Raw genomic sequence first — 144,179 nt, forward strand, 5'->3', positions numbered from 1 at the left:
CCACCATCTTTGGAGTACCCAGGATCCGCCGGAACACAACTGGGCTTCCATCAGCCTGAGAAATGTCCTGAGAAGGCCAGGCCAGAGCAAGGGACGCCATCAGCTCTGGCTGACTCATGAGCAGCACCTGGGATGTGAGACTTTGTCATACAGCCCCCCTTGTGCATCCTGCCATGGGATAAGAGGGAAGATGCTCTCATGGACTGGTAACTGGTTAAAAGATAGGAAACAATGGGTAGGTATAAATGGTCAGTTTTCAGAATGGAGAGGGGTAAATAGTGGTGTCCCCCAGGGGTCTGTTCTGGGCCCAGTCCTATTCAACATATTCATAATAATCTGGAAAAAGAGGTAAACAGTGAGGTGGCAAAATTTGCAGATGATAAAAAATTATTAAAGATAGTTAAGACCCAGGCAGACTACAAAGAGCTACAAAAGGATCTCTCAAAACTGGGTGACAAAATGGCAGATGAAATTTAATGTTGATAAATGCAAAGTAATGCACATTGGAAAGCATAATCCCAACTATGCATATAAAATGATGGGGTCTAAATTAGCTGTTACCACTCAAGAAAGAGATCTTGGAATCAATGTGGATAGTTCTCTGAAAACATCCACTCAATGTGCAGCGGCAGTCAAAAAAGCAAACAGAATGCTGGGAATAATTAAGAAAGGGACAGATAATAGAACAGAAAATATCATATTGCCTGTATATAAATCCATGGTACGCCCACATCTTGAATATTGTGTACAGATGTGGTCACACCATCTCAAAAAAGATAAATTGGAATTGGAAAATGTTCAGAAAAGGGCAACAAAAATTATTAGGGGTATGAAACGGTTGCCGTATGAGGAGAGATTAATAAGACTGGGACTTTTCAGTTTGGAAAAGAGACGTCTTAGAGGAGATATGATTGAGGTATATAAAATCATGACTGGTGTAGAGAAAGTAGATAAGGAAGTGTTGTTTACTACTTCTCATAACACAAGAACTAGGGGTCACCAGATGAAATTAATAGGCAGTATGTTTAAAACAAATAAAAGGAAGTATTTCTTCACACAACACACAGTCAACCTGTGGAACTCCTTGCCAGAGGATGTTGTGAAGGCCAAGACCATAATAGTGTTAAAAAAAGAACTAGATAAATTCATGGAGGATAGGTCCATCAATGGCTATTAGCCAGGATGGGCAGGAATGGTCTCCCTAGCCTCTGTTTGCCAGAAGCTGGGAATGAGTGACAGGGGGTGGATCACCTGATGATTACCTGTTCTGTTCATTCCCTCTGGGGCACCTGGCACTGGCCACTATCGGAAGACAGGATACTGGGCTAGATAGACCTTTGATCTGACCCAGTAGGGTCATTCTTATGTTCTTAAGTTCCTTTTCCTTCCCTACCTTCTTCCTTCTCCTTCCTATTGCTCTCCTTTCCCCTTCTGTCTACTAAGACCTGGCTGAACTGGCCAAGACTGTGTTTTGTAACACTCCTGAGACCCAGGAGGCAGCTAAAAGCAATGCACTAAACCTCCCAGCGCTGCTACACATTTGCTGGGTCTCGCAGGGGCTGCTCGGAGCATGTGCCAGAGACAGAAACTGTATTTTCCTCTTTTCTCTCCCCAGTTTGTGTGTGTTTGGCTTGTTTTTGTCTGGCAGGAAATGCGATTGAGTTCACAACAGCTCCAACCCATCTCAATTCACTGCTTCTCTTTCCCCAAAAAAGGACACTAACTGCAGCCTATGACACCATCCAATCAACTGTCAGATGGGGAGCTTAACTGAGCCTTGGTTAGCTGTTCAGCATTGGATGGGGTCGGGTTAACACCTTTAGCTCTCTAGGCCTATTTATTCCATCTAATATAGCACAATGGCCCCAGTCATGTAGCAGCAGGGCCCATTGTGCTGCACATCTGATCCTTCCTCTCCACCCTGCTTTGGCGAGGAGGGATGTAGTTAGCAAGGCTGACATGTAAAGTATCCTTGGAGTTAGCACTTATTGAAATTAATGGAACCATCCCCCCATAGCTATTCTCTCAGGGTCTCTGCGGACTCCGGCATAGCTCACTATATCAGCTTCACTCTCTCCAGGCTTTGAAAGGTGGCTTTGAAGCCATAACAGCTAGAAAGGCATGGTAAAACCACCAAAGAAAACTCTGAAACTGGAGGACAATGGAGAAGTCTGTCTGTGCCCTCGTTAGTCTGGGGGTGAGGGTCACACTAGGATACTCAGTGCCTCCCAGCTGCCCCAACCAGCCTTCACATCATTCCCTTCGGCTACCCCCCAACACGCACCCCCCCCCCCGCTCTCCCATTCACCTCCAGGGCTGGGGGGGTTTAAAACTGGATTGCTATTTAGGGAGGCAGCATGACCTAGTGACTAGAGCACAGAACTGGGACTCAGAAGAACGGGGAGGACCTGCTGGGTGACCTTGAGTCACTTTCCCTCTCTGTGCTTCAGTTTCCCTATCTCTGAGATGGGGATAACAATGCTGGCCCCTTTTTGTAGAGGCCCTTCAGGTTTGCTGATGAAAAGTGCTGTATATCTACTCCAACCTAGGGGATGACACCGTTTTTCTACAGGACCCAGCACCATGGTATATTGGTACCTTACAAAATGACAACATCCCCTACACCACTCCTGCTTGTCCACTTCTCTCCCATGGTCCAGAGATGTGCAGGAGCAGTTAGAACCAATTTCCTCTCTCCTTGTCCTCTGGTTCTGCTTCGCCTGGCCATTCTGCAAGCAGACTGTGCTGTGAGATTGGACTGGGGCTGCATTAGGTTGTGCCATCAGCCTCTGAGTGTGTGACTTTGGAGCTCATAAATTTCTGATCAGCTGTTGCAGTGGAAAGTTTTCCACTCTGGATGCCCCCAAAGGAAGCCTTGTCAAGAAGCACTGCTATTATTTATATGGGATATTGTCCAACGGCCCCACTCAGATTTGGGGCTCCATTGTTCTAGGCAATATACAAACACAGAGGAAGATGTGGTCTCTCCTTGGATGTTCTTAGGACAGTAAACTAATAGATTCCTATTGCTCGCAGGCACCCCCTCTGCAAACCTTGATCAGGGAGGCAACCCCACATGTGCAGGCAGACTCATCACAGGAACAAGATTTAACTTTCTTGGCAAAACATTTCTGATGGTGACCAGCAGGGGGCCACATTAGCACCAACTCTGAGCCTTCAATAAGCATGAGTCAGGCCCCCAAAATAGTGAGATTGGCTTTAAAATGGTGAGCGCTTAAAAATAATCAGTGTTGAATTCTTTACCTTCACCTTCTGGGTTTTGAGCCGTTCATTTTTCAGCTTCTCTTTGAACCCACAAGGGCTAGAAACTTACATTTGTTAAAACAAAAGCTGAGATTCTCATGAAATAATGAATCCAGGAGCTGGAGCTTTAAAAAATGAACTTAATATTGCAAAAGCCATGATAAAATCTTGGGAGTTGGCAGCACTGGTTGGTTTTGCTTCTCCACAAGCCCGCTACAGATCTGTGGCAAACAGCATTCCTTACGACAGTGGTCCCCAACCTTTTTCATCTGGCGGGCGCCAGATGACGAGTCCCAGAGGACCGTAGCAGCGAATGAGCATCCGCCGAAATTCCGCCAACGTCAATAGGTGTCGCCACCAAAATGGCGCCAACAAGCAGCGTCATCCAGAGGCGTTGCCGCTGATATATGGTCGAAAATCAGTGGCATTTCAGCGGCGACGCCTCTGGATGACGCAGCTTGTCATCAGCATTTTGGCGGATGCTCGTCCACCGGCCAGTATGCGGGCACACGTAGACACCCCAGCGGGTGCCATGGTGCCCACGGGCACCACATTGGGGACCCCTGCCTTACGGGGTTACTTTTCCAAAGAGATCATCCCCACAATGTGCCGAGGTCTTTTAAAAGCTGATACTAAGGGCCTGGCTACATTTGCAGATGTAGAGTGCTGGGAGTTAAACCAGCCTTCGGAGACTGCAGCAGGGAAAACGCTGCCGAGTGTTTACACTCTCAGCTGGAAGCTCACTGGCGTGACCACATTAGCAGCTCTTGAAAGGCCAGAAAGAGCAGTGCATTGTGGTAGCTATCCCAGCATTCAAGTGGCTGCAACATGCTTTTCAAATGCAGGGGGTGGGGTGGAGTGTGACAGGGAGTGTGTTGTGTGTATGTGGGGGGAGAGAGAGTGGGTTTTGGGGGGGCTGAGAGTGTGTCAGCATGCTGTCTTGTAATTTCAGACCCCCCTCCCCTCCCACACACACTCACAACAAGCAACATTCCACACTACCGGCTTGCTTTGTCCCAGAGCAGATAAGCATGCCAGCTGTCCGAAAGGGAGCTTTGAAAGGGGGTATCCACATTCCTACAGCCTATTCCAAAACAATGACTAGAGTGGCTACTTGACTTAAGGGGATTATGGGACGTTTCCGGAGGCCGATCAAACTGCAGTAATGCAATACCTCGTCCATACTGACGCACGGGTGTTTCAGCCGAGGGTCAACAAGCATTATGCTTCTCGTGGAGGTGGATTACAAGGAGTGCTCCAGCTGCAAAGTCCAGGCGCTCTAAGTGCCTTGCCAGTGTGGACAGGTTGGGAGTTAGGGTGCCTGGGGCTGCTTTAATGTGCTCTAACTAAGGCCTGGTCTACACATGGGGGGGGTTCAATCTAAGGTACGCAACTTCAGCTACGCAAATAACGTAGCTGAAGTCGAAGTACCTTAGTTCAAATTACTTACCCGTCCTCACGGCGCGGGATCGACGTCCGCGGCTCCCCCGTCGACTCCGCCACCGCCGTTCGCAGTGGTGGAGTTCCGGAGTCAACAGGAGTGCGTTCGGAGTTCGATATATCGCGTCTAGATGAGACGCGATATATCGAACTCCGAGAAATCGATTGCTACCTGCCGATATGGCGGGTAGTGAAGACATACCCTAAGTGTAGCCTAAGGGCATGGCTACACTTGCAGATGTAGAGCTCTTTGAGGTCTTGGCTACACTTGCAGATTTGCAGTGCTGCAGCAGGGTGTGAAAAAACACCCCCTCCAGCACTGCAAGTTGCGGCGCTGCAAAGCGCCAGTGTGATCAGAGCCCCAGCGCTGGGAGCACGGCTCCCAGCGCTGTACGTTAATCCCCATGGGGAGGTGGAGTACGGACAGTGCTGGGAGAGCTCTCTCCCAGCGCTGGCGCTCCGACCACACTCACGCTTCAAAGCGCTGCCGCGGGAGCACTCCCGCGGCAGCGCTGTGCAGCGCTAAGTGTAGCCATAGCCTCAGTTAAACAAGCCTTTGTAGAGTGCAGTAGGGAAAGTGCTGTAGTCTGTCCACAGTGACAGCTGCTAGCGCACTGGCGTGGCCACATTAGCAGCTCTTGCAATGGCCACAGAGAGCAGTGCATTGTGGTAGCTATCCCAGCATACAAGTGGCTGCAACGTGCTTTTCAAATGAGGCGGGGTGGAGTGTGACAGGGAGTGTGTTGTGGGGGGGGGGAGAGAGTGGGTTTTGGCGGGGCTGAGAGCATGTCACCATGCTGTCTTATAAGTTCAGAGAGCAGAGCACCAGACCTCCCCCTCCCCCGCCTCTCTCACACACAGCATTCCACAGTAATAGTTGCTTTGTCTCAGAGCAGAGAAGCAGCCAGCTGTCAAATGGAGCTTTCAAAGGGCATATCCAAAACAATGACAAGAGTGGCCACTTGACTTAAGGGGATTATGGGATGTTTCTGGAGGCTGATCAGAGCGCAGTAATGCAACACCTCGTTCACACTGATGCTGGGGCGCTCCAGCTGGGGCGCATCAAACATTATTCTACTTGCCAAGGTGGAGTACCAGGAGCACTCTAGCCATGGAGTCAGAGCGCAATACGTGCCTTGCCAGTGTGGACAGGTAGTGAGCTAGTGCGCCCGGAGCTCCTTTAATGCACTGTAATTTGCAAGTGTAGCCAAGCCCTTAGTGTTGTAGCTTGAGCAATTGTGGGTATGCTGTAGGGTGGAGGTGTCGGGGGGAGGCAGTAACTGGCAGCCATAACAGTGTGGTATTATACACCCTTGCCTGTGAGGAATAGTTAGCAAAACCAGTGAGTTTGCCAACACTTAGCATGGATGACTTAAACATTTTACGTGATTAAAATGACCTTTGTCTTTGAAATTGCATTTCCATCTGAAAATTTTTGTACCAATGATTGTAACAAGTCCCCCCTAGGATTGCTAGAGCTGAGAGGTAGAGAGCTAGAGACTTTCCTTTGTGCATTTGAGGGCACTTTGTCAGTTACATTGTGCTGATGATGATGACACAAACCCTGCTCCCCCAGCCGACCCAAAGTGTGTTACCAGCTAGAGCAGAACCGAAAGCAGCAGACAGAGAGTTGCACAGTGAATGGAAGGAGGGGCACATCTGAGGAGGATGGGTGTGGTTTTGCTTCCAGAACTGCCCAAAACTGCCGCAGGGAGCCTAGGGACTCACACACATGCTCTTCCAGCAGTGGTCTAGGAGATGCTGAATTGTAAAAAGTTTAGCAAAAAAAAAAAAAATCCAGTTGGCAGCATTGCTTTAATAGCACTGCCGACCCTGAGTACTCACAAATCAGACATGCAGCTGTTCTCAGCCCTGAGACTGGCTTAAAAATAATGAGATTTTATAAACCATCAATTAACTGGGGCTCTGTGTATTGCCTTCTGGGTTTTGAACCTTGGCTTACATTTTCCAGCTTTTCTTCACACCCACAAGGGCCAGACACTTGCGGGATATTTTTAAACGCAAACTGCAATTCTCCCACAATCACCTGACTCCAGCAGCTGGGGCTTTCCAAACCACCAAATATCATGAGCCTTGTGATGAAATCACAAAAGTTGGTGACACTGCTTTACATACAGAGATAAGACACGTGGGTTAAAATGCAGTTATCACTCTCTTCCAGGAGTGCTGAGGCCAGACCAGGCTTCCAGCAGAATCTGACTGGGGACACTCTACCCAATGTTCACACTCTTTTCTAATCATCAAAGCTCCTACCCACTTCCTCTCTGCTCGTGGTGCCAAGCCAGTTCCGTAACTTTGGGCTCGGCTACTTGCAAACTGGAATAAATCCAAAGAACTCCACCAGTGTGAATTCACGCTTTTCATTATTTCAAAATCTGTTTATGAGGGGGCAGTCCTTCAGATTAAAATGACCTCTTTCGATATAACGGGAGCCAGTTTTTAATCAGTTTAATGTCAGTAGAAACAGAACCTTCTTAATCTCAAATCATAGAATCATAGAATCATAGAACTTAAAATCAGAAGGGACCATTATGATCATCTAGTCTGACCTCCCGCAAAATGCAGGCCACAAAAGCTGACCCACCCACTCCTGAAATAATTCTCTCCCTTGACTCAGCTGTTGCAGTCCCCAAATCCTGGTTTAAAGACTTCAAGTAGCAGGTAATCGTCCAGCAAGCGACCCCTGCCCCATGCTGCGGAGGAAGGCGAAAAACCTCCAGGGCCACTGCCAATCTACCCTGGAGGAAAATTGCTTCCCGACCCCAAATATGGCTATCAGCTGAACCCCGAGCATGCGGGCAAGACTCTCCAGCCAGACACTCGGGAAAAAGACTTTCAATATCCCAACATTGACCCTCGGTACTAATTACCAGTGGCGGCATGTTATTGACCTATTGACTAAATAGTGTTATCCTATCAAACCATTCCCTCCATAAACTTATCAAGCTTAAACTTAAAGCCAGAGAGGTCCTTCGCCCCCACTGTTTCCCTCGGTAGGCTGTTCCAGAATTTCACTCCCCTGATGGTTAGAAACCTTCGTCTAATTTCAAGCCTAAACTTCCCGACTGCCAATTTATATCCATTTGTTCTCGTGTCCACATTAGTACTGAGCTGAAATAATTCCTCTCCTTCCCTGGTATTTATCCCTCTGATATATTTAAAGAGAGCAATCATATCTCCTCTCAACCTTCTTTTGGTTAAGGAAAACAAACCGAGCTCCTCAAGTCTCTTTTCATACGACAGGCTTTCCATTCCTCGGATCATTCTTTGTACCTGTTCCAGTTTGAATTCATCCTTCTTAAACATGGGAGACCAAAACTGCACACAGTACTCCAAATGAGGTCTCACCAACGCCTTGTATAACGGGACTAGCACCTCCTTATCTCTACTAGAAATACCTCGCCTAATGCATCCCAAGACCGCATTAGCTTTTTTAACGGCCACATCACATTGCCGACTCATAGTCATCCTATGATCAACCAGGACTCCAAGATCCTTCTCCACTTCCGTTACTTCCAACTGGTGCGTCCCCAGCTTATAACTAAAATTCCTGTTAGTCATCCCTAAATGCATAACCTTACACTTCTCACTATTGAATTTCATCCTATTACTAATACTCCAGTTTACAAGGTCATCCAAATCTCCCTGGAGGATATCCCGATCCTTCTCCGAATTGGCAATACCTCCCAACTTCGTGTCATCCGCAAACTTTATCAGCCCACTCCTACTTTTGGTTCCGAGGTCAGCGATAAATAGATTGAATAAGATCGGACCCAAAACCGAACCTTGAGGAACTCCACTGGTAACCTCCCTCCAACCCGACAGATCACCTTTCAATACGACCCGCTGCAGTCTCCCCTTTAACCAGTTCCTTATCCACCTCTGGATTTTCATTTCAATCCCCATCTTTTCCAATTTAACCAGTAATTCTTCATGCGGTACCGTATCAAACGCCTTACTGAAATCAAGATATATTAGATCCACCGCATTTCCCTTGTCTAAAAAATCTGTTACTTTCTCAAAGAAGGAGATCAGGTTGGATTGGCACGATCTACCTTTCGTAAATCCATGTTGTAATTTGTCCCAATTGCCATTGACCTCAAGGTCCGTAACTACTCTCTCCTTTAATATTTTTTCCATGACATTGCATACTACAGATGTTAAACTAACAGGCCTGTAGTTACCCGGGTCACTTTTTTTCCCCTTCTTGAAAATAGGAACTATATTAGCTAATCTCCAGTCAAACGGTACAACCCCCGAGTTTAGAGATTCATTAAAAATTATCGCTAATGGGTTTGCAATTTCACTCGCCAATTCCTTTAATATTCTAGGATGAAGATTATCCGGGCCGCCTGATTTACTACCGTTAAGCTGTTCAAGTTTGGCTTCTACCTCGGATACTGTAATTTCCAACCCCGTACCTTCATTCCCATCAGTCACTCTGCCACTATTCCTAAGCCCTTCATTAGCCTCATTAAAGACCGAGGCAAAATATTCGTTTAGATATTGTGCCATGCCTAGCTTATCCTTGATCTCCACTCCGTTTACAGTTTTAAGAGATTCCACTTCTTCTTTCTTAGTTTTCTTCCTATTTATATGGCTAAAAAACCTTTTACTATTGGTATTAATTCCCTTCGCAAGGTCCATCTCTACCCGGCTTTTGGCTTTTCTAACTGCATCCCTACACCCCCTGACCTCAATAAGGTAGGTTTCTTTGCTGATCCCTCCCATCTTCCACTCCTTGTACGCTTTCTGTTTTTTCTTAATCACCCCTCTGAGACGCTTGCTCATCCAGCTCGGTCTAAAACTGCTATCTACGAACCGTTTTCCCTTTCTCGGGATACAGGCCTCTGACAGCTCCTGCAACTTCAATCTGAAATAATCCCAGGCGTCTTCCGCCTTTAGATCCCTAAATATATTAGTCCAATCCACTTCCCTAACTAGTCGCCTTAATTTCGTAAAGTTAGCCCTTTTGAAATCGTAAACCTTAGTCTCAGATGCAATTGTGTTTATCCTTCCGTTTATTTTGAACCGAATTAGCTCATGATCACTCGAGCCAAGGTTGTCCCCTACAACCATTTCTTCAACAAGGTCCTCACTACTCACCAAAACCAAATCTAAAATGGCATCCCCCCTCGTCGGTTCAGTTACTACTTGATGAAGGAATTCATCAGCTATCACGTCTAGGAAAAGCTTAGCCCTATTATTATTACTAGCATTTGTTCCCCAATCTATATCCGGGAAGTTAAAGTCTCCCATGATCATACAGTTCCTATTAGTATTTACCTCCTTAAAAACATTAAAGAGTTCTCTATCCATATCCAGGCTAGATCCCGGCGGTCTATAGCACACCCCAATCACTATCCCAGGGGAGGCTCTAGTAGTTTTCTTCCCTAATGTGACCATTGCCCAAACAGACTCCGTATTATCCATTCCATTACTAGTTATTTCATTACAGTTTACCTCATTATTGACATACAATGCTACTCCCCCACCTTTACCTTTGTTTTGGTCTTTCCTAAACAGCACATACCCTTCCATACCTGTACTCCAGTCGTGACTACCGTTCCACCATGTTTCGGTTATTCCTACGATATCCGGTTTCAATTCTCGGACCAGGAGCTCCAATTCCTCCATTTTGTTACCTAGGCTTCTCGCATTGGTGAACAAACATCCTAATTTTTGCTGTTTGGCTTCTCTCACCTTTGTTACCCAATTTGGTAGGGACTCAGTACCACCAGTATGACCTATTGGTCTAGTATCCATCCCCCCCCTCTTCATTACCTCCAAACCCCTCCCTCTGGCTATATCCATTCTTATCCTGTTGTCCTCCCTCTCAATATTTAAATTTGGCGTGGAGAGTGACTCGACATCTCCCAACCATCTCCCCTCAATTCCTAGTTTAAAGCTCTTTTGATCAGTTGAGCCAGCCTCCCTTCTAGAAGTCTATTTCCTTCCCTACTCAGGTGGAGCCCATCCCGTGAGAACAGTTCTCTGTCCCCAAAAGCCTCCCAGTGCCCATACATCCCAAAGCCCTCCTTATAGCACCACTCCCTGAGCCAACTATTTATCATCACAATCCTGTCACCCCTTTGTCGCCCTTCCCTAGGGACAGGTAGAATCCCACTGAAGATCACCTGAGCCTCAATTTCCTTGAGCGTCTTACCCAGCCTGGCATAGTCTCCCTTGATTCTCTCCAGCGAGAATCTAGCCATGTCATTCGTTCCTACATGAAGGATGATCAACGGGTTCTTACCTGCTCCTTTTAGGATCCTTTTCAACTGCAGGTCCACATCCCGTATTTTAGCGCCCGGTAGACAGCACACCCTTCTGTTCTCCGGATCGGCCCTGGTCACAGGCCTGTTCAACCTTCTCAGTATGGAATCCCCAATCACGTAGACTTGCCTTTGCCTGGTGACAGTGTGGTCTGCTAACCTAACCCCCATTCCCCCTGGTTGCAAGCTCCTTCCATTCCTATCCTCCCTTGTAGTCCCCCTTAAGCCATCCTGCATCCTCCCAGGGCCCAAAGTTGGTGCTGCCTCCATCGACTCCTCCCCTCTTTCTATCGGACTAGCCGTTCTTCTCTTCTTCCTTACCCTCCCACAGTCGGTTACCACCTGCTGTACCCCTTCCTCATTCTCCAAACCTTCAGACCTGTTCCTTAGCTCTATTTCTCCTTCACTGGCCCTCCTTTTCCCCTTCCTGCTTCTCACGGTCACATGCTTCCACTGCCCATGTTCCCCATCCAGCATTCCCCCCTTACAGGCCTTAGCCCCTGCTTCCCCCTGTACCGCTAAGCACTCCACTTCAGCCACAGCTTGCCTTTGCTCCATCAGCTGCTGAAACCCCCTTCTAAACTCTACCAGGGTTTCTACCTGCATCTCTAGACCACGGATCTTTTCTTCCAGCAGGTCTATTAGGCGGCACTTCATGCATACATACCTCTGTTCCGGCGCCCCTGCTAGGACCATGTACATACCGCAGCTGCTGCATGCAATCATCCTTGCTGTATCCTCTGCTGCTTGGCTCATGGCTGCTGTTGTCTCTGCCTCTATCAGCATTCTCACCTGAGGAACACAGCACCGCGCCCCCTGCCCCTTCCGCCTCCCCCTGTAAACTCCCACTCAAACTCCCACTCAAATCAGAGTGCACACACAGACAGGCACGGAGATGACAGCCTGAATTCAAATGGACGGAGTTGGCTGGGTTCTAATTTTCATGGTGACACATAGCACAAAACCCTGGGTGTTCCCATTACGTCTCTTAACATTTTAGAAGAGTTTGAAGTTTTCCTCCACCGACTGAAATTTCTGTCTTTCACACCAATGTTGAATTCACAGAAATATTTCAGAGCAAAGGAATTAAACAAACAAGGGAGAGGGGAAGGAAATCTCCCCAAACCTATTTTTTCCTTCCATTCCCCCATTCCCATTTTTCCCCAATCCTTGATGTACATGACTGGTCACCAAGCCTGATCAGTTCTGAAGAGAGCATGATGAGAAGGAAGACATCCTCAGAGGTGAGGATCTGTTTGCAGATGGTTTACCAAGAGGAAGTGAAGGCCTCAAATATACTGAATACAGGCTTTACAAAGAGTACCGGCTCTCAAAGCCATCAGCTTTTTCCAGTAACGTACCAGACTCTGCCCCCCTCCAACAACACCAGGTCATTTAACCCTATGGTGCAATCGTAGCAGCCACCGTGACTTCCTGTTAATTAAGAGGATCCGCTGCATTGACCTGTAATACTGTTACTCGGGGACAGTCTATGCACAGCAGCAGGGAGGCCTCAGTGCATGGCACACCCAGCAGGTGGAGCTTCTCCTTGCACAGGCTTTAGTAGTACAGGACGGTGCATGGGGGCATGCCTGCTGCAAGGCACTGACCCACCTGGAGGCAATGCCAGCACTGCTGAAGCATGCTGTTCTCCGGAAGCTGCAGCCCACACAGGATACAAGGCGAGGTTTTCAGAGGCACAAAGTTGAGCTAGGCCCCTAAGTCCCAGAAGGAGCCAATGGGAGTTGGGCACCTACCCAGGCCTTAAGGCATGCATACTCAAAAAGGGTCCCAACCCCAGCAATACAGTGTCCACAGCTGGAGATTACAGGGCTCCCCTCCCTGGCAGCAGGTTCATCAGTCAATAAAAGCCCAATACAGCCCCCCGTTACCAAGTGGTAACTCCCAGTGCTTTCCCTGGAGACAGGCTCCCTTCCTGCACTCAGGTTCACCTGCCTTCCCCAGCCCTGGGCATCCTGGGCACCTTCCTCAAGGCCCCCCACTGACACTTCCTGTTTTCCTCCCTACTTCTCTGACTTATGGACCCACATGCCCCCTGTGACCCCTCCTAGGTGGTACTTAGCTAGCCACTGGTGCACTGGGCCTGCTCTGCCCCCTGTGAGCAACAGGAAGCCTCTTCCCACCCCAGCTCTTTTTACAGACCTTTTTTAAGCCCTGTGCTGACCTCCCATTTGTGCCTTTCACATTTCCCCTGAGCCCTAGTATCATTGCAGCTGCTGGAGAATCTCTTTCCACGCCAGTGACCGAGGGCTGTGAAGTCCTGGGCAGCCATGTTCATACAACATAAGGCCAGAGGTGACCACTAGCCTATCTAGCCCGAGCTGCTGGATAGCACAAGCCAGAGAATGCCACGCAGCTACCCCTGCATTGAGCCCAGTGACTTGTGTTTGGCTAATGCGTCCCTCAGCAAGGCAGCCCGGCTGGATCTGCAGACCCCAATGAACAGAGAATCCAGCACTTCCTGGGAGAGTTTGAGCAGCACTTTTTGTTGAAAGCGTGTCCCTCCCGTATTTCTAATGTGAATGTGTCTGGCTGTGACTCCAGCCAGTGGTTCTGGTTCTGCCTTTCTCAGTGAGTTCAGTACCTGAGATATGCTCCCTGGGGAGATACTTACGTGCTGTGGTTGAGTCGAGCTCTCAAAGTCTCTCTCAGGCACTTTCTCCAGCCTTCAAGTCATTGTCACGGCTCCCATGTCTGCAATTTTTCAACATCCGTTTTCAAATGAGGCCCCCAGAACTGGGCCCAGTGTCCAGCACCAGTCCAGCCAGGCTGGCGAAGTGGGTGGGCCACAATCTGATGGTTGGATCTGAATGTCTGTGGCTAGGGGCAGGTGGAGGTTTTTTGCCCCCTGCCGTTCGCGGAATGACTTTCAGTGGCCACATAATGGGGTCTACAGACCACATACTGAGCTTCGGCTGGAGCGGGAGGGGAGTCTCTCCTGTCAGTGGGCAAGCAGCCCAGCCACACCCATGCACAGCTGCCAGAGCTGCCAGTCATGGAAGCAAGCACCCAGCTGCGTGCATTGAAGGAAACAAAGCCTGCTACAAAGCGGAGAGTCCGGAGAGGGGAGGGGAAGCAGAAGGACCTGAGACAGTGGAAGGGCAGCACCCCTGTTCCAGGCTGCCTCCCCGAGCACAACTCAGAGACTGAAGCACACTTCTGGACTCAGGAAAGTGCAGAGTCAAAGAACTTGTTGTGAATTATATCTGTAGGCCATGCACCGTTCGTTTCTAGGTTGAGGCACAAAAACCAAAGATTTACAGAGTGTCCAAATAACAAAGTTTTATTGCGCAAGGTTCAAACAACGTTTGAACGTGGCGTCCCCCTGCTAGTCAGGGAGAGACCCAGGCTACAGATTACATAGAAGTTATATACCTTTTAGGAGTGCATGCTACCCTCGTGAATCGGAAGCCTTAACCAATAAACAAGCCATTTTCTTATCTTTATCCTATTACAGTCAATCACTGTCCGCGTGCTGGCTAGTGCGCAGTCCAGCTGTTACCTTGCATACTAGAATTTTTCCTTAATTATATTGCTACAGTTGTGTTCCTATCCTCTTTCCTATTCCTGACTTTATCTTTCTTTAATGCTACCCTTGGGAGCTGTGTATGTGATGTGCTCGTTTTTAGTTAATGATGGATACAAAATAGGGAAACATACAAAATGGAGTTGCTCATGCTAACTACCCTTAACAGTCCCTCCTTTTCTTTTGTACGTCAGTAAGCAATATTGGGGCAGAATAACCACGGTGAAAAATTAACAATTGTCGACTGCATATACTACAACATTGCAAACACACAAAAATGAATACAAAGAAAAAGACTACAAAGAGAATTAGATATAAAATACGCCGGCCCCATGCCCCCAAGTTCGGTAACCATGAAGTCAGCCAGTTCCAAGCCTCTTGGAATCCGGTGCTGGTATCGTCAAGGCTAATGCGATGAAATAAGGCAGCTTGCTGCATAATGGCATGGACGTCGGTCTCCACCCGTCGGTGTTGATTCACAAACACACAACAGCTAGAGTTAACCAGGGCACAGACCCCACCCTGGTTTGCAAGGAGATAATCCAGAGCCAAACGATTTTGCATAGCTGTTTGAGACAATTGAGTTAATTCAATTTGAAGAACAGACAAAGCATCTGCAGTAGCATTTGCCATAACTTCTAATGCTGCTGAAATATTTACTATAGCCTTTTCTAATTCACTAACTCCTAACCAAGGTAGAAACCAGCATACAAAAGAATGAAAGCCCGTGGGCCAATCAGAAAGGGGATTTAAAGGAACACTGTTCCTTTAAACTGCCATACAAGGTTGCGGATTTCTCCTTGGGTCAAAGTCTGGTGTACTGTGACAGCAGGTACTATGGCCCCCAAGGTACAAGTGCCACACCAACCTGCCGGAAGGGTGTTATAAGCCATATGATTACATAGCCAATACCAGCCAGATATTGAGAGGCCTCATTTGGAATACTGTGTCCAGTTTTGGGCCCCACACTACAAGAAGGATGTGGATAAATTGGAGAGAGTCCAGCAGAGGGCAGCAAAAATGATTAGGGGGCTGGAGCACATGACTTACGAGGAGAGGCTGAGGGAACTGGGATTGTTTAGCCTGCAGAAGAGAAGAATGAGGGGGGATTTGATAGCTGCTTTCAACTACCTGAAAGGGGGTTCCAAAGAGGATGGATCTAGACTGTTCTCAGTGGTAGAAGATGACAGAACAAGGACTAATGGTCTCAAGTTGCAGAGGGGGAGGTTTAGGTTGGACATTAAGAAAAACTTTTTCACTAGTAGGGTGGTGAAGAACTGGAATGGGTTACCTAGGGAGGTGGTGGAATCTCCTTCCTTAGAGGTTTTTAAGGTCAGGCTTGACAAAGCCCTGGCTGGGATGATTTAGTTGGGTTTGGTCCTGCTTTGAGCAGGGGGTTGGACTAGATGACCTCCTGAGGTCCCTTCCAACCCTGAGAGTCTATGATTCTATGATTCTATGATCCCAGAGCATTCCTGATAACCTTTGAAAGGGTAGCCATGACTCCAACCTGGCCCCCGGCCCAGTGAACAATCCGAGTCACCCCACTCCTCATGGGGGGAGCCCAGGCAGCGTATCAAGGTCAGGACGACACGGCAGCCCAAGACTACGAGCAAGTGAAGGCAGCCATATTGGATATGGATATGGCTACTGGCGATGGTTAAAACCAGAATCTCGAATGGGGCCCCAAGTAGCCAAGCTCATAGTCCTAGAACAGTTCATACAGATTCTTCCGCTGGTCATGACTGGGTTTGCAGACACCTGCCGCTAACCCTAGCTGAGGCCTCCTCCCTTTTGGAGGGATATCTTAGGTTGGATATTAGGAAAAACTTTTTCACTAGGAGGGTGGTGAAGCACTGGAATGGGTTACCTAGGGAGATGGTGGAATCTCCATCCTTAGAGGTTTTTAAGGTCAGGCTTGACGAAGCCCTGGCTGGGATGATTTAGTTGGGGGTTGGACTAGATGACCTCCTGAGGTCCCTTCCAACCCTGATATTCTATGATTCTATGGCTCCCAATATACCAGGGAAGGAAATGAGCCAGGGACCCAAAAGTGGTGGTCCCTCTTGAGTGAACTCCAGGAAGACTCAGACTGTTATCCAACCAACTGGCAGCTTAAGGGGCAGGAAAATACTTCAAGGTCCATGGGTCAGATTTCCCCACAACAGTAGGCCCATGCCCTTAACTCCCCTACCAACTCCTCGTCCCATATCTACACAGGAACAGGGGCTCGCTGCAACTCAGCAAGAAGGTAACGCAGCTGCCAGAAGACAAAGGACAGGCATAATGATCTGTTACTCCTGCAGACAATAGGGGCACAGATTCTGCAACTGCATCTACATGGAGTATAACTTTGGACTGGTCTGGACCAGAGAGAATAGGGCATGAAGAAAAAGCCAGAGGAAACTCACAATCCCAGTTGAAGTGGAAGGTGAAAAGACACTGGCCCTCATAGACTCGATATGTGATCAGACAAATAGCCAAGGTGGCAAGGAAACTCAAGAAGGGGAAAATCCCAATCAGATGTATCCATGGAGATATATTACCATACCTCATCATGACAATAAGACTAACCATTGATGGGCACCAGGGGCAGATGAGAGAATGTGTGTCAACAGACCTCCGCTACCCTGAGATATTAGGCTGGGACTGGCTGTAGTTCTCCGAGCTCTTACAGAAGCTTCCCCTAGCACCAGGACCCAAAGAAGACACCCCAGAGGAGGTGCTGGGGGGGGCCGTGTCTTGCTCCCTTTTAAGGATCCTGACCTCCTGACCCAAGGAAAGAAAATCTCAGAAATGGATAGTGAGGAGAGAGCAAAAGGAAGTGACAGAGGCAGTCCCTTCCATAGGTGTAATGGAGGCCACAAATGCTGGAACTGATGCCTGTGAGGCAGATGAGCCCGGAGAAGAAACATCCATGGGCCCCAATACACCACTCCCTCTGCAACTTGACCTGGAGAATCTAACCAGGTTCTCTGATTTCCACATGCAACAAAGAAATGATGAGACCTTGAGTTGAGCCTTCGAACAAGTAGTCATGATAGATGATGAAGACGTGGATCCCCTAAAGGCCCAGTGGTACCCACATTTTGCCCTGAGGGCAGACTGGTTATCTCATATTGACCAAGACAAGCAGATACAAGAGATAAGGACGCAACTGCTAGTTCGACACATATACTGCTGTGGGTTAGTGCATTTGGCCCACACAACACCATGTGCAGTACAACTGGGGAAAGACAAGACATAATTGAGAATCCTGGCCTGATACTTTTGGCCAGGAATCTTTAAGGAGGTTAAGGATTTCTGCACCTCATGTTCCAAATGTCAATTGACGGCCCCTAAGGAAAGCCCGCAAGCCCCATTATTGCCTCTCCCCTTGGTGGATGCCCCCATTGAAAGGATAGGGATTGACTTTATAGGCCCCCTAGAGAAGAACACCTCAGGACATCAGCATATACTTGTCATCGAGGATTATGTCACCAGACACCCAGTCTACAGACTACGAATGCTACGGTGATAGCCAAGGAGCTACTGAAAGTCCTTGCGAGAGTTGGGATTCCCAAAGAAGTCCTGGTGGACCAGGGGACAAATTTCACATCCCAGCTGATGAGAGAGGTACGGGAACTATTATAAATCAAACCCTGATACACATCCGTGTACTACCACCCCGACAGATGGCCTTGGGGAAAGGGTCAATCAGACACTCAAGGGGATGCTCAAGAAGTTCATTGCCCAGGATCCCTGACACTGGGACCAACTACTCCCAGCAGAGAGGTGCCCCAAGCTTCAACAGGGTTTTTGCCATTCGTATTGCTATATGGACGACAGCTGAGGGGCATACTCGACCTGGTACAGGGCATCTGGGAAGGCCAACAACCAAGAGCTGAGAACATAGCACAGTGTGGTTTAAAGTTACTTGAAAAGCTGGAGGCCATGCACGTCCTTCAAATGAGTCTGTTGCTTCTTCCAAGCTCTGAGGCAAAGTTAATGGCCAAATGGCAGGACCATTACGAGGTATCAAAGAAAATGGGGACTGTAGACTACGTGATTAGACAGCCAGGGAAGAGAAAGGAACAGCAGGTATACCATGTAAACTTACCAAAGCCCTGGAAAGGCCGGGGAAAACCTTTTTATCACACTGTTTCTGGAGAAACTGGAACTAGGACTCCAAGGTGATGACTGCCTAAAGAAAGGGTCCGTACTTTCAGACAGAACTTGAGCCAGCCAGGAGCAAAAGGAGCAGGGGTTCCAACTGGTGGCAACTTTCCCATGGATATTCTCATCTCTACCTGGGAAGATGTTCCTAGCACAACATCACATTAGTACAGAACCTGATAAAGTAAAACGGGAAGGGGTCCTACCAATCCCCAACAAGTTGAGGGGGGCTGCCAAGACAGAGATCAGGACCATGTTGATAGAAGAGGCCCAGAGTGAGTGGAGGAGCCCCATCATGCTGGTCTCAAAGCCAGATGGCTCACTACGTTTCTGCATAGACTTCAGGAAATCAAATGTGATTTCCAAATTTGACGCGTACCTCATGCCATGAGTGGATGAACTCTTAGAGTGACTGGGAGAAGCCCAATACATCACCACTTTGGATTTAACAAAGGGGTATAGGCAGATTCCCTTAACACCGGATGCCCAAAGATGACAGCCTTTTCTACGCCGCTCGGCCTGTTCCATTTTAGGACCATGCCTTTTGGGTTACACAAGGCAGCAGCCACATTTCAGCATTTGATGGACCAAATACTCCAACAGCACAGTCAATATGTGGTGACATACTTAGACAGCATAGTGATCTGTAGTAAGGATTGAGACTCCCATCTAGTTAAGAATATAAGAATGGCCGTACCGGGTCAGACCAAAGGTCCATCTAGCCCAGTATCTGTCTACTGACAGTGGCCAATGCCAGGTGCCCCAGAGGGAGTGAACCTAACAGGCAATGATCAAGTGATCTCTCTCCTGCCATTCATCTCCATCCTCTGACGAACAGAGGCTAGGGACACCATTCTTTACCCATCCTGGCTAATAGCCATTTATGGACTTAACCATCATGAATTTATCCAGTTCTCTTTTAAACACTGCCATAGTCCTAGGCTTCACAACCTCCTCAGGTAAGGAGTTCCACAAGTTGACTGTGCGCTGCATGAAGAAGAACTTTCTTTTATTTGTTTTAAACCTGCTGCCAATTAATTTCATTTGGTGACCCCTAGTTCTTGTATTATGGGAATAAGTAAATAACTTTTAAGTATCAGAGGGGTAGCCGTGTTAGTCTGGATCTGTAAAAGCAGCAAAGAGTCCTGTGGCACCTTATAGACTAACAGAAGTTTGGAGCATGAGCTTTCGTGGGTGAATACCCACTTCGTCGGATCCTCTGATCCCTAATAAAAGCCAAGGTAACGTCAAATCCCACAAAACGTGCAATAGGAAAGGAAGAGGCCCGTTACAGGGGACATAGAGTCAGTGGAGGACACGTTAAACCCTTAGTCAACAAGGTTCATGCCTCACAGGCCTACAAGACACCCTTGACCAGTAGGAGGGGAGGGATAGCTCAGTGGTTTGAGCATTGGTCTGCTAAACCCGGGGTTGTGCGTTCAATCCTTGAGGGGACCATTTAGGGAACTGGGGTAAAAATCTGTCTGGGGATTGGTCCTGCTTTGAGCAGGGAGTTGGACTAGATGACCTCCTCAGGTCCCTTCCAACCCTGATATTCTATGAGTGCTGTATACCCTGGACTTCAAAAAGGAATTCATAGTACAAACAGATGCAGCGGAATCAGGGCTGGGGCCATCGTTTCAGATGAAGAGGAACACCCGATAGTCTATATCAACCAGAAACTCTTCCCTGTGAGAAAGCATACTCAGTGATAAAGCAGGAGTTCTTGGCTGCCAAATGGGCAAGAGAGAGCCTGTGATACTATCTCCTAGGAAACAAGCTCACGCTAGTTACCGATCACACGCCCGCCTCTACACTGACTAAATGTGATGGACGAGTCAAACCAAGGATCATGAGATGGTATGTGTTGCTACAGCCATATGCCTTCCGGATACAACACTGGGCAGGAGGTTTGCATCATAACACAGATTTTCCATCTACAGAAGTAGCCTATGACAGTCAAGGCCGGGTCTTGGTCTAGCAGGGGAAGAGATGTAATGGAGTCTACAGACACATACTGAGCTTGGGCAGGAGGGAGGGGAGTCCCTCCTGTCTGCCAGTAAGCATCCCACCCACACGCAGCTGCCAGAGCTGCCAGTCATGGAGGCAGGCAGCCGAGGGTGACCAGGTGTCTGGAACACCCAGTTGAAAAGGGACCCTGATGGCTCCGGTCAGCACCACTGACCAGGCCATTAAAAGTCCAGTTGGCGGTGCTGCAGCGCTAAGGCAGACTAGTTCCTCCCTGTCCTGGCTGGCACCGTGCTGCACCCCAGAAGCAGCCAGCAGGTCTGGCTCCTGGGGGCGGGTGGGCACGGGGCTCCGCGCGCTGCTCCCACCCCGAGCACCAGTTCCAAACTCCCATTGGTCGGTTCCCAGCCAATGGGAGCTGGGGGGGTGGGGTGCCTGCAGGTGAGAGCGGCACCCCTTCCCCCCTCCAGGACCGAGACCTGCTGGCAACTTCTGGGGCACGCACAGCACAGTGCCAGGACAGGCAGGCAGCCTGCATGAGCCCCTCACCCCCACCACCGCTGCGCTGCTGACCGGGAGCCGTCCGAGGTAAGCCCGGGCCCCAATCCCATGCCCCAGCCCTGAGCCCCGCCAAACCTAGAGCCCCCTCCTGCACCCCAAGCCCCTCTTGCCCAGCCCCACCCCAGAGCCAGCACCCCAAGCCCAAAGCCCTCACCCCCTCCTGCTCTCCAACCAGGGGCTGCTCTAGGAATTTGGCCGCCCCAAGCAGTCATGCCTGCGGGAGGTGCACCAGAGCCGAGGGACCAGCGGACCTCCCGCAGGCATGACTGCAGAGGGTCCGCTGGTCCCGCAGCTCCAGTGCACCTCCCGCGGCTGCGGAGGGTTCGCTGGTCCCGCAGCTCCGGTGGAGCATCCGCAGTCATGCCTGCGGGAGGTCCACCCGAGCCGCGGGACCAGCGAACCGTCCGCAGTCATGCCTGCGGGAGGTCCGCTGGACCCGCGGCTCCGGTGGACCTCCCGCAGGCATGACTGCGGAAGGTCCGCCGGACCCGCCTGCCACCCTGCTGGCAAAATGCTGCCCCAAGCACGCACTTGGCGCGCTGGGGTCTGGAGCCAGCCCTGTCTCCAACCCCCTACCTCAGCCCCCTCCCACATTCCATATCCCTCGGCCCCACCCCCTAGCCTGGAGCCCCCTCCTGCACCCTGAACCCCTGTGATAAATGAAGGGGGCAGGGTAGCTCCCTTTTATGGACCCAACAGCCAATTAGCTATAAAATCCCTCTTAGTAGCTATTCTCTACTTGCTTTACCTGTAAAGGTTAAAAGTCACTGTGATGCATAGGTAAAAGGAAGTGAGTGAGCACCTGGCCAAAAGAGCCAATGGGAAAGCTAGAACTTTTTAAAATGGAAATGAGACTCCCCTTTTGTTGTTCTTTGGAGAGAGGGAACAGAACAGCGATGCTGTAAAAAGCTTTGGGCCAGGTATGAAAAATCATCAGATCATACCTAGAAATTACTCATTTAAAACCCCAGATATGTAAGTAGATCAGGGAATGGTAGGAAGATGCAATTAGATTTATCTCTTTTTTATTTCTTTATGGCTTGTGGACTCCTCTGTGCTAACTCCAAATGCTTTTGTTTTGCATGTAAGCTCAAGAAACTATTGTTGATACTTAATCCTTGTATTTGTTCTTTTTAAATTTAGCAGTAGCCTGAGTTTCCAGATGTACTTTCTTTCTTTTTGTTTTTAATAAAATTTACCTTTTTTAAGAACAGGATTGGATTTTTGTGTCCTAAGAGGTTTGTGCACATTGTTTAATTAGATGGTGGCAACAGCTGATTTCCTTTGTTTTTCTTTCTCAGCTCTTCCCCGGAGTGGAGGGTGAAAGGGCCTGAGGGTACTGCCCAGGAAGGACCAAGTGCACCTTCCTGGGTTCTCAAAGGGGTTTTTGCACTTGGGTGGTGGCAGCATCTACCCATCCAAGGTCAGAGAAAAGCTGTAAACTTGGGAGTTTAATACAAGCCTGGAGTGGCCAGTATTAATTGTTAGAATCCTTGCGGGCCCCCACTTCTGCACTCAAAGTGCCAGAGTGGGGAATCAGCCTTGACAACCCCACATTTCTGGCCCCACCCTGGAGCCCACACCCCAGTTAGAGCCCTCACCCCCTCCTGCACCCCAACCCTCTACCCCAGCCCAGTGAAAGTGAGTGAGGGTGGGGGAGAGCAAGCCACTGAGGGAGGGGGAATGTAGTGAGCAGGGGTGGGGCCTCAGGGAAAGGGCAGGATAGGGGCAGGGCCTTGGGAAGGGGTGGGGCTACTGTGTTCGGTTTTGTGCAACTAGAAAGTTGCCCTAGGGCACCCAGCTGCACCCAGTGATGGAAACAAGGCCTGCTACAAAGGGGAGAGAGCAGTGGAGAGAGAGGGAGAAAGGCCTGGGACAGCACCCCTGCTCTGGACTGCCTCCCTGAGCACAGCTCAGAGACTGAGGCGTACTTCCGGACTCAGTCAGAGTCAAATAATTGCCCTGCTGGGGCAAACTAAAGGATCCTGGCAAGGGCAGCAGTGACCCCCACCCAGGACCACACCTCGAGCCGGTGACAGCTGGTCACTGGAATTCCTGCCTCTGGGCAGGGCCGCCCAGAGGGGGAGGGCAAGTGGGGCACTTTGCCCCAGGCCCCGGGCTCTGCAGGGGCCCCCAAGAGAACGGGTGAGGCTCCCGCCCCGACCCCGCCTCTGCCCCTCACCTGGAGCCTCAGCGCATCCAGGAGCATCCCAGAACAGCGCTGCAGCGTGGCTCCGGCGGGGCCCCTGAGGCCCGCCCCACTCAGAGCCGCGTGGCAAGGGGCGGGGCTGCAGGCTCCAGGCTGAGCTCAGCTCCCTCCGCTCGGCCTGGAGCTCGCAGCCCCTCCCCCCCGCCAGAGCCATGCTGCAGCTGTCGAGCGAAGCTCCTGGGTGCGCTGAGGATCCGGGTGAGGGGGGAGCTGGGGGTAAGAGGTTGGGGCCGTGGGGGTTGGCTAAGGGGCAGGGAGTCCCAGGGACAGTTAACGGGGAGATGTGGGGGGGGGCAGTCAGGGGACAGGGAACGGGGGGGTTGGATTGTGGGCGTTCCAGGGTCTGTCAGGACTCAGCGGGGTAGGGGGTGGATAGGAGTCGGGGCAGTCAGGGGACAGGGAGCAGGGGTGGGGTCCCGGGGTGGTGGTGAGGAGTGGAGATGGGAGTCTCTGGGGGATGGTTTGGGGACAAGGAGCAGGATGGGTTGGGATTCTGAGGGGGGTGGGCAGTTGGGGGGCAGGAAGTGGGTGGGGGTCAGATAGGGGGCAGGGCCAGGCTGTTTGGGAGGCACAGCCTTCCCTACCCTAAAGCTCACTCAGCAGTTTGAGGCTTGCAGAAGAGCCAAGCTGTTAGCTTTTGCATTAGGGTGTCGAAGAAAAACTCAGTTCTCACTTTTTGTTTGGGTGCAGCAAAATCAAATTCTTTATTATTTCTCCAGTAATTACCATGGAGGGAGAGAGTGCCATAGGACACAGGGTCCTGGACAGGTCTCTCAACTGGTAAACAATCACAGCAAGCCTTTATACCTTTTACAGACAATTTCTAACAATAATACAGACAGTAAAAAGCAACAACTACATTTTGTTTATACATAGCAAAAAGGCTTATCTTATTTGTCTCAATCCTAAGAAAAGCAAGCCTGCATTTTGGTTAGTGATTGCAAGGTCATAATAACTTTGTACACAGTTCCTGTCCTGTCGCCTCGCACTATCTTTGCTCCTACAAGTCTTATGTCATTAAGGTTACAGTATGGCCTGACTCTTGCTAACTAACATTCATTAAGATCTCTTCAAATCCTTGTTAATTATTTACTGGCTTCCACACTCCCCCCTTTTGTACTTCTAGTACAACAAACAATTTCAAATCTCAATTCGCATGAAACCATGGACTTCAGATTCTACAGCAAACATGTCAACCGTCATGGGACGTAATGACAATGCATGATTAGCATGAACATGAAAGGTATTGCTATTCTTACATTATTTACAACAACAACAACAATAATATAATCCTAAATTAACTAACAACACTACAAATAATAACAATCCTATAGGAATAATATAATGGGGCTGTTGTACAATCGTGAACACAAAGCACAAAACATCAGACCTAGTACATAAAGTAAACACTCTATAAGCTGTATGAAAGGCATTCCTTCCAACTTGATATATATTCTAAAGCATGGGAATTTGCCCTTGCAATTCAGAGATTCTTTGAACCTTTGGTAACAATGAAAGCAAATTTTGAAACCGATCAGGTACTATTCTAGTCCAATTAAAATATACCTGAAATCTAAGAGCTACATGTAACATTCTATCTGCAGGCCAGGAAATGATAGGATTGCCTGCAGCAGTGGTAAGATCAATATGTATATCTTGTAAAGTGGTGGCATTAACGCACACACAGCTATCATTAGGTTGAAAAAAATGGGTGTCCCGTCAGGGTAGTTCCTTGACCTCCACCCTCTCAACAAATATTGTCATAAACAGTGACAACTTCCCCTAGCTTCAGTTTATAGATACACTGAGCTGTGGTGGTTCTAACGGCCAAAATGTCCATTGACTCTCTATTCTTATCCAAAATGTCAGGTGTCATTCTAGGGGTACTGTCTAGAAATCAGTTGGAGATACCAGGTGGTCTAATTTCCCCAGATGTCTCGGTAAACAATTACAGTCCCACAGGCATCCTCCCCATGGACCCAGCAGGATTCAGTATGTGGGAGCCCACACCCACCCTAACCGGTCCATATGCTTGGAAGGAGCACTGTGAATGTCCACACTTCCATCCAGAAAGTGTCCAAGTATGTCTTCATGACCACAGATCAGATGGTACTCCTGATGCATCTGTAAGGGCAGTGGGCCAAGTCTGGTCTAGATCCCACTGCAATGCCTTCCCAGCCTCAGTGATATTCAATACCATCTCTGTCAGTCTCCTTCTGGGTCATAGAACTAAGGGTGGAAATGACATGTAGTCACCAACTTCAGCCTGTACTCAAGATAGCTGAGCTTCAAAAATAAGACTAGTGGCCTTTTCTAGTTGCCCCAATTTTTGTCCAGAGGAAATAACCCATGCCTTTTGTTGTGCTAATCTAATGGCAGCCCCTTGTGAGCAATCTGGGTATGTAGAAAACTGGATAAGGGCAATGTCAGGTAAAATCCAATTAGGGAGGGCAATATATACTGAAGGATTTATCCAGAACACAGGGCGCAGCCTGTAGAATAAACCCCCAAATCCAATTAATACCACAGTCCCAAACATGGGTCCCACAAATTTCTTCCTGCCAGTATGTAATTCTTTGTTCCTTCAACAGGGTCAGTTCTCAGTGTCCTTTTCAGTCAGGAATTCCTGGACTTGGGCAATGTCAGTGGAGTGAGTGTGTCTTCTTCTTTCCCAAAACAATCGAGGTTTAGCATCCTACAGGGGAGAGGTTTCCAGCACATATCACCCTGTAATAGCTGTGCTTTTTCTAGAAAAGTCTAAAGGCACAGTTGGTCTGTCAGTGGACAAGGGAGCTTTTTTCCCTGCTGTCCAGAAGCACAGTAGAACTAGAAGAAAGAATAGGCTAATCATCAATAGGAAAATTCTTCTGATGTGGAGGGGTCTTTTTGCAGTGAGAATCCTGGGTCCAAGCAGTCAGTCTGTGGCACTTCACAGCGGTGTCGGTAGTCAGCAGGACTTGGAAAGGGCCTTTCCAGCATGGAGCCAAGGCAGTCTTTCGCTGATGGATCTTTATGTAGACCCAGGCTCCTGGTTCCAACGAGTGGCAAGGTTGCACAGGATCCTTTGGTAGTGCTTCCATCACCTGTGTATAAAAAGACTTAACACATTTCATTAGTGCCTGACAATATTTAAGCATTATGTTATCCAGCAAATGAATGTCCATCTGAGCTGCGGTTAGTGGGGGTGCAGTTGGTAGTCAGCATTGGGTGTTCTGTCAAATTTCATGAGGGCTGAGTCCAGTCGTTCGATTGGGAATGGTTCCCATATACATCAGTGTCAAAGGAAGGGCATCTGGCCACTTTAAGTGTGTCTCAGCACAAATCCTGGCCAGTTTATTTTTTGTAAGTCCCGTTCCGGCGTTCCACTGTCCCAGCAGACTGTGGGTGGTGAGGGCAGTGAGTTGCACATAACTCCTTTACAATCTGTAATTCCACGATCACTGTTGATAGTCACAGGGATGCCAAAACGTGGTACAAAATCTGTAAGCAAAGACATCTACTGTCCTGCAGGGAAAAGCTTCAACCCAAGTGGTAAATACATCAATTAAAACTAATACATATTCATAACCACAACATTTAGACATTTAAATAAAATCAATCTGAATATTTACAAAAGGTCCCAAGGAGGAGAGTGGGCTGGCCGCTGCACACCAATCTCGTGTAACTGCAGTAACCATCCCCCCCCCCCTTCCCTTGGTAGGCAGCCAAGCGGTGTCCTTGACTGGGGCCAGCGCATGTTAGCCATTCTCTGGTTGTTTTTTTCCATGTAACCTACAAAGGAAACTTTTACTCTTCAATTATACACCTTTTTCATACCATGAACACATAAACAGTACTGTTATACAGTACAGAAGTATTATCATTCAATGTATGCCACATATACCCTTTCACTAAAATAACCTTATTACAGAACTTTGGAAGAACAAGCCAGGACAAGCACACCCACTTTGAGAAGTTCACTTAATATAACTTCTAGTCCAATAGCTATCCACCATCCCCAGCCCTCTGGCTAAAAGTCTGAGGTAGCCAGAAGGATCCCTCGTACAATATGGGGAGTGGGTTAACTTTTCATGTCCTTGCTTCCAAAGACTGTCAGTATGCAAATTTTAACAACAATTCTCAATTAAAAGATGTGGCCAATGTAGTTTCTTTCCCTTACTTAAGAAAATGTATTAGACTTTAGTATATCACATTTTCTGATGTAACCAAACACTTTGTATTCTAAATTGAACAAAACAAGTATCTGCATCTCAATCCAACATTTCCGCTTGATGTCAAATCAGACCATCTCATGAAAATATTAAACACAACAATTTTTTTTTGCCACGAGACAAAACACCACAAAACAGAACATAGAACACACAACATAATTTTTTTTTACTGTGCCAGTAAATCAAGGTACGTTGAATGCTGTGCAGCTGGCATTAGTTTTCTTTGATTATCTGAAAGACAAAAACAGAGGTCCACCCCGTCTGGGCAATTAAATACTTAAAATATACAAATACTCTTGTTGATTCTAGGCAAAACAGAGGAATTACCCCATATTTTCTCGTATGTGCTTCTTAGACAGCTCTGGTTCAGCGGCCTCTACCTTATCAGTTAGTTAATTTGCATTAACACAGATGCTCTCCGGCTTGCTTTTTTTTTCTTTTAACTCCTGCTTTTAAACACTGAAAGAAAACATCACCACTTATAGTGCCTGTAGGGCCTAATAAAATGTCATTACATAGCACTGTATACATTCTTCAACTGATTTAACAAAATTGTTCATAGCCAAATGATTGCAATCTAATAAGTTCTTTGCCTGAATTTATTTACAAACATTTCATAGACACCAAAAACTGTTCTCTTAAAAATCACTTGCTTTTCCCTTCCAACAGCCACTTTTATCAACTTAAATCACCATTCCAAATATCCTCTTGAGTATTTGAAATCCTCATGCTTATATTCACTTACTCCTTCTTTCCACTACATCCTCAAAAGTTTCCAACCTGTTTTCCAAATCTCTTTGTCTGTTGCCTGTCCGCCTGGGCCCGATCCTTTTTTCCTCACTGAATCGTCCCTTCCATTGATACTAGCTTGTTCCACAACCAGTTCTTAGCTAGGAGGGTGGGCTACTCAACTAGCCCCCACCCTTCTGGTCTTGTCCCCAAAATATTTCTACTCACAAGACTACCTGAGTCCTCCCTAGTAAGGCTTGCCACCTGGGCAAAAATACATGGCCATTCACTTAACACATAATCCAAACCCCTTTGGGGGTCTACCCAGAGACCCACCCATTTGTCTGCTGACACTTAAACAGAAAAGAAAATTACACAAAAAGCAAAGAAAATTACAGTCTAAGCCAAATTTTTCTACTTCTATTATATTGTCCGCTACGGGGGGGCGGGACTGTAAAAATCTCAGGACAACCTCAGAGCTTCATCGCACACATGGCTTCCACCCTGAGGAATTACGAACGAGAAGTTCAGTTCCGCTCACACACCTAACGCCCAAATGAACAGAGCAGAAAAACATCAGTAACCGGTTAAACAAAACAGAGCCAAAGCTAAATAGTGCACCAAAACCAAATAGTGTTTCCTTATTCTATTAGAGCTCACCTATAATCATGCTATTCTTAACACATAACACCAACAGTACCAAACAAAGCAAACATAAACTAACAAGGGTAAAACAGATAGATGGTGTAAATTCTACAGTGCCCCCCATTCTTAATTGCTCACCATACTGTGACAAATTCCTGTTACTAATTTATCCCTCATGTCAGGTGATCAGACCGACAGAGCATACAATCAAATTTTAAAGCTTCATTAAAAATAATAAAACAACAATGGAGAGTATTGGGAACACTCCCACATCACTCAGGAAAAATATGAATGCCCCAAGCCTTAAGCCACTTTAATACTTACACATATCCAGACTGGCATGTCTATGTATAATGTTCAGAGAAGGGAAATAGGTGGACGGGAGATTATCCTGTATACAGCTTGTCCAGCATTTCCAACATGCTTCCACTCTTGGGATGGCTGTTCTTTTACACCCTGGAATCTCCTGCGGCGTCTCTTTCAGAGATTCCAGTTCAGGTCAGCTGCCTGTCCGGCTTCAGGGTTGCAAAAACTGTTGGATCTCACTGAACCATTAAGCTTTGCAAATGCAATCTAAGTTTTGTAACTTATACTGCTTTTTGGTTTGCCTTTTTTTTATTTTCCACAACCAGCTGGGGCTGAAGCAGTTTTACTTAGCACTTAGCATAGTCCGCACTAATTCATGACCTTGAACACAAAACAACTTCTCCTTTATCTCAGGGCTAAGCCGAATTTCAAATTAACCCGTTCCTAGACAAATTGCTCACACTGTGTCAGAGGTTTTTTCTCTGTGATTAAAGCTCCACTGAGATATATGATCTTATCTAGATTGAAAGTACCTTCTAATGGGCATTGTTTAAATGAATTTTCACGCGTGTACAGATTCCAATCATTTAAATACCTGCAGGTTTTAGGACCATAATGTACGTACATGTAATATGCTGGGGTACCCTTAGGGGGTGAGGTGGAATATTTAGACAGTCCCTTACCCATTTTCCACTCACACAGGAGAGACTCACAAGGAAAGGGGAGGGAAGATGGGTTCACACACTCCTAGACCCAGGCAGCTTCCTCGCCGGACTATGCCAGGCTGAGTCAGCCCACCGTGGGTCGGATCTCCTAAAGATCCACTAGTTACCGGGCTAGCCCGGTAACAGCCACTCACACTGGTGTACACACACACACACACCAAGGCCTCTTTTTCTTCCTTTTTCCTTTTTTTTTTTTTTTTTTTTTTAACCATGATGCATCTTTACCTGGTCCGGACCAATACCATGAGGCGGTATGACAACCCCTCTTGAGGCGGTAAAAACCCCTCAGCACCGGTGCATTCTAATGCATTTACCTATGCATTACCTTATGCATTACCTTATGCATTTCCTTGGCCAACTCAGCAGTTCCCAGTACTGCTATAAACTAACCTTATTGGGGCCTCTCCCCAATACCACTTTGCATCTGATCCTGCTGCACAGTCAATAAGTTCAGATGGCGTGAGCCCAACAGAGAGACAGACGTCCTCACGGAAAGTCCTCCTCCGATACCCCAATAGAGATTTCAAAAGGTCTCATACCTCTCATGTGGCGCCATGGGGTTCGAAGGGGAATGATCCGTAGTAGTTGTCTGTGGGTCCGTGGGCGTTGCCATCCCGGACGAGCCCCCAAATTGTCGAAGAAAAACTCAGTTCTCACTTTTTGTTTGGGTGCAGCAAAATCAAATTCTTTATTATTTCTCCAGTAATTACCATGGAGGGAGAGAGTGCCATAGGACACAGGGTCCTGGACAGGTCTCTCAACTGGTAAACAATCACAGCAAGCCTTTATACCTTTTACAGACAATTTCTAACAATAATACAGACAGTAAAAAGCAACAACTACATTTTGTTTATACATAGCAAAAAGGCTTATCTTATTTGTCTCAATCCTAAGAAAAGCAAGCCCTGCATTTTGGTTAGTGATTGCAAGATCATAATAACTTTGTACACAGTTCCTGTCCTGTCGCCTCGCACTATCTTTGCTCCTACAAGTCTTACGTCATTAAGGTTACAGTATGGCCTGACTCTTGCTAACTAACATTCATTAAGATCTCTTCAAATCCTTGTTAATTATTTACTGGCTTCCACAAGGGCTACCATCCCTTTCACTTCTCAAATGCCAAGTTATAGTCTATATTTCATTTCAGTGCCATAGGGAGATTCATGTCAGGGGAGGGTAGCTTCATTTAAAATTAGCCACTGGGGGAGGGATCACATGAGAAGAGCAATATCCTTCCCAACCCTACCAAGGGAGTCTCTCCCCTGCATTCCCTGAGGCGCCAGAGGAGTTAATTCAGTGGTTCTCAAACTTTTGTCCTGGTGACCCCTTTCACATAGCAAACCTCTGCGTGCAACCCCTCCCCTGCTTATAAATTTAAAACACTTTTTTATATATTTAACACTATTATAAATGCTGGAGGCAAAGCGGGATTTGAGGTGGAGGCTGACAGCTCGCGACCCCCAGTAATAACCTCATGACCCCCTGAGGGGTCCTGACTCCCAGTTTGAGAACCCCTGGGTTAATTTAATTTTAGCACCCTGTGTCCATTCACATGCATGTGCTATTTTGAGCATTTCAGTTTTCACAACATAGGCTCATCCCAGATTCTGGAACAAGCTCAAATGCTCAGTTCGTGGAGTATGTACATAAGCTATACTAAAGACAAACCCACAGTAACTGTCTCCAGTTTGTGAGGGACCCCATGGAGCCAGTCTCTAGGAAACAGATAAATTCATGGAGGTTAAGTCCATTAATGGCTATTAGCCAGGATGGGTAAGGAATGGTGTCTCTTGCCTCTGTTTGTCAGAGGGTGGAGATGGATGACAGGAGAGAGATCACTTGATCATTACCTGTTAGGTTCACTCCCTCTAGGGCACTTGTCATTGGCCATTGTACGTAGACAGGATACTGGGCTGGATGGACCTTTGGTTTGACCCAGTATGGCTGTTCTTATGTTCTAACCTAAATGAACCCAAAGCTATGGAGACAGATACGAGTCAAGGAAGCCAGCAGAGCATTAGAAACCTGGAAAAATCTCTGACTGGATGGGCTCAGGCATTTGGTCACAAGCTGAGGTGGTTCAAAAGTTTTGGATTTTTTTTAAGCAGAATTTTTTTATTGTTTCTTTAAACAATCAAACACAGCAAGCAGCAAATATTTGGCCACACACTTCTGAAACCCCAAACCATATTCAGGTTTTGGCAGACTAATTTCAGCTTTTCAATTAAAAAAACTACAACAAATTTTGAAGGAAAGCAGACATTGTCCGTGATTTTTTTCTGCTTTTTAAAAACCCCTAGTTTTCAATCCAGAAAAAGTTTTGACGGCAAATATCTGTCCAACCCTTTTAATGAGCTTTAGTGCCTTTTAGCACTAGCTGATGCTGAGAACCAGTGATACCTTGTAAAGATGTTTTCTTAAAACTGGGTTTGTGCCGAGATGCGGAAGGATTATTTTTCCCAGGGCCACCTGTGGGGTGGGAGGGGGAGGGAAGCAAGTGGGGCAATTTGCGCCGGGCCCCGCAGGCGCCCCCATGAGAATATAGTATTGCAATTTTTTTATGGAAGGTGCCCCTGAAATTGCTTTGCCCCAGGCCCCCTGAATCCTCTGGGCAGCCCTGCCTCTGGGTGGCAGCCCTTACAACCAGCTGCTCTGGCCCCGTTGGTCCAAGCAGGGCTTTCTGACACACCCGCGGAGTGGGTCCTGCCTCCCACTGTGCCAGGCCCAGCAGGAGAGCTGGAAGTACCTGCGGCCCATACCAGGACAGGCTGGTGAGCATGCAGGCAGCCAGGTCTGGCTGGTGTCGGTGGAGCTAGCCCACCCACGGGGTCTACCAACTGCCCCGCATGCAGGCTGGCACCTGCCAGGAAACTGAGTTGCTGATCCTGCCTTCTCTCCCCCCGCTCTGGAGAAAAGCCAGCTGCCAACCCACTGCCATTCCCAAGTGTTGGCGTGTGCTAGCTACCCGACAAGCCTCTACCACCGCTGGGGCCCACCTGCTGAGCGAGCCCTCCCCAGAGTAACTAGCCCTCCTTGCTGAGCCGAGGGGTCTCCTTGCCACCTGCTTGCCCTTCATCCCTCTTCTGTCCTGGGCCTTGGGATTATCCCTCCCCCCTCAAGATTCCCTTCTCCTGCCCCCTCCTCCCAGGCTTCTGCCCTCTCCTACTTCCTGTCCTCCCTGTATCTCTTGGACCCTCTCCCAGTGGGCCCCTCCTTCCCCAGGAGCTGCTGGCACTTGCTCCCATTCTAAACCTGCCCCCACCCCAGACAAGTGTGCCTGCCCCCCCAGGGTGCTGCTGCCTCCTTGGTGCCCATGACTCAGATCTGCATCTGCCAGGGCTCCCCTCCCCGCACCCGTTATTTCCTCAGGGAGGTCCCACAGCTTCCCTAGGTTAAATGCTGCAAAACTGGGGCCCCTCACCCTCCCTGTTCTCCAAGCCTGGCCCAGCTGCTGCCAAACCCCATTGTTCTTCCCCATCTCCTTGGGATCAGCTCTCTCCTGCCCCAGATGCCTCATGCCTCGCCTGAGGGCTGCAGCCTTCTCTTCCTCCCATCCCCTGTCCAGCCCATTCTGCCCACTGCAGCCAAACTCTCCTCCCTTGGCCCACCATGGGGGTCCTGTCTGCTCCCTGCTCAGATCCACCCACCGGCCTCCAGCCTATGCCCACGGCAAGCCCACATGCCTCATCCTCTTCCCGAAGGCTCTGCCTAGTGCTGCCCTGGCGTAACCCCCAGCATGCCTGTTCCACCAGCTCGATCCACCTTTCCGAGCCCTTCGTCTGCTCTGGGTCGTGTCACTGAGTCTTCTTCCCCAGGGGTCATCCTGCAAGACCTCTGACTCAGGACAATGAACCCCATCCATAGCCTCATCCTCACACTGCCCTTCTCGCTGCCAGCCATCTGCTCCTGCTGGCCTCCTTCATCCCCTGCTGGCTGCCTCTGAGCAGACACCACCACTCTTGGGATTTGCCTGCAAAACGCTGTGTGCATCAACGCACTGGAGCAGTAACACTGTCGGCATTTGAGAGCCGCTACCCTTCTACCCAAAGGGCCCAGCCCTGCAGACCAACACACATGGGAGCAGCCCTCGCCCTACGCTCCAGTGAGACTGCTCCCCGAATGAGGGTCACCATGCCGGACAGGCCTGGTAGTGCATCATGTACAGTGGAAGGAAGGGGAAGGTATTGGCGGTTCAGGAATTGGACTGTGGAGGCTGAGCATGGAGTGGAAGGCTGGCCCCTATCCTGAAAGTCAGATGACCAGGATTCAGTTCCCAGCTTTGGTTCGCTCCCTGTGTGAGCTTTGGTCTGTCGCTGTGCCTCTGTTCCCATCTGTAGAACAATAATTACACCTCATAGAGAGCATCAGTGGCTCTCAACACATGGCATAATTGCGCATTTCCCTTGCACCGCAGTGAGGCAGGGCAAGACTAGCATCCCCACTGCATAGAGGCTAAGTGACTTGCCCAGGGTCACACTGGAAGCTTGTGACAGCCCAAGAAGTTCACCATGGGTGAACCTACCCTAGTACAGCTCTTGTGCATGGAAGGGTGGGAGGTGAGGATCAGTCTCTTCTGGATTGAGGGGCTCAGATATGCTGGGCATGGGGGCCAGGTACCCAAGATAGCAACAGAGCCTTGAAAGGCAGAGGGGCCTTCTCAAACCAGGTCACTGACACCCCAAAACTCAACCCCCTGGAGACTCACCACGCTGGTTGTGGCGAAGGGGACCCAGGTTTGCATGGAATGGGATCCCTGGCTGCTGCGCTCTGTAAGCTAAGGTTCAGGGCAGATGAGGCAATGACTGGCAGGATTGTGAAATCTGCCGGGGAGGATGTGGTTTATAGCTGCACTGTGCAGATCCTGGAGTCCAGATTTCCCCACTGGGCAGCAGGCACTGGCTGATCCCAACCATCTCCTCACTCCCCAGCCCTGTTTATGGAGAGCTCCCTGTGTGCCTAGGTGCCTTTCACACTCATGGGCCCGCAGTGAGCAAGGGAAGAAAAAATCTTCCAAGTCTCAGACAAATCCTTCTCCACCCGTGGAGCTGGGGGCCCGATTTCCTGTGGTCTCTTGGGACAGGTCAGTGACTGCCACCTGCTAGTCACACTCCATTTCCCAGGGACACGTCTCTCTCCCAGCAGGCCGACAGGACAGCCAGGGCTGCTCTATCCTCTATACCGAGGGGATAGGATCAAGGTGCCTCATACCGCTATAGATTATTTCCCTTATCTGTTCCGGGGCAGGGCCCAGGAGCAGGTGTGACCACGGACAAGCACGTGGTGCTGGCTCGGTCTGGGCCTACCACTGGCATCATCCCAGTACAATTCTAAAGTCTGCTTGGGTCAGTGGCACATTGCAGGGCTCCTGGTGGCCCCTGCCTCTGCTGGGCCATAGCACCCACTTTATTAACCCCGCATGGGACATTTGTTCTGGGCTGTGGTATTGCAAATTCCTGAAAATAAGAACAACTGATAATCATTGTAAAGCACCACAGGACAGCTGGACATCCAGTTCAGGCATGTTCAGGCTGCAACAGAAACAGTTTGGGCTACAACAAAGATCGTTTGGCTTTTCAGAAAAAAGAACAGGAGTATTTGTGGCACCTTAGAGACTAACAAATTTATTTCAGCATGAGCTTTCGTGAGCTACAGCTCACTTCTTCGGATGCATAGACTGGCTTTTCAGAGACAGTTAACAGGGGTCCCGGTGCGGTTCACAATGGAAACTGGCTTTAACCTCAGACCCTGGACCCAGCCCTTTCCCGCTCTCATCCTCTGCTGCCACCATGTGGCCATCCCCCCGCAATAAAACCACCATCGTTTCTCTGTAGCCTTTATTCAATGGTGTTGGTTTCCTCCTCCAGCCCCATCCCAGGATCCGGTGCCATGGCCATGAACACAGATCAGCTGCTGAGCTGGCTCCGAAAACCCAGCCGCAGGGACAGGCAAACTGCCTGTGATCCGGGCTTGGGCGAGATCCAGGGAATACCTGGGGGTGGGAGAGGCCGGCACTGACTAATGGAGACCTGGGGGTGAATCCTTCTGGGGTTGGGGACCCAGCCACTCTGCCCTCCCCAGGGTGACCAGGCCAACACAAGGCGACGTGAGGGCCTCCTCACTTTGGAGCCCAAAGGGCCTGTTCTTCCTGTCCGGGTGCTCTCTGCCCCCCAGGCCTCCAACAGGTCTGTGAAAGGGCTGGCTGGGAGATGCTGGCATCAAGATGCCAGGAGCAGGGGAAAGCTGGAAGACAGCAGGGAGAGGGACCACACCAAGGGGCCAAGCCGCTGGGCAGTACGGCCCTTCCTGCTCATGGCAGGTCGCCCTGTGTGCCCTGCCCACCAACACCCCTGAGAACCCGTCCCTTGGTGACCCAGGCAGAAAACTGGGGCAGAGGTGGAGCCAGCAGGTTCTGCGGTGCACAGGCAGTGACCCCTAGCTCAGAGACCTGGAGGCCAGGGATAGCGGGGTGGGTCTGAAGTGGTGGAGATGCCACCTCAGCACTCTGGGAATAGTCTAGTGATGGAGAAAAGAGGGGAGGTGCTGCAGGAGGAACCAGGGGTCCTAGGAGCCCAGTGCAGACTGAGCGCCTACCCCTCCCCTGCCCCACCATGAAGGCAGCTAGCAACAGGGGGATTCCCCCACTCCCCCAGACTGAGGGATATACCCCAGGAATGAAGAGTGTCCCAACAGGGTAGGGAAGCAGGATGGTGTGGGGAGGCTGAGAAGTGGCAGGTGAGGTAGAAGCATTGGCTGGAGGCTGTAGCGAGGAATGTGTGTCCAGGTGGGGTGGCCTCTCAGTAGCAGGGGTCTCTACTGGGTCCTGGTCACAGTGCTAGGCAACTTGGGAAGCTTTAGGGTCTCTAAAATCTGCTATTTAACAACCCCATTAATGTGCTTTCCCTGCGTTGGGGGGCAGAGGGCTCTGCTTCCAAAGGGTGCCCCTTTCCCACCATCCCTCACGCACACCGGGAGGGCGGGGCCTGCCCCGGGGGGTGTTCTGATTGGAGCCGGGAATCCTCTGAGCATGGCTGGCATGGCACAGCACCCATCAGTAGGTCTGCGGTGTCAGGATGAAGAGTCGGTCCTCTTCCCTGCGGATCCACTTCATCAGCTTGTTGACAGCGCTGACAGCGGCTGCCTTGGTCCCCAGGGGGCTGTAGCACACGTAGAGCTCAAAGGCACTGGTCACCTGGGGGAGAGATGGGAGCCAATCCCAGTCAGTGCCTGGACACAGAGCCTGCCTCCAGATGCCAGGAGGGATCCAGGAGGATGGCCCAACAATGAGGTCACTAACCTAGGAGGTGGGGGTTCAATTCCTTGCCCTGTTACAGATCTTGGCCCAGATCATGTAGTCTCTCTGGCCTCAGTTTCCCCATCTGAGCAATGGGGAGGGCAGCACTGCTGCATGGGGGGGTTATGAAGACACGTACATTAGAGACTGCAAGCAGACAGGGTTTTCCACCTCCTAACTGGGGAGCAAAGGTGGTTGGCACGTTTCAGTAATTAACATTGTCCATTCTGCTTATGAAAGTTTAAACCCTGTAAGGGCCATCCCTTCCCCCCGGGAGCTCCCTGGATTTGTACAAAAAAACGATGGATTTAACCTTTCCATCCCAGGGAGATGCCCAAGTTATGCCCACTCATGCCCTAGACTAGCAGCTATTTTTCCTAGAATGCAGCAGCCCTCATCTCTAACATGGAGATGAGGCCTGTGGAAAGGCCTTGCTGCACTGCATACTGGAAACTATCTCAGCTCAACATGGAGCACTGCATGCTGCAATGGGTACATGCTGCAATGGGTACATGCTGGCACATCAAGGACTCTGTAGTGAGTCGGTGTGGCTCCCCTCCTGCCCGGCAGAGGGAGCGCCCTTGCAGGCACCCAAGTGGGCAGAGCCACCACCACCTGTTCCCGCCCCCTGGAAGTCAAGGGGCAGGACAGGAAGTAGAAAAGCCGGCCGCCAGAGCTCAGTCGGAGCCCAGCCACCGCCGGGAGCAGACGTACCGGCGGGAGCTCCTGACTGGGAACCCTCCAGGACCCGAGGCAGCTGTCCTGACTGGCCGGAGCTTCCCCGTGCCCACTACGACGAGGAGCCACCGGAGCTTCCCCGTGACAAGTACTGGGAGGAGCCGCTGGAACTCCCCCACGCCCACTACGAAGAGGAGCCGCTGGAGCTCCCCCGCCCCTGCTGTTACCCAGAGGAGCCGCCTGAGCGCGCCTGGCCGGACTTCCCCGAGGAGCTGCCAGACCTGCCACCAAGCCCGGGCCTTGAGGAGCCTATGCAGATTGACTGGCCTGGAGCTGGTGCCCCGGACGAGGCAAGCCCTGAGGGGGAAAGTGGAAGTAGCCCGGGGGTAGCCGACCCCTGTCAGGCTGCAGGCGCAGAGGTCCTGATGTCAGTGTGTTGCGGTCAGGACCCCACTGACCAGTGGCAGTGATAGCTGCTGCTAGGGCCCCGGGCTGGGACACAGTGGAGTGGGTGGGCCTGTGTCCCCCCTGCCACCCCATGCACGGGTGGCAATTTTCCCCCTCACCCAACGCTCAGGTGTAAGGACCTGGGCCTCTTCACCTACTGGTAGTTTTGCTGCTCAGCCCCTGCACCAAAGGGCCTGAGCTCCTTATATACTGTTTGCTGCTCAGCCCCTGCACCAAAGGGCCTGAGCTTGTTGGACTGGTTACTGCTCAGCCCCTGCACCAAAGGGCCTGAGCTTACTGTACTGTTTGGTGCAGGGGCTAAGCAGCAAAAGGGCCTGAGCTCCTTATATACTGTTTGCTGCTCAGCCCCTGCACCAAAGGGCCTCAGCTTATTGTACCGTTTGCTGCTCAGCCCCTGCTCCAAAGGGCCTGAGCTTATTGTACTGTTTTCTGCTGCACAGCCCACGGTGACAGCGGACGCGTAAGGAGTCGGTGTGGCTCCCCTCCTGCCCCAGGAGGGTCGAGCCCCGGCCCACTTGATTACAGACTCCAATAAAGCTAGGACTCTCCCATAAAAGCCAGAGCAGGGGGCAACCCCCAGCTTGCAGAACAACACTAGAACAACACTAGCTGTGTCTTCATATTGTATCACCACGGGGTCCTGCAGTATCATTGTGCTACAACCTAAAGGTCTCACAGCTGTTGTGTGAGGATGCACACTAGAGATGGCCTCTCAGAGGAGCAGCAAGAGAGTATGGCAGCAAAGAAGGATGTTGACAAATTGGAGCGGGTTTAGAGACGAGCCAGGAGGCTGATTAAAGGATTGGAGAACCTGCCTTATAATGAGACACGCAAGGAGCTCAATCAATTTAGCGTAACAACAAGAAGGTGAAGAGGTGACTAGAATCACAGTCTGTAAGTACCTACAAGGGGAACAGATATTTAACAATGGGCTCTTCAGGCCAGCAAGTCTAACAGCCCAATGGGTGGAAGTTGAAGGTAGGCAAAACTAGACTGGAAATAAGGTGTACATTTTTAACGGTGAGGGGCATTAACCACGGGAACAACTTACCCAGGGTTGTGGTGGGTTCTCTATCACTGACCATTTTTAAATCCAGATGGGATGTTTTTCTATAATATCTGCCCTAGTTCAAACAGCAATAATTGTGGGGGCAGTCTCTACAGAGGGGGGCAGACTAGATGGAATCATCTATGAAACTCCTGGTTACCAGGTACATAATGGTTGTCACTGTGCTGCAAAACCATGGCCATTTGGAACTCCATGGTGGCGGGAGGGCTGGAACTCAGATTGGCCTGCCTATGCCAAAAGCCCAGGAATCTGCCACTTGAACTAAAGGAGATTCCCCTGAGCAGCAAATAGTATAGGGCTTATGACACACACTGAGCAGTTCTTATTTTCTCTCTCTCCCCATGTATTTCCCAGGCACTTATCCTGACTCTGTGTTGGTATCCAGGTTCCATGCAGAGGAAATTCCATGCAGAGGACAGTGGAACATACACGCTAGCCAGACCACTTCAGTGTACTCTAGCTCCCCTATCTCAGCTTGTTACCCCCAATATGGCATGTGGGTCTTTGTCTCCTCTAGTGGCTGGTCATAATAAGAGGAGAAAAGTCTACTACTGCTGCCAGCACTAATCCTTTAGCTCAAATGACAGAGTCTTGGCTGGTCCACACTCTCTAGATGTGGGGCAGCTGATGGAAGGAGGAGTGGTTCTTACCCAAGCCAGGAGATTTTCACTGGGTCCTGTGAAGTAGATGTTTTTCAGGGGGCGGGAGGAGTTGTGGGCACGGCTGTGTAGGTACTGGTATAGCTCCAGCAGTCTCTGCTTCTCCTCCTCGCTGACATAGGGACCCTCAATCTCAGGGCTGGAAAAAACAAATTGCCCTTTGATTAACCCCCCAGAACGTTAACCTGACCAGGGTAAGCTCCATGCAATAGAACTCCTTGTCCCAGGACAGCTGCAGTGGGTCACACAAAGCTACTGAACCCAGTGGGCAACATGTGCAACTAACCTGCACACCTTGCAGGGTGATGGAGCACTCACCCATGTCTGCCAGCTTGTTGCAGGTGACTCTGATGGAAATTGCACACTTGCTGACACCTGCCTGTCACTGCCAACTCCTCTCAAGGAAACTCTTGGACCCAATGAAGGACCCAGCATCGGGCGCTGTGAAGAGCAGCTAGCCTGCAAGGTGAGGAGGAGCATGTCCTTCACTGCTCTCTGTCTCTAGTGCAAAGAGGTCTGGGTAATGTAATATGCAAATGAACACACTGCTAGACCACTGCAGTGGAGACCCCGGAGTTTGCTTTTTGCCAGGATTTGCCATGGAGGCCTCTCTACGCCCCCCCAGCCCACACCAGTCTTCAAGCCATGCACAAGGGGACCTTCTGGATGACATTGCCCTGGAATCCTGGCAGCTGTTCCTAGACCAACCACAGGGGTCTCTGCAGATCAGTGCCACCCGCAGTGGGGGAAAGTCCAGCTGCTGTCCAAAGAGCACTCTGGGCCCAGTATGCATCTGGGGGATGGGGGGTAAGTGAGCCCTCCAGAGCAATTCATTAGGAAACCAGCTGCAGTTGGAGTCACACACTGCAGCCTGGCTGGATGTTCCCCCTCCCATCATGCCACCAGTGATGCAACTCCCCAAGCCGGAGCAGTGTTGGGAGCACTAGTGCAGACAGGGACTAGACCCATCTGGCACCAGCTGCCTGGAGCCTGGCCTATCTTGGCCAGCAGCGGGAAGCTGCAGTGTCGGGAGCAGCACTGGGAACATGAGGCATTCAAGCGGGTGCGGCGGGTGTCTTCTCCCCAGCACCAATCACTGTCAGGGTGGGGAAGCTGCTTCGTGAGCTCCCTGACTCTGGCTGCAGGGCACCCCCTTAGAGCTGCCACCTTGCAGCCCTGTGCCAGGCCTGCAAAGACCCCCTCTGCACTGAGTGCCCCTCACAGCCAGCTGCTCAGGACACACCTGGGAAAGACCCACCCTGACGCTCAGTAACATACCCCAGGCCTTCGTGTGTCTCTGACCTGCACTGTGGTGCACGAGGTGCCATGTGTGGCTCTAATGCAATGCCAGCTGTAAGCACAAGTGGTGGCTCTGGGGCACCGTGAGACTTACAGGCTGACCCAGGCACCATCAGTCCCTGGCATCAGCCTCGTGGCAGCCCAGGATCTGGCAGGCAGGGAAGCAGCCCTGGCTGGCACTGACTGTCATGGCCACAGCTGGGAGCTACCCCTGTACTCTGATGGCACAGAGCAGCCCCAGGGACTCATCCCAGCCATGCGCGCTTCCTTTGGCTCCGCGTCCGGCGATGGAGACCACACCCACCTCAACTCTCACCTGGTAAACAGCCCCGAGCTCTTGGATTTGTAGATGAAGTGTCTGAGGTCTGGGATCCCCACTTGGGAGACGCTGTAGAAGGGGGTGCGCAGGGCCTCCTGCAGGGCATGGGACACGCCACGCTTCCGCAGGCGCTCCTGGAACCGGCGCTTGCAGTCAGAGACGGTGAAGAAGTCCTCACGGTCGGTGGAGACCAGGAGCAGGCACAGGTCCATGTCCTGCTCCAGGTATGAGATGTGGGCATGGAAGAAGCCGCTGGAGTTGAACTTGGGCAGGCAGATAGGAGTCCAGGCCTCACCCTCACGGAAGGAGGAGGAGGAGCTGATGAGGTTGAAGAGTAAATGCAGGTCAATGGGATGCAGGAACTGGTCCTTTTTCCTCACCAGAGACACCAGCTGGTTCCTGGACAGCAGGATGGAGAACACCAGGCTTTTGGCCTTGGCCTGCTGGAGGCAGGTGCTCACAGTGTCCCTGAGCCCCGCTGTCATCGGCAGGCAGCGTGCGGCACCCATCAGGAAGCTGGGGTCCCGAGCCATCAGGTCCAGCAAGTTGTCAGTGATGCGCTCGGAGCCCGCCAGCAGCCTGCGTAGGTCATAGTTCTGCTTCTGCTGGAAGATGTGGTTGAGCTGGGTCCAGGTGAGCAAGCTGAGGATCTGGTAGTAGATGTAGAGGAGCTCATGGGTGATCTCCTGCTCCGACTGCCGCGTCCGGGCCATGGCCACCAGCACCAGGGGGCTCCGGCGCACAAAGACCACCTTGTAGCCATCTGCCCAGCACGAGAGGGAGAGAGAGGGACACGTTAGCCCAGGGCAGCACACTGCTGGGAAATACCAGGGAGCTCTTGTGGCTCCAGAGGGTCAGCGAATGAGGCCACATCTATGCTATAGGCACTACTATGTCGGCGCAACCCCGTACCACAGTCACAGCCTACACGAAATGATCGGTGTAGGAACACCACCTCCCTGAGTGATGGTGGGTAGGTCTTCCGTTGGCCTAGCTGCACTACACCAGCAGTTAGGTCGTTGTAGTTACGGGAAGTGCCATAGCTATGACCTAACCCCTGGTGTCGACGCACCTAGGCCAATGGAAGACCTAGCTACAGTCTCTATGCTGCTAATCAACCTACATTTTCTGTGTCAAATCAGGCCTGAGAAGCAAGGATGGCAGTCCTTGTAGTGAGGTGGATACTGAGGGTAAGCTTCTCCAGCAACCCAGTGCTCCTGGACCTAGCCAGGGAAGGGAAACCCAGTGCTTCTCCTGCACTGTGTCAGAGCCACAGGCTTTCATATGCCCTTTCCAGGGAGACACCAAAACACAGGCCCCTGGTCTCCTCATCTGCCTCCCTCTGTAACCATCTCACAGTGCCCTCAATTTGCATGCACATTCAAAGCACTAACCAACAGCAGATGGCCGGATTCTCACACGCAGCTGTGGTAACTGCACTTGCAAATCAGGCAGCTGTGTGTGCAGCTGGAGGCCGGGCCCAGCACCTGCCCTGCTCCTAGGAGCAGTGAGCTCCTGTCCAAGCCGGTGCTCTGGCCGCTCTGCGCAGCGGTCAACAGCAGAGCATCACATCTAAGGTCCAGCTAATACCCCCCGAGACAGCATGTGCCCTCAACTGGCCCCTGCCTGCGATGGTACCTGCATGGATAGACCTGATGGCATTCTTCTCTGCCTCCAGGAAGGACACCAGGGCCATCATCACTCCCATGGTGCTGGACAGCGCCTCCTCTGAGCCGTAGCGGGAATACACTGGCTTGCCCGCCTCGCTCAGCACAAACACGTGCTTCTGATGCATGCGCCAGGCCTCCATGGTCACGTCCTCGTCCTCCTTCTCCGACCGAGCTGAGTCTCTCCGGGCAGTCTGCAGCGAGAGATCCATCTTGTCCTCCTGACTTGGCCTCATCTCCTCCTCCAGGTCTAACGCCATGCCCGTCAGCTGTGTGCTGAGCTCACTGAAGTCCTTGCTGATCTGTTCCATGCTGGTCTGGTCTGCCTGGTCCCCTCGCCCTTCCTCAGGACTCCTGGACACGACATCTCCATCCTCAGGGCTCGTCAGGTCCTCATAGGACCGGGTGTGAACAAACATCGCCCTCTCCTGGCCTGCCCCTGGAAACCAAGACACCGGAGAGCTTTAGCCTCTCCTCTCCAGTGCCAAAATGACTGCTCCAAGACAAGCTAGGACAGCCGACTGGATGGTGGGGAGAAATGAGCCAGGCTCTGGGAGACACCACAGACGGAGGGGAACCCCACTCAACCCCTGCAAGACCAATAACAAAGTCAGGCTCGTGTGTCCCCATTCTCACCACTAGAGAGAGGCCAATACCCCCAAGACTCCGAACCCCACCCTGTGTTAGAGCCCCATCTCTGTAGCAGAGCAGGCCCACTCCTAAAGCAGAGCCAGCACCTCCGATGCCTGCACCCAGGGTCCAGGCTGGCTCAGTCTCTCATGGCCGTCAGGCTGTCCAGACACCTGCAAAGAGAAACCAATATGACTGACCGTACAGCCTAGCTACCCTCTGAATGGTGTCACAGAATGGCGTTGCCAGACCTATCTGTGCCCTACTGGGGTTGTGCCATGTCAGCTGCACACAGAAAACCCCTGCACCCCTGGTGATGCTGGCAGGCCAGATACCAGCTTTTTCCTGGGCTGCAGGCATTAGCTAAGAACTGACAAACTCCTAGCTGGAGACCAGACACTTCACCTGTATGGTAGTTTTCCTCAAAAGAGGTGTTACATTCTTATAAGACATTGGGTGTTTAGACTCTATGAAATGCTTGGAAATTGCTGCCTGCATTAATCTCGATTGCAATGTCTGTATCCCAGGCTATAAGAAGAGAGGTAAGCTTTGTGTTATAACTTTGAAAATGTTTGCTCTGAATTTGTGAACCCAGGCACAGGAATTGTCCCCCCACCCTTCCAGAAGGACTATAAAAATCAGATGGGCCATCAAGAAACATTGCAATACAAAGGATTAGTTAACGGTCCTATCCGCACCTTGGAAATACTACCTACAAAGAAGCTCGTCCTGTGGACTTGGAAGCTGAATGAAGAAAATAAAACCAAGTCAAAGGAAAGTTTTCCATCTTTTTGACTGTTTGAACTCTGAAGGGCCAGAGACTCTAAGGCCATGTCTACATGACCACTTTGGTCGGTATAACTAGGCATTGCTAGGCAGAGACGGGCTCCACCTCACGAAGAGAGGGAAGAGCATTTTTGCAAGCAGGCTGGCTAACCTAGTGAGGAGGGCTGTAAACTAGGTTCACCGGGGGAAGGAGACCAAAGCCCCGAGGTAAGTGGGGAAGTGGGATATCGGGAGAAAGCAGAAGTAGGTGAGTGCAAGAGGGGAGGGCTCCAGCCCCATACTGGGACCAGTGAGTTATCTTACATGCCTATACACAAATGCAAGAAGCCTGGGGAACAAGCAGGGAGAACTAGAAGTCCTGGCACAGTCAAGGAATTATGATGTAATTGGAATAACAGAGACTTGGTGGGATGACTCACATGATTGGAGTACTGTCATGGATGGATATAAACTGTTCAGGAAGGACAGGCAGGGCAGAAAAGGTGGGGGAGTTGCGTTGTATGTAAGAGAACAGTATGACTGCTCAGAGCTCCTGTATGAAACTGCAGAAAAACCTGAGTGTCTCTGGATTAAATTTAGAAGTATGAACAACAAGGGTAATGTCGTGGTGGGAGTCTGCTACAGACCACCAGAGCAGGGGGATGAGGTGGACAAGACTTTCTTCCAGCAACTAACAGAAGTTGCTAGATCACAGGCCCTGGTTCTCATGGGTGACTTTAATCACCCTGATATCTGCTGGGAGAGCAATACAGCGGTGCACAGACAATCCAGGAAGTTTTTGGAAAGTGTAGGGGACAATTTCCTGGTGCAAGTGCTGGAGGAACCAACTAGGGGAAAAGCTCTTCTTGACCTGCTGCTCACAAACAGGGAAGAAATAGTAGAGGAAGCAATAGTGGATGGGAACCTGGGAGGCAGTGACCATGAGATGGTCAAGTTCAGGATCCTGACACAAGGAAGAAAGGAGAGCAGTAGAACAGAGACCCTGGACTTCAGAAAAGCAGACTTCGACTCCCTCAGGGAACTGATGTGCAAGGTCCCCTGGGAGAATAACATGACGGGGAAAGGAGTCGAGGAAAGCTGGCTGTATTTTAAAGAATCCTTATTGAGGTTGCAGGAACAAACCATCCCGATGTGTAGGAAGAAAAGTAAATATGGCAGGCAACCAGCTTGGCTTAACAGTGAAATCCTTGCTCGTCTTAAACACAAAAAAACAGCTTACAAGAAGTGGAAGATTGGCCAAATAACCAGGGAGGAGTATAAAAGTATTGCTCAGGCATGCAGCAGTGAAATTAGGAAAGCCAAATCACACTTGGAGTTGCAGCTAGCTGGAGATGTTAGGAGTAACAAGAAGGGTTTCTTCAGGTATGTTAGCAACAAGAAGAAAGTCAAGGAAAGTGTGGGCCCCTTGCTGAATGAGGGAGGGAACCTAGTGACAGAGGATGTGGAGAAAGCTAGTGTACTCAATACTTTTTTTGCCTCTGTCTTCACAGACAAGGTCAGCTCCCAGACAGCTGCGCTCTGCAGCACGGTATGGGGAGGAGGTGACCAGCTCTCTGTGGAGAAAGAAGTAGTTCGGGACTATTTAGAAAAGCTGGATGAGCACAAGTCCATGGGGCCGGATGCGCTGCATCTGAGGGTGCTAAAGGAGTTGGCCGATGAGATTGCAGAGCCATTGGCCATTATCTTTGAAAAATCATGGCGATCGGGGGAGGTCCCGGATGACTGGAAAAAGGCTAATGTAGTGCCCATCTTTAAAAAAGGGAAGAAGGAAGATCCAGGGAACTACAGGCCAGTCAGTCTCACCTCAGTCCCTGGAAAAATCATGGAACAGGTCCTCAAGGAATCAATTCTGAACTACTTAAAGGAGGGGAAAGTGATCAGGAACAGTCAGCATGGATTCACCAAGGGCAAGTCATGCCTGACTAACCTAATTGCCTTCTATGATGAGATAACCGGCTCTGTGGATGAGGGGAAAGCAGTGGATGTGCTATTTCTGGATTTTAGCAAAGCTTTTGATACAGTCTCCCACAGTATTCTTGCCAGCAAGTTAAAGAAGTCTGGGCTGGATGAATGGATGGTAAGGTGGATAGAAAACTGGCTAGACGGTCGGGCTCAACGGGTAGTGATCAATGGTTCCATGTCTAGTTGGCAGCCGGTATCAAGTGGAGTGCCCCAAGGGTCAGTGCTGGGGCCGGTTTTGTTCAATATCTTCATTAACGATCTGGGGGATGGTGTGGACTGCACCCTTAGCAAGTTTGCAGATGACACTAAACTGGGAGGAGTGGTTGATATGCTGGAGGGTAGGGATAGGATACAGAGGGACCTAGACAAATTAGAGGATTGGGCCAAAAGAAATATGATGAGGTTCAACAAGGACAAGTGCAGAGACCTGCACTTAGGACGGAAGAATCCCATGCACTGCTACAGACTAGGGACCGAATGGCTGGGCAGCAGTTCTGCAGAAAGGGACCTAGGGGTTACAGTGGACGAAAAGCTGAATATGAGTCAACAGTGTGCCCTTGTTGCCAAGAAGGCTAATGGCATTTTGGGTTTTATAAGTAGGGGCATTTCCAGCAGATCGAGGGATGTGATCATTCCCCTCTATTCAGCACTGGTAAGGCCTCATTTGGAGTACTGTGTCCAGTTTTGGGCCCCACACTACAAGAAGGATGTGGATAAATTGGAGAGAGTCCAGCAGAGGGCAACAAAAATGATTAGGGGGCTGGAGCACATGACTTACGAGGAGAGGCTGAGGGAACTGAGATTGTTTAGCCTGCAGAAGAGAAGAATGATGGGGGATTTGATAGCTGCTTTCCACTACCTGAAAGGGGGTTCCAAAGAGGATGGATCTAGACTGTTCTCAGTGGTAGAAGATGACAGAACAAGGAGTAGTGGTCTCAAGTTGCAGAGGGGGAGGTTTAGGTTGGACATTAGGAAAAACTTTTTCACTAGTAGGGTGGTGAAGCACTGGAATGGGTTACCTAGGGAGGTGGTGGAATCTCCTTCCTTAGAGGTTTTTAAGGTCAGGCTTGACAAAACCCTGGCTGGGATGATTTAGTTGGGTTTGATCCTGCTTTGAGCAGGGGGTTGGACTAGATGACCTCCTGAGGTCCCTTCCAACCCTGAGATTCTATGAACTTATGTCACTCGGGTGTGAACAAAACACACCCTGAATGACGTTACAGAAGCGCCATTGTGGTCAGCACTGTGCTAGTGGGAGAGCTTCTCTGGCTGACACAGCTACCACCACTTGTGGAAATGGTTTTATGATGTCGACGGGAGAGCTCTCTCCCACCGGCATAAAGCGGCTACACAAGCACTCATACAGAGGTGCAGCTGCATTGGGACAGCTGTGCCGCTGTAAGCTCGCTAGTGTAGACATGGCCTAACCTAAAGCCAGAGATCCTCAGGGGGTGCCTCCTGAGTCTGCCCTGAAGGAGACTTTGAATTGACAGATCACTACAACTCGTTCACTCTTAGGATTAGATGGTAACTCATTGGGGTGGATACGTTCACTTGCTTTAACCTGTAAATAACTCCCTTATACCTTTTTCCTAGTTAATAACCCTTTAGATAGCTTATTACAGACTGGCCACAGTCGTGGTCTTTGGAGTAAGATCTAGGGGACCAACTGGTCAGGGGGAGGGATAGCTCAGTGGTTTGAGCATTGGCTTGCTTAAATCCAGAGTTGTGAGTTCAATCCTTGAGGGGACCATTTGGGGATTGGTCCTGTTGTGAGCAGGGGGTTGGACTAGATGATCTCTTGAGATCCCTTCCAACCCTAATGATCTGGGATAAGTGACTGGTCTCATGTGGTGTGATTTTTTTATGTCAAAAGTGACCATTTATCACTAAATCCAATTTGTCTGGGTGGCAGGATAAATTGGGGACTGCCTGTGACTCCATGGTGAGACCGTGACAGTGATCCAGGAGTTCATATTTGTTACGGGCTTGGTGAAATCTGATTATAGACCAGACTACCAGGTTGGGGTCTCTGCCCTATTTGTGACTGTCTGTCTTGAGGTCACCACTCAGGGTCCTGAGTCTCTCCAGATAGCATGACCACCACCTCCTTTCCCTCTTATCCCAGCACAAGGCTGGGGCAGGCGCCTTGTTTTATGGCCTCTCTTATCTCTGCTCCAGAGCTGGGGGGGGGACTTTAGTCTAGGCTGGGGAGGCAGGCACCCTGCCAAGGCCATGCAGACCTGTGGTTTAGAGATGCTGCCCAAGGCTTAACACAGGGGACTGGGCACAGGGCAAGGGAACCCCTGGCCGCTATGCCTGCAGCCTTTGCTCGCTGAGCCAGCCCCAGTGCTGGGGGTTGTTGGAGGGAGCCTTGTCCAGCCCCTGCAGGGAGCGAGGGGCAGGGGGTGACTGAGCAGAGTAAACCAGCCACCAAGGGCCCAGACGGCATGCTCCTAGCGGGGTCCTCTCCTAGTGGGCATGACCCTGATGGGGGGAGCGCATGACAGCTCTCATGTCGCTGTGACTCACACATTTAAAGGGTCAGTGCTGCACCAGGTCAGTAACTTGGGTTTTTCCCGTAGATCACGCCCAGACTCCATGGCACCAGCCCTCACCAGGGATTGCCCTCTGCAAACCCTGCTATCTAAATCCCCAGGTGGGTGGAGGGGGCACAGATTGTTCCTCACCCCACACTTGGCAACCAGTCCAGCAAACTCCCTGCAGCCTGAGCCTGCGTTACCCTTTGCCCAAGGCCCCTCTGTCAGGAGGTTTCCTGGGGCAGCAGTGGGGTGGGTGCGTTAGAAGGGCTGGCAATGCGTTGCCACTGGAGCTGCACTTCCAAGATCCCAGATGAAGGGTCGGGCGTCCCCAGCTGGCGTAGAGCTCCCCCGGGGGCCTGCTCCCCCCAGTGGAACCTCAGGGCATCAGGAACAGTCAACATGGATTCACCAAGGGCAAGTTATGCCTGACCAACCTGATTGCCTTCTATTATGAGATAATTGGCTCTGTGGATATGGGAAAAGCTTGACTTTAGCAAATTTTTTGATACGGTCTCCCACAGTATTCTTGCCAGCAAGTTAAAGAAGTATGGATTGGATGAATGGACTATAAGGAGGACAAAACGCTGGCTAGATCGTCGGGCTCAGTGGGTAGTGATCAATGGCTCGATGTCTAGTTGGCAGCCAGTATCAAGCGGAGTGCCCCAGTGGTCGGTTCTGGGGCCAGTTTTGTTCAACATCTTCATTAATGATCTGGATGATGGGATCAACTGCACCCTCAGCAAGTTCGCAGATAATACTAAATAGGGAGAGAGGTAGATAAGCTGGAGGGTAGGGATAGGTTCCAGAGTGACTTAGACAAATTAGAGGATTAGGCCAAAAGAAATCTGATGAGGTTCAACAAGGACAAATGCAGAGTCCGGCACTTAGGACGGACGAATCCCATGCACTGTTAGAGGCTGGGGACCAACTGGCTAAGCGGCAGTTCTGCATAAAAGACCTGGGGATTATAGTGGACGAGAAGCTGGATCTGAGTCAACAGTGTGCCCTTGTTGCCAAGAAGGCTAATGGCATATTGGGCTGCATTGGTAGACACATTGTCAGCAGATCAAGGGAAGTGATTATTCACCTCTATTCAGCACTGGTGAGGGCACATCTGGAGTACTGCATCCAGTTTTGGGCCCCACACTTCAGAAAGGATGTGGACAAATTGGAGGGAGTCTAGCGGAGGGCAACGAAAATGATGAGGGGGCTGGGGCACATGACTTACGAGGAGAGGCTGAAGGAACTGGGCTGTTTTATTCTGGAGAAGAGTGAGGGGGGACTTGACAGTGGCCTTCAAATACCTGAAGGGGGGTTACAAAGAGGATGGAGCTCAGCTGTTCTCAGTGTTGGCAGATGACAGAACAAGGAGCAATGGTCTCAAGTTGTAGTGGGGGAGGTCTAGGTTGGATACAAGGAAACACTATTTCACTAGGAGGGTGGTGAAGCACTGGAATGGGTGGAATCTCCTTCCTTAGAGGTTTTTAAGGCCCGCCTTGACAAAGCCCTGGCTGGGATGATTTAGTTGGGGTTGGTCCTGCTTTGAGCAGGGAGTTAGACTAGATGACCTCCTGAGGTCTCTTCCAACATTAATCTTCTATGATTCTATAATTGTCCCAGCCCCACCCCCTCCAGCAGGTCACTCCGTGGGGAAAGCTGCCCTCTCTGGCTCCATCCCACTCTGCCCATGGCGGTGAGACACCAACCCAGAATCCTGGCCACTGGGGTCATTGCAGGTCCCATGCCCTTCACAGGCCTGTTAGCACCACATTCCCATGGCCACATTCCCATCACCCTACGCTCATTGTCCTCTTCCGCAATTCTCTGCTTGCTGATTGGCTGGGGCGTCTGATCTGCATAACAATGGCACAGTTGTTTCTCATTAACTATAGAGGGCTTGTGGGATGCTGTCTCGCCTATAGATCCCTGGGGTGGATGGCTTCCCCACTAACCATCCCACAGCAAACATGGCAGCCTTGACTTCTGACACGTCCCCATTCCATCACCCAGCTGTGACGTTATTGACTTAAACTGTAACCATATAGATCATTGTTGCAACCACTGTTATATATTTGCAGCAAATATTGTACAAAGGTTGTCAAGTGAGGTGCCTATGGAAAGGTTGTAGTTTGCTGGTTACGATTACGCTGTCTGTATGTGTGTATCATTTTTGTATCTGAAGTTATGAATATTGGATATGTATTTGTATCTCAATGTGTTTGATTGTAAGTAGCCTCAGTGAAGCATTTGGTCAGCTTCTTGAGAAAGGACTATTCTCAGTAAGTGCTCAATCATGAAACACTTAACTGACAATGGACTTTGGGAGACGCCAATCTACATCTGAGCTTTCCTAGGAATGTTCAAACTAACATGTAAACAATGGCATTGGCCTGCAAAAAGCTGAATCATTCATGGACATAGTATCAGAGGGGTAGCCGTGTTAGTCTGGATCGACTCTTTGCTGCTCATTCATGGACATGTGACGTGCCCAGGTGGCTACAAACTCCATCTTGTGGTTGTGATTTTGCACAGGAGAACAAAGGGGTTTCCGCCCACAAGAGAGAATATAAAAGGCCCTGGAAACCTCTCAATTTTGCCTTCAATCCTGCTTCTTACCTCCGGAGGAACTTTGCTACAAACTGAAGCTCTGAACAAAGGACTGAATGACCCATCCAAGCTGTGCATGTACTCCAGAGACTTGATTTGAACCTGCAGTTTGTTACATCACTGCTACAAGCCTGAACCAAGAACTTTGCCATCACTGTATGTAATTGATTCCATTTAACCAATTTTAGCTCTCATCTATATTTCTTTCTTTTTATGAATAAACCTTTAGATTTTAGATTCTAAAGGATTGGCAACAGCATGATTTGTGGGTAAGATCTGATTTGTATATTGGTCTGGGGCTTGGTCCTTTGGGATCAGGAGAACCTTTTTTCTTTTACTGGGGTATTGGTTTTCATAACCATTCATCCCCATAACAAGTGGCACTGATGGTGATACAAGGGAACTGGAGTATCTAAGGGAATTGCTTATATGACTTATGGTTAGCCAGTGGGGTAAAACCAAAGTCCCCTGTGTTTGGCTGATTTGGTGTGCCTTAATAGTAAAGGAATTCCAGCTTTGGGCTGTAACTGCCCTGCTCTAAGCAATTTGTCCTGAATTGATTCTCTCAGTTGTGCCCCTCCAAAGGCTGCATCGTTACACCAGCCAACCCCTGTTATTCCAACCCATTTATCTCATGAAGGAATTCACTATGTGGGACTGGACAGGGACAGGGTCAGAAGATCAGGTGGCCATTTTTGTTGTGGGCATGACCTTGGGGTGCCAGTCAAAATGACAGATCTTCCCAGTTATGGAGTCGGGCCCCTTCTCCTGATCTGCTCCCGGGTGGAGAAAGCGTCTCAGTTATGACATCTGTACTAATCCCATAGCAGCTTCAGACCAAGGATGGAGACTCTTCCCCATGCTGGCTCCAGGGTCATTCCCAGTGCTAGCTCTGCCTCCATGGGACCAGTGTCCCCCTGCCAGAGCTGGGGCCAGAAGCAGGGGGCCGTGTCTCCAGGAGGGAGGGGGAGGGATGACACCTGGAAAGGGGAAAGTGGCCAAGCCTGGTGACACAGCTAGAGGCAGGGGCGGGGCTGGCAGTGGAGCCCCGGATGCAGGGCTGGGAGCTCATGTGCGGGGCCAGAGGGAGCAGAGCTGGCAGCCAGGAGCCTACATGCAGGGCCGGCAGCTGGGGCCCTGGCACAGGGCACCAGGCACCTCCCCACACCCCTAGTTTCTGCACCTAGGCATGGGACAGCTTAATCCATGGGGATAACAATGTGATCAGCCCGGAGATGGGCCCTCACTCACATCATTCCTGCTGGTTGGCCTATGCGCCTGTCCATTGTCCCAGTCGTCGTACCTCAGCTAGGGTGGCCTGCTTCTCCCAGTCTCCTTCCCAAGCTAGCCCGGGAAGTGGAAGGGGAAGTTGTTTTTGGCCTCCCCCACAGGGCCAGCAGAACAATCACACAGCTGGAGTGAGCATGGCCCCTCCTACAAATGCAATAATCCCCTGCCCCTACCTGGTTCCATGCCCTGAGCCAGCCCTGGGGTGGGGCTCTCCGACCTCTCCATGGGTTGCCCATCTGCTGGCACCAAGGACCCGTTGGGGACTTCCCAGCCTTTCTTCTTGTGAATGTCAGCAGCCATTCCTCAGAGGCTGGCAGGGACCTGCACACAAAGGAGACTGTCAGCTCTCCATGTCCCGCTGCTCTCTCACCTAGTCTTGCTGCTCCCCAGTGTGGGCAGACGGAAGCACCATGACACAATGGGCATCGCATCAGAGCAGTGGTGAGGGGGGAAACCTATCCAGGAATGTCTGGGTGGGGTGGCAGCAGCAATGGGGAATGGGCCAGAGGGTAAGTAGTTCAGTTCTCTTTGATCATGGCCTGGAGCTCACCAGGGGTAGGAAACAGCTGGGTATATCTCTGGTAGCACATGGAGCAGAAGTGTAAAAGCCATCTCTGTGCCATCTATCCATAGCAGGTGGGACACATCTACAGGAGGTACCTCTTCTACATCCAGGCTGAGATCACATCCAGGTTACTCAGCCACAGGAAGAGCCTGCAGTTCTCTCTTCCGTTGTGGGAGCCATGCCACAAAAGGGACAGTGGTAGATGGGGGCGGGTCCTGGGGAGGGTGACAAGGGAAAGGGCACATCCTCTGAGCAGCCCTGACAACCTTTCAATGGGGGCATGAGGAGCAGAAGCATCGAGACGATCCTTGGAGTGCTACTGGCTGCTTTGGGCCAGGAGGACTGGTTGGAGGAGCCAAGTGGGGAAGAGTGGTCACAGGGAACAAGACCCATCCCTCATCAATGGGGCCGGTTGGTCTGAATGAGGGGAAGCAATGGCTCTAGAGATCCCCAGAGCAGTAACATAATGAAAGAGGGTGGGAGCCGGGTCGGAAGGGTGAGAAGCTAGCATTGGGAGTTAGTCAAGCATGGCTCATTCAGTCACTTCCCCACGGCTGGCCCCAATCCCGATCAGACTCCTGAGCCAGCTGGATGCCAGCGCCTCACCAGGCCAGTGGGAGCATGTGGGCAGGAGGAATCAGAGTGGAGCCTTGAGCCCCCCTTCCTCACCCACACTCCCAAGGGCTTGGCGCTCATCAGGAAGAGCTCCTCACTCCGCTAGCTTAAGCAGCATCCATCCCAGCCACTCACTGGCTGGGGAGTGATGGGGGAGCACAGAGGAGGCCAAAGAGATGGGTGTCCTGTCTGTGCCCACAGCCCTTGTTCTTAGGCCTGTCACTAGCACCAACCCACCACTGCTACTGATTGCTTGACACCAAGAAAACAAAGATGTACCGAAATGGCTAGAGACGAGGCTCAAGCTCTGCTAGGAGCAGGGTGGCGTACTGGATTGAGCGCTGTAGGGGGGCTCAGAAGAGGCAGGCTCTATTCCTGGTTCTGCTGCTGAGTGACCGCCCTGCCTCAGTTTCCCCATCTGTAAAAGGGGATGATGCTGACCTTCTTTGTAACATGCTTTCAGAGATAAAGACAAAAAAGCTCAGCCTCCTTGCCTAGACCTTGAGCAGAGCTGAGACTTTGGTCACATTAGCATTCGCCGCCTAATTCTTCTGGCTCGGTTGGGGTGCACAAAGCTCCTGGAAAGGCTTCACGAAAGCTGCTCTAGTCCCAACAGGGTTTCCTCTCTTCCACAGTCCTGTTTAATGGAGGCCATTGGTTTTCTCTTTCTAGGGCCTGAGGCCAACTCATTGGTCCCCTTGTTATTTGTTGTCCTGGGTTTGGGCTGAATTCACCTCTGTGCCACATGAGTGCCTAATCACCACTCAAACCACACTGGAGTCCTGTGACACTAGCCCGTATGCTGGCTCCTCTGCCCAGCCTGCCCTTTGCACTGGCACTGCTTCACCTCTCCCTGCATTCGGCATGTGTATTTGAAATGGATAGAGCACAGAAAAGAGAAAGAGTGGCTTAGCCAACCAAACAATATCGATATTTCGCTCTTGCCTAGTGCTTTTCATCAATAGATCTCAAAGTGCTTTAAAAAGGAGGTCAGTACCATTATCCCCATTTTATTAATGGGGAAACTGAGGCACAGGGAGGGACATGATTGGCCCAAGATCAACCAGCAAAGCAGTGGCAGAGCCAAACATTGGTCCCAGGCCTCCTGGGTCCCAGGCCACTGAATCACCCTGAAGTAGCCTGTAAAGTTGCTAGCAGTAATAGACTCTCTCATTGGATAGGGTTTCCCCGCACTGAAAACCCGACAAGCCATTGTCACATAAAAAGTTGGGTAACACGCCAAGTGCGGCCTACAAAAGCAATGCCACATGTGAGTCTCAAGTTTGTTTTCCCTCATGGTGCAATAAGTTGTTTTTTAGATTAAATATGCTCATGTTTGGCCATCATTTTTCGTAACTGATGGTTCATCTATCAGCAGAACCCGGCACATAAAATCTTCAGAGAACACCATGGAGAATTGGCCACTCTCTCCTAGGGCTTCAAAGAGGACTGAGGCAACAGAGTTCCCTCAGCTTATTCAAAATAGCCACCATCGCCTATCCCTCTTACCATGAGGGAAACCAAGCTGCCTTCAGGGAAAGGGTGGACCTCCCATGCTGAGGAAGAGAGAAGTACTGTGAGGACTAGGTGAATGGAGACATGGGCAGCCTGTGTCCCCCGGAGAACAGTGGGAGACCGCAGCTGTTCTGAAAGTGGGGAGATTTTTGTGGAATTCTCTGAATATTATTATTCATCCTGCCTCCTTATCCAGTATGGCCAACCTCAGGAGAGCCAAACTCATGAGTTGGACCCCCACATACCATGTGGTTGGCCCCTCAAATCATGAGACTTCAAAAACATCCTCAGGCCATGGTTCCCAGCCTGTCTTTTGCCTTTCTAACTCCCCTCTACTCCTGTGGCTCTGCATGTGTGATCCTTTCAGATTGACAAGGCAACCTCCAGCACACACTGAAATACACCCCTCCCCTGGCTGCTCAGAGGGAGCCCCCACTTACCCTCTCCGCACCGCTGAGATGGGGAGCTGCCATCCCCTGCCTATTACTGTCTTGACTCCCACTCCTGGGCCTTGCTGCCCCACAAGGCTTCTCTCCTACCTGGATCCCGAGGCAAAGAGAAATGATGAGGCAGCGGGAGGTGTTGCTGGTGGGTCCAGCAGCAGCTCTTCCCCGATTACCCCCTTCACTGCCTCCTGCTGCCATGGACCCCCTGTAGATGTCAAACCCTGTGACTCCCGATCAGTTCATGAGTGTTGGCAACACTGATATTGCCTTCCCCTGGCTGCTGGGAAGGGACTCCCCTCACCCCCCTGTTTGGGGGAGCTGCCAGGCTATCCTCTCCATCTTCCCCCCATCACTGCCCTCTGCACCCCCCTAGCCTGCCTCCTGCCCCCATGCCTCCCTAAACCTGCCTCCTGCCCACCCCCATGCTTGCTCCCCATCACACTCCCGATCCCCCTTTCACAGGGTCTCTGCTGCTCCTCACAGTCCTTTGGCCCATCCACCCCCCTGAGCCATCTCACTGAAAACAGTGGGAAGGAGCATCCAGCTTTATTCAGGACAGCTTTCTGAGCCTATAGGGAAATGGCAGCCCCACTGCCAGTCAGGACCAGCTTTAGGAAGTGTGGGGCCCAATTCGAACAGTTTTGATGAGCCCCCGGCAGGGATGACCAAAAAAAAAAAAAAAAGCCCACACATGTAAAAAAACACATGGGGCTTGTACTCACCGGGCGGTGCTCCGAGTCTTCGGTGGCACTTCGGCGACAGGTCCTTCACTCGCTCCAGGTCTTCGACGGCACTGAAGGACCCACCGCCGAAGTGCCGCCGAAGACCTGGAGCGCCGCCAGGTGAGTAAAAATTAAAAAGGCGCCTCTTGCCAGGGAAGAGATTCTCACTGGGCGCGGGGCACTCTTAGGCGTGGGGCCCAATTCAGGGGAACTGGTGGAATTGGCCTAAAGCCGGCCCTGCTGCCAGTGTAGCAGGGTGGACACCCACTCCTGCCTGGGAGGGCTGGAAAGCAGCCCTGGAGAGGGCTGCAGCTCTAAAAGCTGGGCTGACTGGGGAAGCAACCACAGCTGGGCCACACCCCAATCAGGCCACAGCTGGCCTGTATAAAAAGGCTGGGAGCCAGGAGCTCAACAGTTTCCCTCTGCCTGGCTGCAGGGAGCGAGAGACAGGGTACCTGAGTGGAGTAGGGCTGGGGAAAGGCAGAGGAGCTGGGGAGCTCCAGCCTGGAAAGCCCCAGGCTGCAGCCTAGCACAAGGCCAATGGGTACTGGGGGTTGCAGAGGGCAGCCCAGGGGTAGGCAAAGGCAGCAGGTCCAAACCCAACCTTGCCAGTGATGAGTAGGCTGATACTGCAGTCTGCCCCAGGGTGTGGGGGCTAGATGATGACTGGCAGTAGCCTTATACTGAAGCGAGGTGGGGATAGTGGGTGAGGGTTTCCTGGGGAGGGGAGACCCTGAGAGAAAGGGGTTACTGTCAGGGGGCAGCACCCCAGGTAAACAGGGCACCGGAATCCAGGGAGGGACATGGGGGCCAAGTGGCAGGCAGTAGTGGATCACCGGCCTGCAGAGGGCGCTCCAGGCTGGAAATTGAGCTAATTCCCTGAGAGACCAGCAGGAGGCACCGCAGGGGTGAGTCTGCACGCTTACAGCCAGGAATGGGAGAAGGTGGCCATTTTGAACTAGAGAAAATTAATGAGTTGGCAGCATGCCTTTCATCATATTTCCATAAGACATGTACAAAACCCCACCCCAAACCACTAGACTCGCGAGCTAGTAATACCGTCAGCCCCATCGAACAAACAGCTCTGCAGAGCAAAAAAACAGCCCATGATGCTGGGATGAAACTCTTCCAATGTAGCCTCTGCAGAAGAATTCAGTGTTAACGTCTTTCATGACACAAAACAAAGGTCACTCACAAGGCTCTCCATTGTTTAGAAGACTCCATTTAAAATTCCCAGAATGGCTTTTCCATCAGAAAACTCCAGCTCCAGGGTAGCCTGTCAGGTTCCTAACTCCTGTGGAAGATCTGTAGCCAGTTTTGGCTGGCTTCCTGCACTGGTGGACGGCTGGCCCACTCAGCTCCCCAGGCTACAGGCTGAAAGATCTGGAACAAACTCCTTTTGGAAATTCCACGTGGGACAGACATTCTGGTTCTCTCACGGCTCCAGTTTGGCATTTTGGGTTCTAGCCCAAAGCCACTGCTGCTGCACAGGTGTTGCAATTGCACCATCTGTGCAAGTCTCCTTCATACAACCAATGAAATTGTTACATGCAAATTAGCTATAGAGTAACAGTTGGTGATTGATTGATTTACCTCTGATGGGGTCTAAATTAGCTGTTACCACTCAAGAAAGAGATCTTGGAGTCATTGTGGATAGCTCTCTGAAAACATCCACTCAATGTGCAGCGGAAATCAAAAAAGCTAACAGAATATTGGGAATAATTAAGAAAGGGACAGATAATAGGGCTGAAAATGTAACAGTTTGGACAGTAACAGACCACGCAGCCCAGTGATGACTGAACCGCTCTCAGCCATGCTTGTAGCTGTGTCATTGCTTCGACCTGATTCAACAGACATTCTAGGCTTTATAGGGTAAATCCTGCAGCCTTATTATGTACATTCAGATGGAGTCATAGACTCATAGACTTTAAGGTCAGAAGGGACCATTATGATCATCTAGTCTGACCTCCTGCACAATGCAGGCCACAGAATCCCACCCATCCACTTCTATAACAAACCCCTAGCCTATGTCTGAGTTATCGAAGTCCCCAAATTGTGGTTTGAAGACCTCAAGCTGTGGAGAATCCTCCAGAAAGTGACCCATGCCCCATGCTGCAGAGGAAGGCGAAATTCCTTCCCGACCCCAAATATGGCGATCAGTTAAACCCTGAGCATGTGGGCAAGACTCACCAGCCAGCACCCAGGAAAGAATTTTCTGTAGTAACTCAGATCCCACCCCATCTAACATCCCATCACAGACCACTGGGCATACTTACCTGCTGATAATCAAAGATCAATTGCCAAATTAATTGCCAAAATTAGGCTATCCCATCATACCATCCCCTCCATAAATTTATCAAGCTTAGTCTTAAAGCCAGATATGTCTTTTGTCCCCACTACTCCCCTTGGAAGGCTGTTCCAGAACTTCACTCCTCTAATGGTTAGAAACCTTCGTCTAATTTCAAGTCTAAACTTCCTAGTGTCCAGTTTATATCCATTTGTTCTGGTGTCCACATTGTTACTAAGCTTAAATAATTCCTCTCCCTCCCTAATATTAATCCCTCTGATATATTTATAAAGAGCAATCATATACCCCAGAGGGAGGGGTTTGGACATAAGGAAGAGGGGGGGATGGATACTAGACCAATAGGTCATACTGGTGGTACTGAGTCCCTACCAAATTGGGTAACAAAGGTGAGAGAAGCCAAACAGCAAAAATTAGGATGTTTGTTCACCAATGCGAGAAGCCTAGGTAACAAAATGGAGGAATTGGAGCTCCTGGTCCGAGAATTGAAACCGGATATCGTAGGAATAACCGAAACATGGTGGAACGGTAGTCATGACTGGAGTATAGGTATGGAAGGGTATGTGCTGTTTAGGAAAGACCAAAACAAAGGCAAAGGTGGGGGAGTAGCATTGTATGTCAATAATGAGGTAAACTGTAATGAAATAACTAGTAATGGAATGGATAATACAGAGTCTGTTTGGGCAATGGTCACATTAGGGAAGAAAACTACTAGAGCCTCCCCTGGGATAGTGATTGGGGTGTGCTATAGACCGCCGGGATCTAGCTAGGATAGGGATAGAGAACTCTTTAATGTTTTTAAGGAGGTAAATACTAATAGGAACTGTATGATCATGGGAGACTTTAACTTCCCGGATATAGATTGGGGAACAAATGCTAGTAATAATAATAGGGCTCAGCTTTTCCTAGACGTGATAGCTGATGAATTCCTTCATCAAGTAGTAGCTGAACCGATGAGGGGGGATGCCATTTTAGATTTGGTTTTGGTGAGTAGTGAGGACCTTGTTGAGGAAATGGTTGTAGGGGACAACCTTGGCTCGAGTGATCATGAGCTAATTCGGTTCAAAATAAATGGAAGGATAAACAAAATTGCATCTGAGACTAAGGTTTACGATTTCAAAAGGGCTAACTTTACGAAATTAAGGCGACTAGTTAGGGAAGTGGATTGGACTAACATATTTAGGGATCTAAAGGCGGAAGACGCCTGGGATTATTTCAGGTTGAAGTTGCAGGAGCTGTCAGAGGCCTGTATCCCGAGAAAGGGAAAATGGTCCTTAGGTAGCAGTTTTAGACCGAGCTGGATGAGCAAGCGTCTCAGAGGGGTGATTAAGAAAAAACAGAAAGCGTACAAGGAGTGGAAGATGGGAGGGATCAGCAAAGAAACCTACCTTATTGAGGTCAGAGGGTGTAGGGATGCAGTGAGAAAGGCCAAAAGCCGGGTAGAGATGGACCTTGTGAAGGGAATTAAAACCAATAGTAAAAGGTTTTTTAGCCATATAAATAGGAAGAAAACCAAGAAAGAAGAAGTGGGACCGCTTAAAACTGTAAACGGAGTGGAGATTAAGGATAAGCTAGGCATGGCACAATATCTAAATGAATATTTTGCCTCGGTCTTTAATGAGACTAATGAAGGGCTTAGGAATAGTGGCAGAGTGACTGATGGGAATGAAGGTGTGGGGTTGGAAATTACAGTATCCGAGGTAGAAGCCAAACTTGAAGAGCTTAACGGTAGTAAATCCGGCGGCCCAGATAATCTTCATCCTAGAATATTAAAGGAATTGGCGAGTGAAATTGCAAGCCCATTAGCGATAATTTTTAACGAATCTCTAAACTCGGGGGTTGTACTGTTTGACTTAGATTAGCTAATATAGTTCCTATTTTCAAGAAGGGGAAAAAAAGTGACCCGGGTAACTACAGGCCTGTTAGTTTAACATCTGTAGTATGTAAAGTCATGGAAAAAATATTAAAGGAGAGAGTAGTTACGGACCTTGAGGTCAATGGCAATTGGGACAAATTACAACATGGTTTTACGAAAGGTAGATCGTGCCAAACCAACCTGATCTCCTTCTTTGAGAAAGTAACAGATTTTTTAGACAAGGGAAATGCGGTGGATCTAATATATCTTGATTTCAGTAAGGCGTTTGATACGGTACCGCATGAAGAATTACTGGTTAAATTGGAAAAGATGGGGATTGAAATGAAAATCCAGAGGTGGATAAGGAACTGGTTAAAGGGGAGACTGCAGCGGGTCGTATTGAAAGGTGATCTGTCGGGTTGGAGGGAGGTTACCAGTGGAGTTCCTCAAGGTTCGGTTTTGGGTCCGATCTTATTCAATCTATTTATCGCTGACCTCGGAACCAAAAGTAGGAGTGGGCTGATAAAGTTTGCGGATGACACGAAGTTGGGAGGTATTGCCAATTCGGAGAAGGATCGGGATATCCTCCAGGGAGATTTGGATGACCTTGTAAACTGGAGTATTAGTAATAGGATGAAATTCAATAGTGAGAAGTGTAAGGTTATACATTTAGGGATGACTAACAGGAATTTTAGTTATAAGCTGGGGACGCACCAGTTGGAAGTAACGGAAGAGGAGAAGGTCCTCGGAGTCCTGGTTGATCGCAGGATGACTATGAGTCGGCAATGTGATGTGGCCGTTGAAAAAGCTAATGCGGTCTTGGGATGCATTAGGCGAGGTATTTCTAGTAGAGATAAGGAGGTGCTAGTCCCGTTATACAAGGCGTTGGTGAGACCTCATTTGGAGTACTGTGTGCAGTTTTGGTCTCCCATGTTTAAGAAGGATGAATTCAAACTGGAACGGGTACAAAGAAGGGCCACTAGAATGATCCGAGGAATGGAAAGCCTGTCGTATGAAAGGAGACTTGAGGAGCTCGGTTTGTTTTCCTTAACCAAAAGAAGGTTGAGAGGAGATATGATTGCTCTCTTTAAATATATCAGAGGGATAAATACCAGGGAGGGAGAGGAATTATTTCAGTTCAGTACTAATGTGGACACGAGAACAAATGGATATAAATTGGCAGTCGGGAAGTTTAGGCTTGAAATTAGACGAAGGTTTCTAACCATCAGGGGAGTGAAATTCTGGAACAGCCTACTGAGGGAAACAGTGGGGGCGAAGGACCTCTCTGGCTTTAAGATTAAGCTTGATAAGTTTATGGAGGGAATGGTTTGATAGGATAACGTGATTTAGTCAATAGGTCAATAACGTGCGACCACTGGTAATTAGTACCGAGGGTCAATGTTGGGATATTGAAAGTCTTTTTCCTGAATGTCTGGCTGGAGAGTCTTGCCCGCATGCTCGGGGTTCAGCTGATCGCCATATTTGGGGTCGGGAAAGAATTTTCCTCCAGGGTAGATTGGCAGTGGCCCTGGAGGTTTTACGCCTTCCTCCGCAGCATGGGGCAGGGGTCGCTTGCTGGAGGATTATCTGCTACTTGAAGTCTTTAAATCAGGATTTGGGGACTTCAACAGCTGAGTCAAGGGAGAGAATTATTTCAGGAGTGGGTGGGTCAGCTTTTGTGGCCTGCATCTTGCGGGAGGTCAGACTAGATGATCATAATGGTCCCTTCTGATCTTAAGTTCTATGATTCTATGATTCTATGATATCCCCCCTCAACCTTCTTTTGGTTAGGCTAAACAAGCCAAGCTCTTTCAGTCTCCTTTCATAAGACAGGTTTTCCATTCCTCGGATCATCCTAGTAGCCCGTCTCTGAACCTGTTCCAGTTTGAATTCATCCTTCTTAAACATGGGAGACCAGAACTGGACACAGTATTCCAGATGAGGTCTCACCAGTGCCTTGTATAACGGTACTAACACCTCCTTATCTTTGCTGGAAATACCTCGCCTGATGCATCCTAAAACCGCATTAGCTTTTTTTACGGCCATATCACATTGGCAGCTCATAGTCATCCTGTGATCAACCAATACTCCGAGGTCCTTCTCCTCCTCTGTTACTTCCAACTGATGCGTCCTCAATTTATAACTAAAATTCTTGTTATTAATCACTAAATGCATGACCTTGCACTTTTCACTATTAAATTTCATTCTATTACTATTACTCCAGTTTACAAGGACATCCAGATCTTCCTGTATGATATCCCGGTCCTTCTCTGTGTTAGCAATACCTCCCAGCTTTGTGTCATCCGCAAACTTTATTAGCACATTCCCACTTTTTGTGCCAAGGTCAGTAATAAAAAGGTTAAATAAAATTGGTCCCAAAACTGATCCCTGAGGAACTCCACTAGTAACCTCCTTCCAGCCTGACAGTTCACCTTTCAGTATGATCCGTTGTAGTCTCCCCTTTAACCAGTTCCTTATCCACCTTTCAATTTTCATATTTATCCCCATCTTTTCCAATTTAACTAATAATTCCCCATGTGGAACTGTGTCAAATGCCTTACTGAAATCGAGGTAAATTAGATCCACTGCATTTCCTTTGTCTAAAAAATCTGTTACTTTCTCAAAGAAGGAGATCAGGTTGGTTTGGCACGATCTACCTTTTGTGAAACCATGTTGTATTTTGTCCCAATTACCATTGACCTCAATGTCCTTAACTACCCTCTCCTTCAAAAAATTTTCCAAGACCTTACATACTACAGATGTCAAACTAACAGGCCTATAGTTACTCGGATCACTTTTTTTTCCTTTCTTAAAAATAGAAACTATGTTAGCAAGTCTCCAGTCGTACGGTACAACCCCTGAGTTTACCGATTCATTAAAAATTCTTGCTAATGGGCTTGCAATTTCATGTGCCAGTTCCTTTAATATTCTTGGATGAAGATTATCTGGGCCCTCCGATTTAGTCCCATTAAACTGTTCGAGTTTGGCTTCTACCTCAGATGTGGTAATATCTACCTTCATATCCTCATTCCCAATTGTCATCCTTCCATTATCCCTAAGCTCCTCATTAGCCTTATTAAAGACCGAGGCAAAGTATTTATTTAGATATTGGGCCATGCCTAGATTATCTTTAACCTCCACTCCATCCTCAGCGTTTAGCGGTCCCACTTCTTCTTTCTTTGTTTTCTTCTTATTTATATGGCTATAGAACCTTTTACTATTGGTTTTAATCCCCTTTGCAAGGTCCAACTCTACATGGCTTTTAGCCTTTCTCACTTCATCCCTACATGTTCTGACCTCAATAAGGTAGCTTTCCCTGCTAATCCCGCCCATCTTCAACTCCCTGTAGGCTTTCTGCTTTTTCTTAATCACCTCTCTGAGATGCTTGCTCATTCAGCTTGGTCTACAACTCCTGCCTATGATTTTTTTCCCCTTTCTTGGGATGCAGGCTTCTGATAGTTTCTGCAACTTTGACTTGAAGTAATTCCAGGCCTCCTCTCCTTTTAGATCCACAAGTTCTTCAGTCCAATCCACTTGCCTAACTAATTTCCTTAATTCTTTAAAGTTAGCCCTTTTGAAATAAAAAACCCTAGTCCCAGATGTATTTTTGTTTATCCTTCCATCTAGTTTGAACTGAATTAACTCATGATCACTCGAACCAAGGTTGTCCCCTACAACCATTTCTTCTATGAGGTCCTCACTACTCACCAAAACCAAATCTAAAATGGCATCCCCCCTTGTTGGCTCTTCAACTACTTGATGAAGAAATCCATCAGCTATCACATCCAGAAAAATTTGAGCCCTATTACTACTACTAGCACTTGTCCTCCAGTCTATATCTGGGAAGTTAAAGTCTCCCATGATCACACAATTCCCATTAGTGTTTACTTCATTAAAAACACTAAAGAGGTCTCTATCCATCTCCAAATCAGATCCCGGCGGTCTGTAGCACACCCCAAGCACGATCTCAGGGGAGGCTCTAGTAGCTTTCTTTCCCAATGTGATTTTTGCCCAGACAGACTCTATCTTATCCATTCCATCCCTTCTTATTTCTTTACAGTTAACCTCATCATTGACATACAATGTTACTCCACCACCTTTGCCTTTATTTCTGTCTTTCCTAAACAGCACATAGCCTTCAATACCTGTACTCCAGTCATGACTACTATTCCACCATGTTTCTGTTATCCCTATAATATCCGGTTTCACTTCCTGCACCAGTAGCTCTAGTTCCTCCATTTTGTTTCCTAGGCTCCTTGCATTAGTGTACAGACAGCTTAATTTTTGCTGTTTGGCTTCACTGACATTCTTTATCTGGTTAGGCACAGGCATTCTACCACCAGTATCACCTATTAGACTGGTATCTACACTACCCTTCCTCCTTATGTCCATTCTTCTGCTCATGGCTGTATCCTCTCTTACTTTGTTTTCTTCCCTCTCGGTGTTAAATTCTGGCGTGGAGATTACCTGGACATCTCCCAACTATCTCCCCCAAATTCCTAGTTTAAAGCTCTCTTAATCAGTTGGGCGAGCCTGCATCCTAGAAGTCTATTTCCCTCCTTACTCAGGTGAAGTCCATCCCGAGAGAACAGTCCTCTGTCCATGAATGCTTCCCAGTGGCCGTACATCCCAAAGCCCTCCTTATAGCACCACTGCCTGAGCCATCTGTTGATCGCCATAATCTTGTCACGCCTTTGTTGCCCTTCTCTAGGAACAGGCAGAATCCCACTGAAGATCACCTGAGCCTCGATTTCCTTAAGCGTCTTCCCCAGCCTGGCATAGTCTCCCTTGATACGTTCCAGCGAGAACCTAGCCGTATCATTTGTTCCCAAATGAAGGATAATCAATGGATTCTTTCCTGCTCCCATTAAGATCCTTTTCAGCCTCAGGTCCACATCCCGTATCTTAGCACCCGGCAGACAGCACATCCTTCTGTTCTCCGGATCAGCTCTAGTTACAGGCCTGTCTATTCTTCTCAGTAAGGAGTCACCAATCACGTAGACCTGCCTTTTCCTGGTGACAGTATGATTCTCTGGTCTATCCCCTGCTCCCACTGGCTGCAAGTCCTCTCGATTCCTGTTCGCCCTTAGTCCTCTCGATTCCTGTTCGCCCTTTAAGTCAAGTTTAAGAGTATGTATCAGTAACTTAAGAGGAGTAAAATCATTACAGGGCTACTCTAATTACTGGCAGGGTTGGGAGCACCAGTGATTAAACTAGCAGAGCAAAGCAAGGCCCTACACTAAGCTCACAACATTGCTCTGTTTATAAAGTAGTAACTCTTGGATATTGTGTTTGATCAATTCCAGAATTTCAGGGAATGTTCCAGGCGCCACTGGGCAAGAATCCTACTGACTTGGGGAGAAAACCGGACCTCCACAACAGTCTCACTTCCACTCAAATCACCTTGGGTCACTCTGAATACAGGGATTGAGGCAGTGAACTCAGGGCTAGGGGTAGTGGGCTTCCTCACCCCACTCTGGCCTGCTCCCGCACTTCTGTATCCCGAGTGACCAAATGGGGGGTGTTGTGTATTTGGTTGTCGTGGTAATAGAATCTTGTGTTGCTATGGCAACTGAGTTAGATTATTAGGGGATAGCCCAGCCAGTTTTGGCTGGCTGTTGGTTAGTTCTGTGTGGTAATAAATGGCTGCTTCAAGGTTTACAGCTCTCTGTGTCTACAGTGATTTCTTTCTAAAACTGTTGCCCCCAAGGATATAACAATGTGGCAACAAGGGTGGGCTCTCTGTGCTGCCCCAGCAACAGAAGGAAGTAGAAGTTAAGGTACACAAAAAAAAAACCCCACCAAACCCCTTTTTTGCTGCTAGAAGGGGGTGAGAACTGGCTTGTTTGCACTGGCTTTGGCAGCATGGCGCTGGGGGACTTGGGCAGCGCAGCACTTGTGGGGGGGGGGGATTCGGCAGCACGGCACTCGCGGGGGGGGGGTGTTACGGTGGGGCGGCACTCTTTCTTTTAGCTTGGGGCAGCAAAAAAGTTAGAGTTGGCCCTGTGTATGTACTGAGCATTTTGAGCTTTTTGTTATTGCGAATGATATTACAGAAGAGAAGAAGGTGCCAATATTCTTAAGTGTTGTAGGGGCTAAGACAGGCCTGCAAACATGTGGCCCCCGGGCCGCATGCGGCCTGCGTAGGTTCACTGTGCGGCCCGCAGGCAAGTGGCGGGATGGGGCTGCTGCGTTTGCCCACCTCACAGCCCTGTGTGCGTGCGCCGCGCTCCAGCCGCCCTAACGGCCAGAACCACACGTCTCCGTCTCCCGCTCCACCCACCTGGCGTACAGCGAGTGCGTCACTTCCAGGGCCCACTGAGGCGGGAAGAGCTGGGCACGAGAAAGAGCCGGTAAGTGCTGAGTGAGGGGAGGGGCGCCTGGGCTCGAGCCGCAGCTCAGGGGGGTGGGGACTGGGCCAAGACCCCTCTCAACACCCCTCCTTCAGTCGGGGGTGGGGCGGGGTGGCTACTGCACTGGTTGATCCTACGGCAGCCTCCGTAGTGATTGAAAGGGGTGGGGGGCTTGAACTGTCTGTGGGCAGCCAGGAAATCCCCGGGGGAGACATGTGTGTGTCTCTGTGTGTGTGTTGCACCTGCCATGCCCCAACTGCTGCCCCCTTCCCTGGCCCCGGGACATTCCCCCTCCCTGGCCCCTATCACACAGCCCCCCCGCCCGCCCGGGCTCCCTGCAGCCCCTGTGTTTGTGTTGGACAGCCACATCCAATCCCTTCACACTGCCCTCCTTTCCCCTCCCCTTAGTTCACAGCCCCAGAAAATCCCTTCCAACTGTCCCCCTTTTCCCCTCCCCTTATTTCATGGTGGGGATGACGAGCTGAGTGGGCGGGCAAGCAGGCAGTGGCGGCGAGGCTTTATACTTCGAGGGGCAGGGGTTCCACAGGGCTGGGCGGTGCTGGGGCGGGGGATGTGTTGGGGGGGGCTGAGCGGGGGGGTTGGCAGGGACGGGGGATTTCGGCCCTCAGCTGTTTTCATTGGAGTAATATGGCCCTCGCTGCTTTACGAATTGTGCAGGCCTGGCCTAAGACCCACTCCCTGCTACGCAGCTTATTACACCCTGTTAAGCCAGAGACTAAATCTTACAGTGACATTTTGGAAATCCTGGGGTCCCATTTTTCTCCAAAACCACTGGTAATTGCTGAAAGATATAGGTTCCACAAAAGAGACCAGAAAGAAGATGAAACAGTTGTACAATTTGTAGCAACTTTGAGAAAGCTTGCAGAACACTGTGAATTTAAGGAGATATTAAATGATGCCCTACGTGACAGGTTAGTGTGTGGCCTGCACAGTGAAGCTATATGGAAGCGCCTATTGACAGAGGCTCAGCTTACCTTACAGAAGGCCATTGATTTTGCAATCTCCATGGAACTGGCTACAAAGGAGGTGCAATCCATCGGTGCATGCTCTAGGGTTCATAAGCTGTCACAAGAACCTACTCACAAAACTGTGGGGAGTCAGGAATGTTACCGCTGTGGTAAGCCAGGTCACCATGCATCAGAATGCTGGTGTAAGGACCTGGTGTGTCGACACTGTGGCAAAAAGGGACACACTGAGTGTGCCTGTAAACCAAAGAAAAAGAGGTCTGTGGTCTGGCTGACCAAAAAGGGAAATACCCTAGAGCAGACCCAGGATGACCAAGGAGATACCTCATCACAAGAAGAGCCACTCACGTTTTGTCTTTGGCAGTGGGCTCGCATGAATCCTGGGTAACCCTGTTGTTGGACGGCAAACCTATACGCATGGAACTGGACACTGGTGCAGCCATTTCACTGGTCTTAAAGACTGTGTAAAAAGAAAAGCTACAGCATCTTCCGCTTAAAGCAACAAAAACAGTGCAGAAGACATATATGGGAGAAGCTGTGCCCATGTTGGGCACTACTGATGTTAAGGTGGAGCTCAATGGACAGGCTGCTAAATTGCCACAGTTTGTGGTGAGAGCAGGGCCAGCTCCAGGCACCAGCCCAGCAAGCAGCTGCTTGGGGCGGCCAACGGTGAGGGGCGGCATGTCCGGGTCTTCGGTGGCAATTCGGCGGCGTGTCCCTCACTCCCTCTCAGAGTGAAGGACCAGCTGCCGAATTGCCACCAAAGACTGAAGCGGCGGCAGTAGAGCTGCAGATCGTGATTGTGGCTTTTTTTTTTCTTCTGCTTGAGGCGGCAAAAACCCAGCCTTGGGCAAGAGGTAATTACCCAGCCTTAATGGGTAGATCTTGGCTTAGGAAGATCCAGCTGAATTGGGCAGAAATGCACCGAATGACTAAAGAAGAAATCGGTCTGACCACTATACTAAGGAAACACGCTGCTGTTTTTGGAGAGGATCTGGGAAGTATGAAGGGAATCACTGTGACATTGAACATTAAACTTGACAGTCAGCCAAAATATCTGAAAGCCAGAACTGTGCCATATGCCATCAGGCTGAAGAGGACCTGGAGTGCCTGGTCACAAATGGAGACCTAATACCAGTTACCCATAGCCCATGGGCAACTCCTATTGTTCCAATAGTGAAGAAAGATGGCTCCCTCCGGATTTGCGGTGATTTTAAAGTCACTGTCAACCCAGTGTTGTGTGCAGAGCAATACCCGCTTCCCCGCATCGATGACCTCTTCGCAGGCCTGGCTGGGGGACAAAAGTTCAGTAAGATTGATCTGAGTCAAGCGTATTTACAGATGCATGTTGATGAAAAGTCCCAAGAGCTGTTGACTATTGTGACGCACAAGGGGCTTTATCGATACTGTTGCCTACCCTTTGGAATAATATCTGCTCCCGCCCTGTTCCAGAGGGCCAGATCTTGTGTGGCTTGCCAGGAGTCCAGTGCTATCTGGATGACATCCTGGTCACTGGAAGGAATGAGGAGGATCACCTAAAGAATTTAGAGGCTACCCTACAAAGACTGGAAGAGTATGGACTAAGAGTCCACAAAGACAAGTGTGAATTCTTCCAGCCCTCTGTTGAATATTTGGGACACATCATTGATGCTACAGGTCTTCGTAAGGCCCCTGCCAAGGTTAAGGCTATTGTGGAGGCTTCCCCTCCTCGAAATGTTAGCCAGCTTCGCTCATTTCTAGGATTATTGAACTATTATGGAAAGTTCATCTCAGTTAGCCACACTGCTAAAACCACTTCACGAACTCCTTGGGCAGAACAAGGCCTGGAAGTGGACTGAAGCCTGTGATGTTGCATTTAACAAAGCTAAGGATGCATTGCTAAATTCTGAAGTTCTGACGTACTTTGATCCATCCTTACCCCTACAGTTGGCCTGCGATGCATCCCCTTATGGAGTGGGAGCAGTCATGTCACACATTATGCCTTCGGGAGAAGAGAGACCTATTACTTTTGCTTCACGAACTCTAAGCAAAGCAGAAACTAACTATGCCCAAACTGAACATGAGGCATTGGGAATCGTTTTCTAAATTCAGAAGTTTCATCAGTACCTGTTCGGATGGAAGTTTACTCTTCTCACAGACCATAGACCCCTGACTTCAATTTTTGGACCCCACACAGGCATTCCTCCATTAGCCGCTAGTCGTATGCAAAGTTGGGCATTGTTGCTTTCCGCACACTCATATGAAATCAAATATCAGAAATCCACTCTGCACGGCAATGCGGATGGTCTCTCAAGGTTGCCTTTGCCAGTCAAATGTCAAGATATTGCCCAGAAGGGAATATTTTACTTTGAACAGGTAGAGAATACACCCATCACCGCTACTCAGGTAAAGAAGGCAACTCGAGTTGACCCAGTATTGTCCCAAGTTATGGACCTGGTGATGCATGGAACATCTCGATGAACTTCTCTGGTCTCACCCGACCTTGTTAACTACATGTCCAAGAGGACGGAGTTATCAATCCAATCTGGTTGTTTGTTGTGGGGGAGATGTCATTATCTCACCACCACTGAGATTACAGATGTTAGAACCGCTCCATTCCGGAATACTGTGGAATAGTGCACATGAAGAAAATTGCATAAAGCTATATTTGGTGGCCTGGATTGGACAGTGCTATTGAAGAGAAGGCAAGAGCTTGTATATCATGTCAGGGTGTGAGGAATGCACCCCAGTGGGCACCCCTACATTCATGGGACTGGCCTGAAAACCCGTGGCAACGTATTCATGTTGACTTCGCTGGCCCACTTGAAGGAATCATATTCTTGGTGGTGGTAGATGCCCATTCTAAATGGCCAGAAGTCTCTATAATGCAGTCCACTACTGCAGAGAGTACTATCCAAAAACTACGAGGACTCTTTAGTCATTTCGGTCTGCCAGAACAACTTGTGAGCGACAATGGACCACAGTTCGTCTCTCAGGAGCTTCAAAAGTTTATGAAGGCAAATGGGATACACCACATCACTTCAGCACCATATCCAATCCCTCAGACAGGGATAAACACCTACAAGATCTTTATCAAGCATTCTTAAAACTACAATACCCACCTGCTGAAGTGAAAAAACAGATTGACAGAGCCAGAAGAGTACCCAGAAGCCACCTACTACAGGACAGGCCCAACAAAGAAAATAACAGAACGCCACGGCCGTCACCTTCAGCCCCCAACTAAAACCTCTCCAGCGCATCATCAAAGATCTACAACCTATCCTGAAAGATGATACCTCACTCTCACAGATCTTGGGAGACAGACCAGTCCTCGCTTACAGACAGCCTCCCAACCTGAAGCAAATACTCACCAGCAACCACACACCATACAACATAAACACTAACCCAGGAACCTATCCTTGCAAAAAAGCCCGATGCCAGTTCTGTCCACATATCTATTGTGGCAAAATACCTGCCCCTCTGTTTGTCAGCTCAGTCCTTCCCAGCCTCAGAGACACAGGCTAGGGCAAAAGGGAAAAAAAACCCTTCTCAATCTCACAAGGCCGAGCTGATTCCTTCTCAGCCCGCCCCCTAGCTCTTGTTTCTTCCCCCCCCCACTTGGGGAGAATGCCCTCCGTCCTGCAGCGAGTCTCAGAGCTCAGCTGTCCCTCCTTGCTGGCAGCTGCCCTGCTTCTCTCATCCTCCTTCCCCCCTCCCAGCTTCCTTGTCAGGGAGGGTTTAAAAAGGTCTCTAGCAACTGGGGCCAGCTGAACCTGATTAGTTGCTTCCTAACCCCTGCCCCAGCTGAACCTTATTTTGCTGGCTAAGCCTTCCGGGCTAATTGTTACCCCTCTCCAGGTAGCTAATTGGCCTGAATTTGCCACATATCCCGCCCCCCCGCTCAACACTACGGGGTTGGGCCACTTGGGTCGGAAAACAATGTACCCTCGACAGGCCATCCGCATTGCCATGTTGAGTCCCGGACCGGTGCCGAACCATGAAGTGGAAGGGCTGAAGCGACAGGAACCATCTCGTCACTCGCGCGTTCTTGTCCTTGTTCTGGTGCATCCATTGCAACGGGGCATGGTCCGTGACTAGGGCAAATCTCCGTCCCAGTAAATAATAGCGGAGGCTTTCTACGGCCCATTTTACCGCCAGACATTCCTTCTCTACGATGGCGTACTTCTGTTCTCTAGGCAGGAGCTTTCTACTGAGGTAGAGGACGGGGTGTTCGTCATCTCCGACCATTTGGGAAAGCACCGCCCCCAGGCCTACTTCCAAGGCGTCCGTCTGTAGGACGAACTCCTGCCCCCAGTCTGGGGCTACTAGGACAGGGTCCGTGCAGAGGGCCGTTCGTAGATCCACAAAAGCGGCTTCGGCCGCAGCAGACCATTTCACTATGTCTGGGCCCCGAGCCCTGGTCAGGTCCGTTAAGGGGCATGCCCTGGTGGCAAAGTGGGGAATGAACCGCCTATAGTACCCCACGAGTCCCAGGAATGCTCGGACCTGCTTTTTCCGCAGTGGCCAGGGCCACTTCAGTATGGCGTCTAGCTTGTTGAGTTGGGGCCTCACCACGCCCCTCCCCACTACATACCCCAGGTATCTGGCTTCAGCTAACCCGATCGAACACTTGGAGGGATTCGCGGTCAGTCCGGCCTTTCTCAGGGTATCTAGGACTGCCTCTACCTTTCCGAGATGCGTTTCCCAGTCGGGGCTATATATGATGACATCATCAAGATAGGCAGCCGCGTACTCCCTATGGGTCCGTAACAGCTTATCCATTAGCCGCTGGAAGGTAGCGGGGGCCCCATGTAATCCAAAGGGAAGAACGGTGTATTGATATAGTCCTTCCGGGGTTGCAAAGGCCGTCTTCTCCTTGTCGGTCTTTGCCAGGGGGATCTGCCAGTAGCCCTTGGTAAGGTCCAGGGTAGACATGAACCGGGCCTTTCCCAATCTGTCGATCAGTTTGTTGATCCTGGGTAAGGGGTGTGGGATTAGAATGTGAGATACTGAGCTGATTATGCTGGGAGTTGTGTGTGAAGGACTGGCCTTGGGCTTGTTCTCATTGGCCAGCTAATTGTAAATGGGATACAGGTGTGTAGGATAATTACCCTATGGGTTACAGCTGCAGCTGTGTTGATTTGATTAATCAATTAGTAATTGATTGACTACCATATTGTATATAAGAGCATGCTGGGAAATGAATAAAGAGAGATGTATACACACACACGCTGTCTCTCTCTGCTTGGGCTCTGTTCCTGCTCTTGTAATGCAACAAATGGTGACCCCGATGTGATTATTGAAGATAGTGTTGGTGGCCTGAGTTGTTAAAAGGAAAAGAGAAGCGCGCCTGAGTGTCAAGCAGCGGCTGCAGGGCGTCCAAAGAAGAAGGACACACCTAAACAGAGTTGTACGGCTGGGAACCATAGAGCGTCCAAACGGAGAGAAGCACCTGAAGCCCAGTGCCGAGCGGTAAGCTGCAGGGCATTTAAAAAAAAAAAAAAAAAAAAAAAAGGGGGGGGGCACACCTGAACCTAGAGGTGAGCAGTAAATATGGGAGCCGCTGCGTCTGCAGAGGAGAAAATGGTGCATGAAATTCTGACACGCATCGCGAGCGGCAGGGAAAAGTTCCCCTCTGATGCATTATCCCGCTTACTACAGTGGGGACGTTCAAGGGGACTTTCTGTATCACCCAATACAATATTTGATAAAACTGTGTGGGAGCGGATGGGCTGTGAACTTTGGAAATCAGTGGCTCAGGGTGACAAGGAAGCCTTCTCCCTGAGTCCAATATGGAAGAAGACAACAGAGATAGTGGAAGCCTTTGCAGCCGAGGCTGGAGTACAGGCGGCTCTATCTGACCTTTGTCACCCAACGCCCGGAATACCCTCCGTTTTGCCGGTTGGAGCCAGGGATTTTTTTGGTGGTGAGGACACAGTGATACCCTTGGCTTCCAACCCCTTCCCTATGGATGATGTTGCCTCTGCTACGATGCCATTACCCTCCAACGTAGCTATTGGCCCTAATATAACTGATCCTGCTTCGGTCCCGCTACCGCCCGATACACCCGAGCCTATGGAGACAACTTTGCCATATGCACCCCTTTCAAAGCCGTGCCGTATCCACGGGACCTGGGGGTGTCATGAATGCGGGGAAGCAGAGGAGGCTCGGGTGGAACATGTGCCATCACAGCCATGTTCTGATTTTACTCAGTTTACCCGGTCTGATGCTCTTTATGAGGAACTGCAACGCCAGGGTCGACAACTGCAGGCCATTTTTAACAAATTGGATCAAAAACAAGGTTTTCCAGCTGGATCATCACGGTCATGTCTTCACGAGTGTTTTCGTCCGACTTGCCCTTCTGCCCCACCTGACCCCGGGGACCCTCCGGACCCAGTACAGCGTTGGCATGGGGTCATAAAGGAAGCCATCCTTGAAGGGCTGACACCTGAGGCCTTTCCAGTAATTACACCAGACCCTCAACATCCTAATCACCGACAATGGGCCCCTTTGGATTGGAAATTGATCCGTGAGGCACAGAAATCAATTATGGCTTATGGACTAGATAATCTATATGTACAGTCTCTTATCGAACAGGTATTTACGGGCCAGGCGATGTGTCCGTATGATGCAATTAAACTAGCCGATCTACTTCTTACACCTACGCAAAAACTGTTGTGGAAAGACGATTGGGCCAAGAGAATCGACTTGGCCCTTGTCCACAATCTGGATCTACCGGACGGTGATCCCCGGCGCGTGGCCACTACTGAGATGCTTTTGGGAGCCGGCCGTTTTGCTGACCCACATTTGCAAGCCCGTCTTGAACCCCGGATCCTGCAGCAATCACAGGAACTAGCTTTGGCTGCCTTTAAGGCGGTGCCCCAGATGGGGAAGCCGAACCCGCCCTATGCTAAAATTACACAAGGCCTATCAGAACCATATTCCACCTTTTTGGATCGTCTCCGAGAAGCTATTGATAGATCCCCTAATCTGACGCCAGAAGCCAGGACTGCAGTTGGCCTTGATCTTGCCACCCAGAATGCAAATCCCACTTGCCGCCGTATCTTAGCTACCTTACCCAAAACTGCATCTCTGATGGAAATGATTGAAGCATGTAATAAGGCCACTATGTTTGAGGAGACGGATAAGGCAGCAATTCATGCTGAGGCACAGGCCTCTGCACTGGCCGTGACGTTACGACCTCTGCTCGGGCGACGGTGGGGGGCTAAAAGATCGACCCGGCCAGCCGGCCCTTGTTTTAGTTGTGGAAAACCCGGGCACCTCTGGCGGGACTGCCCATTGCAAAATGGGCAGCGAACCTCTGATATGTCATCTAGAGCTGCAACAGGCGCTTGTACACGACGTAATAGGTTTGGACAGCGAACCTCTGCCATGTCTCCTAACTCTGCAACTGGTGCTTGTGCACGATGTAATAAGTTTGGACATCATGCCAATGATTGCTGGGCACGTTATAAGAAAGATGGAACGCCGCTGCCGGGAAACGGATCACGGAGCGCTCCTCGGAGGAGCGCGACGATACAAGTACCTCCACCTACCAACCCGGCTGCCTGGAACACCTCACCGGAGCAACCCGTGGCAGTGCCGGAGTGGACCTGGCCACAGCATCAGATGTAGTTCTAGAGACTGATAAAGTTCAAGTTCTTCCTTCTAACACTGATGGCCCATTAGGATTTGGATTAAGTGCTCTTCTGATTGGCCGTTCATCGACATCTAAACAGGGTATTTTTGTTTTACCTGGCCTTATTGACGCCGATTATACCGGGAACATTGGGATAATGGTACGCGCCCTCTGCCCCCCTGTAACTATAATTGCTGGCACGCGTATTGCTCAACTAATACCCTTCAAGGGATGTGTACCCCGATCAACCCCGATTGATCGTGGGTCCCGAGGATTTGGATCCACTAGCCCTCCCCAAATTGCTTTTGCTATGGACATTACTTCGCGCAAGCCCACCCGTACTGTTCGGCTTCAAGGGTCCGATGGGCGGCAGATTATTCATGAAGCCTTGCTGGATACAGGGGCCGATGTGACTATAGTCCCCGCTCGGTTTTGGCCGGAATCTTGGCCCTTGCGGGATGCCGCCACACCGGTGACCGGCATTGGTGGGACTCAATTGACTCGCATTAGTGTGAATTTTATTACCATTTCTGATGTGGAAGATCCGGCCACGAGCGCAAAAGTTCGCCCCTATGTAATGCCGGCTCCGATATGGCTTTTAGGTCGGGACTGTTTAAGTCAGTGGGGCGTTGTGTTGCAAAATTCACCTTTTCCTTAGCGGCCACTGAGGGGCGACCGATCCTACAGCTGGAATGGACTACCACCACGCCGGTCTGGGTCGCTCAGTGGCCGCTGCCCAAAGATAAGCTCGCCCGGGTGCATGAACTTGTGCAGGAACAATTGGCTATGGGCCACCTTGAACCTTCTGTTAGCCCTTGGAATACCCCTATTTTTACCATTCCCAAAAAGTCTGGACATTGGCGTTTGTTACAAGATCTACGCGCTGTCAATGCTGTAATGAAGGATATGGGCGCCCTCCAGCCTGGGCTGCCCACACCTACTATGCTTCCGCACGGATGGCCTCTGCTTGTTGTTGACTTAAAGGACTGCTTTTTTACCATTGCCTTGCATCCCGCGGACCGCGAAAAATTTGCCTTTTCTGTGCCTTCTATAAATAAGGCTGCACCTGCCCGGCGGTATCAATGGACTGTTTTACCACAAGGTATGAAAAATTCTCCTACCATTTGTCAATCTTATGTTGCTTGGGCTATAGCACCCCTGCGATTGGCGCACCCTGATTGGATTATTTATCATTATATGGATGATCTCTTGTTTACTGGCGCCCATTTTGCTGTGGATGCGGCGATTGCTGAAATTGACTCAGTTTTGCGAAAGGCTGGGCTGGTGATTGCTCCAGAAAAACTTCAGCGGCAAGCCCCATATCGATATCTTGGTATGGAAATTACGGATTCGATTGTACGCCCGCAGAATTTGACCTTTCGGATGGACATTCATAATTTACATGACGTTCAGCGCTTGGTGGGCGATTTGCAGTGGGTTCGCGGTCTTTGTGGTATAACTAATGAGGATCTTGCGCCCTTGGTTCAACTGCTTCAAGGCGGACGTGCTCCGGATGAACCTCGCTCTCTGCAGAGTCAGCACCAGGTTGCCTTACGAAATATTGCAGATAAACTTGCAACACGTTATTCGGGGCGTATTTATCCGGACTTGCCCATTTTTTTGGCAATTTTTTCTAAAGATGCCTCTTTGGAAGCTTTACTTTTTCAATGGCATGAGGCCCTTTCCGATCCACTGGTGGGCATTGAATGGCTTTTTCCACCTTCGCACTATACCACGACTGTGACTACGCGGCTTGATGCGATTGCTCATCTCATTTATATGGCCCGATGCCGTTTGCTGGCCATTGCAGGTATTGACCCTCATACTATTTATTTGCCCTTTGATGATGTTACTGTGACTCAGTTGCTTGCTACTCACCTTTCTTTTGTACTTGCCACCATGGATTACGCCGGTTACTTCAGTAGCCATTTTCCTCGACCGAATTTTTGCTACCACGCTTCCTCTGGAAAAAGCCCTAATGTTGCGGTCTAGTCCAGTTGCTGGTCTCACTGTTTTCACCGATGCCAGCGGCAGTGCCCAGCGTGCAGGACTTCTTTGGTTTATTGACGGCCATTGGCATCACGAGTTTGTTCTTGCTGAAGGCTCCTGCAGGTTCTAGAGCCGTGCTATTGTTCGCACCTTTGAAAAATGGCCCGATACCCCTTTGAATATTGTCAGTGATTCTCTATATGCTGTAGGTGTGCTTCAACGTTTAGAACGCTCCCTGTTGGGCCGTGTTACGAATTCTGTTTTATGGACTGCTCTTCTTCAGTTATGGCATCTCTTAAATGCTCGACGATGCCCTTATTTTGTTATGCATATTAGGAGCCACTCTGGATTACAAGATGGTCTTGCCGAGGGCAATGCACTGATTGATCAGCTAGTTGGCGTTGCCCATGTTCCGAATTCATTTGCCCAGGCACGGGTTTCCCATGAATTTTTTCATCAGTCTGCCCGTGCTTTAGCACGTCAGTTTGCGATTTCTATTACTGACGCTTCGTGCTATCGTGGCCTCCTGCCCTGATTGTCAACAGCATGTGTTGCCCCTTGTATCTGGTGTTAATCCCCGTGGCCTATTGTCACTTCAAGTTTGGCAGTCTGATGTTACCACGTTTGCTGAGTTTGGCACCTTGCGCAATATTCATGTTACCATTGATACCTTTTCTGGCTTTATTTGGGCGACAGCTATGGCCTCTACTTGCTCTCGTGATGTGATTAAGCATTGGCAAGCATGCTTTGCTGTGATGGGGGTTCCTGCCCTCATTAAGACTGATAATGGCGGGGGTTATGTTTCTCATCGCACTGCCCAGTTTCTTTCCCACTGGGGTGTGCAGCATTCTACGGGTGTACCTGGCAATTCTACTGGGCAAGCTATTATTGAGCGTGCTCACGCCTCTTTGAAGGCGCTCCTCTTAAGACAAAAAGGGGGGATTCGTAGTGAACTGGCAGACGCTTTGGACAAGACGCCTGCCGCTCGCTTACTGAAAGCTCTTTATGTACTTAACTGGTTACATGTTGGTAAAAACAACCAGGTGCCCCCTGCAATTAAACATATCAGCGGGATGACTGGGGAAGAGCAGGGTACGGCCCCCCGACCCTTGGTCAAGTGGTTTGATTATCAGCAGCAAATATGGAAAGGACCAGTTGACTTGCTAACATGGGGCAGGGGTTATGCGTGTGTTGCCACTGATGCAGGTCCCAGGTGGATACCAGCGAAGTGGGTCCGGCCTTGGCTGCGTCCTCCGGAGCGACGGCAGGCAGATGCGGAGGAGCCTCACGAGACGCACTCAGACGTCGCGGAACCGGAGCCCCCGGAGGAGAGCTGTTTGTTAGCTCTACCAGGACTTTTTCAGTCTGATCCTCCGTGAATGAGTTACTCGTTTGAAATGATTTTTGTGTCTGAAAGAAAATTTGTGTGGTTATATAGGTATTTAGTGTACCATGATGTTTTGTGTTCTCTGTTATGTTTTATGTTGTCTGTTTTCTGGCCAGAATTGTTGTTGTGTTGTTATGTGGTTTGATGTGTCTAGGATCTCCCCCCACCCTCAGTGTCAGTTTGATCACCTGACATCTGAGGGATACTCTGGTAATAGCACAAGTTGGTGTGCAACAGAGAGGGGGGAATCCTGCAGAATTTATATCATTTGTTTGTTGTGTTTTGTTTTTGTTTGTTATAGAATTTGAGTGTTGAAGCACCCTTCTGTATAGGGAACTTGAACTATTTTTTTTTAGGTTGTCTAAGGTGCAAGGCAGAGTTTGGACTATTCTGTTTACTGTTCTGCACTACAAAATAGAGTAACTCTTGAAAACAGGTATAAAGTTTTAATTTTGATTTGTGATAGGTTATAGTGTTATGCTGATATGAGTTGGAAATGTTTTCTTCTTCTCTTTCTTTTCCCCTCTCCTTTTGATTTTTGAATACAGGGGGGAGGTGTGGGAAAAGAAATGTGAGCAGGATGATAATTATAAGAGCCTGCTGGAGTGGAATAAAGATACTCTACAGATTATTTAGTGGTTGTGTATTGTGATATAGATTGTGGTGTTATGTTGTTATAAGTTGGAAATGTTTTGTGAATGTTTTTTATCCTCTTTTCCTTTCCCTCCTTTTTATTTTTATTAGAGGGGGGAGATGTGGGATTAGAATGTGAGATACTGAGCTGATTATGCTGGGAGTTGTGTGTGAAGGACTGGCCTTGGGCTTGTTCTCATTGGCCAGCTAATTGTAAATGGGATACAGGTGTGTAGGATAATTACCCTATGGGTTACAGCTGCAGCTGTGTTGATTTGATTAATCAATTAGTAATTGATTGACTACCATATTGTATATAAGAGCATGCTGGGAAATGAATAAAGAGAGATGTATACACACACACGCTGTCTCTCTCTGCTTGGGCTCTGTTCCTGCTCTTGTAATGCAACAAAGGGGTAGGCGTCAAATCGGGATACCTCGTTCAGCTTGCGGAAGTCGTTGCAGAACCTCATACTGCCATCTGGTTTTGGCACCAGAACCACGGGACTGGACCACTGGCTATGAGACTCTTCAATAACCCCTAGGGCCAGCATCTTCCTGACCTCTTTCCGAATTTCCTCTCTTTTGGCCTCCGGGATCCGGTATGGCTTGACGTGCACCTTCACCCCGGGCTCTGTGAAGATGTGATGGTGAACTTCTGTAGTTCTACCGGGCTTCTCCAAGAACACGTCTTGGTTGCGTTTGACCAGGCTGACCGCCTCGGATCGTTGTTCTGGGGTCAGCTCCAGGGATATTCCCACCTGGTTGGGCTGATCGTCTTTAGGGGGTGGCGCCCCCAACACCGTTACCAGGGTTTCTCTATCCTGCCAGGGTTTCAGCAGATTTATGTGATAGATCTGCTCCAGCTTCCGGCAACCTGGCTGCCGGACCTTGTAGTTAACTTCCCCTACTGCCTCAATTACCTCATAGGGTCCCTGCCATCTGGCCAGGAGCTTGCTCTCTGCCGTGGGTATGAGCACCATTACCCGGTCCCCCACCTGGAACTTCCGGGCCTTTGCTTGACGGTTGTAGTAGGTCCGCTGTGCCCCTTGGGCCTTCTCCATGTGTTCGCGTACTAGGGGGGTGACCCTGGCGATTCGGTCTCTCATTTGTAGCACATGTTCCACAATGTTTCTCCCCGGGTTTGGCTGCTCTTCCCAGTCTTCTTTAGCCAGGTCCAGTATGCCCCTGGGGTGCCGACCATATAGCAGCTCGAAGGGGGAGAATCCCGTGGAGGCCTGAGGAACCTCCCGGACGGCAAACAGCACGTATGGTAGCAGGGTGTCCCAGTCTTTTCCATCGCAGCTGATCACCTTCCGCAACATGTTTTTCAACGTTTTGTTAAAGCGTTCAACGAGGCCATCGGTCTGGGGGTGGTAGACCGACGTTCGGAGGGTCCGTATGTGGAGCAGGTCACACAAGTCCTTCATCAGCTTGGAAACAAAGGGGGTCCCTTGGTCTGTCAGGATCTCCCTAGGTATCCCTACTCTGGAGAATATCTGGACTAATTCTTTGGCTATGGACTTGGACATGGTATTCCGCAGGGGGATGGCCTCGGGGTATCGGGTGGCATAATCCAATACTACTAGGATGTACCGATGGCCCCGGGCTGACTTTTCTAATGGCCCCACTATGTCCATAGCTATACGCTCGAACGGGATCTCAATAATTGGTAGAGGGACCAGAGGGGCCCGTAAGTATGGTCGGGGCCCATGTAGTTGGCACTCCGGACAGGAGGAACAATACTGCCGGACGGCTGCATAAATGCCAGGCCAAAAAAACCTCTGTAGAACCCGGTCGAGGGTCTTATCCATCCCTAGATGGGCCCCGAACAGATGACTGTGGGCCAGGTCCATTACCGCCCTTTGATGCTTCCGGGGGACCAAGAGTTGTTCGATGACTCGCTCTTGGACCCGGACTACTCTATACAGCAAATCCTTTTTAATCATGTAATACGGTCCTGGTCCCTTAGCTCTTCCCTCCACCGGGACCCCATTCACCTCGACTACTTCTTTAAAAATGTTGTGGTATAGGGGATCATTGGCCTGATCCTGACCAAAAGTCCCACGTGCGGCCCCTATGGGCCCCATTTCGGGGGGGTCCTCCTCCCCCTCCCCCTCAGAGATAGCCTTCGGGGAACCCGGCCCAATAACTGGGCTGGAGTCGGCTGGCCTGGCCCCGCTGTCAGCTGCGCCCCTTCTTTCCCCCACCAATGTAGGCGTCAGGTACCGGGTCAGGATCCTCGTCCCCCTCCTTTTGTCGGCCCTCCGTTCCCTCCGAGGTTTCCTGGGCTTCCCCGGTGGGGAGAACACGTCCTGGCCAAACTCGTGGAAAGCGGGGAGAGGGTCCCCCATCGGGGCCGCCCCTGGGGCCCCAGGGTTCTCCCACCCTTCCTCCTCTTTCCCGGGGAGTAGGCCATCAAATCCCGGGAAGTCTCGTCCGATAAGGACAGGGTAAGGGAGTTTCGGAACGACTCCTACCGTCACCTCGGTGGGGTTTCCGAGCACCTCAATGCGTACAGGGACGGTCGGGTAGTAGCCGACATCCCCATGTACACAGGATATTCCCGAGCGCTTGGCCTGGGATAGTTGGCCCGGTCTGACCAGCTTCCCAGAGACCAGCGTAATCGCACTGCCTGAGTCTATTAATGCTGTGGTCCCTATCCCGTTCAGCTTAACGGGCCGAGTGTATCTATGAGGGACCATCGTGTCCCCGACCAGACTGATTAGCCCGCACGGTCCCCCTATTTCCCCTAGTTCGCACTGCATAGGCTCCCCAAGGGTAGGGCATTGGGCAGCAATGTGCCCTAGTTCACCACAGGCATAACATCGGTACCCCCCCTTGGGCAGCCCCCTATTTTTCGGGCTGCTGGGACGCATTCCCGGAGCCCTTCTTCCCCAGTCCTCCAGTCTTTCCGGGACTGCTGGTGGTTCCTTCACCTCCTGCCTCCCCTCCATTTTCCGGCCCGGGGCTGGGGCGAACGGGGGCCTCGGTGTAGAGGCTGGCCTCCGATATTGGCGCCTCCCTCCCCCGGGGGTCTGAGATAGTTCTTGGGCTGCCAAATGTCTCTCCACGAGAGCAACCAGATCATCATAAGAGGAGGGGTCGTTTTGGCAGACCCACCCCCGTATGTCCGGCGGCAACCCTCTCATGTATCTGTCCAATACCAGTAGTTCTAATACCTTCTCCGGACCATGGGCCTCGGGGCGGAGCCACTTCCGAGCAAGGTGTATCAGATCGAATAGCTGGGACCTCGGGGGTTTGTCCTCCCGGTACTTCCACTCGTGGAAGCGCTGGGCCCTTATGGCAGGTGTCAGGCCTGCCCTCACCAGGATCTCCGCCTTCAGCCGAGAGTAATCCATGGCTGCTTCCGCGGGCATGTCAAAGTAGGCTTTCTGGGCCTCCCCGCATAGAAATGGAGCCAGCAGACCGGCCCACTGGTCCTGTGGCCAGGCCTCCCGCCCGGCCATCCTCTCGAACGCAAGGAGATATGCCTCTACATCGTCCTCTGGTACCATCTTCTGCAAGTAGTTGCTTGCCCGTAGCGGTCGGGTCCCCTGGGCCCCCTGCGTCATTGTGGTCAGGGCCTTCAACTGATTCACTACCTCGGTCAGGTTTGCTCGATCTTGGGCTGTCTGGCTCATCAACAGCTGGTTGGTCTCCTGTTGTACCCGTACGGACTCCCGCTGGGCAGCCACCTGCACTCTGGTAGCCTCTTGTTGGGCCGCAGTGGCCTGCATCAGTGCCTTCAGCACATCCTCCATTTTAGAGAAATTTTTTTTTTTTGTGGTCTTCACCCTGCCCAGTTACGGCTTGCCATGGAGCCTCACCCACTGGGCGATCCCATTCCTGACACCACGTGTGGCAAAATACCTGCCCCTCTGTTTGTCAGCTCAGTCCTTCCCAGCCTCAGAGACACAGGCTAGGGCACAAGGGAAAAAAAACCCTTCTCAATCTCACAAGGCCGGGCTGATTCCTTCTCAGCCCGCCCCCTAGCTCTTGTTTCTTCCCCCCCCACTTGGGGAGAATGCCCTCCGTCCTGCAGCGAGTCTCAGAGCTCAGCTGTCCCTCCTTGCTGGCAGCTGCCCTGCTTCTCTCATCCTCCTTCCCCCCTCCCAGCTTCCTTGTCAGGGAGGGTTTAAAAAGGTCTCTAGCAACTGGGGCCAGCTGAACCTGATTAGTTGCTTCCTAACCCCTGCCCCAGCTGAACCTTATTTTGCTGGCTAAGCCTTCCGGGCTAATCGTTACCCCTCTCCAGGTAGCTAATTGGCCTGAATTTGCCACACTATTCAACTGACAACATCATAGGACCTAACCGCATCAGCCACGCCATCAGGGGCTCGTTCACCTGCACATCTACCAACGTGATATATGCCATCATGTGCCAGCAATGTCCCTCTGCCATGTACATTGGCCAAACCGGACAGTCTCTACGCAAAAGAATAAATGGACACAAATCTGACATCAGGAATCATAACATTCAAAAACCAGTGGGAGAACACTTCAACCTCTCTAACCACTCAGTGACAGACTTGAAGGAGGCAATTTTGCAACAAAAAAACTTCAAAAACAGACTCCAAAGAGAAACTGCTGAACTCGAATTAATACGCAAATTAGATACAATTAACTTAGGTTTAAACAGAGACTGGGAATCGTTGGGTCATTACACTAATTGAATCTATTTCCCCATGTTGAGTTCTCCTCACACCATCTATGGGTCCTCTCGATTATCACTTCAAAGTTTTTTTTCTCCTGCTGCTATGATAGCTCATCTCAATTGACTAGCCTCTTAGTTGGTATGGGTACTTCCACCTTTTCATGTTCTCTGTATGTATAAATATCTTCTGTCTGTGTGTTCCATTCTATGCATCCGAAGAAGTGAGCTGTAGCCCACGAAAGCTCATGCTGAAATAAATTTGTTAGTCTCTAAGGTGCCACAAGTACTCCTGTTCTTTAAGTGAGGTTGATGCCAGGTGTGCCCATGGATCCCATGCATGGCTGCAGAGACCAGGTAAGAGCATGAGCCAAAGGGCCACTGGGCGCAGTGGCATGGTTTATGTTTGCACACATAGGATTCACAGCACAGCAGTGGCACATGAACACATGGGCGGGGGGGGGGGTGTCTGAGCCCACTGAAGTCACGGGGACAGGCTCAAGACCTGTTGGGCGAATTGAGCTGCCACCTTTAACACTTTAAAGGATGGGGCCTGTTTTATAGCCCCCCTTTCTGGCTGCCTAGGCTTGCACTTGCGGGAATTCTGCCGTAAACCTTCTCACCGAAACCAGGGAAGGTGGTTTCTATTTGTTTTATTCAAGTCTCCTCAACAAACAAGATCAATCTTCCCTACCTCTGTCCCTCACATCTGTAAGTTCATCACCCCAAAAGCTCCTGGCTCTTACCTCAGAGCCTTGTGGTAACAGGTCTTCCCACACTCTGGCGCTGTCCATTTGTCTCTTAGAGCAGTTCCGCCCAGCAGCTGCCGTAGTCTCTGACAGGTATTGCAGCCCCCGCTCCATTTCCTGCTCCTCCTTCTATGAGGATCAGCGAGTTAAGGTGCAGCTCTCTCCCAGCTGCAGCAGCAGAGCTAAATCAGCCAGCCAGCTGCTGGTCTCTGATCTCAGTGGGATGGTAGGTATCCCCTTATAACTTTACAGGGCCCAAATGTTCTGAATGGCAGAATATAAAGCCCTGGAGGCTGGATATAGGGGCGGCTCTAGCAATTTCGCCGCCCCAAGCACGGCGGCACGCTGCGGGGGGTGCTCTGGCGGTCGCCGGTCCCGCAGCTCCGGTGGACCTCCCGCAGGAATGCCTGCGGAGGGTCCGCTGGTTCCGTGGCTCCGGTGGAGCATCCGCAGGCACGCCTGCGGGAGGTCCACCGGAGCCGCCCTCCGCAGGCACGCTTGCGGGAGGTCCACCGGAGCCGCGGGACCAGCAGACCCTCCGCAGGCGTGCCTGCGGGAGGTCCACCGGAGCCGCCTGCTGCCCTCCCGGCGACCGGCGGAGCGCCCCCCGTGGCATGCCACCCCAAGCATGTGCTTGGCGTGCTGGGGCCTGGAGCCGGCCGTGGCTGGATATCAGACTCATTCATTTTCTGCTCGTGGGCAGAGCAGAGTCTGAAATAGAATCTGGATCAATGAAGGTCTATCACAGCAGTGCACAAAGTGGCAGGCCTGCTTTGGCTGGAATTACACTAAGGACAGACATAAGTAGTTAACACATATTGCAAGGCACCATTAGCTACTTGTGCTTAACAACCTGCTCCACTTCGTATTTAGCTGTGACACTGAGTACCTTTTCCAGACTTGCAGAAGAGCTCTGTATAGCTAGAAAGTTTGTCTCTCTCCCCAACAGAAGTTGGTCCAATACAAGATATTACCTCGCACACCTTTGTTGCCGGCACAGAATGCCCGAGGACAGCAACAGGGAAGGTTCGTTGCCCAGTGTGCTTCGCTCCAATAAACACACCAAGGTGGAGAAGCAGACAAAGTTTATTTGAGATCTCAAAGCGGTGCAAGGAAACAGAGGCATCTCAAATCAAGCACACAGCTACAAGCAGCTTTTTCTCTTTTTATACATAACTTTAACTAAGCCTCTTCTATTCCCCCCCCCACTCCCCCTCTCTCCCCACCTTTCATTCCCAATGCAGCAGATACACTTTGCAGTAGCAATTACATTAAGCAGTTAAGTCATACTTGGCAAAAACCAATCTAGCTCGTTAGTAACTCTTCTGTGAACTGTTATCTTGTCTTACTTTCTTTGATCTGTTATTTTGCCCCTTAGCCAGGAGCAAGCAGGCCTCATTATAGCAGGCCTCATTATTACCTTCTGGTACAGGTGTTGCAACTGATAACCATTCTCTGTTGCTGGCCTGTTAGGTCGATTAAAGTTCAAACATGGAAGCGCTTTGGTTTATTCAGGCCTCATTGACACTGTGGTTTTCCACCCTCCTGAGTTACCTAGAGTCATACTTAGTGACACCAACACCTTGGATCTCTAATATACTGGGACTGACACGGCTACAACAACACTGCATACTCAGGCCAGACAAACAGATTCATTTCTTCTCTCCGAAACAGGCACATTTCAGGAACTAGCAAAGGGAACTGAGAGCAAAAGTGGGACCTGAAGGCAGTGCATGAACCTGATCTGGGCCTAGCCCTGGTGCTTTAGCTTTACTGTCTTTATTTGAGACGTGTGTGAGGCCATTTGCCACAGTGCAGACTCTGAGCTCTGTAGTTTGCCTCAACAGTTTGCATCATCTCCTGTCCTTAAACACAGTCTGAAAAAACCAGCATTCAGGGCTCTGTGCTGCTTCTGCAACAGTGGCTTGCACAATGCTTAGCACAACTCAAGGAACTACATGCATCTTGGCTGCATTAAGGGTGGCAAGGCATCAGCTATCACAGGGGAAGCTCTGACCTCAGATCCTGGCTGGGGCCCCAAAGGATTAACTGATTTTCCACAATTCTGAAATGCAGCCATTTGTACAAAACACGTCTCCACGTCTCCCCGCTTTCAGATCATGTTCCTGTTGACTATTTGAAGGCATCTTACAGCTGTCATTCTGTTTAATGAGTTACAGCTCTAATGACGGTGGCATTGGCTCTGGGGCAATAAACAGCTAAACAAACGAACTTTTGCCCTCTTTAATTCCTGTGCTGAAATACTCCCTCCCTCTTTCACCTACAGTTCTCTGCAGCAAAATCAAATGCAAAAAGTGAAAGGCAGCACTTGAGGGACAAGTGTGTATCTGCTACTACCACTATCAGGTGGGCCTTATCAATTGACTCCCATTTGGAAGGGCTTTTGATTCTGAGATGCCAAGGCCAGAAGGGACCTTTGTGATCATCTGGTCTGACTTCCCACATAGCACAGGCCAGAGAACTGCCCCATGATAATTCCTAGAGCAGATCTTTTAGAAAAGTATTCAATCTTGATTTAAAAATTGTCGGTGATGGAGAATCCACCACGACCCAGGGTAAATGGTTCCAATGGTGAATTGCGCTCCCTGTTAAAAATGTACACCTTATTACCAGTCTGAATTTGCCGAGCTGTATAGTGCAGTCTGCTAGACTGAAGAGCCCATTGTTAAATATTTGTTCGCCATGTACTTATAGAGAGTAATTATGTCACCTTAAACCTTCTCTTTGTTAAGCTAAATGGACAGAGTCTATCACTATAAGGCATAGTTTTTACTCCTTTAATCATTCTCATGGCTCATCTCTGAAACCTCTCCAATTTACCAATATCCTGCTTGAGTTGTGGGCACCAGAACTGGACACAAGATTCCAGCAGCGGTCATACCAATGCCAAGTAGAGAGATAAAATAACCTTGACTCTTACTCAAGATTCCTCTGTTTATGCATTCCAGGCTCACATTTGCTTGTTACACAGGGAGCTCATGGGTATGTCTACACTACCTGCCGGATCGGCGGACAGCGATCGATCCAGCGGGAATCAATTTATCGCGTCTAGTCTAGACATGATAAATCGACCCACAAGCCCTCTCCCGTCGATTCCTGTACTCCAGCGCACAGGCAGAGTCGACAGGGGAGAGGCAGCAGCAGTGATTTCCCTACACCCCCCTTGAATTTCCCCAACACCCCCCCCCCAGATTTTTTAACTAGTTACATACCAAATCTGGTGACTGAACTTTGTCCTCACCCACAACTATTTCACATTTGGGGACAATATATACCTTCAAGTCAGTGGCACTGCTATGGGTACCTGCGTGGCCCCACAGTATGCCAACATTTTTATGGCTGACTTAGAACAACGCTTCCTTAGCTCTCATCTCCTAACGCCCCTACTCTACTTGCGCTACACTGATGACATCTTCATCATCTAGACCCATGGAAAAGAAGGCCTTGAGGAATTCCACCATGATTTCAACAATTTCCATCCCACCATCAACCTCAGCCTAGACCAATCCACACAAGAGATCCATTTCCTTGACACTACTGTGCTAATAAGCGATGGTCACATAAACACCACCCTATACCGGAAACCTACTGACCGCTATACTTACCAACATGCCTCCAGCTTCCATCCAGGACATACCTCACAGTCCATTGTCTACAGCCAAGCTCTAAGATACAACCGCATTTGCTCCAATCCCCCAGACAGAGACAAACACCTACAAAATCTCTATCAAGCGATCTTACAACTACAATACCCACCTGTCGAAGTGAAAAAAACAGATTGATAGAGCCAGAAGAGTACCCAGAAGTCACCTACTATAAGACAGGCCCAACATAGAAAATAACAGAACGGCACTAGCCGTTACCTTCATCCCCCAACTAAAACCTCTCCAGCGCATCATCAAAGATCTACAACCTATCCTGAAAGATGATCCCTCACTCTCACAGATCTTGGGAGAGAGACCTGTCCTCGCTTACAGACAGCCCCCCCGACCTGAAGCACATACTCACCAGCAACCACACACCACAGAACAAAAACACTAACCCAGGAATCTATCCTTGCAACAAAGCCCAATGCCAACTCTGTCCACATATCTATTCAAGTGACACCATAATAGGACCCAATCACATTAGCCACGCCATCAGGGGCTCGTTCACCAGCACATCTACCAATGTGATATATGCCATCATGTGCCAGCAATGCCCCTCTGCCATGTACATTGGCCAAACCAGTCAGTCTCTACGCAAAAGAATAAATGGACACAAATCTGACATCAGGAATCATAACATTCAAAAACCACTAGGAGAACACTTCAACCTCTCTGGCCACTCAGTAACAGATTTAAAGGTGGCAATTTTGCAACAGAACAGCTTCAAATACAGACTCCAACAAGAAACTGCTGAACTTGAATTAATATGCAAACTAGATACAATCAGTTTAGGCTTAAATAGAGAATGGGAATGGCTGAGCCATTACACACATTTAATCTATTTCCCCATGTTAAGTATCCTCTCACCTTCTTGTCAAACTGTCTTAAATGGGCCATCTTGATTATCACTACAAAAGATTTTTTTCTCCAGCTGACAATAGCACATCTTAATTAATTAGCATCTTAGAGTTGGTAGGGCAACTCCCACCTTTTCATGTTCTCTGTATGTATATATATCTCCTCACTATAAGTTCCATTTTATGCATCCGATGAAGTGGGCCCACAAAAGCTTATGCTCAAATCCTGTTCTTTTTGCGGATACAGACTAACACGGCTGCTACTCTGAAACATGCCAATTTAGTGACTGTTTGGAAATTTGAATTGAAATTGAAACATTAATACACACTTTAAAAGCATATACAGTGTATGATAAAATATGTGTATCTGAAAGTATAATAGATTTGAAAGGTATGAACATAGACTAGCTTCCTTATACAACTGTTGTTTTTTATGACAATGTCAGTGCATTCATTTCAGTGATGTTGGCCAACCTAATAATTTCAAATGATGATTAGTAAGCAAAGTCTAAATGAGCTCTCCTTGACAGCTAATGATGAGGTTGGGGGAAAGGCTTCAAGACCAGATTGTATTTACATTCACACCTAATCTACCTAGGTATCCAGCAAACAGAGCTGTGTTGCCCAAGTGATAGATTTTGGCTGGGTTTGGGTTACAAATCACTTGAATGCGGGGGGGGGGGGGTTGGGAATGAAATGTTGTTGTTCTTATTGTATGAGTAAAGGGAAGTAGGACTGTACTTAGCTTGTGCTGATTGAGGGCATCAAAAGAGAGGGTGGGGTCCTGTCCCTCTCCACTGTTTAAGACAGAGATGATTAGGCTCCATAGATAGTCTTTTGTTCTGTTAAGTGACCACTGTAGCTGAAATCACTGACAATCAGGTCTAAGTGCTTAGTCCTGCTGTGGGAACAGTGCTCCTGTGGGTACAGTGCTTTTGTGTAAAAGACAGCCCAGACTGCACTAGCAGCGAGGTTCCCCCACTGAGAGCTCAGCTGAAATCACTGAGAGCTGGTGGAACCTCAAGAGACCAACTTGCAGAGGTCACAGTGGCAGGGGGCAGCAGAACGTGACTGCGCAGGGCCATTGGCAACAGAGCGGTGGAGTGAACGGTAGCACAACGAACAGCCGTGGCCAGAGCGAAGAGTGAGCAGCTGGAGGAACGAGTAAGGTGCCTTCTTGCCCCCCACCTGGGAGGTGTACTCACGTGAAAGCACCTCTGATGGCTTAAATAAGGGGCATGTTAAATAAACATTCGTTTGTTGGACTAGATTTTAGTGACTTTGCTCCAGAATGCTAGATTTGTGACTGGGAATGGAAACTTATATAAAGATGTTTCCTAGTAGGCCACGATTTTTAAAATGCATTATTTGCCAAGGTTATCATCTCACATTGTTGCTATCTTGAGAGGTCATTATGTTGGGGAGTTTCTGTACTAAACATTTTTATTATTATAATTAATTTTTACATAAGAATGGTCATACTGGGTCAGACCAAATGGCCCATATAGCCCAGTACCCTGTCTTACAACAGTGGTCAAGGCCAGGTGCTTCAGAGGGAATGAACAGAACAGGTAACCATCAAGTGATCCATTCCCTGTTGCCCATTCCCAGCTTCTGGCAAACAGGCTAGGGACACTCAGAGCATGGTGTTGCATCCCTCCCCATCCTGGCTAATAGCCACTGATGGACCTATTCTCCAGGAATTTATCTAGTTCTTTTTAAAATCCTGTTATAGTTTTGGTCTTCACAGCATCCCCTGGCAAAGAGTTCCACGGGTTGACTTTATGTTGTGTGAAGATGTACTCTCTTTTGTTTTTTTAAAACCTGCTGCCTATTAATTTCATTGGGTGACTGCTAGTTCTTGTCTTATGTGAAGGATTAAATAACATTTCCTTATTCACTTTCTTCACACCAGTCAAGATTTTATAGACCTCTATCATACCCCCCCCACCCCAGTCGTCTCTTTTCTAAGCTGAAAATTCCCAGTCATTTTAATTTCTCCTCCTGTTTCATACTCCTAATCATTTTAGTTGCCCATCTCTGTACCTTTTCCATTTCCAATATATCTTTTTTGGGATGAGGTGACCAGATCTGCACACACTATTCAAGGTGTACACATACCATGGATTTATATAGAGGCAATATGATATTTTCTGTCTTATTATCTATCCCTTTCTTAAAAAAAGAAAAGGTTTCAGAGTAGCAGCTGTGTTAGTCTGTAGCTGCAAAAAGAACAGGAGTACTTGTAGCACCTTAGAGACTAACAAATTTATTTGAGCGTAAGCTTTTGTGGGCTACATCCGATGAAGTGGGCTGGAGCCCACAAAAGCTTATGCTCAGATAAATTTGTTTGTCTCTAAGGTGCCACAAGTACATCTGTTCTTTTTAAAAAAGCAAACAGAATGTTGGGACTCATTGACTGCCGCTGCACATTGAGTGGATGTTTTCAGAGAACTAACCACAATGACTCCAAGATCTCTTTCTTGAGTGTTAACAGCTAATTCAGACTCCTTCATTTTGTATGTATAGTTGAGATTGTTTTCCAATGTGCATTACTTTGCATTTATCAACATTGAATTTCATCTGCCATTTTTGTTGCCCAGTCACCCAGTTTTGTGAGATCCCTTTGTAACATTTCGCAGTCTGCCTGGGACTTAACTATCTGGAATAGTTTTGTACCATCTGCAAATTTTGTCACCTCACTGTTTACCCATTTTTCCAGATCATTTATGAGTATGTTGAACAGTAATGGTCCCAGTACCAACCCCACAGGGATACCACTATTTATCTCTCTCCATTCTGAAAACTGATAATTTATTCTTACCCTTTGTTTCCCATCTTTTAACCAGTTACTGATCCATGAGAGGCCTTCCCTCGTATCCCATGATGGCTTACTTTTCAAAAGTCAATTTATATTAAATACATTTTTTTAAAAAAATTATACGTTTTTAGAAATCTAGACCTGTTATATGTTTTGGTGTAACTTGCATTATCCTTATATTAAATTTGCATTATCCTAACAAAACATTTACTTTATTCATATCTCTTTTATATATCTCATCGGTCCTGACAACCCCCCCCCCTGTAAATTCTAACACCCCCCCCAAATTTCAATTCCTGGGGAAACCACGGGGCAGCAGTCAACTCACCGCAGTGAAGACACCACAGTAAGTCGATCTAAGTATGTTGACTTCAGCTACGTTATTCATATAGCTGAAGTTGCGTAATTTAGATCGATTCCACCCCCCACCCCCACCCCCACAGTGTAGACCAGGGCCACATCTTTTTCAGAGTCACTGCTTCTCAGGATAGAGTCCCCCATTCTGTAAGTATGCACTGCATTCTTTGTTCCTAGATGTGTACCATTACATTTAGCTGTATTAAAACACATATTGTTTACTTGCAGCCAGTTTACCAAGTAAGCTAAATCACACTGGATCAGTGACCCGTCCTCTTCATTATTTACCACTCCTTCAATTTTTGGGTCATCTGCAAACTTTATCCCTGATTTTGTTTTCTTCCAGGTCATTGATAAAAATGTTGAATAGCTTAGGGCCAAGAACTGATCCCCAATGGAAACACACCCGCTCGATGATGATTCCCAGTTTACAGTTATATTGAGACCTGTCAGTTAGCCAGTTTTTAGTCCATTTAATGTGAACCATGTATATCTTATATCATTTTATTTTTTTTTAATCATAGAATCATAGAAGATTAGGGTTGGGAGAGACCTCAGGAGGTCATCTAGTCCAACCCCCTGCTCAAAACAGGACCAACCCCATCTAAATCATCCCAGCCAGGACTTCGTCAAGCTAGGCCTTAAAAACATCTAAGGATGGAGATTCCACCACTTCCCTAGGTAACCCTAGGTAATCAAAATGTCACGTGGTGCCAAGTCAAACACCTTAGAAAAGTCTAACATATTACATCAACCTTTATTAACCAAACTTGAAAATATATCAAGGTAGCTTGATTGGATCTATTTTCCATAAACCCATTGATTTGCATTAATTAACCTCCTTTAATTCCTTATTAATCAAGTCTCATATCATTCTCTTGCTCCATTCTCTTGCCCAGCGTCCATGTCAGGCTGACCAGCCTATAATTACCTGGGTCAATTTTAAAATTTGGCACAACATTAGTGTTCTTCCACTCCTCTGGAATTTCCCTATTGCTCCACGACTTATTTTAAAAAATCAGTATTAATAGTCCAGCATGCTCCTCAGCCAGCCCTTTTGAAACTCCTGGATGCAAGTTCTACCTGCTGATTTAAAAATGGCTAACGTTAGTAGCTACTGTTCCACATCCGCCAGAGATACTAGTGAAATGGAAAGAGTGTAATTACTATGTGATGAGACTATATCATCTGATCCCCCCCAAATACAGAACAGCAATATTTATTAAGCACTTCTGCCATTATTACTGATGAGTCGACCGTGTCCATTAAGTAATGGACCAAGACTATTGCCAGGATGCTTTTTATGCACAATATATTTTAACACCTCATTGTCCTTGACTCTGCGGCTATAGGTTTCTTGTGTCCCTTGGCTTCCCTATCAGTTTTCTACAATTCTTAACTTCTGATTTATATTCATTACTATCAACTTCTCTTTTCCTCCATTTGTTGTATTTTTTTAATAGCTGCCCTCACTTCCCCTCTAAACCAGGTCAGCTTTTTTAACCAGTACAGCCTACCCTCCTTGACTGTGGCTTTTCGGGCATCTGCTAACAATGTTCTGAAATGATTCCCTGTTATCATTTCCATTTTTCTGATTAAATTCATCCTCCCGGCTGATTTGGCTCATAATTGTTTTCAGTTTTGTGAATACAGCACTATTAAAGCACCAAGGGTACATATCACTGGTCTGATCATTACTCTGCATGCGCATTATAAATGCAATCAAGTCATGGTCACGTGTACCTAAGTTACAGTGAATTTTTAGTTCTCTTTAAAAAGTGCAGCACTGCTGGAAGCTTCTCACGCAGCCTTGCTCTAGCACACCAGGTACTGTCCAGCACAGCTGCTGCTTCCAGCCATGGCAGATCTAACCCTAAGTCCTGCCACTTCCCTTTCCAGTCGCTGCAAACCTCTGTCGGTAGCCACTTATGGATTCTCTGGGCGCTGGCAGCAAGGGTCCCCCAGCTGCGGAGTTGGCAGGCAGAGGCATCACTTAGCACTGCAAGGGCCAGGGCTGCAGTGGTTTCTCTGACTGGCCCAGCTGGAAAGAGCTGACGAGGTCTCTGCTGCGCTCAGCTTGAGGGCTCTCACTGGTCACTTCCCAGCAGTGGGATTTCACCGGTGACAGACACAGGGAATGGGATGCGGAGCCTTTGGGCTGCTGGTTTGACTTTGCCCCAAGATGGTTGTGATCACACTTCCCATCTAGTTAGGTGGGCTGTGGGAAATGGGCTTTGTGGGCAGGTGTGGACATCAAGACCACCGCCACTGGAAATCCACCGCTGTCACTGGCATGGCCCAGCACCTGGGCATGAGGGCCATTGGGTAATGGGGGAGGAGCATGCCCTGGTGCTTCTGGGGGCTGTGCTTGTTCTTTAGGCTTCAGGGCTCCCAGCCTGGCACCTTCCACCAGCACTGATCTGGGCTTGTGTTGTCTGCCCCCATCCTCCACACCCACTCCCAAACTGAGATGGGGTAAGACCAAACAGAAGCACAGCCGGGGGTGCAGGGATGCCCCTGTTTTCCCCTCACTATCCTTGCCCCACCCTGACCCTGCCTTCACCCCCAACACAGGAGGAGCCCCTCCCCGCACTGGAACACTGGCAGCTCGCTGCGAGAGGGAGACCAGGCACATCTCTCGCTTGGGCACCCTTCCTTGCAGACCCCACTCCACTCGCTATGCCTAGGAGATGTCTTGGAGGTGGCCAAGAAGCGCCACAGCCAGAGGGGGCAGGTTCCTTGGGGTGGCTGAACGTCGGGGACAGAGAGAGACTCAAAGGGACCAACCTGTTTGGTTCTCCCAGCTGCGCTCGGGAGGCCCTGCTTCGCAGCTCTGGCAGGAACCCAGCGTCAGTGGCTGCTTTGCGAAGCCTAGACAAAGGGGGAGGGAGGGATGCCCGGGGGGGTTCGCTGCCTGTCTTCTGCTGCCTCCTCAGGACACGCTGTCATTGTAATCGAAGAAACACTGCACAGGGCGTCCAGCCAAGCTTGCTCCTGCTGAGTCCAGCCAGGAAAGCACTGCACAGCTGCTTCTCCTCTAGCTCCGTTTCCAGTGTCACACACCCCAGTGCAGCTTGGGGATTGTAGTCCACAAGGACTCGGTGCAATGTGGTGGGCAGCAATGACACTTGCCAGATAAAAATGGCCTCACGGATCACCTGGGCCGTCCATTCTCCCCCACTCTGGGGACTAGTGTGCAGCACTGGTCCCCGCAGTGGTCACCAGCGCTTTGTCCAGCAGTTTGACGCAAGCTACTGCTGCAAAACCCTTAGCACAGAGCAGCCTGCGTGAATGTTCTCTATTTCCATTGCTCTGTGCTCAGCTGTGGTGCTGGCTGCAACCAGACCCAGAGGCAGGCTAAAGCCCAGGGGCTATGCCTGTCTAATAACATGCCTCTGCTTTCAGGGTAGGGTGACCAGATAGCAAGTGTGGAAAATTCAGGATGCTATTTTTCCAGTGGGGAGGGGTATAGTTGCGTATATAAGCCAAAGGCTAAGCCCCTAACAGGGCCGCCCAGAGGGGGGGGCAAAGGGGGCAATTTGCCCCAGGCCCCGGGCTCCGCAGGGGCCCCCAAGAGAACAGCGGAGGCTCCCGCCTCCGCCCCTCTCCTGGAGCCTCAGCGCATCAAGCGCCGAGTCTCTGCCGGGGCCCCTGAGCCCCGACCCGCTCCGAGCTGCGTGGGGAGGGGGCGGGGCTGGGAGCTCCGGGCTGAGCTCGGCTCCCTCCGCTCGGCGTGGAGCTCCCAGCCCCGCCCCCTCCCCACGCGGCTCTGAGCGGAGCGGGGCTCAGGCCCCGCCGGCCGCACGCTGCGGCTGTTCCGGCGAGGCGCTGAGACTCCGGGTGAGGAGGGAGCCGGGGGTAAGAGGCTGGGGCCGGGCTGGGGCGGGGGGGAAGCGGGACCCGCCGCCGAAGCGCAGCCCGGTCTTCGGCGGCGGGGGGCCCCTTCCGTTCCGGGACCCGCCGCCAAGTGCCCCGAAGACCCACGGCGGGGGCCCCCCTCCGCCGAATTACCGCCGAAGACCGGGCTGCACTTCAGTGGCGGGTCCCGCTTCGGCGGTAATTCGGCGGCGAGGGGCTCCCGCCGCGGGTCTTCGGGGAACTTCGGCGGCGGGTCCTGGAATGGAAGGGCCCCCCGCCGCTGAAGACCCCGGGCCCCCGGAATCCTCTGGGCGGCCCTGGCCCCTAATATCAGGACGGTCCCACTAACACTGGGGAGTCTGGTCATCCTGTTCCAGGGAGAGGCACAAGTTCAGTACAATGGGGCTTTCTGATGATAGAGTGCAGCACAGCAGCGCCTGAACTCTGATGAGAGGTCTGATACACCTGAACTCTGGCATCACTGAGGTGTTTTACCAATCTTTGTTTTCTGTAAATATGCTCCTTAATTCTTATGGCTCTATAGAGATGGTTGGAGAGGCAGGTGAGCAGTAAGGTAGCAAAGTTTGCTGAGGACACAAAGCTATTTAGGTTAGGACAGAGGGGACTGCGCAGAACTTCAGGGAAACCTAACCAAGCTAAGGGAATAGACAATATGACAGCAAATGCAGTTCACTGTTGGCAAGTGCAAAGTTACGCACTTTGGAGCAAGTTAAGCTACATGACATCTTTCGGGGTCCAATTTAACTGCATCAACACAAGAAAGAGATCTAGGTGTCACTGTAGGACAGCTCAGTGGAGAGTGCTGCTCCATGGGCAGGTGCAGTCAAACAAGCTAAAGAGATGTTCAGGTTAGCACTGTGGAAATAATTGATTCTTCAGTTTGGTGGCTGAACTGAAAAAGAAGACATTTGTCTCAGGTAGAATTAAATGTTTTGTTCTACCTAAAACTAAAATGCTTTCTTTTTTGGTTTGCCTCCACTTTAAAATAAAACAAATAAAATTCAAAACAAAAAAAGTCATTTTGAATTAAAAAACCCCAAAACATTATTTTGAAAATGTCCAAATTAAAAAACAAGTTTAACACATTTTGTCCCCCACCCACCACCAAAACCATTCAGTAGCTTTGACAGGAATTTGAAAAATGTTTCAGCTGACCCAAACCCACATTTTTTTGGTGGAAAAAAGTTTTCTGTTGAAAAATTTCACCCAGCTGTAGTTTGGCTGCATAGGAAATGGGATGGAGAAGAATATGGAGACTATTCTACTACTTTTATATAAAACAATGGTGTGGCCCCATCTGCGTGTGTTACTAAACACCCCATTTCACATAGGATATTGCAGAACTGCTGTTCAGAGAATGGTGACGGGAATGATCCAGGGTCTGGAGAAACTCCCAGGAAGAGAGATTGGAAAGACTGGGCTTGTCACCTTAGAAAGGAGATGAATAAGAGGGGAGATGATAAACACATATAAAATAATGACTGATCTATTCTAGAGAAATATATGCAGTGTAGTTGTAGCCAGGTCGGTCCCAGGATATGAGAGAGACAAGGTGTGTGAGGTAATAGCTTTTATTGGACCAGCTTCTGTTGATGAGAGAGACAAGCTTTCAAGATACAGAGCTTCCTCGGGGTACTCAAAACTTGTCTCTCACCAACAGAAGTTGGTCCAATAAAAGCTATTCCATCACCCATCTGGTCTCCAGAAGGCAGATAAGGAGCAGGTGTTCTCCCTGTCTCATAATACAAGGACAAGAGACACAAAGTTAAAAGGTAAGAAATCCAAAACTGATAAAAGGAATTTTCCCCCTCACAGTCTGTAATTAGACTGCAGAACTCACCACTACAGGATGTCATTGAGACAAAGACTTAAGATTTAAAAATGGATTGGTTATTTATAAGATATCAAGACCATCCATAGCTGTCATAATTAGTGACAACACAAACTTTGGACAGAGTAATTAAACCTCATGCTTTAGGACTTAACCCCATCTCTATTAGAGGCCAGGATGAGACCTAATGAGGGGGGTCAGGTTTTCCCACATCTGCTACTGTGCAGGATTCTTACTTTCCTCTGCAGCATCTCATGGCAGCCCCAGGATACCCGACTTGGCGGAACTTGGCTTGGAGACAGCCTAGGAATTCTTATGTTTGGCAAAATAATGGAATAGCTAAAAGTCTGCAGAGAGTAATTGCCAGGATCATTCTCCTGTCCTTTTTTGGAGATCAGTACTGCATTCATGTTTCTCTTCCTATCCCAGGGTTTTCCTAGACTTCTCAAAAACATCTTTCACTGTTTCTTCATGCTCTAGAGGCCAAGCTCATGACCAGGGTAACCTTACCAAAGTCAGGGATGTTACAGCAGAGATGAGTTTGGCATCAGGCATTGTGAAGGGGTTCCACTCACTGCAAGTGCACTTCCTTGGGCTAGGTGTGGGAATTAGCTCTTGCCTCCATCTGAGACCCTCTTCCATCAGTTACTCATGCTATGGCCCCCTCTCTATCTTTTCCCATGACTCAAGGTGCTCCCTTTTTGTGATTCAGCCCCCTGGCCAGTTCACCTTGTGATCCCCCCCACCTTCAAGGGTAACAGAGTCCCCCTTGCCTTCTCAGTCTTCTGTTCCAACTCCAGGTCCTATGGCAGCACCTAGTAGGGGAATCCAAGCCCACCAGGCTCCAGCCCAGGTGGCTTAAGACTAGCCACATAGGTCTGCTCAGTCTCAGGCCATGTTGTTGTTTCCCTGGGTTCCTCCCCACTAGCTCCTGGTTTACCACTACAGCTTCCTCCTCTTCCCATGGCTACTTCATCTCTTTGGGCCTCTTGTACAACTCCCTAGTCCAGGCAGGGCCCCAGGGCCTATTCTCCCTCTACAGCACAGCACCTCCTTGTCCCAAGCCATCTCCCCTTCCCTAGGTGTGACCCACACACTTTCTGGGTGTGATGTTCTGTCCCATCCCATGGCACCGAGACCACTTAGAGAGTGATTAATGAGTCTGCTCTACAGCCTTAGCTAAGAGCCATATGGCTTTTAGCTCATACAGTAGAGGCTCATATACTAAGCTACAGAGGTCCCAGGTTCAAGTCCCCCTGCCAAAAAAAACAAAGGAAACAACTGCAAACCTCATCCTTATGCACCCTTCCTGGCTTTAAAATCCTATCCCAGCTGCACTTTATCTGCCATTAGGTGCTATCAATCCCTGGTTCCCCTCCCAGTGCAGTGTCTACGGTAAATTGGCTCCTCCTGACCAGGGGCGGCTCTAGACACCAGCGCGCCAAGCAGGCGCTTGGGGCGGCCGTTTCCCGGGGGGGCGGCATTTGGCTCCGGTGGAGCTCCCGCCGGCATGCCTGCGGCAGGTCCACCGGAGCCGCGGGAAGAGGGGACCCGCCGCGGGACCGGGGAAGGGCGGCGCAGCGCTCCGCGCTGCTTGGGGCAGCCCGATTTCTAGAGCCGCCCCTGCTCCTGACCCACATTAACTTGCTCAGGGCTTGTGTGGGGTGGACACCCCATCCCAGGTGCCATGTACTCCATACCTTTCTATGGTCAATATTTTCTGACTGTTCCTCCTTCTCCATTTCTAGGCTATTGATAACTGTGTTTACAAAGTCTTCCTACTTTCTGCTAGAGAGTGATGCACTTAATTGCTCATCATGTAGGCTGAGCTCCCTATATAATCCAACTTTTTAAGTGCAAATGGAGATCTGGTTGGAAGGGCTAGCCAGAGTGGGAGGGTGTGTGAAGGAGTTGTGGGGGTCTGGCTGGAGTAGGGGTGGCAAGGGGCCTGGCTTTGGGGGCCTAGCCAGAGTGGCAGGGGGTGAGGGGCCTGAGTGTGGGGATCTAGCTGGAGTATGGGGGGCAGCTGTGGGGGACTGGCCTGAGTGGGGAGAAGGGGGAGGGTTACCATCTCTGAAATGCAAAAAACCCAGCACCCTTCCCACAAGGCAAGCCTGGCACAGCCCCAACCACAAAGCAACTCCACAACCTTCCTCCGTAGCCACTTATAGTAGATACAGAGTTTACACATAGAGATAAGATTGATTAATATCCCACATATGTGACTCAAACCCTCTCTCACACCTGTGCAGTGCACTTGCAAGTTTTTTTTTATTTCCCTCTGTACATGATTTTATTATTGGTGGGCAGGCAGCTGCTGTATTTTCAAAGAGTTTTGATCTGTTATTGCTTACATTGAGGAAGTGGGAAAACTGCAGCATCTTTAGCTGGACAGAGAAACTTTTAACATTAGCTATCCCAGTGTATTGTGATAATAATGCAAACATTTAGACCATGTTAAAAATCCCAGCAGATTTTTATAGATAGATAGATAGATAGATAGATTAGATTAAATTATTTTTCTGGCAACTGGCAAATCCATAAAAAAAAAAAAACAGGCCAGGCCAGTCAAATACCAGCCAGGTGGTAACTCTAGTGAGGAGTCTTGCTTGACTTGGTCAATTATCTCAGCCTTTATTTTCTTGTTAGGATTACAACCATTTTTGAACCCTCATAAATTTCACACACCCTCATTTATTAAATAGATCAGCTTTCTGATTAACATAAGAATGGGCATACTGTGTCAGACCAAAGGTCCATCTAGCCCAGTATCCTATCATCCGACAGTGGCCAATGCCAGGTGCCCCAGAGGGAATGAACAGAACAGGTAATCATCAAGTGATCCACCCCCTGTCATCCTTCCCAGCTTCTGACAAACAGGGGCTAGGGATACCACTCCTGCCCATCCTGGCTAGTAGCCATTGATGGACCTATCCTCAATGAACTTATCTATCCTCCATGAATTTATCTTAATATTAATTAATTTTTATTTCACCTACTAATACACTTGACAAAACCTTACTCATTTCCTTTAATTTCTTTGACAGCATTAACTGAAGGGCAGAAGAAAATATTGTGCTGTCTGCTAGACAGCAGTAGAATGCTCTGCAATACACTGTGCAATAATTGAGGCAGGATCCCTGATCTCTGTTCACACATGCCTTTCCATATCATATGGCTGCTCTTTTGTAACAAGAATTTCAATTTCTTTTTAATAAACCTAGGAGGTTCCATACAGAAAATGAGATTAAAATAACATTAAGGCTGAACAGTGAAGCACTCAAAAGCCAGGAAATGATTAAATTAACATGCTTTGCACAATCTTAACTCTGCCTCCTTGTGCATCTGCATAACTGCATGATCACAATGTTTAAAGGCATTGTCACAAGCTATTTTTTCCACTGGATATTTGCCTCATTCAATATGCAGGATGGACAATGCTCAGCGAAGGAGGCAACAGTTCAATATTTATTGTTATCCATCCTAATTTTTATATGTGGCCCTGCTCTTCGTTCACTGCACACCATCCAAACTCAGTGCTGAACAAAGAAAGTATTTGGGGGGACACCTGCCTATACACTTTCCAACTTCTATATTGGCAGCTGGGAGGCAATGTGACCTAATCAATAAATCCCTGGATGGAACCTCAGGAGACCTGACCTGCTTGTGACTGTGGAGAGGTCATTTTGCTTCTCTGTGCCTCAGTTTCCCCTTCTGTAAAATGGGGATAACACCTCATTTTTAAAGCATTTTGAGATCTACTGATGACAAGCAATACATAAGAGCTAGATATTATTATTACAATAACTGAGGCATGGGTGCTCCTGATTGCACTCCCATTCACTATACAAAGGGGTCTCATTCGCCAGCCAAACATGGGGCTGTTTTTAAGATTAAAAGTGTGAATTGGGAGTGCTTTGTTCCAGGTGGCCCTTGAGTGGACTTGACTGTTATAAAAAGGCAGTCAGCAGCAAACCAGCTGAGCGGTGAACAGCGGGAATTTGCCTGGGATCTGTCTGAGAGGAGATACACTAAGTGCTGCATGAGGGGGGCTGTGTTGGTGAGTATCTGAGTGTCTGTTGCAGGGGACAGTTTGTCAGTTTGACCATGTGCTTGATTGTTTGTTTGAAAAGTGTGAACTAGGAGTGCTTTGTTCCAGGTGGGCCTTGAGTGGGCCTGACTGTTATAAAAAGGCAGTCAGCAGCAAACCACCTGAGCTGCGAACAGTGGCGGCTAACAGTGGGAGTTTGTCTGGGGTGAGCCTACTGAGGCTTTCATCTCGTGGGCTTCTGTGCAGGGCTGGCTCTAGGATTTTTGCTTCCCCCCCCTCCGGCCCTTGCTGTCCCAGCCCTGGGCCCTCTCCCCGCCCTGACCCGCACCCCTCCCTGCCATCCCAGCCCTGGGCCCTCTCTTCTTCCCCCCCCCCACCTGCACCCTCCTTTTGCCCCAGCCGTGGGTCACTGGTAACCCGCTCCCAGGGCGGGTCATTCAGCAGGAATTTTGGATGTGCACAGAACACAGATAGGATTGGTTCCCATATGGTTACAGAATTGCAGTAAAGTGGAACAATTTTCAGCTTGTGTGATTGGAGGATATTTGGGTGCATATTATAAGACTGTCCTCCATAAATGAGGAAAAGTTGAGGTGCCTTTATTATTCTTTTGTTCCACTCTTTGTTTCTATGGCGAATTTGCCAATGCAATATCACTGTCTTCCTTTTAAACAAATAAAACTTTAAAAAAAAAAAAGACTGTTGAAAATAGCAATTCCAGTCCTAAAAACCACTGGGAAGCATTTCTTGCTCAATTTTATCCTACCTTCTCTATAGCAAATTACAGTGGATCAGTATATTTGATTTGGGAGAAATGAAGTAACAGCTGCCCAAATTGAGCTTGAGCACTCCTGAATTTTGAGGTGTTCAAATCTGGAAGGCAGGTGCTAGCTTCCCTTTCTGACTATTAGCTAAATCTGGAAAGGAAAAGTCAATTTCTGCTTCCATGGCTCAGAAGTGGAAATCCTCCTAAGTGCCTAAACCTGCCCAGGTCCAGAGCCTCCCCTCCCTTACTTTTCATTTTAAATTCTAGTGGGATCTACATACCCTCCTTGCTAGGCTTCAGATAGATAGGGGCACTGTCCATTTAGTCCACCCAATTCCTTCTTTGGGGGCTGCAAGGTGAGTTCACACCAGTATCCCTAATCCAGTCTGGGGATGTCTTCTGAAGGGGATAGCTGGGCCAAAGCCTTCTACTCCTTGGGCACACTTGTTCCCCATTCACAGTGCCATCCCGCTCTAGCAGTGAGCTCCCCATTCACCGCAAGCTGCAGCATGAGGTTTCAGCTACCATACTCCCTCCCCCTCCCTTTCCTGTTGATAGCAGCCAAAGGAATGCTGGGAAATGTAGTTCTTTCCTGCTCCAGGGCTGGCCCTATAGGCAGGGAGCTAACCAAGGAACTACAGCTTCCAGGGCCTTCTGTTGGTTTTCAGCTCCCATGCTAGATCCCTGCCAGCTGCCGCCCCTGCAAATGGGCTGCCCCAAGCAGCTGCTTGCTTTGCTGGTGCCTAGAGCTGCCCCTGCTTCTGTGAGTTGCTGCAATAGCTGAGGAAACTCTTAGAAGGAAGAAATTATGGAAGGTGAGCATTCAGCTGTGGTAACCTGCGCAGGTTGTGCCATGTTTGTCTTTCTTCCACAGGACAGAAGTGACTGTCTGTACAAAGTGCAAGCTGGTCTCCATATTGGAAGAGAAGGTTCGAGGTCTGGAGAAATAAGTATCGACCTTGTGTTGCATACAAGAAAATGAAGATTTCCTGGACAGACACCAGGATATGCTTCTATGGGCACAACGTTCTGAAGAATTGGAGCAGGCTGTGCAGAGGGGAGAGAGGGATGGTGAAGAAATTTGGCAGCATGTGACCTCCAGAAGAAGAAAGAGGAGCATCCATGTACCAGCAGTGGAGATATAGATGAGCAACCGTTTTCATGTTCTCTCCACAGGTACTAATGCAGAGAGTGGACTAGATGATACATCTGAGGGAAGGGAGCAGAAGGAGACTCCACCAATTGGAAGGCATGAGATACACCGTCCTAGGGATGGGGGTTCCACGACCACCGCTCCCAAGAGAAGGAGGAGGAGGGTGGTGGTGGTTGGGAACTCCCTCCTCAGGGGGACTGAGTCATCTATTTGCCGCCCCGACCGAGAAAACCGAGAGGTCTGCTGCTTGCCAGGAGCTAGGATTCACGATGTGACGAAGAGACTGCCGAGACTCATCAAGCCCTCAGATTGCTACCTCTTCCTGCTTCTCCACGTAGGCACCAATGATACTGCCAAGAATGACCTTGAGTGGATCACTGCAGACTACATGGCTCTGGGAAGAAGGATAAAGGAGTTTGAGGTGCAAGTGGTGTTCTTGTCCATCCTCCCAGTCCAGGGAAAAGGCCCGGGTAGAGATCGTCGAATTGTGGAAGTCAACGAATGGCTATGCAGGTGGTGTCAGAGAGAAGGCTTTGGATTCTTTGACCATGGGATGGTGTTCCAAGAAGGAGTGCTAGGCAGAGACGGGCTCCACCTTACGAAGAGAGGGAAGAGCATCTTTGCAAGCAGGCAGGCTAACCTAGTGAGGAGGGCTTTAAACTAGGTTCACCGGGGGAAGGAGACCAAAGCCCTGAGGTAAGTGGGGAAATGGGATACTGGGAGGAAGCACCAGCAGGAGAGTGCAAGAGGGGAGGACTCCTGTCTCAGACTGAGAAAGCAGGACAATCAGCGAGTTATCTTAAGTGCCTATACACAAATTCAAGAAGCCTGGGAAACAAGCAGGGAGAACTGGAAGTCCTGGCACAGTCAAGGAACTATGATGTGATTGGAATAACAGAGACTTGGTGGAATAACTCACATGACTGAGTACTGTCATGGATGGATATTAAACTGTTCAGGAAGGAAAGGCAGGGCAGAAAAGCTGTGGGAGTCTCATTGTATGTAAGAGAGCAGTATGACTGCTCAGAGCTCCAGTATGAAACTGCAGAAAAACCTGAGAGTCTCTGGATTAAGTTTAGAAGTGTGAGCAACAAGGGTGATGTCATGGTGGGAGTCTGCTATAGACCACCAGACCAGGGGGATGAGGCGGACGAAGCTTTCTTCCAGCAACTAACAGAAGTTACTAGATCACAGGCCCTGGTTCTCCTGGGAGACTTTAATCACCCTGATATCTGCTGGGAGAGCAATACAGAGGTGCACAGACAATCCAGGAAGTTTTTGGAAAGTGTAGGGGACAATTTCCTTGTGCAAGTTGTGAAAGTAGAATGAATTATATTGTAAAAATAAGAATGGATTAAAGAAATGTTGTATGTACCTTTTAAGCAGAAATAAGAAATGTTGAAATACAGGTGCCAGGAAAAGAAACATTAGGCATAAACAATGGTGCTAATGGCGAAACATTAACAGAAGATGGGTAATAGTTAGTAAGGAAATAAGATATGCATGCCTAGCCCAGGTAAACTTATCTGATTCTGCTTCCTTTGTTATCTTAAGTTCTCACCCTTTATCTGTATAAATAAGATAGTTTGTGTCTTGCATGGTGCTCACATTATCTGGGTTTTATTAGCAGAGCGCTGTGCTAATAAAACAGAGTGGTCTGACAAACTGTGAGTCCTGAGTCTAACTTTGACAATTTGGAGGTTCCACTGAGATGGCAACCATCTTCACTGGGGCTGTGTGATTCCTGACTGTTTTTGTAGGACGACCGTGGCAGCCGGCACCTGGGCATTTGGCCTGAGCGGTCCTCCACCATAACGAAAAGGTGCATGACCACAGTGAAGTCTACGCCATTGAACCTGTTGGTTCCCACTCTGTTCTGGTAGGGATCTCGGGATCTGACATCAGGAATCTGGTCAGGTAATTATTTCTGTGTTTTGTCCGGACTGAGGACTGTCCTGTCTCTGTCTCTCTGTCAAACTGTGGAGTGTTTGAGTCTGGGTGCCATCTCCGTCCGGGGATCGGCCGACCAAGGGGTTCCTGTCCCTGCGGTCTGAGTGAGTGGAATCTGCACAATTGCAGCCGCACCACACTTTGGGTAAAACCCTGGGTGTGAAAGCAAGGGCAATTGAGGCAGTAGCCTGTGGGCTCCTTTTGTGTGTTGCACCGGGCATTGCTCTGACGAACCCGAATTTCCTTCTTGTGTGATTGGTGTGTGAAGTCCTCCTGTATGGGTAACCAGACGTCTAAGTCGGGACAGTTCCCTAAATGAACGCCGGCTCATGTATGTATTTAGGATGGGTCCAGACTCCTGTAAGAAGGGTCTGGACTCCTGTAAATTTCTGGAAAAATGGTCTAGGCTAACTCAGGGGGATCCCAAAACTCAGTGGCCACTGTTAAAATCTTGGAACAAGACCGAGTGGACGTCTTAAAGGACAAACTCGGCCAACCTAAAACTAAATTGGCTAAAGAAGAGGTTAATTGTTTCATTCAGTGGTGGGAAGAGGCAAATTGTAGCTGGACAAAATAAAAAACTTGCCTCTCTCAAATATTCAAATAATAAGTTGAAAAAACCCCGTTCTCAAAAACCCACCCCGGATCGATCCAACCCCCTTAATACTCCCATCTCATTGTAAAAAGGACAAAAAGCCCCTTGTTCTGTTCCCCTTTGTTGTCTGCCTCAAAAACTGATTCTTTAGTGTTCCACTACCAATTCAGCAAAGAAGGTGGGCTCCTCAACTAGCCCCCACCCTTCCTGGTCCCTTTCCTTGAACATTTATTTCAAAATTGTGAAGTGACCACAATATCACTCTCAAACGGTTCATTGGGGGTGGGGGGGAAAGCAGGATCAGGCCCAGAAAAGCAGGCAAGCAACAGATAAAGAAACTGAAAAACAGGTTGGAAGCCCTAAGGGCATAGTGTAAAGAGTAAGAAAAGCAGTAAGTGCAGGCATGAACCCCTGGAACAATACTTAAAATGGTGAAATCTGAGGTGATAAAGATGTTATTTTGGGAGATAAACGAGTGATTTAAGGAAAGAGAGTGAAAAGTTAACTCTACAAAGGCTGGAGAGAATTAAGCAGTTAAACTTTGTGAAAATGTTAAAAAGGACCATGTTAAGAGAGAGAATTCTTGGTTTCTTTGCAGCCATTCTGAAGGGAAAATGGGCCCTTTTCCAAAAGAATGCCTGTAAATAATCCAAATATATATAGAGCTATGTAAAAACAAAGCAGTGTAAAGGAATAGAAAATGTGTATGTATCTATTTGTCTGTGAAAATATGTAAAGTTCTAAGAAGCTAAACCAGCATATCTGGTTTGTAAAACTCCTGTTTTGTAGGTGTAAGATAAATTGGTTTTGTTTTTAATGCCACTAAAAATTCATTTGACTCTTAATTCAAAGTTGCAAAACTGACAGACCTTTTTGCAAGACACAGGTAATTAGTGTTGTTTGGCTTTGGGATTTAGCATTTAACCCTTAAGGGGTAACTTGATTCTTTATAAAATTGTTTTTTAAATAAAAACCAAGTCATGGCTGCAATAGGGCAGTCAAAATCAGGAGACTAGGGAGAGATTCTGGAGTCTTTTTTTTTTTTTTTTTTTTTTGTAACAATAGCAGATAAGAGCTGTAGTGAAAAAAAAATAACAGTGCCCCTCTGAAGCAACAGCAGAGGTGAGGTGCACAAAACAAAAAGAAGCAATGTTAAAAACACTGAGCCTTAAAATGGCTCTGTGTAATCAGACTGTCACTTTTGATAAGGGTACATGAAAACTCTGTAAGAAAAAAGAAACAGTTACATCGTATGTAAAAATTGATATGGCTAATCTTTTAAAAAAAAAAAAGTTGTAGTATAGAAGGAATGTGCTTTTTCCCTAGGACATGTGCAGTGTATATTGTAAAAATGGGTAAAAGAAATACAAATGAAATATGCTACTGAATTAAAATCCTATTAGGGCTCCAAAAAGAGCCGCAATAGACTGTTTTCTTTTTCAGATCTCTGTGTGTTTTGTAAGCAGGAGTTGAAAGTGGAAAGAAATCAAAACTCTGGAAGTTGATTGTGTCCCTTTTAAGACAGAGTCTGAGCTCTGCTGATGGCTTTGAATCCAAAAGCCAAGCCTGTGTTGATGCAAATTACCTAACTGATAAAGGAAGGTGAAAACTGCCAGCACAAAAGAAATTGCCTAAATAAAAGACATGGTATAACAAGATCCCTTTAAGAGATTTGATGCTAAATGTTATTGTTGATATTAAACACTGAAATAAATTTAATGTTAGTAAGTACCCCTGTAACAACGTATAGTGTGTATGATTTTTGGAAAAATCATTGAAGGTAATATGGTCATGATGCTTCTCAGCTATTACCTGTGAATAAACTTAAAGCTTAACACAGCAGGAAAAACATTAAACTTGGTCTGCTATATAAAAAGAAAAACTTGAGGTACACCAGCTCATGAATTTAATAACTAAACAGCAGAATAATTTCCCCATAACCCTTAAAAAGTAGAAGCCATTAAAACCTGGCCTGCCTATATATTAAAAAAAAAACAAAAAAAAAAACACACACAGAGGAAAATATGGGGGTAATTCCTCTGTTTTGCCTGCAATCAGCAAGGGTATTTGTAAAAGAAAGGAATCTTTTAAGCAACAATCAATGCCACCCTGAAAGGGGTAGAAAAATGTTATTTTTGTCTTTCAGAAAAAGCTAATACCAGCTTGTAGTGAGGCGGCCTGGCTCCCAACGGCCCCAGAGCGAGAGGAACCAGAACAGCCACCTCAGTGGGCGGAGCCACCGCCGCCTGTTCCCGCCCCCCGGAAGTCAAGGGGCGGGACAGGAAGTATAAAAGCCCGGCCTCAACACTCAGTTGGAGTCCAGCGGCCGGAGAGGACGGACGCTCCTGATCAGGCTCCTGCCGGACCGAGCCTGCCCTGAGCCAGATACCCGGATGCGGACGGACCGAGCCTGCCCCGAGCCAGGTACCCTGACGCAGACCGACCGAGCCTCCCTCAAGCCAGGTACCCCGAGGTGGACTGGCCGAGCCTGCCCCGAGCCCGGTACCCCGAGGAGCGGCTCGAGCGTTCCCCTGACCCGAGTCCGGAGGAACAGCCCGACTTAGACCGCCTTCAGCACGCCGAGGAGCCCATGGTATGGGACCCCGCTGCCGAGCCCAGCGACGAGCAGGTACCCGAGGAGGGGGAGATGGAATGCAGCCCGGGGGTAGCCGAACCCTGTCCGGCTGAGGGCACGGACGTGCCCATGTCAGTGTGTTGCGGCCAGGATCCCCACTGACTGTAGCGGATCCACGCCGCTGTTAGGGCCCCGGGCTGGGACACAGTGGAGTGGGTGGGCCTGTGTCCCCCCTGCCACCCCACTCACGGGTGGCAGCCTCCCCCTCCTACCAGCGTTCAGGCAGAGAAGCCTACACTTACCTGGGCTTCCTGAACTGCTGCCACAGCTCAGTTCCTGCTATAAGGACCTGAGCCTTGAGCTATTGTTTGTTGCCCCGCCCTGACTGAGGGCCTGGGCCTCCTGAGACTGATGCCGCTGCTTAGCTCCTGCTACAAAGACCTGAGCCTTGAACTATAGTTTATTGCCCCACCCTGGGACTTACTGACTATTGTTGCTTAGCTCCTGCTATAAGGACCTGAGCCTTGAACTATAGCTTATTGCCCCACCCTGGGGCTTACTGACTTGCTGCTCTGCTCCTGCTACAAGGACCTGAGCCTTGGACTATTGTGTGTTGCCCCACCCTGACCTAGGGCTGGGGATTACTGAACTATTATTGCTCAGCCCCTGATGCAAGGACCTGAGCCCTGAACTGTTATTGATACTCAGCCCCTGATGCAAGGACCTGAGCCCTGAACTGTTATTGCTCAGCTCCTGACGCAAGGACCTGAGCCCTGAACTATTATTGTTGCTCAGCTCCTTCTGTAAGGAGCTGAGCCTAGAACGGCTGTGTTTGGTGCCCCGCCCTGATTAAGGGCCGGGGCTTAGCTTGTTAACTTTGTGTTACTCCTCAGCTTGCAGGGGATCTGAGCTCCCTGGATTCTTGGGTGCTGCCCCGCCCTGAGCTAGGGCTTGGGCTTACTGCCTCTGTAACTGCTCAGCTCCGGCTGCCAGGACCGGAGCCTAGACCTAGTGTCTGCTGTCCCGCCCTGACTGAGGGCTGGGACTCATTGCAGGAACTGTGTGCCTTCTGTTCCGCCCCTGCTTGAGGGGCAGAACCCCAAAAACCTTCAGAACCTGGAGACTGATAGGGGCCGTGTAGTGAGGCGGCCTGGCTCCCGACGGCCCCTGAGAGGGCACGGCCCCAACCTCGGACTATTACACAGCTACAGAACAACCTATTACAAAAACAAATAAAAGTTTTTAAAAAAACATACTGCAATAGCTATGGAATGTACTAAAATGCAGATATTTAGAACATAAGATGTTTTGGGTAATATCAGAGAATATTAAGGTTTTAATACATATGTTAAAGCAAAGAAAAAGATAATTGTTTAATACCTATCAATATAACTGGATGCAGTATGTCTCCAGTATGGTAAGACAAAATTTGTTAAGTGAAGAAATTGTTGTTAAAATTGCACACCAACAGGCTCTGGAAGCAAAGATATGGAAAGTTAGCCCACTCCACAGATTGCACCTGGGATCCTTCTGGCTACCTCAAACCTCAAGCCAGTGGGCTGGGGAGGAAGGGAAACTATTGGACACTAGAGGTTGTACCAAGTGGACTCCTCAAAAGTGGGTATGCTTATCCATGCCTGTTGCTCCAAAGCCCTGTAGTAAAGACATCTCACTAGGATCCTATATGTGGGATAAAATTAATAATTAGACCAAAGTATTGTATAACGGGCAATGTGTGTGTTAATTCTTGGGGGGGGGAAAAAAGTGTTTTAAAAGGATAAAAGTGTTAGCAACCCACCAGTAGACAAATGTACATGTAATGTAAGTACTGTGTTTACCAATAATCACATTTACTATTTGCCACAACCAAAAAGTCTCAGCTTACTGTAAGCACTGATTTAGCTGAGTTCTCTATCAGTCTTAGCATTGAATGGCAAACAGTTACCTTTTTAAACACATAATTGGTAACATAGTTCCTAAAAACAAACAAACAAAACAATGTGAGAAACAGAATCATTCATATTATCTGGATGGTCTCCCACAACTACTGGCATACTAATGTTACTACCCCTAATTGTTTTTGGTTTTAAATTGTATGTGTTTAATTGAAATGTTTAAAATATGCTGGTGGATAAAACAAATGTATGCAAAGCTAGAGCCACTGGCCCAAATCACCTCCCAGTATTTTACTACATAAGTGACACTGGCGATTGATAATCTTAGTGTCAAAAGGGGGATATGTAGGAGCTGGACTTTATAATGTATAATTTGATTTCATCCTGCCAGCCACCCTTTTTGAATAGCAGAAAGAAATGACCCTCTGGGACTATAAGATTCTGTTTTCCCATATGCATTACAAATTGGGCCCTCTCTAACTCTTTGTTTTAAGATTTAGGTAGTAAGAGACAGAATTCTCTATTGTGTCTATGTTAAGTAAATTAGAGAAACATTGAAGGCCTGGGTCTCAATGTAAATTGTCTTGGTTATTAATTGTAAAACTTAGCAAGGTTTAATTTGCAATGCCTTTTTGCTCGATATAAAATACTGTTTGTATTCTCAATCTGTTTGTGTGAATGAGGAATGAATGCATCAGGAAAAGATAAGGTGTGAAGGCCATTGTTATAGCCAGAGTCAAGGAAAGAAGCAAAAAGAATCATCAGGCACTGCTTACTACCCAGACAGCTGTTAAACTGTCTGGCATCCGCAGCATGAATACATGCTTTGCCGTGTAAGAATGCACCACCCGCAGCGAACCAATCATCACCTCAGGACCACGCAGAGTCAATTTTGACTCCAGAAGATGACGTAGAGGAACAGCCTGCAATACCTTACAATCTACGTTCTCGTAAAGGTTGCCAGAAGCAGACGACTACCTAAAGCAAGGCCCAAGAAAAAGCAGTAGTGAGCCTAGTGCCTGCTGCCTGGTGGATGTAAAACTGTGACTACAGTTCCCTCAGTTGAGGTTGTCAGAACCAGAAAGGCCCTGCCCCCAACATGCGCCTCTGGTGGTGCCTGTTCCTCGGCTGTTGGTGTCTGTAGGTCTGGGGAGTCCACAATAACAATTCTTTTATCCAGCAGCAAGTGTGGATAGCTCAGACCCTTAATATTTCTAAATGCTGGGCCTGCAGCCACATCCCAGCCCACTCTCAAACTGATGTTCCTGTCCTGGCTCAATTCCCCAGACCTCACTGGAGGACCTTGTCCGTTTAACACAATATGGAACAGTAATTACACCTGGGAAGAGACTATTGGCAGTTCCTTTAACCCACTTGGGGGAGTAATACACCAGGCAAAAAGGCTCCTGAGGTTAAAAGAAGTAGTTAAAATAATGGCAAATAAAACTGAAGAAAGTTTGAGACCTGGCCAAAGAAACAGGGGCGATCTGACAGGTGTCCCTCCAAAACCGTCAGGCATTGTACATAGTGCTGGCGGCCAAAGGAGGGACCTGTGCTCTCATTGGAAAACAATGTTGTGTGTTTATACCTGACGATACCAATGAGGTAATAGATCACGCTAGCCACTTAGAACAAATCGCATATCTTCCCCATGAAGAGCCGAGTTCTTTATGGAAGTGGCTAAGTATTCTCTGGCATAGGAAACTGGGTGTTTCAGGTAGCCCTGACTATCCTGTTTGGAATCCTAATAATTTTTGTATGTTTTCAATTAGTCTCCTGTTGTACCCAAAATTGTGTAAGGCAAGCCACTCAGGTGACTGCCCCAGAACAGAGTGCTAATATGATGATTTTGAATATTGCTGATGAACAAAGAGATAAGGAACGGTTAATACGTGGAACCCAGTAAAATTTTGGTCATGGCGTGAGCTTGACCAAAAGGAGGGATTGTGAAAGTAGAATGAATTATATTGTAAAAATAAGAATGGATTAAAGAAATGTTGTATGTACCTTTTAAGCAGAAATAAGAAATGTTGAAATACAGGTGCCTGGAAAAGAAACATTAGGCATAAACAATGGTGCTAATGGCGAAACATTAACAGAAGATGGGTAATAGTTAGTAAGGAAATAAGATATGCATGCCTAGCCCAGGTAAACTTATCTGATTCTGCTTCCTTTGTTATCTTGTTAAGTTCTCACCCTTTATCTGTATAAATAAGATAGTTTGTGTCTTGCATGGTGCTCACATTATCTGGGTTTTATTAGCAGAGCGCTGTGCTAATAAAACAGAGTGGTCTGACAAACCGTGAGTCCTGAGTCTAACTTTTTGACAAAGTGCTGGAGGAAACAACTAGGGGCAGAGCTCTTCTAGACCTGCTGCTCACAAACAGAGAAGAGTTAGATGGGGAAGCAAAAGTGGATGGGAACCTGGGAGGCAGTGACCATGAGATGGTTGCGTTCAGGATCCTGACACAAGGAAGAAAGGAGAGCAGCAGAATAGGGACCCTGGACTTAAGAAAAGCAGACTTTGACTCCCTCAGGGAACGGATGGGCAGGATCCCCTGGGAGAATAACATGAGGGGGAAAGGAGTCCAGGAGAGCTGGCTGTATTTTAATGAATCCTTATTGAGGTTGCAGGAAAAAACCATCCCGATATGTAGAAAATAGTAAATATGGCAGGGGACAAGCTTGGCTTAACAGTGAAATCCTTTCTGATCTTAAATGTAAAAAAGAAGCTTACAAGAAGTGGAAGCAAATGACCAGGAAGGAGTATATAATATTTCTCAGGCATTCAGGAGTGAAATCAGGGAGGCCAAATAACACTTGGAGTTGCAGCTAGCAAGAGATGTTAAGAGTAACAAGAAGGATTTCTTCAGGTATGTCAGCAACAAGAAGAAAGTCAAGGAAAGTGTGGGCCCCTTACTGCATGAGGGAGGCAACCTAGTGACAGAGGATATGGGAAAAAGCTAATGGACTCAATGATTTTTTTTGCCTCTGTCTTCACAAACAAGGTCAGCTCCCAGACTGCTGCACTAGGCAGCACAGTATGGGGAGAAGGTAACCAGCCCTCTGTGGAGAAAGAAGTGGTTCAGGACTATTTAGAAAAACTGGACAAGCACAAGTCCATGGGTCCGGATGCGCTGCATCCGAGGGTGCTAAAGTAGATGGCGGATGTGACTGTAGAGCCATTGAAAACTCATGGCCATTGGGGGAGGTCCCAGATGACTTGAAAAAGGCTAATGTAGTGCCCATCTTTAAAAAAGGGAAGAAGGAGGATCCAGGGAACTACAGGCCAGTCAGCCTCACCTCAGTCCCTGGAAAAATCATGGAGCAGGTTCTGAAGGAATCAATTCTGAAGCACTTAGAGGAGAAGAAAGTGATCAGGAACAGTCAGCATGGATTCACCAAGGGCAAGTCATGCGTGACTAACGTAATTGCCTTCTATGAGGAGATAACTGGGTCTGTGGATGAGGGGAAAGCAGTGGATGTGTTATTCCTTGACTTTAGCAAAGCTTTTGATACGGTCTCCCACAGTATTCTTGCCAGCAAGTTAAAGAAGTATGGGCTGGATGAATGGACTATAAGGTATATAGAAAGCTGGCTAGATCGTCGGGCTCAACGGGTAGTGATCAATGGCTCCATGTCTAGTTGGCAGCCGGTTTCAAGTGGAGTGCCCCAAGGGTCGGTCTTGGGGCCGGTTTTGTTCAATATTTTCATTAGTGATCTGGAGGATGGTGTGGACTGCACTCTGAGCAAGTTTGCAGATGACACTAAACTGGGAGGAGTGGTAGATACACTGGAGGGTTGGGATAGGATTCAGAGGGACCTAGACAAATTAGAGGATTGGGCCAAAAGAAACCTGATGTGGTTCAACAAGGACAAGTGCAGAGTCCTGCACTTAGGACGGAAGAATCCCTTTCACTGCTAGAGACCAGGGACCGAATGGCTAGGAAGCAGTTCTGCAGAAAAGGACCTAGGGGTTACAGTAGACAAGAAGCTGGATATGAGTCAACAGTGCACCCTTGTTGCCAAGAAGGCTAATGGCATTTTGGGCTACATAAGTAGGGGTATTGCCAGCAGATCAAGGGATGTGATCATTCCCTTCTATTCAACATTGGTGAGGCCTCATTTGGAGTACTATGTCCAGTTTTGGGCCCCACGCTTACAAGAAGGATGTGGAAAAATTGGAAAGTCTAGTGGAGGGCAACAAAAATGATTAGGGGGCTGGATGACATGACTTATGAGGAGAGGCTGAGGGAACTGGGATTGTTTAGTCTGCAGAAGAGAAGAATGAGGGGGGATTTGATAGCTGCTTTCAACTACCTGAAAGGGGGTTCCAAAGAGGATGGATCTAGACTGTTCTCAGTGGTAGATTCCAATTGTAGTGGGGGAGGTTTAGGTTGGATATCAGGAAAAACTTTTTCACTAGGAGGGTGGTGAAGCATTGGAATGGGTTACCTAGGGAGGTGGTGGAATCTCCTTCCTTAGAGGTTTTTAAGGTCAGGCTTGACAAAGCCCTGGCTGGGATGATTTAGTTGGGTTTGGTCCTGCTTTGAGCAGGGGGTTGGACTGGATGACCTCCTGAGGTCCCTTCCAACCCTGATATTCTATGATTAGTAAATCCCGAAGCAAGAGCTGAGATGAGATGAGATGAAATGGGCAAGGCCACTAGCTGGAACCGTTTATATCCTCAGGAGGGTCAAAACATATGGGTGACATTAGTGGAAGGTAATGACAGCATCATGTCAGTGGAACCATTGTGTATCAGTAGAGCAGAGGCCAGTGATTTAATAACCACCAGGTTTGGAGAGTGACTTACACTGTGGATGTATAATGCAAGTGCCTACTCACTGCAAACGTGTCTAGTGCAGCACCCAGACATTGCTTTAGCTCCATCAAAGCCCAAATCTGCAGCTCCACAGAGATCAGTGCCTATGGCTCTCAGATCTGCCAATATCTTCTGTTATGCTTCTCCTTGTGAAGCAGTCATTTCTGTAGCCCTGCCGATGATTTATTAGGGAAGTAATTTACATTCTTGCCATCCCCTTTTCCCTTTCTTGTCATGTGTTTTATTGGCAATTGCCTTCACATTGATTCGTGGCTGTGTTTCACAATTGACATTTGCAGTATTTGCCAACCTTAAACTTTCAAAAAGCATGAGGCAGCCCCCTAAAATATTGAGATTGTCTTGAAATCATAATTTTTGTTCTTTATTTGCCTCATTGCCAGTGGTTTCCCCAGGAATTGAAATTAGGGGGGGGGGTGTTCAAATTTACAGAGGGGGTGTCAGGACCAATGAGATATATAAAAGAGATATGAATAATGTAAATGTTTTGTTAGGATTATGCAAATTTAACATAAGAATAATGCAAGTTACACCAAAACACATAACAGGTCTAGATTTCTAAAAAAAATACATTTAAAAAAATGTATTTAATTTAAATTGAGTTTTGAAAAGTAAGCCGCCATGGGATAAGAGGGAAGTCCTTTCATGGATCAGTAACTGGTTAAAAGATGGGAAACAAAGGGTAGGAATAAATAATCAGTTTTCAGAATGGAGAGAGATAAATAGTGGTATCCCTGAGGGGTCAGTACTGGGACTATTACTGTTCAACATATTCATAAATTATCTGGAAAAATGGGTAAACAGTGAGGTGGCAAAATTTTCAGATGATACAAAACTATTCAAGTTAAGTCCCAGGCAGACTGCGAAGAATTACAAAGCGATCTCACAAAACTGGGTGACTGGGCAACAAAAATGGCAGATGAAATTTAATGTTGATAAATGCAAAGTAATGCACATTGGAAAACAATCTCAACTATACATACAAAATGATGGCATCTGAATTAGCTGTTAACACTCAAGCGAGAGATCTTGGAGTCATTGTGGATAGTTCTCTGAAAACATCCACTCAGTGTGCAGCGGCAGTCAGTGATTCCCAACATTGTGTTTGCTTTTTTAAAAAGAACAGGAGTACTTGTGGCACCTTAGAGACTAACAAATTTATTTGAGCATAAGCTTTTGTGGGCTACAGTCCACTTCATTGGGTGTAGCCCACGAAAGCTTATGTTTTTTTTGCAGATACAGACTAACATGGCTGCTGCTCTGAAACCTTTGCTTTTTTAAGAAAGAGATAGATAAGACAGAAAATATCATATTGCCGCCATATAAATCCATGGTACATGTACACCTTGAATACTGTGTGCAGATCTGGTTACCCCATCCCAAAAAAGACATACTGGAAATGCAAAAGGTACAGAGATGGGCAACTAAAATGATTAGGGGTATGAAACAGGAGAAGAAATTAAAATGACTGGGAATTGTCAGCTTAGAAAAGAGACGACTAAGGGGGGATATGCTAGAGGTCTATAAAATCTTGACTGATGTGAAGCAAGTGAATAAAGTAAATGTTTTGTTAGGATAATGCAAATTTAACATAAGGATAATGCAAATTACACCAAAACACATAACAGATCTAGATTTCTAAAAAATATATATATAATTAAAAAAAAATGTATTTAATTTAAATTGACTTTTGAAAAGTAAGCCATCATGGGATAAGAGGGCAGTCCTCTCATGGATCAGTAACTGGTTATAAGATGGGGAAACAAAGGGTAGGAATAAATTATCAGTTTTCGGAATGGAGAGACACAAATAGTGGTATCCTTGAGGGGTCAGTAGTGGGACCAGTACTATTCAACATATTCCTCTGGAAAAATGGGTAAACAGTGAGGTGGCAAAATTTGCAGATGATACAAAACTATTGAAGATAGTTAAGTCCGAGGCAGACTGCGAAGAGCTACAAAGGGATCTCACAAAACTGGGTGACTGGGCAACAAAATGGCAAATGAAATTCAATGTTGATAAATGCAAATTAATGCAAATTGGAAAGCAATCTCAACTATACATACAAAATGATGGCGTCTGAATTAGCTGTTAATACTCAAGAAAGAGATCTTGGAGTCATTGTGGATCTCTGAAAACATCCACTCAATGTGCACCAACAGTCACAAAAGCAAACAATGTTGGGAATCATTAAGAAAGGGATAGATAAGACAGAAAATATCATATTGCCTCTATATAAATCCATGATACATGCACACCTTGAATAGTGTGTGCAGATCTGGTCACCCATCCTAAAAATATATATATTGGAATTGGAAAAGGTACAGAGATGAGCAACTAAAATGATCAGGGGTATGAAACAGGAGGAGAGATTAAAATGACTGGGAATTTTCAGCTTAGAAAAGAGATGACTAATGGGGATATGATGGAGATCTATAAAATCTTGACTGGTGCGAAGAAAGTGAATAAGGAAATTTTATTTAATCCTTCACATAACACAAGAACTAGCAATCACCCAATGAAATTAATAGGCAGCAGGTTTTAAAAAAACAAAAGAGAGTACTTCTTCACACAACATAAAGTCAACCCGTGGAACTCTTTGCCAGGGGATGCTGTGAAGACCAAAACTATAACAGGATTTTAAAAAGAACTAGATAAATTCCTGGAGAATAGGTCCATCAGTGGCTATTAGCCAGGATGGGGAGGGATGCAACACCATGTTCTGAGTGTCCCTAGTCTGTTTGCCAGAAGCTGGGAATGGGCAACAGGGGATGGTCACTTGATGATTACTTGTTCTGTTCATTCCCTCTGAAGCACCTGGCCTTGACCACTGTTGTAATACAGGGTACTGGGCTATATGGACCATTGGTCTGACCCAGTATGACCATTCTTATGTAAAAATTAATTATAATAAAAATGTTTAGTACAGAAACTCCCCAACATAATGACCTCCCAAGATAGCAACAATGTGAGATAACAACCGTGGCAAATCATGCATTTTAAAAATCTTGGCCTACTAGGAAACATATTTATATAAGTTTCCATTCCCAGTCTCAAATCTAGCATTCTGGAGCAAAGTGACTAAAATATAGTTCAACAAACAAATGTTTATTTAACATGCCCCTGACTTTTCCCTCCACCGCACTCCATTCACCGGTGTTGTCCTTGGTCAGTGGAGACTCAGAGTTCAGAGGTGCTTTCACATGAGTACACCTTCCAGGTGGGGGACAAAAAGGCACAGTTCGCTCTGGCCATGGCTGTTCGTTGTGCCACCGTTCACTCCACCACTCTGTTGCCAATGGCCCTGCGCAGTCACTTTCTGCTGTCACCTACCACTGTGACCTCTGCGAGTTGGTCTCTTGAGGTTCCACCAGCTCTCAGTGATTTCAGCTGAGTTCTTAGTGGGGGAACCTCACTGCTAGTGCAGTCTGGGCTGTCTCTTACACAAAAACACTGTACCTACAGGAACACTGTCCCCACAACAGGACTAAGCACTTAGACCTGATTGTCAATGATTTCAGCTGCAGTGGTCACTTAACAGAACAAAAGACTATCTATGGAGCCTAATCAGCTCTGTCTTTAAACAGTAGAGAGGGACAGGTCCCCACCCTCTCTCTTGATGCTTTCAAATCATCACAGGGTAAATACAGTTCTACTGCCCTTTACTCATACAATAAGAACAACGTTTCATCCCTCCTTCCCCCCACATTCAAGTGGTTTGTAACCCAACCCCAGCCAAAATGTATCACTTGGACAACACAACTCTGTTTGCAGGATACTGTGTTTGTAGTTTAGGTGTGAATGTAAATATAATCTGGCCCTGAAGCCTTAGCCCCCAACTCATCAGTAGCTGTCAGGGAGAGCTCATTTAGACTTTGCTTACCAATCATCATTTGAAATTATTAGGTTGGCCAACAGCTGTATAAGGAAGCAAGGAAGCTAGTCTATGTTCATACTTTTCAAATCTATTATACTTTTTCAGATACACATATTTTATCATACACTGTATAAGCTTTTAAAGTGTGTATTAATGTTTCAGTTTAAATTCAGATTTCCAAACAGTCACTAAATTGGTATGTAACTAGCTCACAAAACTGGGGGTGTTGGGAAAATTCAGGGGGGGTGTAGGGAAATCACTGCTCATTGCAACCGTCAGGGCTAGAAACTCCCTGTCTTTTAATGTCGGTGGGGAGTCGCATGGAATCACTTGCCTCTGGGAGCTGGGGCTTTAGGGCCAGTGCCAGAACAGGTCGCCTGCCTGGGTGCCAGGGCCGGCTCCAGACCCCAGCGCGCCAAGCGTGTGCTTGGGACGGCCTTTTGCTGGCAGGGCGGCAGGCGGCTCCGGCGGACCTTCCGCAGTCATGCCTGCGGATGCTCCACCGGAGCCGCGAAACCAGCGGAACCTCCGCAGGCACGTCTGCAGGAGGTCCCGCGAGCCGCGGAACCGGCGACCACCAGAGCGCACCCCGCGGCGCGCCGCCCTGCTTGGGGCGGCGGGATTGCTAGAGCCGCCCCTGCTGGGTGCTGCCTTGGGCGGCTGTGCACAGGCCTACATGGATGCTGTGTGTGTGCTGGGGGCTAATCTGAACTGCCTGGCTGCTAAGGGAAGAGCTGCCAGCTCGGTGCCAGCCCCGCCTGGCCCCATGGTTCTGCGCTGAGCAGCAGGGTGACTACGGCCTTGCTGAACGTCCTGTCCCCAGGGCCTACGCCGTAGAACTACATCCCCCAGCATGCCCCCAACTCCCCAGCGGAGAAGCGAGAGTCCGTGCGTGTCCTGCCAAGCACTCTGGGAACTGTAGTCCGCCATCCGCCCTCGCATAGCGGCCGCGGCCGGCGGCTGTGCAGTGCATACCAGGAGTGGTAGTGCGGCGGCGCGCCCGGACTCTGTGTCCCATGGTGCAGTTAGGCGGCGCCGCCCCGGAAGTTCCGGTTTCCTCTCGGCGCTGCAGCGGGCCTGGGGCGGCGGTTCCGTTGGTGTCTGAGGTGAGGGGGCGCCCGGTTTGCTGTGGGTGTTGGCTAGGGCGGCAGCCGCGAGACCCTCCCAACCCGCCTCCAGGGCAGGCGGGGGCGAGCGGCACCGATCCGCTCCGGCTCCCCGCGCAGGCGAGGCCGCGCTGGCCTGGCGGCGGGGCACGCGGAGCGCGGGCGGGGCGCTGGGGACTTGCGGGGCGGGCTGGGTTCACGGCGGATGGGCGCTGGGGCATGTGGGCTCCCGGCGGGGCGGGGCGTTGGGGTGGGCGAGTCGAACATGTGGGAGGGGGCGCTGGAGGGTGTGTGTGGGGTCGGACGTGCGGGGGCGCTGGAGGGGTGTGGGGTATGACTTGCGGGGGGGTGCGGGGCTGGAGGGGTGTGGGAAGGTCGGGCGTCCCGGGGCAGTGCTGGGGGTTTGGGGGTAGAACACGTGGGCTCCTGGCAGGGGCTACTAGGAGTGGGGGGTATTGGGCATTTGGGTTCTTGGCGAGGGGGAGGAGGCGGGCATGTGGGCTCCCGCTTGCGGGGTGTATGTGTGTGCGCGTGTATATGGGCTTCCTCGTGGTTGGGGCGCTCAGAGTGGGGGCGTTGGGCACACGGGCTCCTGGCAGGGGCACTAGAAGGCGTTGATTATGTGGGTTCTCAGCTGGGGATATGTGTGGTTGGTTATGCAAGTTCTCAGGGGGTCTCTATATGTGTGGTGGGGTTGCCCTTCAGGTCTCATTGGAGGAGGGGATCATAGTGGGGCGATGGGAGGTTAATCATCATGGGCCTTGATGAGGGCTCATGTGTGGGGGGCTTTACTGGGGATTAGCCATGGAGAGGCACTCTTGTTTGAGGCGTGGTTGTGGTGTGTGTGGAAGTATGGCTGTGGGGTGGGGGGTCAGTTCGCAGGATTTTCCTGCCTGTGACATTTTGCGGGGGAGACATTAGTCTTTGGGTCGGGATGGGCATTCAGGTCATGGGGGTAGCCTGCACGATTCTGGTTTGGGGGACAGGGTGGGAATTGAGGGGTCTGTCAAGAGGGTGCTCAGCTTCAGGGAGTTTGGTAATGCAGGGTCCTGGCTAGGAACGTGCCATTTTTGGGGAGGCAGCTGACCATGGGGGATTCCAGCTGCTTATGGTGGAGGTGAGATGATTACAGGGTTTGCAGTGGGCTTAAAGGGGTTCCCCCTGTGTGGGGTTCCTAGTCAGGGTGCTGCATGGTAAATTGCTGTGGAGCTGGAATGTTTCAGTTCATAGCCCTGGAGGTGTTGGACCTGGAGACAGCATAGATAATTTTTAAGGGTTGAGTGAAGAAAACATTAGGGTGTATTAGTGTGTGAGGACTTGCAGTGAAACTGGATTGTGGCCCTGGTGGCTCAGTGTCTGTTGCCAGGCCAATTGGAATGTGCATGGATAAGATTTAATGCCTATCGTATGATACCATATAATATGGGTGTTTCTGCAGTCTAACATTCATATTTATAATAATTGCTAATATAGGTGTAAAGCTTGTATCTTAGGTTATATGAAACTTGTATATTGTTTTTGGAATGGCATGCAACCATAGTCCTGGGGTGTCAGACTTTCAGTCTGCTTGATAAGCTTCTGTAATAGATTAACACTGCAGAAATTAAGTTTCATTCTGTTTTTTGTGGGTATGAAAATAGACTTTTGAATGTAACCTGAGTTTCAGATTAACACAGCATTTCAATGGTCTGTAGATGCACTGAGCTGCCTTGTCTACTGTCAGTACCCATGAGCTCACATAATTTAGATGTGCAATTGCTTTAATAACTTGGACACATGGTGCAATTGTGTACATATCAGGTAATTGCACTCTCAGATGGCCAAATGGTGAGTGGAAAGGACTGGGACTGAAAGAGTACAGTATTTTCTCTCCTGAACAGTGCTGAATACAGCAGTAATTTTATAAATAGTTTAATGCATAATTTGACACTGGATCTTTGTACAAACTTATTGTCAATAGTGACATATCCTCTATGAATATGGGGAAGAATTTGAGTCTAACTCTGTAGCCCCAGTGCATAGGAATAAATTGTAACACATGATGCATATGTACTGGGGGGAGAGTTAAACTTGTGTTCACAAAAAATTATACTTTTTTTGACTCTTGAGTAACTAACTGCAACTGTTACTTTCTTTTAATGTAGTTATATATGTAGAACCTTATTGAAATGTGGTGGTATAACAGACATTTGAAATTGAGGAAATTATGTTGTAGTTTGAAAAACCTCATTCTGAAACTTCTCTCAGAATTCCAAACCAATATTTATACTGCCTCCCTTACTATTGGGAGGACATTGCTAATTGTTTCATGAAACAAACATGCATCTTGTTTGTAGGTTAATTAAGTCTATTCTGTACAGCCCTGTAACCTGCAGTTACACTTTTATTCTGTCAACAGTACAAGGGGATCTCTGTCTGGTCTTGTGAGTTTGTATTTGGATCTGTGGCCTGTATAGCCAAGTCAGACTATTACTCTTTTTGGTGGAGCAGAAGTAATGTCTGTAGTTAAGGTTTTTATCATTTGTTATGGTAGTACCCCAAGGGCCTGATCAAGATCAGGGCTCTGTTTTGTCAGGTACTGTACAGACATACATGAAGAGAGAGTCTCTTCCCCAGAGAGCTTGCCATCTTTAAAAGAGAAATTGGACAAAGGGTCAGTGTGAACATAATCTGGGCTGTGGAAAAAGATGATCTGGTCTCTTATTAGGACGGCATCATCTGTGAGCAGTATTGGGACAGTGAATGGGATCAAGTGGGGTATTAAGCCCAATATAATTTTCTAAATGGAGGACCAAAAAATGGAGGGTAATATAGATGATATGGTTTCTGCCCCATACTGGAGGATGGTGAAGGCTGTTTTCTAGCTTTTTGTTAGTGGATCATGTCAACAGTGTTGGGAGCCCTAGCTTAGATTGCTCTCTTTTTATCCTTCCTGAGCATAAAGTCTATTACAAGATCTTAAAAGCAAGTGGGAAATCATTGGTTCACTGTCAGGATGGAGATATACCTATCTCAGAGAACTGGAAGGGACCTCGAAGGGTCATCGAGTCCAGCCCCCTGCCTTCACTAGCAGGACCAAGCACTGATTTTTGCCCCAAATCCCTAAGTGGCCCCCTCAAGGATTGAACTCACAACCCTGGGTTTAGCAGGCCAATGCTCAAACCACTCAGCTCTCTCTCCCCCTTAATGTATCTAGTGGGGTCCTGCAGGGGTCTGTCCTGGATTCAGTACTATTCAATATTTTCATGAATGATTCAGATAATGGAGTGAAGAGTGTGTTTATAAAATTTGCGGATGACACCGAGGTGGTAGGGGTTGCAAGTATTTTACCTTGACAAATTGAGAATTGGTCTGAAATCAACAAGATGAAATTCAGTAAAGACAAGTGCAAAGTACACTTGGGCTATATCTACACTACAGATCTTACAGCTGCACCACTGTGTAGCTGCTCTATGCCAGCAGGAGCGTGCTCTCCCTCCTGCATAATTGCATCACCCCTAATGAGTGGCAGTAGCTATGTTGGCGGGAGAGTGTCTCCTGCTAACATAGCACTCGCCACACAAATGCTTCTGTCGGTGAAACTTTTGTCAGTCAAGGGTGTGGGTTTTTTTTTCACACCCTTGACTGACAAAAGTTTTGCTGTAAAAGTGCTAGTGTAGACAAAGCGTTAGGAAGAAAATATCGAATGCACAACTACAAAATGGGTAGTAACTGGGTAGGCAGTACTACTGCAGAAACGGATTGGGGTTATAATGAATCACGAAGTGAACATGTGCCAACCAAGTGATGTGATTACAAAAAAGGCTAATGTCATTCTGGGGAGTTGTGACCCTTCCTGGGAGTACGCATAGTTGTGAGGCACCTCGCTACCACCTACACTTAGGACTGGTCTACACTGGGGGGGGGGGGTCGATCTAAGATATGCAACTTCAGCTATGCTATTTGCGTAGCTGAAGTCGAAGTATCTTAGTTCGACTTATCTGGCTGTCCTCACAGCGGCTCCCCCATCAACACTGCTTACTCCTCCTGCCGAGGTGGAGTACGGGCGCTGATTCACGGGTCGATTTATTGCGTCCAGACGAGACGCGATAAATCGATCCCTGATAGATCGATTACTACCCACCGGATAGTGTGAGGAAGCCTTGTCTTAGCCTGCCGGGGATCAGCTCCCCAACTCCACCAGCAATGGGTGCATCTCCCTGCAGTATTTACTGATTCACTGCTTCCAAAGAAGCAATACTCCCCAGCTTACCAGTTTTACCTTAGATCACTGCTCCACTTAACTCACAGCACTTGGATCTATTTATAGTGAAATCAAGGGTATGTTTATTTAATGAAGCACAGAGATTCAAGTAATAGTGAATAGGAGTATTCAAAAGGTTGTGTGTAAAATAAGCCTGTGAAGTGATTAAAAGGATTAACCGTGTGATTAAACAATATTACAGTACTATTTATATAAATATTTTTGGATGCTTTCCACATTTTCAAATATATTGATTTCAATTACAACACTAAATACAAAGTGTACAGTGCTCACTTTATATTTATTTTCAATTATAAATATTTGCACTGTAAAAATGAAATAGTATTTTTCAATTCACTTAATACAAGTACTGTAGTGCAGTCTCTTTATCATGAAAGTTGCACTTACAAATGTAGAATTATATACAAAAAATAAAACAATGTTAAACTTTAGTGCCTACAAGTCCACTCAGTCCTACTTCTTGTTCAGCCAATCAAGTTTGTTTACAGTTGCAGGAGATAATGCTACCTGCTTCTTGTTTACAGTGTCACCTGAAAGTGAGAACAGGTGTTCACATGGCACTGTTGTAGCTGACTGTGCAAGATATTTACGTGCCAGGTGCACTAAAGATTCATATGTCCCTTCATGCCTCAGCCACCATTTCAGAGGACTTGTGTCCAGTCAATAACGATCCAAAGCAGTGCAGATCAGTGCATGTTCATTTCATCATCTGAGTCAGATGCCACTAGCGGAAGGTTGATTTTCTTTTTTGGTGGTTCGGGTTCTGTAGTTTCCGCATTGGAGGGTTGCTCTTTTAAGACTTCTGAAAGCATGCTCCACAGCCCGTCCTCATCAGATTTTGGAAGGCACTTCAGATTCTTAAATCTTGTGTCGAGTGCTGTAGCTATCTTTAGAAATCTCACATTGGTATCTTCTTTACGTTTTATCAAATCTGCAGTGAAAGTGTTCTTAAAATGAACAAAATGCTGGGTCATCATCCTAGACTGCTATTACCATACATGGTAGAATGTGGATAAAGCACAGAGCAGGAGACATAAAATTCTCCCCCAAGGAATTCAGTCACAAATTTAATTAATGCATTATTTTTTTTTAAAGAGTATCATCAGCATGGAAGCATCTCCTCTGGAATCGTGGCCAAAGCATGAAGGTGCATACAAATGTTTAGCATATCTGACATGTAAATACCTTGCAATGCCAGCTACAAAAGTGCCATGCAAATGCCTGTTCTCACTTTCTAGTGACATTGTGAAAAAGAAGTGGGCAGTATTATCTCCCGTAAATGTAAAACAAATTGTTTCTCAGTGATTGGCTGAACAAGAAGTAGGACTGAGTGGATTTGTAGGCTCTGAAGTTTTACATTGTTTTGTTTTTGAGTGCAGTTATGTAACAAAAAATCTACCTTTCTAAGTTGTGCTTTCAGGATAGAGATTGCACTATGGTACTTGTATGAGGTGAATTGAAAAATACAGTTTCTTTTGTTTATCATTTTTACAGTGAAAATATTTGTAATAAAAATATAAAGTGAGTACTATACACATTGTATTGTGTTGTAAGGTAAAACAATATATTTGAAAATGTAGCAAAACAGCCAAAATATTTAATAAATTTCAACTGGTATTCTATTGTTTCAGTGCAATTAAAACTGCGATTAATCGCAATTAATTTTTTAAATTGTGATCAGTGTTCCCTGTAATTTTTTATGCACATGTGCGGAATGAATTTTGTTATGTGCACCAATATGGAGGTGATGTTTGGCGGGGGTGGGGCTAAGGGCTTCGGACTGTGGGAGGGGGCTCAGGGCAGAGGGTTGCGGTGCAGGGGGGCTCTGACTGGGGGTGTGGGCTTTGGGATGGGGCTAGGGATGAGGGGTTTAGGGTGCAGGAGGAGGCTCAGGGCTGGGGCAGAGCGCCTCTCACCACAGCAGCTCGGGGCCGGGCCAGGGGAGAGGTGCTTCTCCATGGCTGCTGCAGCTCCTGCTCGGCTGGGGGAGGGGCACCTCTCCCAAGCTGTGGCAACTCTGATGGAGCTGGGCCGGGGGAGGGGCACCTCTCCCAAGCTGTGGCGCCCCGCGGCAGCTATAGTGGGGTTGGGGGAGAGGTGCCTCTCCCTGGCTGCGACAGCTCTGGCTCTGCCGGGCTGGGGGAAGGGAGCCTCTCCAAAGCTGTGGCAGCTCTGGTGGGGCTGGGCTGGGCCGGGCCGGGGGAAGGGTGTCTCTCCCTGCCTGTGTGGCCCTTGATTGCCTGCTGTGCAGTCACGCAACTTACAGGAAACTTAGATCGTGATTAATTTTTTTTGAGTTAATTGCGTGAGTTAACTGCAATTAATCGACAGCCTTAGTGTAAAATAAAATCATAACATGCATTCTAGAGTGTAGACTTCATTAACAAAATAACCTCGTATCTAATAGAGTATTGGTCACCAAAAATCCTAGTAGCGCTTTACAGCCAGTCTGTAAGTCTGAGACATGTACGCTGTCAGTTTACCTCACAGACTTTAAGGTCAGACAAGACCAACAAGATTATCTAGTCTGACCTTCTGCACATTGCAGGCCACAGAACCTCACCCACCCACCCCTATAATAGATCCCTAACCTCTGGTTGAGTTACTGAAGTCCTCAAATCATGATTTAAAGACTTCAAGTTGCAGAGAATCCACCATTTACATTAGTTTAAACCTGCATATGACCGGTGCCCCATGCTGCAGAGGAAGGCGAAAAACCGTAGGGTCGCTGCCAGTCTGAGAAACCACCTAGGTGAAGGTTTCAGTATGTCTCTCTGTACTCCAAGCCTTTGTTTTTATTCAGAAACAGTACATCTGCTGCTGTTTGTTTCTTCTTGTAAATTTCCTCTTCAATTTCCCAGTCTCTCTACCCCAGCTCAATATGCACATGGAGATGTCAGTTACCTTAAGAACATATTTTTCAGTATAATATTCCTTAAATATTATCCGTATGTACATTTCACAATGATTAAGATGCCCAGCGGGCAGCGGTGTCTTGGTGGAGACCTCACATGCAGCTTTGGTAAACTATTATGCAGATATCCAACCCAGAGGATCCCTGTAAAACTGTCTGCCAGTTGGGACCAAGGGATCCCTAGGTCACAGGTGTGTTAAGAGGCGTGTCTTATGTAGGACACGGAAGGTAATTTTTCCACCCTATTCAGCCCTGATGAGGCCTCAGCTGAAGTACTATGTCCAGGTTTGGGTGCCACACTTTAGGGAAAAAATGGACAAACTGGAGAGAGTCCAGAGCAGTGTTCCCTCAAATTTTTTCCACCCATGTGTGGAATGAATTTTGTTATGTGCACCAATATGGACGTGATGTGTGACATATCACCTTCCTATTGGTGCATATAACAAAATTCATGAGGTGGGGCCAAGGGGTTTGGAGTGTGTGTGTGGGGGGGACTCAGGGCTGGGCTAGAGGGTTGGGGTGCAGGGGTGTGAGGGCTCCAGCTGGGGATGCGGGCTCTGGGGTGGAGCCGGGGATGAGGGGCTCAGGGCTGGGACATAGGGTTGGGTGCAGGGGTGAGGGCTCTGGCTGGGGGTGCTGGCTCTGGGGTGGGGCTGGAGATGAGGGGTTTGGGGTGCAGGAGGGTGCTCTGGTGCCTCTCCCCGCTGCGGGAGCTCTGGGGCTGCAGGATAGGTGCCCCTCCCTGGCCTCAGCAGGTCCGGGCTGAGGTAGGGCTGCTCCAGCTTTGCTTGGATCCGCTCCAGCTGGCTTGGGCCACGCCATTCCGGGGTTGGGCCGCGCTGTTTTGGCAGGTCCGGGTGCCCTGGCTGTGGCAGTTCCAGGTCGCAGGCTCAGTTGGGGATCCCCTGGCAGGTCCCTGGGTGGGTTCCCTGAGCACCTGCATGGTGCTAAATAGGCTGTTGTGCGTCCGCGCAGCATACAGGAAACTTAGGTCCAGAGGAGAGCAACAAAAACTATAAAAGATTTAGAAAACCTGATCTATGAGGAAAACTTAAAAAAGAAAAAAAAAAAAAGAAAAAAAAAAAGATACGGTTAGTCTTGAGAAAACAGGGTAAATGGGTGGGACCTGAAAACAGTTTTCAAATGTATGAGAGATACTATGAAAATAAGTAGGCTCTTATGAAAGAGAAATACTGTATCTTTGAAGTTTCATATCTGTTTGTCTGATCCATTGCGAATTTTGTACCCCCTCTGTCTATTACTCCCCCCCCACCCGAAAAAAAAATCTGACGAGACTGCATGCAGAATGTCAGATGAAATGAATCTTTTTCTGTGGAAGCTGATGGGTGGACAGTTAACAGCTACTTTTTAGAATTTCTTCACTCCACATCTTGTTACTCTTCTCATACTTGCCTTGAAGAAAGAAGACTTCTATCCCTAGAGAATATAACTATGCTTTAAATTGTCTGCAGTATGTTATAAAGTAATAACTCATGTCTCTGGAGTAAATTGGCAGGGGTGGGCATAGGAAGCGGGAGCCTGAAACTGATGATAATCTCTGATCCCCTTCTGTGATGTATTGTGGGGGAAGTGTTTTCTAAACTGGACATGTGATTGTAAGGGGGCTGATATGAGGAAATTCTGGAGAGAGAAGGTGGGTGAGGTAATATCTGTCATTGGACTAGTTTCTGTAGGTGAGACAAGCTTTCGAGCTACGAAGGGCTTTGTCACGTGCTGAGAATTAAGTGGAACAGTGATCTAAGGGGTTAAACTGGTAAGCTGGGGAGTATTGCTTCTTTGGAAGCAGTGAATCAGTAAATATTGCAGGTGTCCTGCAGACCAGGGATTGGACACTCCAGGGAGATGCACGGAGGGCTGAAGGGATGGGGTGTGTCTGTTGCCAACCTGTAGAATGACAGCTGGACCTGTGAGAGCTAAAGGGCAGGACTGGTTGCCATGGCTGCTGGAGTTGGGGAGCTGACTCCTATCAGGCAGACACAAGGCTTCCTCACACCAAAGATAGGTGGTAGTGAGGTACCTCACAACCCTAGGAAGCATCACAACACCTCAGAATATTAGTTTTTTTTGTAATTGCATCACATGGTTCATGTTCACATGAGGAAATTCTTACAGTAATGGCAAGGGAAGGAGGCTGAGCATGAGGAGCAGTGCCTCGGACAGGTTGCTATCAGTCCTGCCCTTTCCTTTTTTTCCTCGTCCACCGGGAGAGTCAGGGGCTGTTGGTCCATTCACTGACTCCCTCTTTTCCGCTGCCCTATTTGTCATTCCCTCCTGGGTCCTCAAAGGGGTCATTCATCCTCCTTCACTTGAGAGGTCCCTTTTCTATGTCTCCACTAGGAAGTTGTGGGGGAGGGAAGAGAATAAAGGTAACATGATGTTTATAATTTTTATATTTGAGTCCCATATTGTTGTGTTCAGCTGGAACCTCCTGAATGTTGGTTGTAGTTGGAGTGATAGCTGCTCTTTTTAAAGGAGTTATAAATCAAGACTCTGTGGAATAATTGGACTAAATTCTAATGCAACAACTCTAAATTCCTCAACATTAATATTTTTTATTACTGTGTAATATCCTGCATTCCTGTCCCCTTCACATGCACTATGGCTCACAGTTGACAATGCTAATTGGTGTAAAGTTCATTGATATTTTTAAGGATAGGATTTTTTGTTGTGCTCTCCAGGTGGCCTGGCTCCACTCCACAAGCCTTGGCTCCTATAATTTTCTGCAGTCTGCCTGGTTCAGAGCCACCTATCCCCTTTATCCCTGTGTACATCAAGGATGGAGGGGGCTGGCTTCAGAAGCTTATCTTTCCAGGCAGCCCAGCTTCTGGTTGTCCTACTGGACTTCAGCTCTGACTCTCCAACTTCTTGCTGCCTGTTGCCATGGACGCTGTCCTCACTGTAATCCACTTAACTTCCCCTGCAGGGAACACTAAAGACCCAGTCAGGGAGACAGAAAATACATTGATGAGCACCCGGCTACAGCAGAATGGGAAATTGTGAAGCAAAAATGCTGAATTTTGTGGTATCTTCCCCCCCAAAAATGCCGTGGCCAAGAATCAGAGTCTATAGGGCTCTGATTGAGATGAATGGGAATGTTCTCATCTCTTAAAGCTGTTGTTTAATGCTCTGTACTTTCTCAAGAGGGTATCAGTACTTTGGTTGGCCAAGCAAAGTGAGGTCTAAAATTCAATTTGATGGTATTTTTCTGTCTGAATAATTTTGAAGGCCGTATCAGTTCAGTTCCAAAGTTTCAGAGACTGTTTATGGTTTATTACAACAACGTGTAACCCACTAACCCTCATTTTTGCCCTATGACTATATGGTTGTTAATGGGCCTCTTTGCCTTGAAAGGAATCTTAGAATATGTGCCAACTACTTATGCTAAGCTATCTGTTCTACCTCATGTTTACTCAGAGTACTTTTCCCAGATCTGAAGATCTCTGTGTAGCTCAAAAGTTTGTCTCTCTCCTTAACAGAAGTTGGTCCAATATAAGATATTACCTCACCCACTTTGTCTTTCTAACATCCTGGGACCAACATGGCTATACCACCACTGCATAGGGACTGTTCTAAGGATCAGTAGGCAGAACTTTGTTGATTTTGGTAAAAACTTTGAATGTGGAAAATGGGGGACACAGATTAGCAGATCCAGCTGCTTCAATCACCTCTGTAATTGTAGAACCAGTTGCTGGCTGTCATCAACACATTCCAACATAACAATATACTCACCCATCTCAGCTGTGCTGATTCTCCCAATATAGTTTCTAAAAATGTGGACATCCTAAAAGATTTTCCTCACAAACAGAAACCAAAGAAATGAAAGTGGTGGTAGAGAGGAGGGATTGGAGGTGCACACAGTGCTCATGGCATGGAGAGAAGGGAGAAACAGGGAACTTGGCATGAGGAGAATGGGGAGGTGGTAACACACCAAACCTATGGCATAGAGGAACAAGGGAGAGATGGTATAGTGTGAGGGGGACATGAAGGACAAGTGCCTGGTATGTGGCAAGGGGAAAATGCAGGAGGCATACAAAACCCCTGCCGTGGAGGAGGAGGAATGAGGGGTACACAACTCCTGAGGGGGAGGAACGGCGGCAATAGGGGATCCTGGTATGTGCAATGTGCTCAATCTACAGAAGCAACAAAGTGTATAATCCTCTAGTTACCCTTGAGTCATATTTTCAAATTATCTTCACAACGGTAAGGACTAGAAATGCTTTTTTAAAATGAAAGCTGAGATTCTGGTGCTTAGTTCTGTGGCAGCAGGTGAATTCAGTTCTTGTGGAATACATAGGATTCTGTTTTTATAAAGGCTCTCAAAAAGAATGGATTGGTGGTGCTTGGTTCTATCTCTGATATTTTGGTGAAACTTGTACAAATGGAGACTTGAGTACAAGTGCCTGTTCATCAGTTTCATGTCAGCTAGACTCTACCAAAGCTGACAGAGCTGTGCAACATCCACTGCTATGTGTGGAACAATTTAATAATCAAGTAGTGGGCTTTTGAGGGAGCGAGGGAGGGGTGAGTATTGGGAAGTAATTTCACCATCTCCTGCTGCTTCCAGAGTGATACTATTAAATAGTGTTTGCAAACAAGAAACTGGATTTTGATTTAACATGTTCACACCACTCTTCTTGTGAACGTAAAATAGTTATCAGTGAAAGTAGAGGTAGCCACCGTTGTAGAATTTCATCTGGAAATTGTGGAGGAGAGTGAAGACTGAGTTGTAGAAGAGAGAGGAGGGGGAAAAGAACAAAGGGGAAGTTTATATGACATCAGGAGTTACATGAGGGGATAGACAGGTGTAGGGCAAGAAGACTTGTGAGCCTAAGGCTGTGGCTACACTTAGCACTTCAAAGCACTGTCGTGGCAGCGCTCCCGCAGCAGCGCTTTGAAGCGCTAAGTGTAGTCAAAGCGCCAGCGCTGGGAGAGAGCTCTCCCAGCACTGTCCATACTCCACCTCCCTGTGGGGAATAACGGACAGCGCTGGGAGCGCGGCTCCTAGCGCTGTGGCTTTGACCACACTGGCGCTTTGCAGCGCCGCAATTTGCAGTGCTGGAGAGGGTGTGTTTTCACACCCTGCTGCAGCGCTGCAAATTTGTAAGTGTAGCCAAGCCCTTAGTGTAGACTCACTTCTTTAAAGTTACTGATAATGAGACATTTGGTATCAGCACCCTTTTAGTGTGAGGAAGTTGAGCCAAGGCACTCGGGGTAGGTCTATACTTACCGCGTGGGTCAACGCGGAGAGTTCGACTTCTCGGAGTTCGAACTATCGCGTCTAATCAAGACGCGATAGTTCGAACTCCCCACGTGCTCCGGTCGACTCCGGAACTCCGCCACCGCGAACGGCGGTGGCGGAGTTGACCTTGGAGCCGCGGACTTTGTTCCCGCGGCATCTGGACTGGTGAGTAGCCCGAACTAAGGTACTTCGACTTCAGCTACGCTATTCGCGTAGCTGAAGTCGCATACCTTAGTTCGACCCCCTTCCCCCTCCCCCCCTTAGTGTAGACCAGGCCTCAGGAGAATGATGGTACCCTTCAGCATTGTGTATAATGCAGGGCAAGAAGGAGAGCAGTCAGCAAGGCCGTAATTTCAAGATCTCTTTAATACTGGAAGGGACTAGCTGCTGTCTACGGTAAATAGACCCTTAGGGCTGGTCTCTGCCCACAGTCCTGCTCTGGAAGATGTACCCTTTTGCAGAGTTTGTGTGCAAAATATAAAGATTAATCTTTGCATTTGTAATCCAGTGCAACCGAAATTACAAATACAAAAACAAAAGAGCTCACTCAACAATATCCTGTGTCACTTCAGAGGAGAATCATCTTTTGCTCTCCTTGGCTGTAAGTCCAGCTCCACTCTTGCTGTCCTTTTCTTCTTTTCGGCTTGGAGCGCTTCTTAGATTGTGTTCCTGTGGTTGTACCTCTTTGCACCAAGGTTATCCACAAGCAGGGTTTCTTCACCTGGTGGACCCTCACTTGTCCATTAGGCACCTTTGGACTGTGTTCCTTCAATAGATGTTCAAACAGTTATTCTCTCTGTTCATGTGCTTTAGGTCCTTTTTGGGTGGCCTTTTTGTTTTAATTTTTTCAGGATCTGTTTTCATTTCTCACAACTTTTTGATCAATTCCCTTTTTCATCAATTCAATTTCCTTTCAGTTTTTCCCCTTGATGCGCTCTCTGTCCTGTACATGAGTAGATTTTATTTCCCTCTACTTCCCTTCTTTAACAGTGCTCCCCATGCCCAGGTGTATTTTTTTCTTCTTCTCCTGACCTGATGCCTTTCCTATTTTCCTTCTTTTCTCCTTCTCACTCCCTACTTTTATTCTCTGCTAGCTCATCATGTAGATTCTTCTCCTTCCTCCGTCTTATCTCTCAACCACCCTTCAGGTTCATTCTGAGCCCCTTCCCCAGCCTGAGCTGTGCTCTCATTGGCACGCTCTCTCTCCCCCTCACGACAGTATTCAGTGCTGCTGTATTACTTTTAGCAGGTGCTAGTGCAGGGGTCGGCAACCTTTCAGAAGTGGTGTGCCGAGTCTTCATTTATTCACTGTAGTTTAAAGTTTTGCGTGCCAGTAATATGTTTTAACGTTTTTAGAAGGTCTCTGTCTATATTATATCTATATATAAACTATTTTGTATGTAAAGTAAACAAGGTTTTAAAAATGTTTAAGAAGCTTAATTTACAATTCAATTAAAATGTAGATCTTATCAGTTTAGTGCAGTGATTCTTAACCTGGGGTGCATGCAGGGCTTTGGAGCTGTGCTCCTGCTCCGCTCCAGCTCCAGGCAAAAACCTGCAGCTCCACTGCTCTGGGTCTGCTCTGCGCTCCAGCTCTGGGCTCCGCTCCAAAGCCTTGGGTGCATGCATCCCCGGGGGGTGCAAGATGCCCTTTCTGGGCGTGCGAGACATGCGAGATTTTTTAGATGGTAAATCATCGAAAACACAAATTAAGCATAGGCACATAAGTGCAACTACTTTGTTTCATCAAACCTATGTATTTATTAACATTATACATGTTTTAATGATTACTGTAATATACAAAGTTTTTAAGCTAATTGTAGTGTAATTTTTTGTAAGGGCTGCAGAGCCCTGGGACCAGGCCAGGAGCAGAGCCCTGGGCTGGCTGCCAGTACCCCAGGCCGACAGGAGGGCTGAGCAGGGCTGGAACCCCAGACCAGCAGCAAGGTGAGCGGGGTCGGTGGCTGGTATCCCAGGCCGGCAGCAGGCTGAGTGGGGCTGCCGGCCTGCTCAGCCACTGCCGGCCAGGGGTTCTGTTCACTCAGGCCAGCAGCAGGCTGAGCGGGGCCAGCGGCCGAGACCCCGGCTGGCAAGGGGCTGGCGGCCAGAACTCCAGACGGTCAGCAGGATGAGCAGGCCGGCGACCGGCTCCTGCCAGCTGGGGTCCTGGCTGCCGGCCCCGCTCAGCCTGCTGCCGGATGGGGGTTCCATTCACCTAGGCTGGCAGTGGGCTGAGCGGGGCCAGGGGCTGGGACCCTGGCTGGCAAGGGGCCAGTGGCCGGAACCCCAGACTGGCAGCGGTCTGAGCGGGGCCGGCAGGCAGAACCCCAGACTGGCGGCGGGCTAAGCGACTCAGCTCGCCAGTGGTCTGGGGTTCTGTTCACTGGCTCCTGCCAGCTGGGGTCCTGGCCGCTGGTTCCGTTTAGCCTGCTGCTGGCCGGGGTTTTCGTTCACCCAGGCCGGCAGCGGGCTGAGCGGGGCCGGGTGCCGGGATCCCGGCTGGCAGCAGTACGCCAGTAAAAATCGGCTCGTGTGCCGCCTTTGGCATATGTGCCTCTGGTTGCCAACCCCTGTGCTAATGCAAGGGTCAAGATTACTGCACCAGCAGCTCCTCCCTCAAGCATTGAGGGTAATATCATAGTGGAGGGGTCGGCAACCCTTCAAAAGTGATGTGCCAAGTCTTCATTTATTCATTCTAATTTAAGGTTTTGCGTGCCGGTAATACATTTTAATGTTTTTAGAAGGTCTCTCCCTATAAGTCTATAAATTATTGTTGTAGGTAAAGTAAACAAGTTTTAAAAAATGTTTAAGAACCTTCATTTAAAATTAAATTAAAATGCAGATCTTATCATTTTAGTGCAGTGGTTCTTAACCTGGGGTGCATGCACCCCCTGGAGCAGGGTTGGTGCAAGGATATTTTGCGCCCTAGGTGAAACTTCCACCTTGCGCCCCCCCCCCCCCCCACACACACACATCAGTTCATTGAGGGGCAAATCCCAACGAGCCTTTATAGACCTCAGGGGCCAGCCACGCCCAGGGGCTGCTCCCCAGACCAGGTTCCCCCATCCCTGCCCCCTGAACTCCCTGGGACGGTGCACCGGCCCCCTCCCCCATAAGCCCTCCCCACCCCACCCAGGTGGCCCCCGCCCCAAGTCTACTCACTGGCTTTGCTGGGCTTGGGCCGCTGCAGCAGCTCGGGAGGGAGGAGCCGCCTTCTGGAGGCACCAGAGAGCTAGAGTCCCACTTGCAGCGGCAGCAGCGAACCTCAGCCATGGAGGAGCTGGTGCGGTGCAGGGGGGCAGCAGCCCTGCAAAGGCGGTGGCACTGCTAGCGGGGAGCAGCTGCGCGCCCGCCCCTCCTGCCCAGGCTATGGCCTGGTGCCCCCCTGGGGGCTCCTGCAGGCTGCAGTGGATGTATGTGGGCGCCAGCCCCCATGTACCCCCCCCCCCCGGCTCCTCCCGTGCCTAGAGTTACCATATTTCAACAATCAAAAAAGAGAGGAGAGCCCTGTTCTGTGGCTCCTGGAAGTGTGAGCCGCCCCTGCCCCTCCCGCAGCTCCCTCCGTCCCGCTGCCTCAGCACTCCACGTGGAGTTTTGCCTCCATGTGGAGCCAGCGTCTGACTAGCATGGGCCTGGTAAGGGGAGTCCCAGGGGGCAGTCAGGGAGCAGGGGGAGGGTTGGGTAGGTCGGGAGTTCTGGGGGTCCTGTCAGGGGGCAGAGAGTGGTTGGATGAGGCGTGGGAGTCCCTGGGGGTCTGTCTGGGGGCACAGGTATGGATAAGGGTTGGGGCAGTCAGGGGACAGGTAGGGTCCTACGGGGGCAGTTAGGGTGGGGGTCTCAGGAGGGGGCACTCAGGGGACAAGGAGCAGGGAGGCTTAGGTAGGGGTGGGGTTCTGGGGGGGCAGTTAGGGGCAGTGGTCCCAGGAGGGGGCAGTCAGGGGACAAGGAGCAGGGGGGGTTGGGGTTCTGACTGGGGCAATCAGGGTGGGAAGTGGAAGGAAGCGGATGGGGGCAGTGAGTGGGGAGCCGGGGGGTGCGCCTGCCTGGGCTGCAGCCCGGTGCCTGCTCCTGCAGCAGATGCATGCGGTCGGCAGTTCCTGTGCGCTCCACGGCTTCCCCCCTCGCTGCGCTTGGGCTCTGCGGCTCCCAGGAGTGTGAGGAGCCGCCGCCCCTCCCGCAGCAGGCTCAGGGCCCTGCGCCCTGGCGGTTCTCACTCCTGGGAGCCGCAGAACCTGAGCGCGGTGAGGCGGGGAAGCCAGGGGGTGCGCTGGCTGCTGGCCTCGCTCAGCCTCTGCCATCCTGGGGTTCCGTTAATTCAGCTGGCTGCGCACTGAGGTTGGTTGCCGGCTGCACACGGCAGTAGGTTGCTGACCCCTGTCATAGTGTTTTCCCCAGGAATTTATATAAGTGGGGATGTTTGAATTTACAGGAAGAGTTGAAAAATGAATAAATTGGCAACACTGCACCAGCTGACGACTGGGGGGATGTAGGGAATGCTCGTGCTATCTAGCAGCTCCCATCTGTTCAACTGATTGGTAATAGTCCCCCGGTAGAAAGTGTGCTTTCTTCATAAGGCAGTTGGCAGGTTTTAGTTTCTTGCATGGGGCATGCCTTGGAGAACGTATTACTATTCACCCTGTGTTATCCTCATCTTCCCAACTGCTACTAGTGGTTATGCGGTCAGTCTCTTGATAATTAGACAGAAGCAGGGATTTAATAATTTTGATGAAAGCCTCAACATAGCTTTTGTAGAAGGAGGTCTGGTGGCCAGTGTCCATAGCTCCTGCTGTATCCTAAAGCTGTTTGGAATAATCACTGGAATGGGTTCAGCCTAGGTGATGGGGCAGCTACATGGAAGAGTTCCTGCCCTGCATCTCTCTTGAGGGATCTTAAGAGACCTCTTAAGGGGTCTATGTTAGCAGTCACTAGAACTGTATCCTGTAGCCACCCATCTGCTGTTTGTGAAGTGGTGGCTTCATTTGAATCCTGCAGGGGAAACGTTAATTAACTCAAAATCCTTCAGGCTGTTCCACAGTACCTGGTCTTCCCATCTGAGCAGCTGCTACTGCCCTTTCGTCTGACTGGGATGCTGCTGCAAGAGTTTAGGATAGAGCCCCCTTGCATATACTTGGTCTGTGTTTTAATTTTTGCTTTTGGTAGGGTGTCTTCCTCAACAGGAGGAAGGTAACCAGGGTATTTTGAAATCTGCAGTTCACATATGTCGCTATGTGCTCTTGTTCCTGAGGTGGTTGTTACCTCTGAGTTTCCACAGTGTGTTTTTGCCTTGTGCTGCAGTTACGTTGTGATTTTACTGGCTGTATAACTTGTCCATAGAACTTTTCATTAGTAGGCAGATCAGCCCAGTGATCCAGCTAATGCTAGTTAAGCTTTGGTCTCTAGATGCCACATAGTCCTTTCAAGAGGCCAATCTGACAAAATGAAATACAGGCTACTGTCTTTCTGGGTCTGTGAACTCTTGCAGCACAATGCATTGTATAGCCCAGAAGGCAGGACAATGCTTATTGAGCTGATGCAACATGTGGAGCATGCAGTTTGGTTGTGTCACCATCTCCTGCTTCTGATGCAAGAGAGTCAGCGTCATCTGAATCTCTTGGAGAACATTACATGCAGCAGAAGACCAGCTGAAGTGCATGCAGGCAAAAAAGAGGAGGAGAAAGGGGGTGGCTTTGTGGTTAGGATACTGGGCCTTAAGAGATCAGGGTTCAGTTTCTGTCTGAGACACAAATTTCATGTGTGATCTTGTCACAGTGACATAGTCTCTCTACACTTCGGTTTTCTGTATGTAAATTACAGGGATATTAGGATAAATTCATTAATGGTGATTGTTCATTCATTAATCATTGATGATCTCAAATAGTATCGTGATGGAGGCCATATAATTATGAAGTCAGCATTTGCTCACTTCCCTTAGAGAAGCTCTGGTGCTGCTTGGCTGAGGGAGCGCGAAGCAGGGTATGAATGCGAAACAGCTGACATGGGCTGCTGCTTGACGCTTTGTCCTCTGTCAGAGGCCATGAAAGCTGCAGGAGAGCAACCACGCATGTATGACAGCATGCATTTCCTCCAATACATTGCTGACAGCATGCTGCTTCTCAAAACCACACATGCAAATCAGTTTGCCAAGGGTGACCTGCTGTAATGAACCTGTAATCTGATGCACCCCCCCTCCCCCCCCCGCAACAACTGTTGCCAGTTGTATTCCATCCTTTGCTGCTCAGCAAAGTTCTGCCATAGCCTTTTTTTTGTTTGGGAGGGGGAACTGCTTGGCCCAGCAACTTCTGGACATCCTCATCTTCCAGGTGGGTGAAGCATCTTTTCAGAGGCAGGAGTCAGTAAGTGCCTCTTCAGATGTATTTTTGACCTTTCTCAAACTTCTGTGAGTGTCTGCTGTTCCATCCTAGGTAGCTGTGGGAGTGATTGTTGTCTGCGTCCATTGCCTCACAACGGAACGTGCTTGCCTTGACAACGTTGTGCAGTGCTGATGAGCAATTCTCCAGCTAACTCAGGCTGTTGAGACTGCTCACTCAGGTGTATCTATATCACTCTCACTTATTTATGTCCTTGAAATGGTTTTTCATACGTGTGATACCCAGCTGTTTAAGGTTAAAACCATAGCCAGCCATCTGCTGACATTTTGGACAAATTACCCATGTGTTTCAGGGTTGAAATAATCCCACATCCAGTATCACATTTGTCCTTCATCAAGTGCTGTGCTCTATTCTGCTAGTTGTCTATGTAGTGCTGGAACACTAAAGACAGCCCTGTGGGAATTTTAAGCAGTACCACTACTGCTTTTTGGAACATCTCCTGTTCCACTTCTGTAGTGCCCTCTTCTGCTTGGTGTGCAGCTCTGCAAGTATGTCAGCCATGAAAGAGAACCTACTCTCTGCCTGCTAGTACCAACTTTTGTGATAACTACATAGACAGACCATTGGACTTTTCTGTTTTTTCAGAAGTAATTATCATATGCACTCTCTATTTCCTTTAACTCTTCCCCTTCTTGATCTTTCCCACTTTGAAAACTGTGCCATGATGAGTGGAACCCTCTTCACTTACACTGGAGGGTTCTGTGTTCTCCTGTGGTTGATCAGGAGCCTGCAGTACATTCTCTGTAGTGATGTTCCCTTTTTTCCAGGCCTTGGCTTCCTACTTTTAGCAGTCTGTTTGTCCAAAAAAAGACTGCTGTGCATTTATGGATTAGTCTTGTTGTCAGGGATGAGGAAGATGCTATCTGTGCTGGTGGTACTTAAGTCAGGGCCTCTTCTGGTCTTCTGCACAAGTCATAAAAGCTTTTTTTGGCAGACACCTTTCTTGTAGCCCTATGAATGTATCCCATGGTTATGCTGATAATCAGAGCAAAAGAGGAATCTTACAAGTGGGAATGAAACATAGTAGGGGGCTAGACTTGCTGTGGATGTTCTCCTAGCCTCTGGAAAGAGATCCATAGCAGACTACCCTGTGATCTGATATATTCTTTCCAATTAGAACTGTGCACTGTTGTGGTGCTTATATAACCAATTGTGAGCAAGATGTTTGTTTCTAATCCAAGTGCCTCTAGGTAGCACAATAAACATGATAGACCACTTGAATGGAAATGTTTCCATATATAGCCAGCCAAGAGTGGAAAAAAGCTAATGTAGTGCCCATCTTTAAAAAAGGGAAGAAGGAAGATCCAGGGAACTACAGGCCAATCAGTCTCACCTCAGTCTCTGGAAAAATCATGGAACAGGTCCTCAAGGAATCAATTCTGAACCACTTAAAGGAGGGGAAAGTGATCAGGAACAGTCAGCATGGATTCACCAAGGGCAAGTCATGCCTGACTAACCTAATTGCCTTCTATGATGAGATAACCGGCTCTGTGGATGAGGGGAAAGCAGTGGATGTGCTATTTCTGGACTTTAGCAAAGCTTTTGATACAGTCTCCCACAGTATTCTTGCCAGCAAGTTAAAGAAGTCTGGGCTGGATGAATGGACGGTAAGGTGGATAGAAAACTGGCTAGATGGTCGGGCTCAACGGGTAGTGACCAATGGTTCCATGTCTAGTTGGCAGCCGGTATCAAGTGGAGTGCCCCAAGGGTCGGTGCTGGGGCTGGTTTTGTTCAATATCTTCATTAACGATCTGGAGGATGGTGTGGACTGCACCCTTAGCAAGTTTGCAGATGACACTAAACTGGGAGGAGTGGTTGATACACTGGAGGGTAGGGATAGGATACAGAGGGACCTAGACAAATTAGAGGATTGGGCCAAAAGTAATATGATGAGGTTCAACAAGGACAAGTGCAGAGACCTGCACTTAGGACAGAAGAATCCCATGCACTGCTACAGACTAGGGACCGAATGGCTGGGCAGCAGTTCTGCAGAAAGGGACCTAGGGGTTACAGTGGACGAAAAGCTGAATATGAGTCAACAGTGTGCCCTTGTTGCCAAGAAGGCTAATGGCATTTTGGGCTGTATAAGTAGGGGCATTTCCAGCAGATCGAGGGATGTGATCATTCCCCTCTATTCAGCACTGGTGAGGCCTCATTTGGAGTACTGTGTCCAGTTTTGGGCCCCACACTACAAGAAGGATGTGGATAAATTGGAGAGAGTCCAGCGGAGGGCAGCAAAAATGATTAGGGGGCTGGAGCACATGTACTTAATGTTTTTTAAGTACATCAGAAGCAAGAAGCAGGAAGCCTGCTAAACAACCAGTGGGGCCCCTTGACAATGAAAATACAAAAGGAGCGCTTAAAAATGATAAAGTCATTGCGGAGAAACTAAATGGATTCTTTGCTTCAGTCTTCACGGCTGAGGATGTTAGGGAGATTCCCAAACCTGAGCTGGCTTTTGTAGGTGACAAATCTGAGGAACTGTCACAGATTGAAGTATCACTAGAGGAGGTTTTGGAATTAATTGATAAACTCAACATTAACAAGTCACCGGGACCACATGGCATTCACCCAAGAGTTCTGAAAGAACTCAAATGTGAAGTTGCAGAACTATTAACTAAGGTTTGTAACCTGTCCTTTAAATCGGCTTCGGTACTCAGTGACTGGAAGTTAGCTAATGTAACGCCAATATTTAAAAAGGGCTCTAGGAGTGATCCCGGCAATTACAGACCGGTAAGTCTAACGTCGGTACCGGGCAAATTAGTTGAAACAATAGTAAATAATAAAATTGTCAGACACATAGAAAAACATAAACTCTTGAGCAATAGTCAACATGGTTTCTGTAAAGGGAAATCGTGTCTTACTAATCTATTAGAGTTCTTTGAAGGGGTCAACAAACATGTGGACAAGGGGATCCGTGGACATAGTGTACTTAGATTTCCAGAAAGCCTTTGACAAGGTCCCTCACCAAAGGCTCTTACATAAATTAAGCTGTCATGGGATAAAAGGAAAGGTCCTTTCATGGATTGAGAACTGGTTAAAGGACAGGGAACAAAGGGTAGGAATTAATGGTAAATTCTCAGAATGGAGAGGGGTAACTAGTGGTGTTCCCCAAGGGTCAGTCCTAGGACCAATCCTATTCAATTTATTCATAAATGATCTGGAGAAAGGGGTAAACAGTGAGGTGGCAAAGTTTGCAGATGATACTAAACTGCTCAAGATAGTTAAGACCAAAGCAGATTGTGAAGAACTTCAAAAAGATCTCACAAAACTAAGTGATTGGGCAACAAAATGGCAAATGAAATTTAATGTGGATAAATGTAAAGTAATGCACATTGGAAAAAATAACCGCAACTATACATACAACATGATGGGGGCTAATTTAGCTACAACGAGTCAGGAAAAAGATCTT

At 48.6% G+C, this 144,179-nt stretch overlaps 2 protein-coding genes across 11 annotated transcripts in view; one reads left to right on the forward strand and one right to left on the reverse strand.

Moving 5' to 3' along the window:
* Window positions 1-35,623: 35,623 nt before the first annotated feature.
* Window positions 35,624-96,457, reverse strand: MON1A (MON1 homolog A, secretory trafficking associated). 8 transcript variants are annotated; one of them, XR_005582905.1, is made up of 7 exons: window positions 96,207-96,457; window positions 53,498-53,645; window positions 43,478-43,945; window positions 41,837-42,602; window positions 40,213-40,360; window positions 37,351-37,457; window positions 37,156-37,245 (listed from the first exon to the last, which is right to left on the reverse strand). XR_005582905.1 is itself a non-coding variant. In XM_039481925.1 (7 exons), exons 2-6 carry the CDS (start codon window positions 53,622-53,624, stop codon window positions 37,382-37,384), a joined length of 1,653 nt encoding a protein of 550 aa, XP_039337859.1. In that variant the 5' UTR covers window positions 53,625-53,645; window positions 96,207-96,457; the 3' UTR covers window positions 37,156-37,245; window positions 37,351-37,381. The 8 variants fall into 8 exon arrangements, 6 of the variants coding, with proteins under 6 accessions (XP_039337863.1, XP_039337859.1, XP_039337860.1 ...); XM_039481925.1 differs by having other exon boundaries at window positions 37,351-37,525; XM_039481926.1 differs by lacking the exon at window positions 96,207-96,457 and adding an exon at window positions 66,355-66,400 and having other exon boundaries at window positions 37,351-37,525.
* Window positions 96,458-121,794: 25,337 nt separating this feature from the next.
* Window positions 121,795-144,179, forward strand: part of RBM6 (RNA binding motif protein 6) — a 149,458-nt gene continuing 127,073 nt past the window's right edge. For 2 of the 3 annotated variants that reach the window (XM_039547807.1, XM_039547809.1), the window contains exon 1: window positions 121,795-121,940. The gene's annotated coding sequence lies outside the window, so the exon portion shown is untranslated. Of the gene's footprint in view, window positions 121,941-136,302; window positions 136,326-144,179 lie in introns of those variants that run through there. The other variant, XM_039547808.1, reaches the window with a different exon arrangement.

The sequence above is a fragment of the Mauremys reevesii genome, linkage group 7, assembly GCF_016161935.1.
Source record: "Mauremys reevesii isolate NIE-2019 linkage group 7, ASM1616193v1, whole genome shotgun sequence".
Taxonomy (NCBI): Eukaryota; Metazoa; Chordata; order Testudines; family Geoemydidae; genus Mauremys; species Mauremys reevesii.

Bases quoted from the DNA above. Each gene is read 5' to 3' on its own strand.
- MON1A (XM_039481925.1), bottom strand. From the start codon at position 53,624: ATGGCTGCTGACATTCACAAGAAGAAAGGCTGGGAAGTCCCCAACGGG. The intron at 43,946-53,497 runs GTAGGGGCAGGG...CTTGGTTTCCAG, and splicing joins GGCTCAGGGCATGGAACCAG to GGGCAGGCCAGGAGAGGGCG. The intron at 37,526-40,212 runs GTAAGAACCACT...TTTGCTCCCCAG, and splicing joins GTGAAAATCTCCTGGCTTGG to TTAGGAGGTGGAAAACCCTG.